General features: G+C 45.5%; 1 protein-coding gene across 2 annotated transcripts; it reads left to right on the forward strand.

The window, feature by feature from the left end:
- The first annotated feature begins 16,901 nt into the window (after positions 1–16,901).
- On the forward strand, positions 16,902–98,330 carry TBC1D2B (TBC1 domain family member 2B). Of its 2 annotated transcripts, none has more exons than XM_075006870.1 (13): positions 16,902–17,769; positions 32,647–32,800; positions 46,963–47,128; positions 54,325–54,488; positions 56,033–56,259; positions 58,130–58,522; positions 65,647–65,757; positions 67,220–67,413; positions 81,473–81,973; positions 85,145–85,262; positions 85,587–85,772; positions 87,380–87,501; positions 93,626–93,835. In XM_075006870.1, the coding sequence occupies exons 1-13, from the start codon at positions 17,224–17,226 to the stop codon at positions 93,759–93,761; spliced, it is 3,018 nt and encodes a 1,005-aa protein (XP_074862971.1). In that variant the 5' UTR covers positions 16,902–17,223; the 3' UTR covers positions 93,762–93,835. The 2 variants fall into 2 exon arrangements, with proteins under 2 accessions (XP_074862971.1, XP_074862969.1); XM_075006868.1 differs by lacking the exon at positions 93,626–93,835 and adding an exon at positions 96,806–98,330 and having other exon boundaries at positions 16,904–17,769.
- The last annotated feature ends 2,897 nt before the right edge of the window (positions 98,331–101,227 follow it).

Here is a 101,227-nt window from a genome sequence, read left to right on the forward strand (position 1 = left end):
CAGGTTGTGGAGGGCGCTGCACGCGCCCACAATCTGGGGGATGTTGGTGGGGCCCACATCAGGGTGGGTGAGGAGACACCTCCAGTGCCCTTTGAGGCGGCCAAATGTGCGCTCTACCACCTGGTGCGCATGGTTCAGGAGCAGGTTGAAGCGCTCCTGGCTGGCTGACAGATGGCCCATGGAAGGGTGCATGAGCCAGGGCCAGAGGGGGTATGCCGCATCTGCGATGACGCAGAGGGGCATGGTGGTGTCCCCCACAGGGATCTCCCGCTGGGGGATGTAGGTCCCCGCCTCCAGCCTGCGGCACAGGCCCAAGTTCTGGAATACCCGGGCGTCGTGGGTGCTGCCAGGCCAGCCCACATAAATGTCCAAGAAACGGCCCCGGCTGTCCACCAAGGCCTGGAGGACCACAGAATGGTAGCCCTTCCTGTTTAAGTAGCGTCCTCCACTGTGCTCCAGAGTGCAGATGGGGATGTGGGTCCCATCCAGAGCCCCGAAGCAATTGGGGAAGCCCAGGGTGGCAAAGCCCGCGATGGCAGCATCCGGGTCCCCAAGCCTCACGAGCCTGTGGAGGAGCAGTGCGTTGATGGCGCCGACGACCTGCAGGGGAAGCACATGGGAGAGCACCAATGAGGGGTGTGCAGGGTGTGTGTGGCCCTCCCCTGCCAGGGCCCCCCTCCCCCCGTGGGTCCTCTTACCTCCATGAGGACAGCCCCGACGGTGGCCTTGCCGACACCAAACTGCTGGCCCACGGATCGGTAGCTGTCTGGAGTGGCCAGCTTCCAGACAGCGATGCTGACCCTTCTCTCGACGCTGAGGGCATGCCGCATGGAGGTGTCCTGGTGCCTCAGTGCGGGGGTGAGCCACTGGCATAGCTTCAGAAATGTCTGCCGGCTCATGTGAAAGTTCTGGAGCCAGCGGTCATCATCCCACTCTCCGAACACCAGCTGCTCCCACCAGTCGATGCTGGTGGGGTAGCTCCACAGCCGGTGGCGTATGAGGCGGGGGCGGGGTGCTGCAGGGTTGAGGGTTGCGTCCTCCTCCCCTGCGGGCAGCTCTTCCTCTGTTGCAAGGATGTGCTCAGCTGCCTCCTGCATGGCATGGTGCAGGGCAAGCACTGCTCCTACAGGGGTGGCTGGGTGGACCTCTGGCTGCTGCGGGTCCATGACTGCATCGCTCGAGGTGTGCGTGCCTATGGCTCTGCAGACCGCGTGCTGTGCAGGCTGCGTGTGTCTGGGAGGGGCCCTTTAAGGGAGCGGCTAGCTGTTGCCCTGGAAGCGCTAGTCCGCCCTGTGACCCTGTCTGCAGCTGTTCCTGGCACCCTTATTTCAATGTGTGCTACTTTGGCGTGTAGACGTTCCCTCACAGCGCCTATTCGATGTGGTGCTGCCCAACATCGACGTTGAACGTCAATGTTGCCAGCCCTGGAGGATGTGTAGACGTTATTCATCAAAATAAGCTATTTCGATGTAGCGTGCACATGTAGACGTAGCCATACTGACCCTACATGAGTGACCTCATAGTTTGGGGAGGCAAGACTCCTCCAGCCATGCTGCTTCTGCCCAAGGCCCTGCTGTCCACTATGGCCACAGCCTCTCCCATACACAATGAAGACACTGGCCCTTATCCCTAGAGCTCTAGGGAGTGCGCATCTACAGCCAACCCCAGAGAACTAGCAAAGAGGGGGTGCCTCTGCAGCTGGCCCCCAGCCTCTGCCACCCACAAGAGCAGGCTGGGGAAGGGAGCTTAGAGGCCTGATACAGCATGGGTGGCACAAGGTGAGGCAGTTTGAGAAGACAGCACCTTTCCCTGCCTATGATACCCATTGCCCATGCCTCCAAGTGATTTTGGACAGGATAGCTCCCTTTGCCAAAATTAGTCAGGCATTCTCCTATTTTGAATAGGGAGTTGGTGATGGGGGAAACCTGGACCAATCCTCTACTCCGGGTTGCAGCCCAAAGACTCTGTGACAGCAGCTGCCTGTAATATCTCCAGTAACAGTTGCAAGACATCTACAATTCCCTGGGCAACTACCCCTTCAGCCTCCCCAGCCCCTTCCTTACCATAGGGTAGTGTTTGTTCCTCCCAAACCTTTCACAGCTCCTTGTGCCACCTAACAGAAAGGGAGCCCTTTTTAATGTGTCTCAACTGGTTCTTCATTGACTCCAGCTGTCCTGATTAGTGTGATTCACTTGATTCTGGAAACCTCCTAACTGACTCCAGGTTGGTCGGATTGCCCTAACTGAGTCTAGCAAGTTCCTGCAGGCTTCTGCATTAGACCTTTCTACCTTACCCAGGGAAAGGAGCTTTATTTTACCTGGAGATAATATACTTTCCTTCTGTTATTCTTCTGTAGCTCCCTCATGATTATTTGGTTTTCCAGGCCCAGGGCCTTCTGCCTGTAGGCTGTGAGGGGACCAGTTAGCTGTAGGAAGAGTTTTATGCACCCAGATCCCAGTAGGCGTATTCTCCTGTAGCCATCTAGCTTGACTCTGTCACATTATGCACAAAAGCAGCTCTGAGTAGAACAGAATCAACATAAGAGTTTTAAGAACCATCTCTATAGAAAACAATTAACTCCAAATGCAAACTTTGCCTTTCATATTGGTAATTAAGGGACAAATTATGATGCCATTGAAGCTGATGACATATTTGCTACCGAATACATTGGGATCCAGATTGGTTATGCAGTTACTGCAGTGGGGACTCTCTCTCTCTCCTGTGCATCCAATACCAGCAATTTGATTTTTCCAGCTATTGATTCTGAAACCTTGAATTTGGGTTCTCTGGCCTTGCCCCTCCTGTAGCAAAACAAAAAAGAAGTCAAGTAGCACTTTAAAGACTAACAAAATAATTTATTAGGTGAGGTTTCGTGGGACAGACTCACTTCTTCAGATCATAGTCATACCAGAACAGACTCAATATTTAAGGCATAGAGAACCAAAAACAGTAATCAAAGTTGACAAATCAGAAAAAAATTATCAAGGTGAGCAAATCAGAGAGAAGAGGAGCTGGGGGGCGGGGGTGGGGGGACAGTCAAGAATTAGATTAAGCCAAGTATGCCAAAGAGCCCCTATAATGTCCCAGAAAATTTGCATCCCGGTTCAAACCACGTGATAATGTGTCGAATTTGAATATGAAAGAGAGTTCAGCAGCTTCTCTTTCTAAAGCAGTCTGGAAATTCTTCTTCAATAAGACGCAAACTCTTAAGTCATTAACAGAATGGCCCACTCCATTAAAATGTAGACTAACTGGTTTGCGGATCAGGAATATTTTGATGTCTGTTTTGTGCCCATTAACTCTTTGTCTGAGAGAGTTTGAAGTCTGTCCAACATACAAAGCATCGGAGCATTGTTGGCACATGATGGCATATATGATGTTAGTTGAGGAGCATGAGAATTTGCCCGTGAGTCTGTGAATAGCCTGGTTAGGTCCAGTGATGGTATCACCAGAATAGACATGTGGATAAAGCTGGCAGTGGGCTTTGTTGCAAGGAAAAGTCCCAGGACTGGTATTCCTGCGGTATAGACTGTGGCTATTGGTTTGAATCCTCATAAGGTCAGGAGGTTGTCTGTAGGAGAGAACAGGCATGTCACCCAGGGCCTTCTGGAGTGTGGCATCCCGATTAAGGATAGGTTGTAGGTCTTTAATAATACATTGCAGTGGTTTGAGTTGGGGGCTGTAGGTGATGACCAGTGGTGTTCTGTTCTTGGCTTTCTTGGGCCTATCTTGAAGTAGCTGGTCTCTGGGTATTTGTCTGGCCCTGTGGATTTGTTTTTTTATTTCTCCTGGTGGGTAATTCAAGTTTATGAATATTTGGTAGAGATCTTGTAGTTTTTGGTCTCTGTCAGTTGTATCAGAGCAAATGCGATTGTACCTAAGGGCTTGACCGTAAACAATGGATCTAGTTATGTGTGCAGGATGGAAGCTAGAAGGGTGTAGGTAAGTATAGCAATCAGTGGGTTTCCGGTACAGTGTGGTACCGATCAGGCCATCCTTGATTTGTACTGTAGTGTCCAGGAAATGTATCTCTTGCGTGGAGTAATCGAGGCATAAGTTGATGATGGGGTGTGTAGTAAGTACAGGCCTAGTATGAGGCCTTAGGCCTGAACCAAAGTAATGGTCAAAACTTTGCTAACAGAAAGCAAAGTGCAGCTGTGAGCTAAAGGAATGCGTTGCTCACAGAAGTTGGCAAAAAGAGGGTTGATGTTGCATAAACATATCTACCTAGCATATTGAAATAGGAACAAGGTACCAGAACACCCGACCCTGGAACATTCCACAGATAAGGAAGAACAGGCCGACCCATCCCAATGACAGGGGCAGAAGGGTAATATGATGGATAGAGTTGTTTTGTTCAAACCATCATGTACAAGGTGAGAGGCGGCACCTGATTACGTAGAAGGGTGTACCTCAATACGCCAGGAGTGATGTGTAAATTGTTTGTACCTGTGTATAAGAATGTACTCCTGGGCTGTGGTCTGGATCCGGCCAAGGGGGCAGTGGAAAGTCCCGCCACCGACTGAGCCGAGTCCATTGACTGTGGGTGCATATTTGTAGTATGCCCTGACATAGACTAAGAAATCTACAGGGAACTACTACTGTATCCAATACAGCAATAAACCTGGCCGACATGCCTTCGCACCTTACTAGACTCTGTGGTCATTGGGGGTTCTCTTCGAGTCGGCTGTGTCAGCTATCTGCAGAGCTGGGGCAGCACACAGAGGGAACACACGCACGCAGCCGAGTGATACATTGGAGAGAGCAGAGCACCACACTGGTGGCAACTCTGACGACAGGGTGCAGATTGTTAAAGTCTCTGTGCAACTCTTCTAGAGTCTCTATACCACGGTTCCAAATCATAAAGATGTCATCAATGTATCTTAAGTAGAGGAGGGTTAATAGGGGACAAGAGCTGAGGAATCGGTGTTCCAGGTCAGCCATAAATATATTAGCATATTGTGGGGCCATGCGGGTGCCCGTAGTGGTTCCACTAATCTGGAGGTATAAATTGTCCCCAAATCGGAAATAATTGTGGGTGAGAACAAAGTTGCAGAGGTCAGACACCAGATTGGCTGTGTTGACATCAGGGATGGTATTCCTGATTGCTTGTAATCCATCTTTGTGTGGAATATTAGTGTACAGAGCCTCTACATCCATAATGGCAGGGATGGCATTGTCAGGAACTTTTCCGATGTTTTGTAATTTCCTCAGGAAGTCGGTGGTATCTTGCAGATAGCTGAAGTGTTGGTGGTATAGGGTTTGAGGAGGGAGTTGACGTAACTGGATAGTCTGGTAGTGAGGGTGCCAATGCCCGAAATGATAGGGAGTCCGGGGTTTCCAGGTTTGTGGATTTTGGGAAGTAAATAGAATAATCGAGGCTGGGGCTCAGATGGTGTGTCTGAGTGAATAAGGTCACAGGTAGCAGCAGGGAGTTGCTTAAGTAGCAGTTGTAATTTCCTTTGGAATTCCAAAGTGGGATCAGCGGGGAGAGGTCTGTAAAATGTGGAGTTGGAGAGTTGTCTGGCTGCCTCCTGTTCATAGTCTGACTTACTCATGATGACAACAGCACCCCCTTTGTCAGCTGGTTTGATTATAATGTCTGGGTTATTTTTGAGACTGTGGAGAGCACAGTGTTCAGCATCGTTGAGATTGTGTCTCATTTGGCATTGTTTGCGGATAATGTCAGCCTGAGCACAGTTGCGGAAGCATTGTACGTAGAAATCCAGACTTTCACTACGACCCCCAGGGGGAGTCCACATAGAGTTCTTCTTTTGTTGTTGGTAGGGGGGTTGAGAGAGTCAGACTGTTGTTCATAGGTGTGCTGGAAAAATTCCTTTAGATGGAGGAGGCAAAAGAAGGCTTCAAGGTCACCACAGAATTGTATTAAGTTCGTGGAGGAAGAAGGGCAGAAGGAAAGACCCCGGGATAAGAAAGACTCTTCTGCTGAGCTGAGTTGGTAGCTGGAAAGGTTAACAATATTGTTAGTTGAGCTGTCATTAGTATAGTTGAAGTATCCTGAGGTATGAAGTAATGTAGAAAATTTATTCTCTTTTCTTTTTTGTAGAAAGTGGAAGTGTGTTTTATAAATTTCAGGTTTGGGCAAAATACAGCACACGGTCTGGATCTGGCCCACCAAGCCTCCAGATCCAGCCCACAGATGCAGCAAGGAGTTGCCCCCCCCCACACAGAAAAGCCACTGTGGGACCTTGTTTGTCTTGCAGTAGTTGGGAGCCCTGGGGGGGAAGGGTTGGGAGAAGGTTCATAAGGTTCATGTAGTGCTGTCCCCACTCCCACTACAATCCCGTTGGCTGGTTTATGGCCAATGGGAGTTTCCCCCTCCACTTAGGCTCCTGGCTATTCAGAAAGCATATGGCCTCTGTCTAAGAAACCTGCTGGCTGTAAGTCATCCAGGTAAGTCTCTCAACCAGAGCCTGCCTGCCAGTTGCCTGTTTTCCTACTCCACATAACCCAAACTCTCTGCCCCCCTCCTGGCTTCCATTACAGCCCAAACCCCTGAACCCCAATGCCCTTCCCCCGGTCACAACTGCCTTCTGCACCCAAACTCCCACCCAGACCACCTTGCCCTTCCATCCCAGTCCCTTACCCCAAGCGCCCTTCTGCACCCAACAACTGTCCCAGACTGGTAGAGTGCAGCCCGTGACCACTTGCAGAATTCTTGAAGTGGCCCCTATTAAAAATTATTGCCCACCCCCGCTCTAACTTATGACAGGAGTTGGACTGGCCCCAGGACTGGGACCTTCAAACTTCCTCTCTTGAGCTGCACTCTATGTTCCTCGAATACTGCTCAAGAGCTGAGCTATTGGAACACAGATCTGGGTACTCCTGGATTCTATTTTGGATTCTACTGCTAACTTGCTGTGTGACTCTAGGCATATCAATTAACCTAACCTCTTCAGTGTCAGTTTCTCACTGTGTAGAATTAGTATGATACTTACCTCACAGGGGCACTGAACAAAGCATTTAGAGAGACCTGGATAAAAAGTCCTATGCAAATACAAACAGTTATCTTAGATGAACTCTGACTGTAGACTTTTTTTTGACCTCCACCAGTTCTCCCATCACAGGCAAGTTATGTAAATCATCACATCAGCATTGTGGAAGAAAAAGTAGTTCTATTATTTCCTTATAGGAGAAATGCAAATATATTCGGATAGAGCTGATGTCATAAAATGCTCTCTGAAACCAAAGACAATGGGAAATTTGAGGACTTCATGGTATGGTTGGGTCCCTGTAAGGGTCATAAGTTTAGCTCTCACCTGTGACTAGTCACCTGCCTCCTAGCTGATGCTATGAGGTTAGAGATCAGGTGATGTTTTGAAGAATCAGCAGGCAACTTGCTCAGTTCCTGCAGGAGTCCGTGGCTCAAGGGAAAAAACCTCAGTTCACATGTACCTGGTCTGTGGAGTGTAGCTCAGACGGTAACAAGCTAGGAAAGAGAGGAAAAAGCTGTGTAGATGACTGTGGATCTGTCGATGACTTTTTTTTTTTTCTCATTACAGACCTTTTGTAGTTGCTGCAGACTAACAGGAGAGGGAGCTGATCAGCCCCAGAGATCCTGTCTCCCAGGTTGCTCTGCGGCTCAAGCACCCACCCCCAAAACAGTGTGTTTAGCACTCACAGGGTCAAATGACTCTTTTATAGGCTCCAATCCTAGACTGTGGCCTGCCCTTCTCAGTCTTTTCCCCCTGACGCCCAGTCCACCTCTTATACTGGGGCGGAGGGACTAGGAGAGGACCCACTAGCAAAAACAAAAGACAGGGCTTATGATTAGCCCACTTAATCCCAGAAGTAATTCCATTATCACAATATTTAGCTTCATTTTACTTAAACTGACTATTCACAAGGTTAGTTATTCTTGTGTTTGCAGCATGAGCCCCTCATATTGACAGTTCCTTAGACCAGTGTTTCTTAAACGATGTTCCGCAGAACACTGCTGCTCTGTGAACAACTTACAGGTGTGCCAGGAATGTTTGGAAAAATACAGTGATGGTATATATTTTCCTGTTATTAAAACCAGATACATTGCTATGACACCTGATTAAATTACTGCATTTTGGTTCTGATGTATATGCTGCTGTTTGTTTTTTTTGTTTGTTTTGGTCTGACAACAATTTTTTGAAGAAAATTTTCATAGGTGTTCCTCGTACAAAATGTTATTGTTTGGTGTTCCGTACTCTTGTCTTTACTTGATTCTGACTTCCCTCTGGCCAGAGCCATGTAACCACCATGCTTAAATTAGCTTTTAACTTGATTATTCAGTTAGAATAGAAGGGATACAGTGTTGCCACTGTAGTTTATGAGCCAATTTTTAATACAATCATTACAGGTTTTATGGTAACAGAAGTTGTCCTGGCCTCCCACTCTTAGATTTGGCACAAAGTCCTGCTTGAATTATGCACATTATTTCAATAGGCTACTTGTAAAATTCAGCTTTTTAGGACTGTCCAGCAGTTCCCAGCCTTCCCTACACATGCAGGACATTCAGTTCTGTACACACTGGTACAAAAGAATGTAATAAATACTTTGCAATTCTCTTTAAAGATCTGAAGAGGAGGAAGCCACATCCCCACTTCATACAAGGAAACAAAAATTTGCTAAATGACTTTTGCAAGCTCACAGTGAACCAATGGAATACACAGAACCCAGATAACTTGACTTTCAGATCTGTACTTTACTTTACTTTACAGATCTGTACCCAAGATATCTGATGTGTGGCAAGGACAAGAAAATTTTGCCTAGGAAGGCATGAGCAAATCAATGGCTAACATTTGAGTAGAACTGAACTAAATTGTATTTGAAAATAAATACTGAACTTTTCATTTTTAACTTCCACTTCAATTTTCACCTGAATCAGAAGTGGCAATATTGACAATACTATAATAGGCCACTCTGCATGGATGTCGTTTCGGTTCCCCCCTTTTTCACAAGAAGATATGATACTTCTAATGTATCCCTGACAAAAACAATGTCCTGATAATCTGATCTCATGAGAGAGGCAATTGTCAAGAAATTCCAAGGCTGATTTCAAGCCCAAACAGCTTCAGTTATGTGTTCCAAGTCTTCTATACTTCACCAAAGTCAAAATTAACACATTGAAAATTTATCCTGATTATACTGGTAGCCCTCTTGCTTACATTTCATCCCCTTCTAGCTAGATAGTTTTCAAAGCTTTTATTGGTATGAATATACAAGGTGAATGGCAGAGATCTATGCACTTATCAGTTCATAGATTTTGCAAATATAGGTTCCCACGTTGCGCCTGTGTAGAAACCTCTTGCAATCAGTGGGGCTTCGCAAGGATCTGCTTTGACTGTAAGATGATGGCTATAAGGTGCACAAAGAAAGGAATTTTTTGTTTGTTTCTCACTATTGTGTCTAATCAAGGAGTGCATATTTTTTAAATTTTTAAAAATCACATTTCTCCATCTATAAACTAGTTCTTCACAGATGGCAGACACCAAAACATCTGGGGTCTTTTCTGCTTCCCACTACTGTAGGACAGTAAAAAATTGCACAACAATATATGAAGAAAAATTGGTTTGTGTCTGTGCCTCTTTCTTTCACATTTTCCATTTGGTCTTTCTCCTAGATGTCATTTGACTACTTTCACAGATGCTATGTGAAATCAAAGTAGATTACAGCATAGACAAAAAATTGCTCATTATAAAGGAAAACAAGAATCCATCGATTTCATCAGCAGATTACTTTTCTGTTTCAGTTACCCTATCAGTTTAGGAAAATCTTAATTATTTAAAATTTTTTTCCTCTCAAATCCTCACTTTGTCAATTGTGATGTCAGATTCTGATAAAAAGCGCGTAACTACGAATCTATGCTACCTTCCTTCTTTGACTCCTTTCCTTTTGTTGTTGTAGAACAGCTGGCCTTTCTAAGCAAATAGTTTTGTCAAGATATACTCTTCTACCACAACAAAAAGATACATTTGACAACTTTCCCTTTATGATATATTTGGCATTTTTTTAATCACTGAGGCAGAGCTAATAAAAGCTAAGTTACATCTTTGCCACTTCAATAGTACTATGCTTTAACTGCGCTTAATTAAAAAGCCAATTAATTTAGAGCTGTACACATGCATCTTCCTTTAGTCTGCAGGCCTATTCAGGGTATATTTTGTGAAAAAGAGACAAGATTTGCAATAGGTGGAGAATGCGAACTAGAAGAGGAGCACCACCTAGTGGTTCTATAGAGCAGTTTTCAATCCTTTTCCATTTGCAGACACCTAACAAATTTCAAATGGAGGGGCGAACCCCTTTGGAAATCTTAGACGTAGTCTGCAGATGAGAGGTTGAAAACCACGGCTATAGAGTAAAATACTGGGACACCTTATGGCATGTTAATATTGATCATCTCTCTTGACCATTTCCAATCAATGTACCATGTAATATTTTTGGTGTTTGGTAATGAGCCTTCAAATCCATGGATATCCTCTTCATATCTGTGGACATTTTTTGTGGCTGATGGAAAAAATGTGGATGCAGCCATTCAGGCTTCTGCTCACCAACAGCAACTGGCCCACTGTGTCTGGTCTGGGCAAACAGTGGTTACGGCTGGGTAGCAGTCTGAAGTTGGGGCTGTCCAGAACCTGACTGCTGCACTGCTTCCTGTCCTGCAGCTAGGGCCCCTCAGCCAGCACCAGCATCCCCATTATCATGGCCAATCCCAGCAGCTCTGGCTGTGCTCCCAGCCTGCAGGCTCCTTGGCAGCAGGGGCCAGGGCCCACTCCCAGCTGCAGGGATTGGTGTTTGTGGGGCCCCAGGACCCCACTCTGACACACCATGCACTGCTGCTGGGTGCCATTGCTTGCAAGTCCCTGGGAGCAGCATTCCATATGAGTCCCCAGCCTCCCTTCCATGTCTCCCTTTCTTCTTCAGAGCCTGTCCTTACCCCAAGGCCCTAGCCTCACACTGCCTCTTCCCTGCAAGATCCCTCAACCCTTGCCTATCCTTTTCCCTTCCTTGACAGCAGTTTCTTTTGCAGATGAGGACAGAGGTAAAAGCCAGCTAGCAGATCACAGGGTAGATTGCAGTTTGATTTTTGCCAATGCACATCAGGTTGCACATCCACATTTTTATATCTGCACAAGGTTTAGCTCGCAAAGTGATATCTGCACGGTTATTAGCCCATATATAAGGAGGGATTTATTTAGCAAACAGGGTGCATTTGCTATTCATGAGGGACCTTCACATGACCTTCAAACTGCCCTTTAGAGGAGTATCAGGACTGGGTGGGGGTGCAGATAGAGCATGATGTGCTCCACTGATCTTCTTTGAGCTGTACAGTCTCTAGGAGACAATTAGTTTCTGGTCAGGAAAGAGACAAGCTTTCAAGCTTATAAAGAGCTACGTAAGTGCTAAAGCTTGTTTCTTTCACCAACAGAAGTTGATCCAATGAAAAATAGTACCTCTCCCATGTTGTCTTTCCGATGTCCTGGGACCAACATGGCTACGACAACCCTGCAAACGTCTTGCAAGGGTAAATTAGAGCAGCTTTTTACCTGTTTAGCTCCTCTTTTTTTTTTTTTTAAAAGCAGTCATGTAGCACTTTAAAGACTAACAAAATAATGTATTAGGTGAGGAGCTTTCGTGGGGCAGACCCACTTCTTATCATAGCCATACCAGAACAGACTCAATATATAAAGCACAGAGGTCCAAAAATTGTCATCAAGGCTGACAGATCAGAAAAATTGTTATCAAAGTTGGCAAATCTGAAGAGCAGAGGGGAGACAGGAGTGGGGTGGAATGGGGAGGTTAAGAGTTAGATAATACAAAGCATGTACATCATTTACAGTCAAGCCCTTATATACAATCACGTCTGCTCTGATCCTACTGACAGAGACCAAAAACTGAAAGATCTCTACCAAACATTCATAAACCCAAATTACCTACCAGGAGAAGTAAAAAACAAATTGACAGAGGCAGATGAATACCCAGAAACCAACTACTCCAAGATAGGCCCAAAAAAGCTAACAACAGAACACCACTGGTTATTACCTACAGCCCCCAACTCAAACCACTATAACGCATCATTAAAGACCTACAACCTATCCTAAATCAGGATGCCACACTCCACAGGCCCTAGGTGACAGGCCTGTTCTCTCCTACAGACAACCTCCCGACCTTATGAGGATTCTCACTAGCAACCACAGGCTATACCACAATAACACCAATCCTGGAACTTTTCCTTGCAACAAGCCCCATTGCCAGCTTTGTCCACATATCTATTCCGGAGATACCATCACTGGACCTGAACATGTTATTCACAGAATTATGAGCCCATTCTCCTGTTCCTCAGCTAACATCATATACGCCATCATGTGCCAACAATGCCCACACACCATGTATATAGGACAGACAGCAAACACTCTTTGACTAAGAATGAATGGACACAAAACAGACATAAAAAACACTCCAAACACAAACCTGTCAGCCAGCACTTTAGTGGAGTGGGCCATTCTGTTAATGACCTCCAAGTCTGTGTTTTACTGAAAAGGAACTTTAACAACCATTTACAGAGGAAATGCTCAGAACTGTCATTTATGTTCAAATTCAACACATTAACATGTGGTTTGAACTGGGACAGCAATTACCTGGCCCATTATAAGGACCCTTTTACATACTTTGTTTTATCTAACTCTTAAACTCCCCATCCCACCTCCCTCCTACCTCCCCTCTGCTCTTCAGATTTGCCAACTTTGTTAACAGTTTTTCTGATCCGTCAATCTTGATAACAATTTTTGGACCTCTGTGTTTTATATATTGAGTCTGTTCTGGTATGGCTGTGATCTGAAGAAGTGTGTCTGTCCCACGAAAGCTCATCACCTCATATATTATTTTGTTAGTCTTTAAAGTGCCACATGACTGCTTTTTTGTTTTGATAGAATACAGACCAACATGTCACTCCTCTTGTAAAAGCAGTTTAGGGCACCTTGGCCCTCAGAACTGAACACGAAGAAGAACCTAAAGTAAAGAGGGTCATGCACATCATCCCAGGACAAATACTATGGCCAACTGCTTTCCATTAGAACCTGCAGAGGTTCATGCAATAGAGGATTACCTCCTTGCGCAAAAGGGAGGAAACTAAACGATAGGGAGTGGCCAGACATCAGGAGACCCCCACCTCCAATTACCACCCGCTGGAAATACTTAAGACTGAATTGGGGGAAGGATTGGACCTAAAGAGATGAGTAGAACAATTGTTAGGGCAAGAGTTTGCATATAACAAGTTTCTTATGCTACATCTACACTTCAGAAATCTTTCAAAAGACATTCTTCTGGAAGATCTTTTCTGAAAAAACTTTTGAAAGAGCAAGTCCATACACAAAAAAACGGATCAAAAAATCAATCCGCTTTTTTGACAGAGAGTGTCCACACAGCCCCCACTCTTTCGAAAGAATGGGCCAGGGATTGAAAAAATCCAGCGCCATGAGGACTGCTCTTTCAAAAAAAAAAGGGACCACGGAGCATCTACACATGTTTTTTTCCAAAAGACGTTTTCGAAAGGAGGCGCTCTTCCTGATCTGGGAGTGGAGGAGGGCTTCCAGCAGAAAAGCAGCATTCTTTCGAATTCAGATCAAAAGAGCGCATTCTGTGTGAGGATGCGTTGCGTGTTTTTTTGAAAAAGGGCCTGATTTTCCGAAAGAACTTGGTAGTGTACATGTAGCCTTAGTGTATTAGGATTAGCTGGCATGCTTTGTTTATGTTGGCTTAGTAACTCATTTCAGCTGTCTGTTTTCACTTGCAATCATTTAAATCCTACTTTTCATATTTAATAAAAACACTTTTATTATCAAACCCAGTGTAAACAATTGCTACCTAGGGAAGAATCACCACTCTTTTGTTGATAAAGAGGAAAAATTTATGGGCCTTCTCTGTGTAAAACTTTAACACAGAGTAAGATAGATTTATTTGGGGTTTTGGTCCTCTTTGAGGGCTGTGTTCCTAGGTGCTGTCAATAGCCTTATACCTGAACATTTTAAGAGTGGAGCTGATTCAGCATAGGCGTTGCTCTACCAGGGGGCCTGTTACCACTACCCTATTCCTTGGCTGGAGGAGACCAGAGCTTCTCGCCCATCAGAATAGATTGGTGGGCTGTCCCTGAGATCATTCTGGAGGACTCAGTGGCATGATCAGCACAACCGGCAAGAGCCCCAAGTGGACCTTTGTAACCAAGCCCATCGCACTGACATGCACAAAAGCCACTTGGTCTATCTTCATCTCTATATGATGAATTAGTGTCAGTATCAATAATTCCTCTACCAAATAATTCCATAATGTGTATGTACATAGTCAAATATTTGTGACTGTCAACATTTGCCAAATCATTCAAAGTCTGACTTTATAAGGCATTGAACATGCTCAACCTCCACAAAGTTGAGTGAAAGTTGAGGATATAACTGTCCCTTCTCAGGATCTCTGAGTGAACCTTTCTCTCTATTCCCACAGGTTTCAAACCTTTATGTCTTATGCGATGAAATTCTGCAATTTGTCCACTTTCAGACCTGGGCTTCATTTACAGAGCTTTGGTACCAACTGTGACTGATTCAGCAGTTCCACCAGGGGTTGGACCCAGCAAGGGTTTCTCTATGGGAGCCTGTGACTGGCATACCATTGTATTGAGACTGAAACAGTTTCTTCAAACACAAAGCATAATTTATTTTGCCCTAAAGGTGCACAGAGCTTACAGACATCAATTTAAAATAACTAATCTGCATTTCAAATTAAGGTTAGCAGAGCTACAGTTTTTCTGGACATTTTGTGCATCGACACTATGAATTAACTTCAAAGTTAGGCACTACTTCAAAGTAGCCAGCAGAGAGTCTATAGATATTTTCCCTTACTTTGAAGTTAACTTCTTCAGAGCCTGGTAATGCAGTAGTGCCCAACTTCGAAGTTTAACTTTGATGTAGGGTGTGTGTAGACACTCCATTTCCAAGTTGCTTACTTCAAAGTTATTTTTGTAGCATATTTTTGTAACCTTTGAGTTCCATAGCTATGCCAACCCAACACCTGGTACAGACAGAGTTTTTAAGTGAATAGAAGAACTCTTCCATCATCTCCTAGCTAGTTTCGCTCCGGGAGGTAGAGTTCCTACAATGCTGTAGTCTCTGACTATGGGGTTACATGCAACATACAAGAGGACTGTTGTGTATATTCCCACACCTAAGCTTAACCACTCTAGCTTTGAAGGTATGTATCCGCACTTGTCTTATCTGGGTCACTGTTTTAGGTTTCCAGTGTGCTTCTGTAACCTTCCCTTTATATAGCCTCCTCTGATTCTGCTGCATGCATTTAGACAAGAACCCTACAAAACTGAAACCAGCTCACACATCATATTCATAAAACAGACATTTTCCCAGTTTGTCACAGAAGTCATTCAATATCTTGCAGGATCTGGCCTTTTCTATAAAGCGTCATTTAGCAGACATCTTCCTTTGTCTGAGTTTTCAGGTACTTCCCATCTGGTTTTGGGGCTTTTGAAATCAAGGGAGTTATTTCAAAAGGCCCTGGCTCCACGGGCGGTGTGCATTTCAAAACCTGCAGACTTGAACTGTGCATGGCAGCCATTATGCTAATGAGGCACTGCATATTCATGATGGTGCCTCATTGGCATGTTCCGAAGTACCACCTTACCATAGCCTTCCAAAAGGAGGGGATAGTGTGGCCACGGCCACTATGTGTTTGCAGTTGGTTCACTGAAACAGAAAGTTCCCTTTCTTAAGATAAGTTCCTTATTTCATGCATATCCTTTTTCTACAAATGTAATTCAGATGTGAACTGATAAATGATGACGGCATCTTTCAACATTACCACAGTATATACACTAGCACAGCTTTCTCACTATCACAGTGTTTGTAGTGTATACTCACTTTACATGATTTTTCTTTTACATAGCTCTAGAATGTGAACAAGAAGCTGGTATGTCATATTACATATTATCCAGCCCTCCATTCTCTTTTTTGGTTATGCAATATTAACTTGAAGATGTATACTATTCTATTCACATGCCCTCTTTTCTGTATTTATATGCATCACAAGTAGATACATTTAATGACAACAAGTGCACTCTGTGCTCTGAATAAAAAGGACAAACCTTAGAATCCATTCTCTTTACTGAATTCTTGATAGAGAAGAGAAGGGGTTGGGTAGATACCAAGTCTTTCAATGAGAGCTATTATTACTATGCATTTTTTCTTCAGTATCCAAGAAGTGTGCTATTTGTTTTGGAGAAATATAAGATGGCAAGATTCCTGGGTCAGAATCCAAGGTAGTGATCTGCCCATATGGACTGTCCCCGTACCTGATCAGAGTCCATCAGTTTGCCTTCATGCACAAATTGCAGAATTGGGACTGCATTTTATGCAACTCAATGGAAGGACAACAAATATGACTGGGAGTAAATTCAAGTTTTACAAAAAGATTGTGCATGGACTCCATTTTGGTATGTGCATATCTTGAGTTTCTGAAACACATAATTACTGGTTTTCAATCAGCCAGAGATTGGCTCTCAACACCAGTGATAACTGAAATGAATGTGGAGATTTCACAGATGAAAAACAGACTGCCACAAGACAGACAGGGATTCTAGTCTTATCTGTAATTTAAGCCATGCCATGGAAAACGTAGTTGAACGTAGTCATCTCAGAACAGTGACTCTGGCAGCAATATACCAGGAGTGGTATCCCTCGAAGGGCAGATAGGGAGCACTGCAGCCAAAACCGGAAAAAGGTAATCTTCCCATCCATTCCAGCCTACCGTAGACTGATTTCCTATAAAGGGGCTGCTGGCCCTGCCAAGGGCAAAACCACTTTCAGTGGCGGGATACCTCAGGAACCTGCACCCCAGAAGGTTTGGGCCGCATCTGCCTTTCCGTGCCTGTCAGGTTACCAGCACTGGAGCTAGCCTCAGAGGTGGAGCACTGTCAGCCCGCAGCTTCACAAAGAAACAACCAGTCCCGGAGCACCTTAAAGACTGACAATTGCACTGACAGAGCCGAGCTCTGCCGCGGAAGAGCAGCAGGGCTGTCACACGAAAGCTCCTCACCTAATAAATAAATGTGTCAGATTTTAAGGTGCTACAGGACTGGGTCCTCCCCGCCCAACGGGAGCGGGCTGTCAAACGCCCCCGACACGTGGCGGGAGGCAGAGCCCAGCCGCGCTCTGCTCCGCGCTAGCCCCAAGGGACATGCGTCGGCCCAACTTCCCCCCGGCGGCGGGCCTGCGCGGCGCGCGCCCAGCCGGCCACGATTGCACAAGTCGCGGCGGGGCGGCGCGGCGGATTCCTGGCGGCAGGGTCTGGCTGGCCGGCGCCAGGGCGGAGGGAGACGGCCGGCCTACAAGTCCCGTCAGGCGGCGGGCCGAGGCGGCCGGGGGAGGCCGTGTGCCGGTGCGGCGAGGGGAGATGCCGTCGGCGGGATCCGCCGAGGGGGAGGAGGTCAGCGGGGAGGCCCCGGAGCAGCCCGGGCCGGGCGCCCCCAAGCTGTGCGGCTATCTCCAGAAGCTGTCGGGCAAGGGCCCGCTGCGCGGCTTCCGCAGCCGCTGGTTCGTCTTCGACCCTCGCCGCTGCTACCTCTACTACTTCAAGGGCCCGCAGGAGGCGCTGCCGCTTGGCCACCTCGACATCGCCGCCGCCTGCTTCAGCTACCACCAGCCCGAGGCCGCCGCCGCGGCCGGGGACGAGGCCGCCGCCTTTGAGGTGCACAGCCCGGGCGGCGCCGTCACCGTGCTTAAGGTACCCCTCGCCCGCCGGGCCCGCTCGGAGACTCCCAGCCAAGGAGCGGCCCCCCGGGTGGCGCCTCCCCACCCAGGCCCGGGCTGAGCTAGGGCCCCTTCCGTTCCCGCAGCCCCCCCCTCGCCCCGCGATCTTTCCCGCCGTCCCCCGCCGGCTGGGCCCGAGGTAACGGCTCCCGGCCGCCTGCTCCCTCCCTCTGTGCAGCCCGCCAGCTACCCGGGACACCTGGGCACACTCTGGCCGTCACGTAGCAAAGGCGGAACTGTCCCCTGGAGCCGGACCTGGGCCGGCGGGTTCTCCTGCCACCGCGTTAGGACCTGCCCTCTGGCGTGCGCTAGGCACTGCCGCCCTGAGGGCTGCGCTAGCAACACCCCTGGGTGTCACTGCTTCGGTCAGGACATCCCGAGAGGGAATGCTGCACTGCCCTGAACACTGGGCTGTCAGAGCTATGGTAACAAAGGCTCTCCTGTCCCTGTACCTGCCACCCCTTGTGGAGGTGCGTTACCTATTCTGACAGATTGAGGCTCTCCTGTCCGCATAGTAGCAGTGTTGTGTGTGTAGCTCTCCTCTTACTCTTCGGTTTGTTATTGGATTGAGGCACAAAACATTTAATAACTTAATTTAAATGTAAAATTAAAACAAACCAACCATTGCTTCTGAGACTAGCTGATTTCTCTGAGTAGGTTCATTTTATTGCAGGATTAGGTTTACATTTCTGCTGCTCTCCAAATGCAATTTAAATGCTGAACATTTGGGTTTGCCTGGTAGGCTTTTTGCGTAAAGCTGGGAATTGGTAGAGTAGCTGTAAAGTACAGAGTGATAGGCCCACTCCTTCACTAAATATCCTACCCCAAGCAGAGAAAGTTTAACAACCTCCTCTTTTATCATGTCTTTTGTTAAACAGCTTTTTAAAGTCATGAGACAATATGGTCACAGTAAAGATCTATTTTTTTTCTTTTTCCTGTTGAGCAGTTGAAAAAGGCTCTTTAGCAGCTTAATATAATTTTGATTTATATATTTGTAGAAAATGAAGGCTCATTTTTAAATATGGAAAATATCCCATAATGGATCTTCATATATACATCCAGAACTTAAAAATAACCCATAAAATTTGTTTTTTCCTAAGAAATGAAAGGGATAATTTTCAAAACAGAGGCAAAAGTTATAGTCCCCAACTACTCCCATAAACAAACACTTTAAGTAAAATGTTTGTGGTACCTGATCTGATCCTGTAAGGGAACTGAGCTCCAGCGATTGATTGATTTTTGTGTCAAGACACTATTTCAATAGGATGTGGTTTTTCATTTAAATTAAAAATTCATGGAAAATATATGGCTTTAGGTTTTTGCTGAAGTTTTTATAGTAAAGGTGGATATTTCTGTATATGATAAAAACAAAAAAAAAAGTGCAACACTTTTTTCTGGGGAAAGAAATGGGATGTAGGGGAATCACTTCCTGATGAGCTCTAGTGAACTGCTTCTCTCAGGAGTGGAACTTAAATCTTATGACCTTGTGTGCATCCTTTGTTCTGTCTCATAATGAGGGACTTCATAGGTCTGTTCAGTTTATGTTGTTGAATATTAAAAAAGCTGTTGCCTAATATATGTAATCCTTATGTAAAGATCAAACAAACTTTCATACTGGAATGTTGGGGATGTTTTGAATGGAACTAGTTAAGATGGAGGTTTAGTTGCCTGAGGTGGTTTGTTAGTGTATGTTTGCATTAGAAGGTTTTTATTCTGTTTGTACAGCATGAGTCCTAGTATAGTGGGGTGCTTGCCCATGACTGTTGCTCCTTGATATTGTGGTAATACAAGCCATAAATAAGAATTCTGGACCTGGAACTTAACTGAGCTCTTTACTCTGATGCAAACAGAACAATAATACTTGAGAACTAAAATGTGTTTCAGCCAAGTTCTGCAGAAATGCAAATAAAGATAAACTGATGTTCAAAATACTGGTGGCCTGATCCATTCCTTGAAGTCAGTGGCAGTTAGATTGGGCTGTTACTGACTTTCTAATGCAAGATAAAAACCTGGGTGACTTAAGAAAAATTACACATAGGAGCACGAGGACCTTACTGTGGAAGCAAATCGAGTCAGTTGTAGCTTTCATCCTCTATCATGTGGTTCATTTTCCTTAGTTTGCTTCTTGTTCATAATTTTCCAAATCTCATTGTGCATTCTTTCCTATTCAGTATTTATAATCTTAGATTAGCGATAATAGTAAACATCCTAATCTGAAATGACTGTATTATTTGAGAACACATTATTACTTCAAGATGCTTCAGATTAGGTTATCTTTTTCAACACTTAAGACCTAATTCTCAGAGCTGCTCAGTATATGTAACTTAATGGGCATTGTGGGGTAATGTGCTCAATTACTCTCAGGAGTTTGTTTTCCCATTTGACAAACATTTTAAGTAAAATTGTCAGTCTTCATGAAATAATGAGCTCTAAATTGGGATTGGTCGGCCATCAGTAGTCCTTGGACAATTTGGAAATTGCATGGTGCTGGTATTACTCCTTATTTCTGACTGTTAAAATGCATTAAAAAAGAGGTTGTGAGAACTTGAAATGTTTTTTCCTTAATGTTACTTTTCTTCATTAGTAGTTATTGTAATTGCCACCACAGGCCCTTGTGGAGGACAGTGGGGAAGGTGGTTCTCAAAATAATCTATTAGTAATCCAAATTGTGTATTTAAAAAAAAAAAATCCCTGCTTTAGAATAATAGCGCCTAATCCTGCAACTGTGCCACCTGCACTTAATGCTATTGACTTAGTTGGATATGCAGGGGAGGGATAGCTCATTGGTTTGAGTATTGGCCTGCTAAACCCACGGTTGTGAGTTCCCTCCTTGAGGGGGCCATTTAGGGATCTGGGGGTGGGGGAAGGATGCTTGGCCCTGCCAAGAGGGCAGGGGACTGGACTGTGACCTCCTGAGGTCCCTTCCAGCTCTATGAGGTCTGTATCTCCATATATTGTATCCTATTCAAGAGTTAATGTAAAATTTATGTTTGAAGAGTTTGTTTCATAGAAAGGAGGAAATTTAAACCAATCCTTCTTTTCCCTAAATGCTGTATATGTTTCTTACCAGCTGTCACACTGTCTGGAATGGCACACAAATGTGACTGTTTAGCTCAGGACAGACTGTCAATAATCAGGACGGGCACCCCCCCACCCCTGAAACTGGTGATATAATCCAAATTTTGATTTCATCAAGCTAGTATGAAATGTGAACTTCTAAATCACTGTACCAGTCTTACCATGGAGTCATCAGGTGAGCAACAAGCAGGCTGCAGACCAGATGCGATTAGCTGTTGGCTGGTTGCCAGATAATTCGTTCACCCGCAAATCTGCAGTTCTGGCCACTTGCAGCTCCTGTTAGCTGTTTCTGGCCAATGGGAGCTGCTGGAAGTGCTGCAGATTGGAACACCATTTCCTGTAGCTCCCATTGTGTGGAAACGGTGATTCACAGCCAGTAGGAGCTGCGAGCAGCTGCACCTGCAGATGTGCAAGAAGTTGAGTGTCCAGTGGCCCACTGGGACTAACCCTGGCAAGCCATATCCAGCCTGCTGGCCACATACTGCCTCAGCCTGCCTTAGATACATCAGTTTCTTTTGCCACTGAGACAAATAGGACATACTGGTAGTCACTTACACCACAGATCATATCACGTTTTCTTAGTTTCTTCTTATCCCAAGACACCAGTTACCCTGGTATCTAGCTAGATCCTAACCCTAGGAGCCAGTTGTACAATATAGTAACTAAAAGTTCGTTAGCAAATAGAAGTTTAAAGCAATTAAAATATATTTATAGGTGAGTCACAATATATAATTCTGAATGGCAGTGGACTGTGTCAAGGGCTCTCTGGAAATCTAAGTACACTACATCAGTGGTTCCCAACCTTTTCAATAACATGGCATGCTTCAATGAGACAAACAATTCCACAGCACACCCACTTTTTCTGGCCAAATCGCTTGCTGATAAATGAAGAGCCATGGCAGTCAGGAGGGGGAATTGATGACACTGCACCAGCTAGGGGCTCAAGCAGCAAGGCTGCCTGAGTCCCAGCTGGCACAGGACTGTCAATTTGCCTCCAGCATCTGCTTTGCAAAACCTGTGTGAGGGGAAATTGGACAACTCTGCACCTGCTGGGAATAAGGTAACTTTACTTCATGAGCTCCCAGCCAGCTCAGGAGTTGGTCAATTTCCCCTCCAACTCCCCCTTGCAGTGTGAGCTGTAGGAATTGCCCAACCTTGCAATGGCTGGAGGCTCAAGCAGCAAGGTTGCCTGATTCCCAGCTGGTGCAGGAATGGTCAATTTCCCCTTGCAGAGGCTTTGCAAAGAGGCTGCAAGAGGGCAACTGACAAACCCATGCCAACTGGAAATCAGGCAGCCTTACTACTTGAGCCCCCAGCCATTGCAAGCTTGGTCAGTTTGCCCCCAGCAGCTGCTTTGCAAAGCCTCTGTGAGCAGAACTTGACCAACTGCATGCCAGCTAGGAATTGGGTAGCCTTGCTGCTTGAGCCCCCTGATGGAGCAGGCTTGGTCAGTTTCCCCTCACTGCAGGTCTTTGCAGAGCCAAGGGAGCTGGTGCAGGAAGGCAAGAATTGATGACCCCAAGCCAGCTGGCCTGATTCCTAGCTGGTGCAGGATTTTTCAATTTCGTTTCATAGAGGCTTTGCAAAGTTGCTGCTTGAGCCCCCAGCTGGCACAGAGTCTTCTAAGTGTGCCATGAAATGTCATCAGTCCCCCCCAGACCCCTTGACTCTGCAAAGAGTGGGGCAGGGGAAATTGATGACATTCCTGTGGCACATTTAGACAGTTCTTGCAGCATATGGGTTATAAATATAAAAATAAATATAGTTGGAGATACACATCTCCTGGAACTGGAAGGGACCTCAGGAGGTTATCTAGTCTAGTCCCCTGCCCTCTTGGCAGGGCCAAGCACCATACCTGACATGTATTTACCCCAATCCCTAAATGGCCTCCTCAAGGATTGAGCTCTCAACCCTGAGTTTAGCAGGCTAATGGTCAGACTACTGAACTATCTCACCCGCAAATGGTTGAAAACCACTCTACTATATCCACAGGATTCCACTTGTCCACATGCTATGCCCTTTTAAGAAGTCTAGTAGATTAGTAAGACATGATGTATCTGCAGAAATCATGTTGACTTTTCCACAATATGTTCACCTGTTTTTCTGACAATTTTATACTTTACTGTAATTTCAACTAATTTGCCTGATATTGTTAGACTTACTGCTCTGTAATTGCCAGGATCACCTGTAGAGCCCTTTTAAAATATTGGTGTGACATTGGTTATATTCTAGTTATTGGGTACAGAAGCACTGGGATAGGTTACAAACCACAGTTAGTAATTCTGCAGTTTCAAATTGGTGTTCTTTCCAAACTCTTGGGTGAATGCCATCTGGTCCCACTGACTTGTTACTGTTAAGTTTATCAGTTTGTTCCAAAAGCACCTCTAATGACCCCTTAATCTTGGATAATTCCTTATATATGTCACCTAAAAAGCATGGCTCAGTTTTGGGAATCTCTCTAACATCCTCAGCCATGAATATGAAAGCTAAGAATTATTTAGTTAATTATTTAGGTTCTCCACAATTACCTTATTCTTTGAGTGCTCTTTTAGCATCTCAACTGTCCAGTGACCTGCTTCTGATGTACATTACGAACATTCTAGTATTACTTTTTGAGTTTTTGGTCAGCTGTTCTTTAAACCCCTTTTTAGTTTCTTTTAAAAAATATTTTTACATTTAACTTCAGAGTTTATGGTCCTCTCTGTTTTTCACTTTTTAAATTATGCCTTTTTATCTCTCACTACTTCATTTACCTTTTTTTCCACAAACTTCATGTCACTCTTAATGTATTAGGTTGACACCTTCTCATGTACCCTGATGCTGACACCCTCTCATCCACCCGTTACCTTGTACATGGTGCTTTGATCAAAACATCACTATCCATCATGCTGTGACCCTGACCATATCTTCCTCATGGGTCACTATTGTTCTTGTTTTCTATAGGGGGTATTCTGGCACTGGAGTGTTCTGGTACTAACTTGAATGCATTTATCCATCATGCTGTCAGTTCAGACCCTGTCCTGAACCTGGCTCAGTATAGCTGTGTCTACACATGCACGCTACTTCAAAGTAGCGGCACTAACTTCGAAATAGCGCCCGTCACGGCTACACGTGTAGGGCGCTATTTCGATGTTAACATCGACGTTAAGCGGCGAGACGTTGAAGCCGCTAACCCCATGAGGGGATAGGAATAGCGCCCTACTTCGACATTCAACGTCGAAGTAGGGACCGTGTAGTCGTTGCGTGTCCCGCAACATCGAAATTGCGGGGTCCTCCATGGCGGCCATCAGCTGAGGGGTTGAGAGACCCTCTCTACAGCCCCTCAGCTCAATGGTGGCCGCGTGGAGCGGCCCCTTAAAGGTCCCCGCCCCCTCCCTTTCTGTGCAGGAAGCTGAGAGAGTGTGCAGGCAGCAGCAATAACACGCGGCCAGCCTGCACGCTCTTCAGCAGCCCCAAGAACACCCCAGCGCACCGATGGCCTCCCGGCAGCCCCCCCCAGCGCCTCCAGGGGACTCACCCCAAGGGGAGCCAGGGCAGCCAGGCTGGCAGCCAGGCTGGCAGGCGGCAGCGGGGCCCCTCCTGGACGGAGGCCGAGCTTCGGGACCTGCTGGGGCTCTGGAGCGAGGAGGAGGTGCTCCAGGTAATGGGGAGCAAGAGGCAGAACGCAGATGCGTTCGCTCGGCTGGCTGAGGGCCTGGCCACCTGGGGTCACCCTGCCCGCACTCCGGACCATGTCTGGAGTAAAGTCAAAGAGCTGCGGCAGGGTTACGCCCAGGCCCGGGATGCGGCCGGCCGATCTGGGGCCGCCCCCGTCACTTGCCCCTTTTTCAGGGAGCTCAGGGACATCCTGGGCCCCCAGCACACCTCCTCCCCTCCGGCCACTCTTGACACCTCGGCTGAGGAGCCCCAGCAGGCCCCGGAGCCGGAGTCCACCCCGGAGGTAAGCCCCACACCCCGGGGGTCCCCCCTGGAGCCCAGCCCCGGGGCATCGCAGCAGGAGAAGGAGGGGGACTCCTCCTCCACTGAGACGGAGCTGCACATCCTCCTCCCATCCCAGAGCAGCAGCTGGGCCTCTGCCCCCCGGGTGTCCCTGGACCGTGGGAGTGGACCTACAGGTATGTACCCCCCCCCGGTGTACACCCCCGGGGTTGAGGGGCGGGGGTAATAGATATGTGGCCAGGGCCCTCCGCATGCCCAGATGGCCATGGCCCCAAGGACAGCAGTGCCATGTCCCTCACAGGAGTGCATCAGCCCCTGCCCCCCCGCCCAGCACGACAGTGCCATGCCCCATCCCCGGGGCAGGGGGGAGTGGAACCTCTAGGGTCCCCCAGAGGGAGGGGGTGGGACACCACCCAGCAGCAGCAGCCGCAGCAGCATGTGATGGAGTAGGGGGAGTGCAAATGCAAGACTCAGGCTAGATATGAGCAACAAGCTGAATAGCTCCCAGGGGCAAAGGATGATCTTGGGGCTACAACTGGCAGGTGACACCTCTGCCCTGAACAAAGAGGAGGGAGGAGCCGAGCTGGCTTTGAATCGGGGAGAGGGGGGGCACAGGTAGGGGCTAGGGGAAAGGAGAGCTGGAAGGCAGCCAGCCTGAGGAGGGGGAAAGCTACACCCCAGAGGGGCACCCCTCGGGGTCTTCTCCCCAGGACGGGTTAGAAGGACCGTCTCTGACTGATGTACTGTCACTCCTGGGAGAAACTGGGCATCTGTGGCCTAAGAAACCTCTCCTGTCAGACCCTGCTGAGTGAAGTGAGAGTCACTCCCGCCAGGGGACGGGGTGCAGTGCAGGGGGACCCGTGAACCCCATCACAGCAGCTTCTCCCGGGGACGGGGAACCTGCAGCACAGGAATGGGGGGACAAGGGCCACGGCTCAGGGCCCACACTAACGCCTGTCTCCACTCTTCTTCCCCCCGCCCCGTGTTCCGCAGCTGCACCATCGGAAGGACCGGAGAGCGCCGGCGAGGCTTCAGTGGTCCCGGAAACCCCTCTGGGGCCATCGCTCCAGGCAACCCCTCGGCGGAGGACCGACTGGCCCCACGGCGGGCAAGACGGCGGACCCAGCAACACCACACACTGGCGACGGACCCCCAGCTGCTGACCATCCATCGTCGGCAGCTGGAGGTCGCGGAGCAGCGTCTGCGGGTGGAGCAACGCCACCTCCACCTCCAGGAGCGGGCGCTGGCCTGGCGCCAAGAGGCATGTGGGGGCCTATATGGATACCTTCAACCGCCTTGTGGTCTACCTGGCCCCCCATGCCGTGCCAGCCACCGCTGCGCCCACCCTGAGTGCTCCACCCGCCGCGCCGTCCACCGTCGCCCCATCACCGAGGGCTGGACCGCCGAGGGACACCTGGGGCCAGCTGAGACTCGCCGGACGTATCTTCCGGTCTGCCCGGCCCCCTGCCAGCCCCGGACAGGGCTGCGGCCAAGGCGGGGCTCCCAGCCGCCCATCCCCAGTGCCAGACTATAGGGGTGTGGGGCCCAGGACGTGCCCCCCCCGTATATAGTTTTGGGACTTATTTATTTGTGCCCCCCGTTTGCCCTGTCCCCCCCCCAAGTAAATAGTTCTCCCCTTCCTTGTAATCCCTGGTTTTCTCTTTTTTGTACATATAATATATGCAAACTTTTTTATTATTCACTTATATAATAGTTTAGTTAGAAGGTCTTGTGTATAGTTTGTTGTTATTAGTTAAAAAAACAGTTCAAAGAAAACCAGTTTCATTTCACTAACAAGTGCGTGCTTTTATTTGTCCAGGAAAAGTGGGGGGTGGGATGTGTGCTGTTGGGTGCTCCGTGGTGTGGGCATAGGGGCAGGGAGTGTTGTGGAGGAAGGAGGGGGCAGTGGGGGGCCTGGCAGAGTTCACCCTGCGGCCTCATCGAAGTGGGCCCGCAGGGCCTCCCGGACCCGGGTCCTTCGGGGTCCACCTGGCGACTGGGGGCAGCGGGTGGCTGGACATCGGCCCTGCCAGCCTCCACAGCCCAGCCCTGAAAAAAGGCCTCCCCCTTGCTCTCTACCAGGTTGTGTAGGGCGCAGCAGGCACCCACAATCTGGGGGATGTTGTTGGGGCCTGCATCCAAGCGGGTCAGGAGACATCTCCAGCGCCCTTTGAGGTGGCCAAATGAGCGCTCCACCACCTGGTGCGTGTGGTTCAGGCGCTGGTTTAAGCGCTCCTGGCTGTCAGAGAGATGGCCTGTGTACGGGTGCATGAGCCAGGGCCGGAGGGGGTATGCTGCATCTGCGATGACGCAGAGGGGCATGGTGGTGTCCCCCACAGGGATCTCCCGCTGGGGGATGTAGGTCCCCGCCTCCAGCCGGCGGCACAGGCCCGAGTTCCGGAAAACCCGGGTGTCGTGGGTGCTGCCAGGCCAGCCCACATAAATGTCCTGGAAACGGCCCCGGCTGTCCACCGAGGCCTGGAGGACCACTGAGTGGTAGCCCTTGCGGTTTACATAGCGTCCTCCACTGTGTTGCGGGGCGCGGATGGGGATGTGAGTCCCATCCAGAGCCCCGAAGCAATTGGGGAAGCCCAGCATGGCAAAGCCCGCGATGGTGGCATCTGGGTCCCCCAGCCTCACGAGCCTGTGGAGGAGCATGGTGTTCATGGTGCGCACGACCTGCAGGGGAAGCACATGGGAGAGCACCAATGAGGGGTGAGCAGGGTGTGCGTGGCCCTGCCCTGCCAGGGCCCCCCCGCCCCCCCCCATGGGTCCTCTTACCTGCATGAGGACAGCTCCGACGGTGGCCTTGCTGACACCAAACTGCTGGCCCACGGATCGGTAGCTGTCTGGAGTGGCCAGCTTCCAGACAGCGATGCCGACCCATTTCTCCACTGTGAGGGCACGCCGCATGGCAGTGTCCTGGTGCCTGAGTGCGGGGGTGAACCACTGGCACAGCTCCATAAATGTCTGCCGGCTCATCCTAAAGTTCCTGAGCCAGCGGTCGTCGTCCCACTCCTCAAGCACCAGCCGCTCCCACCAGTTGGTGCTGGTGGGGTAGCTCCACAGGCGGTGGCGTGTGAGGGTGGGGGGGTCGGGGTGCTGCACGGTTGGGGATTGAGTCCTGCTCCCCTGCAGGCTGCTCCTCCTCCGGTGTGGCAAGGAGGTGCTCAGCTGCCTCCTGGATGGCATGGATCAGGGCAACCCCTGCTCCTGCAGGGAGGGCTGGGTGGACCTCTGGCGGCGGCTGCTGCTGCTGCTGGGGGTCCATGACTGCGTCGCCCGAGGTCTGCGTGCCTATGGCTCTTCAGACCGCGTGCTGTGCAGGCTGTGTGTGTCTGGGAGGAGCCCTCTAAGGGAGCGGCTAGCTGTTGCCCCAGAAGCGCTAGTCCGCTCTGTGACCCTGTCTGCAGCTGTGCCTGGCATCCCTATTTCGATGTGTGCTACTTTGGCGTGTAGACATTCCCTCGCAGCGCCTATTTTGATGTGGTGCTGCGCAACGTCGATGTTGAACATCGACGTTGCCAGCTGTGGAGGACGTGTAGATGTTATTCATCAAAATAGCCTATTTCGATGTCTCCACATCAGGAATAGGCTACTTCGAAGTAGGCTTCACGTGTAGACATAGCTTATGTCTGTTATTGGTGGGGAATGTGTTGATACTAAGATACCATGGAGTTTGTGAGGGACGATTAACAAATATCTCAGGCAAAACTTCCAGAGCATCTCTCTGCAGGATTCAACTGACATCTCTTTTGAAAGAGGCATGCAAATGAGGTGCAGATTTACATATCTGGCACTCCATTTGCATATTCTTTCAAAAGAGCTTCTTTGAAAGGGAAGAAGGGTTTCCTCAAAGATAGGGTCTTCTGTCAAAAGAATAGGCAAATGAGTTGCCAAATATGTAAATCAGCATCTCATTTGCATTTTCAGTTTCCCTGATTTGCATGCCTCTTTTGAAAGAGGCATGCAAATGTAGACCCAGCCACTGTCTGTCTACGCACTGCTAGGCTTGCTGACATAGACACAGCCACTCGCCTTTCTTTCTGTGAACTTCCTCCCCTCCCCTGGCCTTCCCTCTCCTCCTCCTCCTCCTCCCCCATTTCCCCCCTCCTCAGCTCCCTGCTGCAGTCCCAAAACCAGAGCCACTTACCGTGCATCTCTTTCTTTGCTTCTTGCTCCACATTGAGCTACTGTTGAGACTCACCATTTGCCTCCAGACTTGAGGACAGTTCCTGGCTGCCTGCCACACCAGGCAACCCCCTGTGACTCTTCATCCTTTTCTAGTTCCACCACTTCAGCTGCGTCTACACGTGCACGCTACTTCGAAGTAGCGGCACCAACTTCGAAATAGCGCCCGTCGTGTCTACATGCGTCGGGCGCTATTTCGAAGTTAACTTCGACGTTAGGCGGCGAGACGTCGAAGTCGCTAACCTCATGAGGAGATAGGAATAGTGCCCTACTTCGACGTTCAACGTCGAAGTAGGGACCGTGTAGACGATCCGCGTCCCGCAACGTCGAAATTGCTGGGTCCTCCATGGCGGCCATCAGCTGGGGGGTTGAGAGATGCTCTCTCTCCAGCCCCTGCGGGGCTCTATGGTCACCGTGGGCAGCAGCCCTTAGCCCAGGGCTTCTGGCTGCCTCTGCGGCAGCTGGGGATCTATGCTGCAGGCACAGGGTCTGCAACCAGTTCTCAGCTCTGTGTATCTTGTGTTGTTTAGTGCAACTGTGTCTGGGAGGGGCACTTTAAGGGAGCGGCTTGCTGTTGAGTCTGCCCTGTGACCCTGTCTGCAGCTGTGCCTGGCATCCCTATTTCGATGTGTGCTACTTTGACGTGTAGACGTTCCCTCGCTGCGCCTATTTCGATGTTGGGCTGAGCAACGTCGAAGTTGAACATCGACATTGCTGGCCCTGGAGGACGTGTAGACGTTATTCATCGAAATAGACTATTTCGATGTCGCAACATCGAAATAAGCTATTTCGATGTTGGCTGCACGTGTAGACGTAGCCTTCATGTTTAATTTCATCTTCCAGGTTAAGTCCTCTTTCTGCTGGCACTGACTTTGGAAGTATCGACAGGGTTCCTGGTGGTGGGCGTATGGTCTTTCTTCCTTCCCCTCCCTGGCCCAAGATTGCATCCAGCTCTTTAGAAAAACAGCATGTCTTGGGTTCAGCACCAGAGCAATGGTTTGCTTCCTTCACTTTATGGTATGATTGCCTCAGCTTCTTTATCGTCACTCTGCAACGTAGTGTACTTCTGAAACAAAGTTTGAGAAATGCCGGGACAGCACAGACTCCTCTCCCTACACACCGATAAGATCCAATATTTCTGCAGTAGTCCAAGCAGGAAAGCATTTGATGTGATAGCCAGACATGGTCATCTAAGAAGATATGATGAAAACACTCCATGCTAAGCCAGCCAGCAGGAAATGAAATTTAAATGCCCAGGGCTTGCAAAGGAGAGGGGCAGATAGCTGCTTACATGGCTGCAGAGCAGCAGAGTTAAAAGTGCTGCCCAGAGTGGCTACATGGGTATTGTGGAAAACATCATGGAGTTCAGTAAAGATGAAAATAGTCTCCTGTTGCACACAGTGATTTTTTTCAATAGTACAGGAAGTGGGAGAGAAAAAAGTCCCCCATGGACTGGGTGTTTTTCCTGACTTTTTTATTGCATTGGAGTGTGAATGTTATCAGAGTTCTGTTGTCAAAAAGAGGGAGACAACTTGCCTGTGTAGACATGCCTTTGGCTATGTCAACTTAGATGCGGTGCAAAAAGCTATGCACAGGTCGAACCTCTCTAGTCTAGCACCCTTGTGACCTGACTGGAGTTGAACAAGGGAATTTGCTGGACCATGGGAGGTCAATACGGGAGCCTCTTCTTCTGAGGGAAAGCTGTTGCTGCCAGGCCTGGCTTCCGGGCAAGGTGAGCAAAGCAGTTATCTTGGGCCCTGTGCTCCAACTGAAAATAGCATCTACCCTGACTGGGTCGGCTCTGGTTGCTGCTGCTACTCAAGGTGCTTCCTAGCCTCCTTGCCTGCTTCGTTGTCTGCAGTCAGTTGTGTCTGTGAAGTAAGGACTGGGTACCCCTCCACATGTATGTAAGCACACTGCAACACCCCGGCCAGCCTCAGCAATTCACAATTGCTTTGTAGCTCCTCCCTGACTTGAGAATAGGGGCACCACATGAAGTGCTTGTGAGGTCAACAACCACCTGCAAAGCCGCTGTTGGGGTTATGCAGGAGTGGCCCTGCATTGCTCTCTGTCACCTGAACGTAGTCCTGAGCACAGTGTTCCTTTCCCCACTACTCTTTGCTGGAGTGGCACAAAAACACAGGGGCGGCAGCCTATACAAAATAAGTTACAGTAGTGGAAAATACAGCTCCTTTACCCAGCTGCATGGGGTGCCTGGCAAATGGAGAGCAGGGCAGCTCTGTGGGTTACTGACCTTTGTGGACCTCTACTGGTTGCCAGAGCAGGGCCCCAAGATGAGATAGCTCATCACAGCTGGATTCAAAGCAGCACCTTAGTCTGGGCATCAGTGGGGCAGTGTCTTTGCATAGCGATGGTCACATGCTCAGAGATTGCAGGAGGCATAGCAGGGAAGACATTTTTCCCATCCGGAGGCTTGGGAACAGGGAGTAGCATGGCACCTGCCTCGGGGGAGTTGCCCAAGGTCATCCATTCGGCTCAGCTGCGTGAATTGTGCCCCAGGAACTCCCTGCAACTGCAGCAGGAATGAGGCACTTTGACTTCTTCCATTCTCCTTTATGCTACTTCTTCTGGGGCCACACACTCTGGGGTATCCAACAGAAAGTGTGGGGCTATTCAGGTGCTGTATGGGCCAAGTTCCTTCCTGGGACAGTGCCCTGAGATGAATGCTTGCAATCCACACAGCAGGGCAGGGCACAACCCTGCAGCAAACACTGTTTTCTTCCTCTTACTATTACACTATATTGTATGTTTAAAACTATTCATAACTTTTGTATTAAATTGGTTGGTTAAAATTATTTAAAACTTGTAAGTATTACAGTAGTACTACAGTATTTACATATATAATGTTTTTTTGCCTGGCAAAACATTGTGGAACCTAATCACCTTCTGCCCCCTCTCTACCCCCATTTACATTAATTCTTATGGGAAAACTGAATAAAACTGGATTTGTTTACTATTGTTTCACTTAGTCACATTTTTCAGGAACATAGCTACAAGGTTAAATGCAGAGTTACTTAAGTATATTGACATGTAATATACACTGCAGCAGTATATGTGTTTGTCCACTTTCAGCCCAGCATATCAGATATACAGTCAGCAAAAATCTTATTTTAGGTAAGTATGGAGACTTCTTTTCTTCCTGCAGTCTTTATTTATGTATATAAAGACTTCTTCATAGCATCTTGTGATACCTTAAAATGTGCAGGAGGTTGTCAGGGTAGCAACCACATCAGATCTATGTCATAACATGGTAGCAGCTTCTTGAGGTTTGGGGAGATGGAGATTCAAAGGTGGAGAAACTAGGAATGCAGGATTAGTTTTAAAGGTAGCTTTGGCTTTTTAGTGAAGTTATATAGATAAGAAATTACAATAAAACCATCTTTGGATTATCTTATTTAGTGGAATGTAATTGGCATCTTGGCACCAGAGCCCTGCAAATCTGCAGTTATCTACTTTGTATCTTCAGGGCCTGTGTGCAGGTTGGATACAGATACATATTTCAAATCTGTATAGAGCACTACTTAGAGCCTGTTTCCCTTTCAATGCAAGTTAAATTATATACTTTTCAAGCATGGGTATCAGTTTCTTTATATTTTCCAGTACTCTTGTGTCTCTTTTGTAGGCTGCTAATCGTCAGGACATGACATACTGGCTTCAGGAACTTCAACAGAAGAGATGGGAATATTGTAACAACCTTGATGTTACAAAGAGGGACAGCAGAACTTCACCTACACCCAGTGACTTTTCCAAAGGTCTTGTTGCCAAAGACAATACAGGTAAGTCCAGGGCTTGAGATACGTATATGGAGAAACGTTTTGAGCAGATCTAGAGAAGTTGTTGTTCTCCTCTACTCAGCTCTGGTGAGGCTTCATCTGGAGTATTGTTTCCAGTTCTGAGCTCCCCACTGTAGCAAGGATGTGGACACATTGGAGAAGGTTCAGCGGAGAGCAACAAAAATTATTAGGGGTCTGGAGCACATGACCTTTGAGGAGATACTGAGAGATTTGGGCTTATTTAGTTTGCAAGAAGAGAAGACTGAGGGGTGATTTGATATCAGTCTTCCCTTTAGGAAAGGGAGCTTTAAAGAGGATGGAGAGAGACTGTTCTTAATGATGACAGAACAAGGAGCAATGGTTTGAAGTTACAGAGGGAGAGGTGTAGGTTGGATATTAGGAAAAACTGTTTCACCAGGATGGTGGTAGAGAACTGGAAAGAGTTACCAAGAGAGTTGATGGATTCTCCATCCCTGGAGAGTTTTAAGTCCTGGCTTGACATAGTTCTGGCTGGGATGATTTAGATGGGGTATATCCTGCTTTAGGCAGGGAACTGAACTAGATGATCTCCTGAGGTCCCTTCTAGCCCTAGAATTCTATGATTCTATGGCCGGAGGAGGACTGGGAAATACAGAGCATGTATTTCTGAGGAAAAATCTTGGGTTCACCCTGCAGTATAACCATGGGTGGTAAGCACCAGAGTGCAATCTAAGTATTGGCTGACAGCCAGAGGTGTAGGAAGTGAGGATGTGGGGGATGCAGGAGTTGGGATAGCAGGTTGTGGGGCATGAAAGGAACAGAGCAGGGAGTGGTGAGGTGTGGCAGGGCTTGTGAGTCTCAATGTGGTTACTATGTTGCCTGGCCCCCTAGTCCCCAGGGCTGGCACTGATGACTGCACTGCCTGGCCACCCATGCACTGGGGCTGGCCCAGAGACAGCGTCCCTGGTACTGGAGCCTGGCTGCACTGTGGCCATGCTGTCCAGAGTGTAGCAATACAAGCCATTTTTGTCACTACACTGGCAGCATCTAGAGACTTGCCCCAAACTCATCATTCTCTTACTGGTGCACCACCCTGGGGCTCACCAGCTTACTTTCACCATTGCTGGTGGACTGCAGTTGCCCGCAAATCCTCAGTCTCTGGCTTGTATGCTGTGGAAGGCAATTTATAAGCATTGCCAGTGGGAGCTACTTCAGCAAAACATTGTAAGGCTCTCCGTGTTGCAGGACTATGGGAGGTCAGTATTGTCTAGCAGCATTACCAGCACTGCTACTGCTTACTGGGCTCCTAATAGACGTTTAGGGGTAAGTTAGAACTAAATAACAGCACAGAATGGTAAGAGCCAGGACTTGTGGCTATAAAGAGACTTAATGGGATATTTGGCCACACCCATTATAAGTGGACATGTGGCTAACTAAAATCATGCCACACCGTGGATATTGCCAAATAAGACAGTGCCAGATTAGAGAGGTTCAACCGCTATTGTAAAATAAAGGGAATAGATGGGGGGACTGATGTGTGTTTTAGTCATAGAAGACCTGCTGATGCCACCTCCCTTGGAGGGACCACTCACAGCATAAGGTATTGTTCAAAGTAAGGTGGCAGAATTTCACCCAGATTTTTATCAAAAATTTGTGACTTGCCTGTTGAGGAACATGGAAATCACTCTTTCCATTGCTTTGTGAAGGAGGTGCAAAACTACATCTTTTTCTGCCAATGACAAAATCCTACAAGTTGAACCTCTCTATCAAGCACCCTCAGCACCTGACTAGTGCTGGATGAGAGAATCTGCCATACCACAGGATATCAGCATTGTTTAGCAGCATTACCAACCCTTTCACTGCTTAATGGGCAGTTAGGGGTAAATTACAGCTAAATAACACTGAGAGCCACCACTGGTGTTAGGAAACGAATTTTATGGAACCATGAGAAACTTCCACACCCGTAATAGGTGGTGGTCCAGCTAACTAAAATCATGTTTCCCTACCTTGACAACTGCCTGATAGTAGCATCCTCAGCCCAGGAGACAAAGCACATAGTTGGGTACATGTTACACTCTGACATCCCTAGCATTCCAGGTCAACTTCGTTTCATCTCACTTCTACCCAAACACTGGACTTTATAGGGGCACGCCTGGATACCATCCAGACCCCAGCGATACTTTAAATGGAGAGACATCACAACATCACTACAATCAGAAATACCATCCAGCAAAGCCCTCAGGTCACAGCAAAACAATGCTTACAACTCCTAGGCCACATGGCAGCCACCATCTTCATGGTGAATTACACAAGACTCCCTATGAGAGGCCTCACGGCATGGCTAAATACTCTCTACAGACCCCACAGACACTATTCACAAAAAGTGGAGAATGCCATGGAGGGCCAAGCCACCTCTAAATTGGTGGATTCACCCTCACGATGTCTGCCAGAGTATTCCCTTTAGAGCACAAATGCTGACATTAACAACACAACAGGTACATTGTTACAGTGCTGTGGAGACCAAACAGGACAATATACAATGCAAGGACGCTGGTCCCCATGGGAGGCAAACCTACACATCAGTGTCTTAAAACTGAGATTGGTGCGGAGGGTGTGCAAACACTTGTTGCTGGTCAGCAACAAGTTGGTCAAAATATTCAAGGACAATACAGCCACCATGCATTACATAAATCACCAAGGCGGAGCACATTCATACCAATTATGTACAGAAGCTATCTGTGTCTGGTGCACAGCTGTCCTGTGACTGGTGCATAGGAAACAAAATATGCAACTTGGCTACCTAATTCCAAGGCAAACAAAACAATTGCTGACAAGCTCAGCAGGTATTTCCACCATAGCCATGAATAGGAGTTATATCCACAGGTAGTAAATACCATATTTGAAACTTGGTGGGGGGGGATACCTGACTCTAGATCTGTTTTGCTACAGATGACAACACAATATATCCCAAACACTGCTCTAGAGCAGGCCTAGAGAAGAACTCCCTGGGGTTCACTTGGGATGCTCCATTATTATATGCCTTTCTGCTGTTTCCCTTTATCCAGAAAGTGGTATACAAAATAAGGCAGGACAAGGTCAGGTCATCCTTATAGCTGTGGCATGGCCTAGACAAGCCTGGTACCCATATCTGAAACAGATCTCCCTAGTTCTGTCCCTGCATCACACACACACTCCTCACTTGTTGACTTAGGACAGAGTCATGACACTTCGCTCACATGTTGAAGTCCTTCAGGGTTAACAACTCCAGAATGAAAATTTTCAAGAGGTGCAATCAATCCTCACTAATAGCCAGAAGCCAAATACCAGGAAGGTATATAATCAAAAATGGTATAGATTCCAGACAGTATGTGAATTGTGTAATATCAGCATGCTCGGCACAGTTACCATCACTACTTGACTATATACCACACCTTAAGCATCAGGGCCTCACAAATAAATCCTTAAGGGTGCCCTTAACGGCAATTTCAGCCACGCATCACATAATAGAGGGACGTTTTGTGTTTGCTCATCCTGTCATCAAAAGATTTATCAGAGGATTGAATCATATTTACTCGTCTATATAGCAGCCTATGCCAATGTGGGACCTAAATATGACACTGTATACACTCACAAGAAAGCCATTCGAACGCCTAGCCACAAGTTCACTACTACACCTGTCCATGAAGGTGTCCTTCCTTGAGGCTCTTATGTCAGCCAGAAGGGTAGGAAAGCTAGCGGCCCTCATGGCAGATCTATGATTCTATGATTTTTGGAAAAAATCAAACTGCAGAACAATAGAGCTGGAAGAAACCTAAAAAAGCCATTAAGTCCAGCCCCCTACCCTATTCAGGACCAAACCCATCAGATCAGCCCATCCAGGGCTTTGTCGAGGCGAGACTTAAACACCTCCAGGGATGGAGACTCAACTACTTCCCTGGGTAGACCATTCCAATGCTTCACCACCCGCCTAGTGAAAAAGTTTATCCTAATGTTCACCTGGACCTTCCCAACCGCAACCTGAGACCATTGTTCCATGTTCTGCCATCCATGGCCACTGTGAACAGCCTCTCTCTAGCCTCTTTGCAACCTCCCTTCAGTAAGTTGAAGGCTGTTATCAAGTCCCCCCTCAGTCTTCTCTTCAGCAGGTTAAACGGTCCCAATTCTCTCAACCCTTCTTCATAAGTCAGATGCTCCAGCCCCCTAATTATTTTGGTCACCCTCCGCTGGACCTTCTGCAGTGTATCCACATCCTTTCTATAATTGGGGGCCCAGAACTGGACACAGTACTCCAGATGTGGGTTCACCAAAGCCAAATAAAGAGGCATAATCACTTCTCTGGATCTACTGACGGTGCTCCTCTTGATGCAACCTAATATACCATTGGCCTTCTTGGCTACAATGGCACACTCATGTCTAGCTTCTCGTCCACTACAACTCCCAGGTCGTTTTCTGCAGAGCTACTACCGAGCCAGTCGGACCCCAGCCTTTAACAAAGCTTAGGATTCTTCCGGCCCAAGTACAGGACTCTGCACTTGTCCTTATTGAACCCCATCAGATTTCTTGCCATCCAATTTAAGTCACTCTGGACCCTATCCCTACCCTCCAGTATATCTACCTCTCCCCCTAGCTTGTGTCATACACTAACTTGCTGAGGGTGCAATCCAACCCCTCATCCAGGTCATTGATAAATATGTTGAACAGAACAGGACCCAGAACTGAACCTTGGGGCACTCCACCAGAAACCGACCGCCATCCCGACATCCGACTGTTGATCACTACCCACTGGGCCTGACCTTCAAGCCAGCTTTCTATCCATCTTACTGTCCATTTATCCAATCCACATTCCTTTAACTTGCTGACAAGAACAATGTGGGAGACCATACCAGAAACTTTGCTAAAGTCAAGATAAATCACATCCATTGATTTTCCCCCCCCCCCATCCACAGAGCGAGTTATCTCATTGTAGAAACTAATCAGATTGGTCAGGCATGACTTGCCCTTCATGAATCTATGCTCACCATTCCTGATCACTTTCCCCTCATCCAAATGCCTCAAAATGACTTCCTTGAAGACAGTGGCAAAGAGAGCATTAAGTACTTCGGCTTTCCCTATGTCATCTATCACCGGGTTACCTCCCTCATCCAGTCGGGGCCACATGTCCTCTCCGATCACCGTCGTCTTGCTAAAATGCTTATAGAAACTTTTCTTGTTGTCCTTCACATTCCTTGCGAGTCACAGTTCCAGTTGCGCTTTTGCCTTCCTAATTACTGCCCTACATTCTTGAACTATACATTTATATCCCTCCCTGGACATCTGTCCAAGTTTCCACTTTTTGTAAGCTCCCTTTTTGTGCCTAAGTTTTCCAAAGATTTCCCCACTAAGCCAGTCTGGTGTCCTACCATATTTACTTCTCTTGCTGCGTATCAGGACGGTTTCTTTCTGCACCTTCAATAGGGCTTCCTTAAAATACCTCTAGTTTTCCTGGACTCCTTTTCCCTTGATGGTAGGGAAATCCCAGGGGATTCTGTCCATCAGGTTCTTGAAGGAGTTAGTCTACTTTTCTGAAGTCCAAGGTGTGTAATTTACTGCTCTCTTTGGTCTACCCTTCCTTTGGTCAGGATCCTGAAGTCTACCATCTCATGATCGCTACTTCCCAGGTTATCCGCCACCTCTACCTTCCCTATTAGTTCCTCCCTATTTGTAAGCAGTAGGTTGAGCTGCGCACAACTTCTAGTCAGGTCTTTCAGCACCTGTACCAAGAAGTGATCCCCAACATTCTCCAGAAACTTGCTGGACTGCTTGTGTATGGCTGTATTGGTCTCCCAACAGATGTCAGGGTAATTAAAATCCCCCATGACGACGAGAGCCTGCGATCCAGAAACTTCTCAGTTGTCCAAAAAAAGCCTCATCATCCTGATTTGGTGGCCTGTAGAAGATACCAACCACCACATCTCCAGTGCTGCCTACACCACTAAGCTTGACACGTAGATTCTCAACAGGCTTTTCTCCCTCTGTGTTGGGGTTCCAAGCAATCAGTGCTCTCTTACTTACAGTGCAACTCCTCCTCCTTTTCTCCCTTGTCTGTTCTTCATGAATAGTTTAAACCCTTTCATGACAGTGCTCCAGTCATGCGAGTCATCCCACCAAGTCTCTGTTATTCCAATCAAGTCATAGTTCTTGGACTGGGCCAGGGCTTCTAATTCCTCCTGCTTGTTACCCAGGCTTCTGGCATTGGTGTACAAACACCTTAGATAACCAGTCGATCTCCCCGCCCTCTCTACTCGAAGCAGGGGTCCACTTTTATTGTACATTCCTCTTTGTATTTCTTCCCGGCATTCAAGTTCCTTTCTCCCCCTCAGGGTTTTGGTCACCATCCCCCAGTGAACCTAGTTTAAAGCTTTCCTCACTAAGCTTGCAAGCCTACTTGTGAAAACGCTCCTTCCTCTCTTGGTTAGGTGGACCCCATTTCTTCCCAATAATCCTTGTGCCTGGAAGAGTATCCCATGATCAAAGAATCTAGAGCCCTCTCTCTGACACCACCTGCGTAACCCTGCATTTACTTCCTCAATTCAACAGTCCCTACCGAGCCCTTTCTCTTCAACAGGAAGGATGGGCAAGAACACCACTTGAGCTCCAAATTCTTTGACGCTTCTTCCCAGCTCCCGGTAAACAGCACACCTCACGAGATTCCAGGTCTGGTTGGCAGATGGATGGTTCAGTCCCTCTTAGGAGGGAGTCCCCAACCACCACCACCCATCTTATGGGAGTGGTGGTCATTGAACCCCCACCCCTAGGACTACACATCCCATGTCTTGCAGTAGAAGCACCAAGTAATCTTCAAGCCATATCCCAAATGCTTACCAAAAGCCCTATCTCCTGTCCACCTCAACCAACAAATCTTACTTACCTGTATTCTACCTGGAACCACATTCAGATGCCAGACAGATGTTTCTTTGTACCCTCAACATTCATAGAGCCCTGTTTGCCTTCTAGCTGCGAAGGACAAAGACTTTCAGATGATCACCAGGACTCTTCTTCTCCGCTACAGACAGATCAAAGGTGCAACTGGTGTCCAAACAAAGATTATCCAAATAAATCTTTCAATGTACAAAATTTTGCTGTGAACTGAACAAGCTGCCAACCCCAAGTGTTGTTTGCATGCACTCCACAAGAACACAAGTAGCATCATGTGCTTTCTTTAATGTCCCACTGGAGAACATATCTAAAGTGGCTACCTGGATATCTGTCTATACATTTACCAAGCACTATGCCATATACATATGCCATATACAGTATGCAATGTAGGCTCTAGATTCAGCTGATCCATTCTGTGCTTTAATGACAATATGACGCAGAAGCCCCGCCTCCAGCAAAAGGCTACTACTCCAAAGGCTGCTACTCCACTTTACCTTAAGGAGAGCACCCCCAGGGACACTCCTGAAAGGAGGAGGAGGAAGAAGGAAGAAGAGAGGCTTTGAAGTAGATATATTTGTGTTTTTAATGTTCCATTGTAGCTGTTTAGAAGCAACTTGTGATCATGTTTAACGTGTTATAAAGCAGTGGTGTCCAACATAAATTTCAGGATCAACAGAACCAAAGCACCTCCTTCCACAACTGGCAACGACTCACCAGAGCCGCTGATACCACTGTGGAAGCGCACTGGGCTTGTCCCAGCAAGTGGTGCGTCTCATGTGTGGAGCACGTGGAGGGTGCCCCATTTTGCCACATCTTGGTGTCCCATTGCTAGTGCTGATGCTGGTACATAATAAGTTTGGTTTGGTTTGATTTTTTTTTTTGCTAGTCTTTAATGTACTACAGGACTGCTTGTTTTTTGTGAATCCAGACAGTGTTTATTAAATGCAATATTTCAGAAAGCAGAAAACTGTGCATGTCTTACTTTGCAATTAGCAACCTGAAGCTTCTGTGTGTCAGCTGACTCTGGCTTGCTGAGCTTAGGCTAAGGACTTGTTTAAGTGCAGTATTAGCCCATGTTCCATCCCAAGCCTGGGATCCGGGAAAGGTCCTAGACACTTTCAGAATCCAAACTCCAACCAGAATGTCTATGCTGCCTTTAAACAGCCCTTAGCCCCATGAGCACCAGTTAGCTGGCACAGGGCAGCCGTGATTGCAGTGCAGAAATACCCTGAGTGAATTCTGGAAAAACATGCTGAAGCAGCAGCTCAAATAATTTTTGAGGTCATCAGACTGACATCACAGTATTTGTATGCAGAAAAGGACAGCTTAATTTCCTCTCTATGCAATCTTACATTGTAATTAGTAGCAGATGTTTTTCTGACAGGAAGCTGGTCAGAAACAGTGTACTCTCAATATAGGCATATACAGCATGATGAAAACTAACTTTTATTTTACACAATGTATTTGTACAGTTAACCTGTGAAATTTTCACTCGTGATTGTAAATGGCCTAATGCCGCCAAAAAGATACTCAGCTTGTCCACTCAGGTGAGTTATCTCTAGTGTTGTAGAGGCTTGATGTCAGGTTTTGTTCATGATCCTTCTTATGTTCTCTATTGGACCTATGACCGTGCATTTTTGTTTTGCATGAGACTGGAAGATGTGTTCTGTAATCCCAGTTTTGAGTGTTGGGATTGAGATCAATTACTTTTTTTCTAGGAACCTATACAATACCATTTCAAGTTGCTCAAAGAGTTCATAAATTATGCTTTATTCACTGAGCTAGGCAGCCTAATTCTCCAAAATTTAATGGAGGAAAAATGTTGGAGTAGTTTTTATGTTGGTTTTTCTTTCCTTCAGTATGATCAGAAGTCTTATATAAAAGGCTTTAGTTGCAAATTTTGCTTAAGACTGGTACACAATGTAGAAAATCTATACTTTGTACTGAAGCTGTTTAGCTGTATTGTGTATTGGGCTGTGCAATTATTTCTGCCCCACATAAGTATTCTGTTCAGATTGTCTTGTAGGCCTCATCAACAAGTGTCTGCAGTAACTCAGATGCAGACTTGTTCTGCTGTCACAAAGCATAACTGCATAATTTGTCTTGGCTAGTAAAGTTTTGTACAAGAAATTTTGTAGTAGCATTGAAGTTTTCTGCTCTGAATTGTGATGGTGTTTGTAGAAATGCCACAAGCTTATGGAAGTTCATTCTGGGAACTGAAACTGCACAAAGGCAGAGATTTTGGGGAAGAAGATCACACACATTAAGGAAGAAAATATGGGGACATTACATGAAGTATTAGGAAACAAATTTCAGTAACTGGAAAAAGAGTTCCATGCAGTCAGTACAACAAAACTTGTGTTATCTATTTGACTAGCTGTAAATCTAAAATTTGGTTATACACCTGAAGCTTCGGAAGACTGCTTTAGGTTGTCTTGCTGTTCCACGCTCTAAAGGTAGAGGTGGTCAATAATTTTTGGTGGGGGAGCTACTCTAAGAATTTGTTAAATTGTCAAGGGCTGCACTATTCTATAATATTAATGGAGGAGTTACAGGGTTTGGGATGAAGGCTGAGTTGAGACGGGAGCTCAGAGTAAGAGATTGGGGTGCAGGAAGAGATGTGGCCTCTGGAAGAGAGTTGGGGGTAAAGGAGGGGGTTGTGGCCTGCTGCAGGTCTTGGATGGCACTGATCTGGAGCAGGAAAGGGGTGCAGGGTTTAGGAGGAGTGTTTGATCTGGAGCAGGGGATAGTGTGAAGGGTCTTGGAGGTGGTATGGGAGTACAAGTGGGGGTACAGAGGGTTTGGGTTCTGACCTGAGGCAGGGGTACAGGAGAGTGGAGCAGAGGGAAGAGGGGGAGCTGAGATGCCAGAATCATGCTCACTTACCTGGGCTGCTCCTGGACAGCATCCTAACAACGAAGTGAATCTCTGGGTTACCTTCACTTTCCCTGATTTTGGAAAGTAAGTGCAAGTAAAATTGAAAACACTTCATCTCCTGGTTACAATAACTAGTTCGTTGTTCCTTGAGATATATACCTAGTGGTACTCCACTCCAAGTGTTGGCGCATCCCTGCACCTCTGCATGGAGATTTTTGTCCCTCTGGATCGCACATATGCACTCATGAAGGGCTCATCTCATGCCCCTCCTGCCCACGTGTTTAAAGAGCTGCAGGTGGGACCTGGAGCTCTCAGTTCCCTTTCTGCCATACCTGAATGGAGATGGAGTGCAGCAGTTGCACTGTCAGCACTTTCCTCAGACCTTCTGTTGTTAGGATAGTATCTTAGTTAGCTGTATTGAAGAAAGGAAGAAAGGAATCTCCTCTTCAGCAGAGCTTCAGTGGTGGGAACTGAACAATGAACAAGGCCCTGTTCAACCAATGGCGTTACCCAACCACAGACTTCTTTGCCATGACCTGGTACAAGTAATGCATAGCATTTTTGTTCCAGAGCAAGTCTAGGCAAACACTCAGTAAGCAAAGCTCTCCTCTCATCTGCTACCTATACCAGGCCAATGCCTTTTGCGTACTCCACTGCTACACAAGGCGGTACGCAAAATCTGGCTCAACAAAGCAACAGGAATCTTTATAGTCACTTCGTGGCCTGGACAAAGTTGGTACCCTTACCTTCTTTGGCTGTTCATCTGTCCTGCCATCATATTATCCCTCTTTCCCTGTTGAGAAGTTGCTAGTACAACATTAGGGCCAAATATGACACCGAACGTCAAGATGCTTCAGGTCAAGCCATGGCTCTTCTCTTGCTCTTGGACACTGAATTAGCAGATTCCACTCAAGCCCAGAATGTCCTACTACAAAGCAGAAAATCATCTACCCATACCACTTACGCACAAAAAATTGAACAGGTTTAATGCATTGGTTCGCTGCAAGCACCTAGATCCCAGAATGGCACCACTTCTCCTTGTCCTGGACTATTTCCTCAAGTTAGAAAAGCCAGTCTTTCCCTCACCTCCATCAGGTAAGTCTAGCTGCTATCACTGCATTGTATGGCAAAATAAGCTAACATTCTTCCACTCTACTCTGTGCTGGTTAGGCCTCAGCTGGAGTATTGTGTCCAGTTCTGGGCACCGCAGTTCAAAAAAGATGTGGAGAAACTAGAGAGGGTCCAGAAAAGAGCGACAAGAATGATTAAAGGTCTAGAGAATGTGACCTATGAAAAAGGTTGAAAGAATTGGGCTTGTTTAGTTTGGAAAAGAGAAGATTGAGGGGAGACATGATAGCGGTTTTCAGGTATCTAAAAGGGTGTCATGAGGAAGGAGAGAACTTGTTCTTCTTGGCCTCTGAGGATAGAACAAGAGGCAACAGGCTTAAACTGCAGCAAGGGAGGTTTAGGTTGGACATTAGGAAAAAGTTCCTAACTGTCAGGGTGGTCAAACAGTGGAATAAATTGCCAAGGGACGTTGTGGAATCTCCATCGCTGGAGATATTTAAGAACAGGTTAGATAGATGTCTGTCAGGGATGGTTTAGATAGTACTTGGTCCTGCCATTGGGGCAGGGGGCCGGACTCGATGGCCTCTCGAGGTCCCTTCCAGCCCTAGTGTTCTATGATTCTATGATTGTGTTTACTCACCCTGTTACCAAACACTGCTTAAAGTGTATCGCCATACTCTATCCTGATGTCTCACCCCTTACACTTCCTTGGAACCTGAATATAGCCCTTCAAGCCGTAACCCAAAAAATTATAAAAGTCTCATTCCACATGGCAATCACTTCCTCCTGACATGTTGGAGAGCTAGGATCACTTATGGCAGGACCACCCCAACCATTCACCCTACTTTTCAATGACAAAGTTACCTGGAGAACCCACTATAAGTTTCTCCCTGAGGTTTGAAATACTTTTCACATTAATTAAGTCAGTGTTCTTACAAAAATTGCATACCTGTGCATGCATTTCAAACCACCTTGCCTCAGTAGCATTCTGCACAATGTGCTCTTGACTGACGTGTAAAGTAATAATGTGGACATCCCAGCACTATGCCATCACCCAGATGTCTCAGGCGGATGCATCCCTGGGCACAGCAGTATTCTCAGCAGCCATCCCACCAATTCCAAAGGACTTCCCAGCTTAGTGAACACTGCTGCTAAGTTGTCTGGGGCGAAGCATCCACCAGGGCACCTCTCCAGGAAGTAGTGAAGATTACTCACCTGTGTAGTAACTGAGGCTCTTCGAGATGAGTGTTTCTGTGGGTGCTGCACTACCCGTCTTCCTGCCCTCTACTTCATTGTTCAGTGGCTGCATGATAGGAAAAGACCTGAGGGCTGTCAGTCCTGCATGCAGCTCCTTAAACAAAGGTGTGGGGGGAAACAAGATGAGCCCTGGGTGCTTGGGCATGTGACCCAGGAGGACACTGCTGCTGGAATTTGCATATGAAGGTGCAGAAAAGCATCAGCACCCGTAGTGGAGCACTCATGGGACACTCATCTCAAAGATCCTCAGTTACTGCACTGGTGAGTAATCTTCATTTTCTCTTAGCTTTTTAGTGTCACGGGCAGCTTTTCAATATTTGTCTTAAAAATATTTCATGATTGTTTACTCCTCCGACTTACATGTAGTACCTGCTTTGTCATGAACCTCTTTGCTAAGTAATAAAAATCTTGAATGGGTAAATTCAGCTACCATAGTGTTTCTAGAAGTTCCAAATTCCCATGTCCCATTTGCTATCCATCAGTCATGAAGATTTTCTTGATTACAGTTGTTAATGTGGGTAACCAGCTGAGTTTACTCTTGAAAGTGAGGTCCTGAGAGCACTACCTAGTGACAGGATCTGAGGCATATGCCTGCCACAGTTTCTGCCAGTGCATACTATTGATCTGAAACATGCTTACTATTTCAGTGCTCAGGAGCAGGGAGTCTGTGGGTTGTGCCAAACTGGAAGATTGTTTTGGACAAAAATTTATAGCAGGAGAGGGGATGAACACTTTGATGAAAATGTATGTTGCTGTCACTTATCTTGTTTTGCAGAACACCTATCATTTTTTGAAGAACTTGCCTATTGTGCTGTAATTTTCCATACTTTCTCTCTTCCAGAAAATGAATTTTGTCAAGAAATTATGGGGTTTTTTTTTTTAAACCAATCCAAAGCTATTTGATTTAGGAAGGGGTGACAAAATTTCACCCTTGTCATTGTAAAAATGCTTTTGTAATTTTTTGTTGTTGTTTTAATGGGGCTACAGCAAAAGCAGCTGACAATTGAGTCTTTGCTGGAAAATAGTCCTCACTGAGAAGTAGTGGGACGACTGAAGTGTATGGAGGAATGGTTTTGCCTAAGCAAAATATTTTATATGAAAACTGTATACTCATATGCTAGATTTTTTTCCTGAACTGTACAACTTGCATTCTTCAATACATAGCTATAGGCTTAATTTTTTCAGAATATTATGTCCTGTTGTGCTTGTGAAACTTTGAAAACTGTACATTCAGATGTGCACGCAGATGTCGATGCTTGCTTGTATACAGGTAATTTATAAAAAAAAGGTATATACAAAAACATACTAATCTTACTGCTTGAAAGGTGCATCTAAAGGTATTGTGTGCACATGGAAGACCAGGCTAGATCCTTTAACTAGAGGCTGGCCTTCATTCAGTGATGGTCCAACAGAATTTAGGACTTGGTAAGGCTATTTGACTCTGTGGGAACTTTTTTGCAAGACCTTAGCAGCACAGGATATAAAACGAGAGCAACAAACTCATTGTTGCCTATTCAGGATTTCACCTCATATTTCACAGGTTTAAGTACCAGCTACCTTTGTGATTTCTTAGGTAGGATGCAGAACTCTGAAGAACTAACAGATATTTTTAAAATGTATTTCCTACTTTCACTTTAAACATTTCAGAACCAGAGTGATCTGTCTAGTTTATTTTCTGTGAGACTTCAAAGCAGGATATGTATAAGCCTGCTCATTGGTAACATCAACAGAGACCGAGTTTTCTTTTTAAACTGCACTGGGGTGACAATAATTGCTGCGCAGAGTGCTATCAGATTTCTGCTGAAAGTGTCAACACCTTTCACACCCATTGTACATTCTGCTTAGGCATTTGCAATCCATATTATTAGTCATGTGTATAAGAGGTTTTATTAGCTAATGCACAAAAATATGAATGCTATGGCATCAGCGTATACTGAGGATAAAGACAAAGTTCTGTTACTCTTTGGTTCAAATATACCTTTTTAAGAATGTCATTTGACAGGGAGTCTTGTGCAATTTAATAATAGTAATAGTAATAATAATATTCAAATACTTTTTTCCTTTCTCAGATCTGAGCACCCTGAATCCAAATGTCTCAGCAGAAAAAGCTAGAAACGTCCTAGCTGTGGAGACTGCTCCTACAGAATGGGTAGGAGAACAAGCAGCTTGTCAGCCAGTACCAGTCCAGCAAAGTGCCATCAATTTCTCCCTGAAACAATGGAGTACTGAGATCAAGTGAGTTCTTTTCTCCGCATGAGAATTGTACTTGTCCCTATCAAATGGCCACTGATACTGCAAGTTGCTCTCATACGGCGATTATGGGGTCAGTGAACGGCAGAGGAACACAATGTAAAAATTAAGCAAGAAATTGGAAAAAGTGGTCATTCCTTTGCCACAATATCCCTTAACATAGACTGTGTAGTTATACATATTAGGATTACTAACATAACAGTGTTGGTAGTGTTATTAACACATCTGATGAAAATGAACAATCTGTCAGACAATGAGTAATAGCTTTCTGGTCTGAGCACAGGACAAAGAACCAGGCTCTCTCTGATATGTTGGGCAGGTTAAATACTTAACCACTCAGCTACTTATCCCTTCTCTGTAAAAATGAAAATAGTAATTGCTTATTTCAGTGGCAATATGCTGATTCACTAGTTAATATTTAAAAAAGCAGCTTGGGGATAAAAAGCTCTCTAAATAGTCTTAATTGCTTGGGTTTTTTTTTCCCAAGTTTTTTATAAAAAGGTCTGTACTATAGGTTAAGTACAAGAAGTTCAGACCAACACCAATCAAGTTGTGGCAACCACTTCCTTAAAATAAACATTTGTTTAAAAGCACAGAATGGAAAATTTTAAGGCAAATTTACTCAAGTTCACTCTTTTGAGAGCAATTGTTTTCAAGAACAGTCATACGGTGACTGACTGACTGGCTCTTCTTCTACTCTAGGTTCTTTTGAACAATACATATAATCTGTCTAGTGACCTTCTGCTACTCTTCAGAGGTTACCTGATCCTTTTCCCATGAAGTTAGAATAGTGCATGATGCAATGGCTGCTGTCCTGAGTATAATGTCCTTGAGTATAATTTTTTAACCAGTATATTAGTTAAATAAGGAAACTTTTAAATGAAACCTGTTAAGTACAGAAATCAGAAGGAGCGTCGTGTGGGAAGAAGCTGCAGGAAGAGGAAGGAAGGGTCTCATAGTTAAAGCAATTGAGTACTACCCCGAAAAACTGGGTTCTATCGCTGCTTGTGCCAGGGAGCTCCTGTATCTCACTTTAACTTTTCAGAGGTGGTCACTATTGTGTATTCATTTTTCTGGGTGCCCACACACATCCTAGTGTCTGATAGACAGAAATGCTGAGAACTTACATCAGCAGCCACTGGGAGCTGTGCTTTAAAGTGCTCTAAAATCCAGTCCCATCCATCTGAAGTTGGATGTCCAAAGTCAGCGATTACTCTTAACCTTAAAGTCAGTGTCTCAGTTCCCCTGTGTAAAAAGAGGATAAGCTCCCATTACCTCACAGGTTTTATGAAGATGAAGTAATTGTTTCTGAATTATTCATACCCTAGAGATGAGCACTACGGAAAAGCCCATGAGGAAATTAATAATTCTGTTTTCAGAGTTGGGTTTTAATAGTGCTCAGTAAATGAGCCATAGGCCCACACTTTGAATAATGAGGATAGAAGAAAATATTGTTTAACTGCTTATTAACTGAGCACTGCCAATTCAGTGCACTGAAAAAGGTGGCATCCTGTGGAAAAAGTAGTATTCAGTTGTACAGTAAACCCTCAATTTAACATATTAATGGGGGGAAGGTGTCCATTACTGCTGACAGTCCATGAAATTCAAATCTGCAGGACTGGAAGCATCTTACAAGATGCATGAGGGAGTGCTCTGTCCAAAACCACTCTGATGGCTCTGGAGGCTTCTCTGTCTCCAGCGGCTCCAGGGCCACTGCAGCAGCAGCCCCAGCAGCTACAGTGGTGGTGGTGGCTCTGGTGGCTTTGGTGAGTCACCGGCATTTATTTAGGGGGGGCCTTTGAAATTGAAGGTTTACTGTATAAGCAAAGTATCATAGTGCTTATACACGAGGAGCCCAAATTAAAGCTACACAGGCAACCCTATTTAAACTTCCTGACTTCTGAATGTTGGAGTTTGCAATCTTAATGTTCTTTTAACATAGAATTATAATTAGAATAATAAAATACTAGAGATGGAAGAGACCTCAGGAGGTCATTGAGTCCAGCCCCCTGGGCAAAGCAGGATCAACCCTAACTAAATTATCCCAGCCAGGACTTTTGTCAAGACAGGACTGAAAAACCTCAAGGGATGGAGATTCTGCCTCCTCTCTAGGTAACACGTTCCATTGTGTCGTCACCCTCCTCAGAAAATAGATTTCCCTAATATCCAACCTGGATTTCCCACACTGTAACTTGATACCATTGTTCCTAGTTCTGCTATCTGTCACTTCTGAGAACAGCCTCTCTCCATTTTACTTACAACCCCATTTCAGGAAGTTGAGGGCTCCTATCAAATCACCTCTCTCTCTTCTGTTCTTCAAACTAGATAAACCCAAATCCCTCAGCCTCTCTGCCTAGGTCCGTGTGCTCCAGCTCGCTAATTATTTTGGTTGCCCTCTGCTGCATCCTCTCCAATGCATCAACCTCTTTTCTAGACTATTTAGCTCTAAGGGATTTCTGCTTGTAGAGGGCTTATGGTGTCAGATGCTTAAGAGGTAGTAAGTAAGGTCTATGCTATTATAAAAGACTGGGCCCTCGGGGCTGGAGCTGCTGGTGGAACTCTGTGCTCTGGTCAGCTCCTGGCCCCAGGGGTGCCAGGATTCCCCTTTCCCTGGCTGGGTTCCCGGGGCTGGGGCTGTCAGGGTTCCCCCAGCCCCAACTGCATCCCTGGTGCTGGAGCTGCTGACAGCTCTGCGCCCCAGCTGTCTCCCTCTGTGCCCCAGCTGTCTCCTGGCTCCAGGGCTGCCAAGGTTCCCCTGTGTCCCTGGGACTGGAGCTGATGGCTTCTGGCCCCAGGGCTGCTTGTGGAACTCCATGCCCCTGCTGGCTCCCAGCCCCACGGCTGCTGAGCTTCCCCTGGCCCTGGCTAGGTCCTTGTGGCTGCTGGGGTTCCCCCAGTCCTGACTACATCCCTGGGGCTGGAGTGGCCAGTGGAGCTCTGTGCCCCAACTGGCTCCCAGTCCCAGGGCTACCGGGCTTCCCCTGGCCTGGTGCCTGGCCCTGGAGCTCTCTCCAGCCCTGGCTGGGTCCGTGGGTTTGGGGCTGCTGAGCTTTCCCCAGCTCCAGCTCCAGCCCTGAGGATCTGGCTGCCAGTAAGCTCCCGGCTCGGTAACTGATGCAAAGGGGGGTGGGCATTGCTGGTCTTTATAACCATAAATGTAAAATACAGATAAAATCGGTTTCTGAATCTGATCAGAATTGAGTTTTTTTCTGTGCAGGTTGAACCCCCCAATCCAACACACTCTTGTCTGGCAACATCTGTAATCCAGAATGATTTTAGTTAGCTGGACAATCACATCATGGGTGTGGCCAACTTTCCCGTGATCACATAACGTTTGTTTATAGCTATCATTCCTGGCTCTTGGTGTTCTTTGCTGTTATTTAGCTATAATTAACCCTAAATGTCTTCTAAGAGCCCAGTAAGCAGTGGAAGCATTAGTGATGCGCTAGAGAATCATGACCTCCTATGGTCTGGTCTGGCAGATTCTCCCATTCGGCACTGGTCAGGTCACAAGGGTGCCAGGCAAGAGAGGTTCAAACTGTACTATAATCGTTAATGAGTGCTAAGCAAAATATTGATTTGAGAGGAAATCTAGAAATATTTAAAATGTGGACCTAATGTAGTTGAGGAATGGGAAGGGTAATATCAAAATTATGATAATGTTTTATTTATTTGTGTTGGCCATATTGTGGTTTCCAAACTGTTGTATGTGTGCCTTGCATAAAGATTGCTTTATTAATTACTTCTTGTAGTACCCTATTAGGTATGGAATTATTGCTAATCCCGTAGTACAGAAGGTGAACTGAGGCACAGAGATCAAGGGATTTTTTTCTAACATTTCAAAGGAAGTCTGTGGCAGTGCTGGGAACCCATACTTGCTGTGTCCTCTAGGCCTCTAGATCCGTGTCTTAAATAGAAGACCTCCTCACTTCTTCAGCTATGCAGCACAATTGTAGTTGTTCTTTGGGTAGAGCTTAAACATATGGTTAACATCTGCCTGACAGTAAGGGGTTGTGGTAATATCTGCATGTGCTCTGAGCAAAAACTGATTGGAAGAAATGAACATTCAAAGCTAAATAGTCTTTCCTTCTTATGCTAACAGTTCCTGCAGCCTCCCTTTTTTTTATTTTTGGTAGAGTCCTGCTTTTTTGAAAGAATGTACTGTAATGAACCCTGAGTTACATAATCAATGGCTGGGATTTCATAACAGGATAAGGTTTTTTTATATATATAATGAGCCAGTAGCTCCTTTTTGGACTTGCACATATTTTGTGTAATTATATATAGTTTAAAATATTATTTAAAAGAAAATAAATTACCTTGGTTTGCTGTTGTAGCTTTGTAAACCTAAACTCCAGTGGCACTGTATTGCTTTTCATAAATTTCAGTAATAGAGGTGTGTGCACGGGGGGGGGGGGATGGAATTCTGTGTTAAATTTAACTACATATTATGAATGAATTCAGACAGCTGCTCTTTACTCTTAATTTGTAGTGCAGTAGTACATACACTCATCCCTCACTATACGAGCACATTTGGTCTCCAACTTTCTGCTCGGAGGCAAAAACTTGTAAGAGGGACACTAAATTACCATTAAATACACGTTAAAGTCTCTGATTGGTTCCTAGTGCTCCTAACTCTGCAAAGGAATGGCAGTATGTGGTGCTGCTTTTGAAAGGTAAGTGAACCTTGGCTTTTGGCAGCGGGGTGGGGTTTTGGAGAGAGTTAAAGGCTGGCGGCAGTTTGGGGACATGAGTGGAAGGGAGATTTAAAACCTGGTGGCAGCTTGGGTCCATGGGGCAGGTGGGGGTGGAGGGGGTTAAGGCTGCAGCAGGTTGGATGTGTGGGGCTGGCGAGGGGGTCAGGCTGTGGCTGGTTGGGGCCATGGAGCCAGCGGGGTGGGTCAGGCTGCAGTGGGTTCAGTGTGTGGGGCTGACAGGGAGGTTAGGATGCGGTGGGTTGGGGCTGCAGAGCCGGTGGGGGGCGGGGTCAGGCTATGGAGGTGTGTGGTGGGTTCGGTGTGTGGGGCCAGCAGGGGGGTCAGGTTGCAGTGGTTTGAGGGTGTGGTGCCAGCGGGGGGTTCAGGCTGTAGCGGTTTGGGTGTGCAGGGCTGGTGTCGGGGAGGAGAGGTCAGGCTACAGCTGGTTGTGGCCATGGGGATGGGGGTAAGGCTCCTATTAGCGGGAGCAGTTCACGCATCTAGTGAACCAAGGTAGGCATATGTGCTCCTTATTTTAGCGAGTACTCGTAAGTAAAGTACTCATTTAACCAGGGACGAGTGTACTTAATTTTAATCCCTCAAGGAATGAGCAAAAAAGTCCTGGTGCGTTTAGAAACTGAATACCAACTATGATGATACTTACCCTCACGGGGAATATTTGAAAAACATTTTCGAGTACACTTTGCTTATTGCTTTCCTTACCTCATACTCTTTCTAAAGGAAAGTTAGAGTTCTGAAGCCCTTTGAACCTGAAATCCTCCAGCCCCAGTAGAAGAAAGGCCTGGGCGGTGGAAAGGTTGCCTTTTGTGGAAAGAAGATAGCTCAGTCCTTTGCTTCTATACTGAGAATTCCTAGAGAGATGTCACTGAGTTTTGTGGTCTGGATTCTTTTTCACCCGGATCTTCTTGGAGATGCCGTATTAATTCCCATACAGCTTGTAGATGTCCCCAAGGACTGGAGCTTGATCTGAACCAGTGACTTAAAAAAATCAGGCTTGTTGTCCCATGTGGATTGTGTAGTCCTACATATACAGAATAGCTGGAAAAAGATTATTGAATATGTATTAGTATCTTGTGGTATCAATCTCACTAGCCACTATTTGGCCAGTTGAGTGTGTCTGGCTGGCTTGACAATAAAAATATTTTCAGAATAATGTGGCTAGTTCACTATAATAGTAACTGTAGTGATTACTGCTTTAGAACTCTTTGGGCACCATGATAATCAAATGCAAGCCAAATTTGCAAATCAGATGATCCTTTTTGTGAGTGATTGCATTGTGGTTTAAAAAACTCTATCAAAACAATCCATATTAGACTGCTTAATTGAACCAGATTATTTGTAATTATGGGCATTGTGCTATGTGTAATGTATTTGATCATTTAGCCCAGGTGGCAAATTTCCTGTAACACTTTAGGAACCATTGGGTCAAGTCAGCAAAGAGCCTCCATAGTGAGGCATCTTTGTGGTGAAATACACATGGTAAGTCAACTACTTTTCCTTAAACTGGAGGCAAGCAGCTCTCAGGAAAGGGTGAATGTGAGACCTCTGTTCTTAAAGACTGGAGATTAAATATATTTTTATTTGACAAGTGAAGTGAGCCTTAAATACAACGATGTTACATTTAAAGGAGCCTTGACATGCAATGTTGAAATCTGGATCTGAACTGGACAGGTATATTGATATGTATTGTTGGCTTAGGCCTCTGTGATTACTTTGCTGCTACCGCATAAAATCATATCAAAAATCGGTTGGATTTCCTAGAGAACTGTCAGATTGGACCCCAAAGATTGCCTTTGCAAGTCCTTTGCAAATAGATCATTAAAATGCTGCCAATCAGAGAGTCTTTCGTCAACATCTGTGTAACTGCAATACATTTAGCTTTTGCATGACCCCAAGTTTTATGTTAGTTCAGTATGTGATACAATAATACACAGCGGTTTTTGACCTTTACATTCCCTGTTGCTTAACACATAGTCGTTTACCTTTAAATTTAAAATAAAGAACTATTTTAATAAATACAACAAAAACAAGACCCCCATTCCCCAAGAAAAAATGAAAACAAATGTTTAATTGCCAAAACACCTGGATGATAACATATCCAGTGGGGTCTCCTATATTTTGGTCATTTGGCTCACAATACTTTCTACTGCAGCCCAGCCACTCTTGAATAGGTTATGATCAGTGCTTAACGCTGATAGTAGGTATTAAAGAACATGACTACTTGGGGTTGTTTTTGTTTTTTTTTTTAATTTTGTTTGCAGTTTGTTTAGCATTGGTTTTGTTAATTGTAAGTTCTGTTTTAACAAAGACTATTTATTGATGTGTTTTGAAAGAGTATGTTTGCGTGATTTCCATAAGTTGTGCATGTTGATTCAGCTCAAAAAGTACTTTTAAAAATTATACAAACACACGAAAAAAGAGAGAGAATGGCATCATTTCTTTTTTTTTTTTTTAATTCCACAGAAATTCAGTGTCTTCCTTAAGATATGGGAAAGGAAACAGTGAAAATCGTAAGAGTGTGTTTTATACCAATGAAGAGTGGGAGATGTTAGATCCAACCCCAAAGGACATAGAGGAGTCAATGGCACTGGAAGAAAGACGAAAGCACACATCAGAAGGAAACAAAGGTACCAGAAGAGTCTCTTTCTATTCATATACCACACACTATTAACTGTCTCTTCAGGAACTATAACAACAATTGAGTCATTTCTTTGCAAACCAAATGTTTGTGAATGGTTTGTCTGTATTACTGCATATTACGGTGTATGTTGCAAAGGTATGTGAGAGATCTTCTATACAGTAAACACTTGAGATACACTAGGGATGTGTTCCTGCAACCCCCGCATAACTCAAATTTTCGTGCAGGTTGAGGGTGAGATGGGACCCAGGCTGCAGCCTGGTTCCCAGCTCCCCTGGGCTTGCAGGAGCCAGGAAACTGACCACTCCCAAATTGTCAGAAAGCCAGGAACCAAAGGGCAGCCCAGTTCCATCTCCCCGCAGCTTGCCACTTGCAGGACCCAGGAAGCTAACCAGCTGGTCAGTTTTCCAGGTCCTACAAGTGGTGGGGAGCTGGGAATCAGGCGGCAGCCTGGCTCCCAGCTCCTGTCTGCTTGCAGAGCTGGGAAACTAACCAGGGCTGCTTCCCTGCTCAGTTTCCCAGCTCTGCAAGTGGAGGGGAACCAGGCTGCCACCTGGTTCCCAGCTCTCTACCACTCTGGAGATGAGGAAACTGCTCCAGTCAGGGTGACAATCTGATTTGCAGCTGCTGCCCCTGACAGGAGCTGTTTTCTGTCAAGGGCAGCAGTTGCGTTAACCTGAGACATACACAATCAAGTGGTGCGTATCTTGAGGGCTTACTGTATTTGACTTCCTGGGTGTATGTATCTTTGTTTTGTTGTTTAAATACAGGGCTACAAGATGGAAGAAGAGTCAGGATATTTTATTATAATCGTATCTAGAGCTAGCTGCTCATGGTTGCCACTGACTTCAGACTCCAGAGGTGTCGCACTTCTTTCAAAGTGGAGAAACAGCATCCTGGTTGTTGCTACTTGAGGAGGGAGTGGGATAAAATGTGGGAAATACAGCTGTGTTTTCATTAATTCTTTATAGTCATAAATTTTTGGAGCATCCCTCATGAAAATTTGCAAAACTCTTTAGCACTTTATGGTTGCCATGAAGCAGTAGTTAATGTAGTAGAGAGCATCCTTCTGTCTAAACAAAGGCACTCATCCTTGCAGTCTGCTCTGTTCAGGAAGACCTTCACAGTCACTTGTAATGTAAATGATGCTGTACATTTGTGGCTGCATATTTGGCTCTGATTTTAAGGCCTATCCCATGAAAGCTCATCACCTAATAAATAATGTTAATGTTTAAGATGCTACAGGATTGCTTTTTTGTTTCATTTTTGTAGTGAGTGTATAAAACTCTGTTTAATTCAGAAAATGTATTATTTCTTCAGTCTCTCATTCGTGATCTGTCAGATGTCAAAGACGTAAAAGGAAGCAACTTGGAAAATGAGTCATACTCAACAATGATATGTTTGGTTTCTTTTAGCTTCAGTAAAATCTTATTTTAATAACAAGGGCAGACATTATTCTATAAAGAGCTATTGTATGCACTGAAACCTATTTATTAAAAGATGTGAACTAGAATACATTTGTGTTTTTTACAGGAGTGACTAGTTCAGCCTTTCCGTTTGATTTTGGCCGTATTCCATACAAAGCCAAACGCCCATTAAAAGAGATGATTGGTTCAAACAAAAATCGGAATAGCAGTGACTCATCTCCAGTTGAATGGCATTCTGGCAATTTCAGCAAACTAGGTTCTGAAATGCAACTGAAGTTTCAAAGTCAACAAGAAGAGCTAGAAGGGCTAAAGAAAGATTTATCAAGCCAAAAGGTAATTCAAACAAGAACATCTTTGGACAGATCTGATAATGCTGAGAGTAAATCCATCCCCTAACTATTTCATTTCATTGATAGTTTATTATCTGATAACAAAAACTGAAGCCAAATACACCTCTGCATTTGAAAAATCTCAAAAGAGTACCAAGAGACAGAAAAGTCATTTGGTTTGCATGTAGTTCAGTAATTGCTCTTCTAGCTTTTATATTGTCCCTTTTTTACCCATTGAAACTAGCTTTCCAAATTGTGTCTGCAAATATTAGATAATTCACCACCTTTCTCTTTTATTCTCCTCAAAAGGACTCCTGGGCTGCATCTATACTAGCAAGTTCTTTTGAAAGATTGTTTCAAAAGATCCTGTGGAGCCCCTACACACACAAAGCGTTCTTTCAAAAGTGAATCGAAAGAATTTGGCGCTCCTTTTGAAATCATGCTTACTTTCCCATTTCAGGAAGAGCTCCCCCTTTCAAAAGCTTCTTTCAAAAGAAAACATTTGTAAATGCTCCGCAGCCCCTGTTCTTTTGAAAGAACAGGGGGCTGTGTGGACACGCATTGGAAATAGCAGATCACTCTTTTGATCTGCTTTTGTGTGTATGGATGGACTCTTTCGGAAGAGATCTTCTGGAGTGGCTTCTTTTAAAAGATCTCTGTAGTGTAGATGTAGCCTTGATGTCTGAGATACATCTCTTTCCTAATTGCATTTGAGAGAACCAAGATTTTAATGCCTAATTTGGATTCAGTTTGTATCATCAACAGGGTTGATAAAGCATCATGCAAGGCTTAGACCAGCAGCTTTAACTTTTGATCCACACGCTACGTAGGTACTTACATACTCCATATTATTATAGTAAATGAAAGTCTCAAGTACATCAGAAACAAGTAAAAACAACTCTGTTTCTTCTCAGCTTTATTCAATTATAAGGCACATTGTTCTGAATTTTCCTGTGTGACCTTACTGAGGGGAAAGCTAAGTCAATTAAATGAGTTCCACATTTACTCATGGAAAGCAGTCAGTCACTCTCTCTGAGGAGTGAGTTACCTATTCTAAATCCATCTGTTTTTGAGAATTCTTATTTCTACACTCATGAGTCTTTTCCCAGTTGGTTAATAGTTTCATTGGTACGGTAGAGTGTAGATACTTCTTTCATAGCCAAGAATTACTATAAAAAAGGAGTGTGGCGCTAGTAAAGCAGAGAGCTTTGAATATCAGGACGGATGTGTTGATCTGTGTTCTTTGGGAAAGCACCAAAATGAAGCATTCCCCAATACCTATATGCTTAAAAAATCCTTTGTATTTTATAGCAGTTGAATTTTTTTTTAGTGTAGATTCTTTCTGCTGTATCTGGTTTTATTCCAGGAAACAAAATAACTCAGCAGCATCTTCACAGTTATCAGGAAGCCCTAGTTCAAACTAGACATACGTGCATGGTGATTCTTCAAATCACTGAACTTCCTGATTCATCTCCCCGGGAGAGAAAACTGGTCTTATCCCCAGGCTCGGTTTTAGGGAGGAGCTCCATTCCTTTATCCTAGAAATATAAACTGTTACATCTTATTGAAATTTATAGCCTATTCGGGTTTCCTGTTAATGAGCTCAGTTCCATCTTTCATCTGCTTAGCTGGCCACAGCTGTATCTGCTTTCTGCAAACTGACATAAACTATCTTAATGTGTGCATCAGTTAACAGTGTGTTAGGTTTCTGTTATTTGCTTCAATGTCCTCCAAAAGCCCACCTTCTTTTAGTCCATTTGTACTCGTTAATGTAATATTTCAAGTCATTTTTTTTTCTTTTACCTAATTATGTTCTTAGGCTGGAATGTCTGTTTTTTTTTGTCCACCCTCACTTTTTATTGTATTCTTTTCAGGAACTTGTGAGACTTTTACAACAGACAGTCCGGTCTTCCCAGTACGATAAATATTTTGTGAGCCGCCTTTGTGATGGGGTTCCAAAAGACAAATTAGAGCTACTACACCAAAAAGATGATCAGATTTTGGGTCTTAACAATCACCTTGAAAAGCTAAATCTGGAAAAAGAGAGCCTTCAGCAGGAAGTAAAGACTCTGAAATGCAAAGTTGGAGAAGTCCATGAACAGCTGGATATGTTAATGGAAACAATTCAAGCCAAAGATGAAGTGATCATGAAACTCTCTCATCAACTCAGTGAATGTGAGGACAATCCATCCCCCCAAAGTGGATCAGTAAATTCTTCCATGTCATTCTCTTTTAACAAGGAACTACAGGAGCTGGACAGACTAAAAGTAAGAACAGTGTCTCTCTCCCTTGGGGGTAGAGGAAGCCCTTGTTCTTTATAATGCTTCACAACAGGCTGTTGTGTAGGAGTTCTCTAGAACCTGCAGCATTGCTCCAGAATACACTCACCCATGAGATTTTTTTTCCTTTCCCAGTGCAGCTTGGGATCTATGGTTTGCTATTTGCATGACAATATAGTCAATAGCTCCTAAATTTTTGTGCTAATCCTCTCTGCTGTACTACACTCTATCAAGTTTTCAGTAATACAGGAATTAGTAGGGAGGTAATCAGGAACACAGGAAAAAAAGTTGGGGGCAGAGAGAAAAGAAAAATTTAAGGGGAGAGTCAAACACAACAAATGATAAAAATAAGTGAGTGAAAGGAATAAGGAGGTAAAAAAAAAAAAAAAAAAAGACCAATGTAAAATGATGGAAAAGTTTGTTTTTCCAATGAGCCAGTCCATAGGAGGGGCTGAGAGTCCTCACAAGATCCTGTGTTTAGGTCACCTGGTACAGAGGGCCGTCATCAATTTAATATTTTTTAACGTGGAGGGAGAAGGGAGGCTTTCCAGCAAACAAGGCCTGTCCTGCCTTGTGTGCAACCGGTTTAATATGGGAGCCTCTAATGGTGTGGCTGACAAGCCTGAGAACATCCCCATTTACTATCTGAGAGGTCTGCTGGAGACAAGTGAAATTGAGCATTAAGAAGGATTTGTCCCAGTCTGGAAACTTTCCAGTCTATGAAAGATGATTAGAACTACTGTTAGGGTAAGGTATTACATGTAACAAGTTTCTTAGTATATTAACCTTAGCTGACATGTTTTTGCTTTATTTTATTTTGGTTAATACTTATAAAAAGTAGGATTTAAGTGGCTATTCTTAATAAAATTGTGTGTGTTTATAAACCCAGTGCAAATATTGCTATCAGGGTTGAGGAGGAAGCTGTGCATATATTTTTATGTGATCAAAGGGGCAAACAGCATGAGTTTACCCTATATAAAACATAAGATGGGTTTATTTGGGGTTCAGGTCCCACTCGGACAGTGCACCTGGGTGCTGAAGTAAGTCCTTTTAACTGAGGCTGCATCCACACTACCAGATAAATTCAAATTTAAGGCAGTTAGCTCAATATTACGACAAGTCTGTCTTCATTATAAATATACTTATCTCAATTTAGGAAGCACTAATATCGATATCTAACATCGTTGAAACTAGCTGGGGGTAGCATCAAGTTCAAATTTAAAAACTTGAATGAAGGCCAGTGTGGAAGCACCATGTCTTAAAATTGAATTCATTAGCCTCCAGAAGTGCCCATATGTATCTCACAAAACTACATGGTTACCTGCCATTTATGACTGCTTCCAACTCTGTTGCTCTCTTGGGCTACGTCTACACGTGAAGCCTACATCGAAGTAGCTTATTTCGATGTAGCAACATCGAAATATAGGCTATTTCGATGAATAACATCTACACGTCCTCCAGGGCTGGCAACGTCGATGTTCAACTTCGACGTTGCGCAGCACCACATCGAAATAGGCGCTGCAAGGGAACGTCTACACGCCAAAGTAGCACACATCGAAATAAGGGTGCCAGGCACAGCTGCAGACAGGGTCACAGGGCGGACTCAACAGCAAGCCGCTCCCTTAAAGGGCCCCTCCCAGACACAGTTGCACTAAACAACACAAGATCCACAGAGCCGACAACTGGTTGCAGACCCTGTGCCTGCAGCATGGATCCCCAGCTGCAGCAGCAGCAGCCAGAAGCCCTGGGCTAAGGGCTGCTGCCCACGGTGACCATAGAGCCCCACAGGGGCTGGAGAGAGAGCGTCTCTCAACCCCTCAGCTGATGGCCGCCATGGCGGACCCCGCTATTTCAAAGTTGTGGGACGCGCAATGACTACACGGTCCCTACTTCGACGTTGAACGTCGAAGTAGGGCGCTATCCCCATCTCCTGATGAGGATAGCAACTTCGACGTCTCGCCGCCTAACGTCGAAGTTAACTTAGAAATAGCGCCCAACACGTGTAGCCGTGACGGGCGCTATTTTGAAGTTAGTGCCGCTACTTTGAAGTAGTGTGCACGTGTAGACATGGCTTTGGTGTGCAGGAAGTAGGTCACAGGAAGCCCATGAACTTGAATTCATCATCAGCAACCCCTGGAAATATAAGATGCACCCAGAAGCTAAAATTTCTTTTACCCATCGCATTGCATCGCATCGGAAACCATCTCTTGCAATCATGAGTGCTAAGGGTAATGATATGACTAGTAGTTCTCAAGGTTGCAAGAGAGCTCTAGCATGGAGCCAGCAGGAGATTCTAGATCTTCTTGCAGTTTGGGGAGAGGAGTCAGTGGCAACCAGACTTCAGGCGTCCAAGAGAAATGCGTGCCTATATGATAAGATGTCACAGATGATGATTGCCAGAGGTCTCTCCCAGGACTTTATGCAATGCCGGGTGAAAGTGAAAGAACTCCAGTAGGCTTATCACAAAGTCCAGGGAGCCAGCCTCTCTAAAAACATGCTGCTATTATGAACAGCTGCATGTGCTTCTTGGAGAGGACCTGACCACATTGCCCACTCTTCATTTTGACAATTGTGGAGGCCCTGGTCTGGAGTCCCAGGTGAGCTGAAAGGAGCTGGGAGGCCATTCCCCACAGCTTGGAGCTCTTCCCCGTAGTCATGGAACTAGTCCCCTCTACACTGGTCCCTGAGCCCCTGTGGCCCAGCTGTTTTGGTGAGTATTATCTTTCTGAATGCTGGGTGGGTTGTGGCTGGGTGTGGGTATAGGTATAGATTTTCTATGGAACCACGCCCATCAGAACAGCGTGTTAATGTTTCTGCGGACAGAATGCTTATCTCTTTTGGAGATCTCCTTGAAGGCCTCATCCAGGCCCCGCTGGAATTTTTTTTTTTTTTTTTTTTTTTTTTGCATCAGATTTTTGGGCAGGCCTGACTTAGTGTAGCTTCCACAGTAGGGCACCTTGCCATGCCAGGCAACCAGATAGCAATCTGGTATCATGGTGCAACGCTGCATTTTTGCAAAATTTCCAGGGTTGTGGTCACACAGGATGAGCAGCTCTTCTTTTTTGCTCTCTGTTATTTTTAGTGGGGTGATATCTTCTTTGCAACCTAAAGGAGCATGGGAATTTGGATTGCATTTCTTTGCAGTGCTCCCTGCCCTTTTATATTTATCTTGAGCACATTGCCGCACCATGTGGCTGGTGGGCGCTCTATCTTACACACACATACACACATCCTGCGCATGGCTAGCAGGCTCTCCAGCCCTTCTCCTCTCCCACACCCCACCCCCCGCATTTCATTTCACTTTATAGGGATCCCTCCCTATCCAACCATCCCAGTGGCTGGAATTGAATCCCTCTCAACCCTTCCCCCTCACTATTCAGCTGTGAACCTTGCTACCACAAACCAGCATGTCCAGCACAGGTGGGTTTGCCCTCCTTTTCGTAGCCTTTTCTTCCCTGCTTAGGGCTCCTCCTGGGACCCCCAAGAGAGTATTTTTCCCGTGGCCTGGTAGACAGCTGGAAAAGTTCCCTCCCCCAGCATTTCTTTTCACTTTTCAGGAATCCCTCCCCACCCTGCCATCCATGTGGCTGGAATTGAGCGACTTTCCACCCTTCCCCCTCTCCATGTGGCTGCTGGGCTCTGCAGAACCTGCTCCTTGTGGAAGATTGCTGAAAACAATTTTTCCCCTGCTTCAGGACACTGTTCTGATTCCCCACTGTGCACCCCTCCTTGCCCCTCGTAAAGCGGACAGTTGCTTACCATGTCCAAAAGGAAGTGGTCTGGATAAATGATGGCTTGTGCAATGCATGCATTGAATCCCACCCTTAAGACTTGAGCAGTCTTGCAAAAAAAAGTTTCACTGATAGTAGAGACCCATTCATTCCATGGGTAAGTGCTTTGTGTGAATTGTATCTAAATTTTTACCTTCAATTTTCATCAGGGCTCCCCAGCGTGGCGGGAGACAGGGCCAGGAAGAGCAAAAGGTCCAAGCAGCATCTTATCTTGCATCATGTGGAGCGGGCCCAAGCTGAAACCGTTGAAAGCAAAATGGACACAGCGCAGTGGCAGCAGACTGCAGCATGGTTGCGGCAGAATATGCTTGAGTTCCAGAGAGCACGATCGGCACACCTGAGGAAGGACGCAGCAAAGCTAATAACGGCAGTGAACAATCAAACGGAGGTCCTGGCCTCCATCCTGGAGATGCAGAGGGACTCCCAACACAGCACTGTGGGCTCTGCTCACTGGTACCCGAACTCCCCTGAATACATGTCACCCAGCCCCTGAATGCAGGGAGGCAGGGCAAAGACAGCCTGCCACTCTAGCCCCAATGGCCACTGCAAAAGACTGTTCTACCACTCTTGACAATGCTTATTTTCCCTGCCACTTAACCTTCTCCCCTTCCCCCCCCCAAATAAACTTATTCTTTATAACAACCTCGGTGTGATTTTTTTTGGTACCCATGTGTGTTGGGGTGTACAAATCATTGTGGGGATTTGCAGGGGACAGGCAAGGTCCCCAGAGGACTCACAGCAGAGGGACTCAGGCAGGGGTGGAGGGGAATGGGGCTGATACCACAGCTGCCTGATGCTACACCAAGGTCCGCAGAGGACTCGCAGCACAGGGACCTGGGTGGTGTTGGAGGAGGCCAGGGCTGATAGCACAGCTGCCCGGCGCTACGCCAAGGTCTTCAGAGTACTCACAGCAGAGGAGACTGGGCGGGGGTGGAAGGAGGCTGATAACAGCTGCTTGGTACTGTTTTGGAAAATAACCCTCCCTCTACTTCCATTCTTTTTCCTGCGACTTAACCTCTTCCCACCAAGTAATAGCATTATTTCTGTGAAAACCACAGTCTGATTTATTGGTTCACATTTGGTGGGGAGCACAAATCATTTTGGGGAGTTGTGGGTGTATGAAACAGAAATATAGGGCTATCAGGTGTCTGGCAGATCATTCATGAAGCTATGTTTTAAAGCCTCCCTGATTGTTGCAGCCTCAGCATGGTCATTGGAGACTGGCCTTGTAGGTGTCTGCAAATAAGCCCTACTCATGGCCTCAGATTCAGAATTCCAGACATTGATAAAAGTCTCCCACGTGGATTCACAATTTTATGCAAAATACAGCAAGCTGAAATCACAAGGGGGGCATTAATTTCTAAAAGGTCCAAATGGGTCAATAGGCACCTGAACCTCTCTTTTAAATGGCCAAAGGCATGTTCCACTACCATTCTGCACTTGCTGAGTCTGACATTGAAGTTGTCCTGGCTGTGGTCCAGGGCTACTGTGTTGGGTTTCATGAGGCAAGGGAGCAGAAGATAAGCAGGGTCACCAAATATTATGATAGGCATCTCTGCATTGTCAGTATTGATTTTTTTTTTTCCAGTCTGGGGGAAAAGGTCCCCTCCAGCAACTCTCTGTACAGCCCAGAATTTCTGAAGATACTTGTATCATGAACCTTCACCAACCATCCCACCTTGACTTTGGTAGGTCACAAAGGTTGTTTCATCAACTCCTGCAACACCATCGAGAAGTACCCCTTTTCTGTTCTGTATTCTCAGAGACCAGGTGGCCTGGGGCCATGATAGGGATGTGCATGCCATCTATTGCCCCACCTCACTTGAGAAACCCCATGGCAGCAGAGCCATTCACTATGGCCCGTACATCTTCCAGGATCACGGTCTTCCTCAGGAGATGCTGACAGAGTGCCCTGGCTACCAGCACCACCATGGCCCCTGCTGTAGATCTGCCCACACTGAATTAACTTGCCACTGACTGGTAATTGTCGGGCATTGCAATCGTCCATAGACCAATTGCCATTTGCTTCTGAACCGTTAAAGTAGGCCTCATTCTTGTGTTGCTGCACTGCAGGGCAGGGACCAGCACATCACAAAGTTCCATAAAAGTGGACTTATGCATTCAAAGGTTCTGCAGCCACTGCTGGTCATCCCAGAACTCCAGAGCAATATGGTGCCACACTCTGTGCTGGTCTCAGGAGTCCAAAACTGCTGCTCCACTCTCAGCAATGCATCCAGGGCAGCCAGCATTTGAGAGTTGTTGGACTGCAGTTGAGCGATTTCCTCTTCAGAACCTTCATCATCATCATCATCATCATCCTTTACCATCATCTCCCTTTACAGTTGAAAGAAAAAGTGCACAGCAGTCCATGAAGTTGCCCTAACTGTGTGTGCAATGACTTGAAGCATTTGAGGGTTCATGATTGTGCAAGCACTGTGCTGGCAAAAATGGTGTGATCTCCCATTCGTATTTGCACAGTTAGTGGGTGCTCTTAATTCTGGGACAGTGCTTTGCAGTCTGGGATAGTGACATCAAACACCCACAAGCAGCCACAGCAAATTTTTTTACACAAAACTCATTGGTACAAAACCCCCAGAAAGCAACAGGACTAAGGCACTGTGTGATAGGTACCCACAACACACGGCTCCAACATTCGAGCTTGGATAGGGCAATGGGGATGCAGTAACTCAATACGGAGAAATGGTGGGTTGAATTTCCCAAAGCTTTGAGGACACCTAAATTTGAATTCATAAGAACGAGGTTAAAAAATCGAATTTATCTGGTGGTATAGACGTAGTCTGAGCCTTCCCAGAGCTTAACTGATCTCAGTGGCTGTTACATTGCTGAGGGCTATGACAACCTGTCTGTGCCAGTGCTGGAGGAGACTGAATGCCTGATGTACCAGGACAGAGGGCTGAAGGGAGTCCAGGAAGGCAGGCAGTTTGGTTCAGTGGTATTTCAGAACATCAGGTGACAGTCACAAGGAGATTTCTGTGGCCAAACCCACCACACCTGTTCCTGCAAATTTGTACTAGACATGTAAGTTTGGCTTTTTTGTGTAAGATTAGAAAAGAATATTACCTGGTTTAGTCGTGACATTTAACTGATGAGGTCTAATAGCAAGAAAAGGAGGGTGAAGTAATATATTTTATAGCACCAGCTTCCATTGGAGAGACATACGAGCTCTCAAGCTACATGGAACTCTTCTATAGGTTAGCTTTCGAGCTAATAATGCCTGTTTGTCCTAAATTCTACTGTATATTGTCAAGTAGAAGTTTGTGTCTATATATGGTAAACTTCAATTTTTATTTTTATAAACAGGACAGTCTTCAGGGTTATAAGACCCAGAATAAATTTTTAAATAAGGAGATTTTGGAACTTTCTGCTCTAAGAAGAAATGCAGAGACAAGGGAGAGAGATTTGATGGCAAAGGTCAGATTAAACTAAGTTTGCTATACTTGAAGGGTTCCACTTCTGCTTGAAAATGTCTGAAATGGATATTGGAGAAATGTTTAAACACCCAGAATTGAACAGCTCCTCATATCCATTTTCTCTTATAAAAGTTGTATTTCTCAACTGTCGTTGAAAGTGGCACACAGTAACGCAGGCAAGGCTTGTCCCTCACATGTGCTCTTTGTGTTCCATCATGTTGTTGCAGTTTCATTTGTAAATCTGCCCAAGAAACTCTACTATACATTACACATGGAACTGTTTAAATAAGTTTTATATGGTTGATGATGGATGCCACTGTGCTTGTTATGATTTATTTAATTTTGCTGCATGTATGTTTTCTTAAAAATTTGTAAGACTTGACATTATCAGTGAATTAAAAAGTGTGCAGTCTAAATGTTTTAGTACAGGCATACTTCATGCAAAAAGCTGTTTCCTCAATGTTAAAATTACAATATTTTGGTTTTTATTTTTTCAGTACAGATCACTCAGGAGACATAGTTAAGGTTAAAACTGTATTGTTGTGTACCAGAATATGTCATACTGAGTACTGTAAGCTTTAGTGAGTGGGAAGGGCAAATGTTTTTGTAGCCTTTATTAGTGTATGTAGATGTAGAGTGCATTTGTGTACAGGTGAGTAGAGTATTTGAATGCATGTGCTCAAGTTATTGTTTGCATGGTGCTGATGAGTTATGTTTATGTATGTGGCTATATTGCTTGAGCAGAATGTGTCCAGATGGGGAACTGCACTGTCATGTGTTTTTGTAGATTCCATGAAATTGTAGTTAAGTGTACATGATGTGTAGAGCTAGGTTTTTGGCATAGAAGCACAGGATCATAATTGCTGTACTCTGGAGGAGTCTGTTTTTAGAGAGTGAAGGTAGATAATTAAGGCAGCAAGGAATTTTGAAATATTATATAATTTTAAAAATGTCTGTCAGACTTTGAGGACTATGCATGCGCACATGACATTTTAAAATATGTGCTCTGTTTGAATTGTAAGAATATACAAAATTGGTGCTGCCACTCATATAACACATCAGTGGATGAATGGATTTTGTTCAAATTTCTTGCCTCACTCTGCAACCCCACAAAAAACACCTTTGTGCTAATATGTGGCATATCCCAAGCACAGCCCAAGACTCCCCTCCCACCTCCCCAAGGAATAAGTTGTGGCTGTAAAGATCCGTTTTAGTCTGGATATGTGGCATTTACATATAGTACTTGCTATCATAAACACTACTACAAAAATCAGTTTCAGGATGTTTCTTCAAATGTTTGGGTTGCTTTGCGCATTCTGGGCACATAAAATACAGGAAAGGAAAACTGACTATTTGTATCCCTTTGATCTTTACGCAGGTGAATTGAGAATTAGATGTTTGTTTATGTGGCATGTATTTGTGTTTCAAATTGGTACAGTAATTTGGCATGTTATTTTTCACAGTGTGCTAGTCTGGAAGCCAAACTTTGTCAGATAGAAAGTAAATACTTGATCTTGCTTCAAGAAATGAAGACTCCTGTCTGCTCTGAGGAACAGAGCCATTCCCATGATGTCATTACCCGATTGCTTGAAGATGCTTTGAAAGTGGACAGCAGTGATCAACCGGAGCAGTCTTTCTTTAAACCCTTCCTTGTCAGGTAAACCTGTGGGTAATTTAATTATTTTAAGGGACTCCAATCTGTTCTTGGAGGGAGGCGTAGGCAGAGAATAGATTTCGGTTAGGAAACTTCATATATATTGGTAAGTCTTAAGTATCCTAAAAGTACTTCAGGAGAATGAATATACAATATTTTCTCTTCCTCCATTTCCCCTCTGAACTGTACACTTGTACACTCTGTTACTTTGAGTGCTTGTTCAGGTCTATTCTACATCAGGTGTGCATGCTTGCCACATGCACTGATGCTGGAAGCTTTTCCCTTAGAAATACCCCTAGGGGAGCGCTCCTAGCACCCCCTGGAGTGGTGCATCTGTGACATGGTATAAGGTTTGGTTTAAGGGTTCCCCACACCCATAGGCCCACTCATGACATCAGGGCCAGTGGCCTCCAGCCTGGCATGTCTGTCCTTTGTGGAGGTTCTCACAACCATCTCAGATCACCTGGTCAGTGAGGGGGAATCAGAAGGTCCATTAGCAGAAGTATCACGGCCACCCACAACAAGGGAAGCCTGGGAAGTGCACTCTGCCAATCCTCAGTTACTTCTTGCCACCGGTAGTGGTGCTAGAGCCTTCTACTGCCTTGCATAAGCTTGTTCACATTGTTTGGGTTGAATGGCTTGTTTCTTCTTTATTTCACTGTAGTCAGATAGTTCTAGTGATTAGATCTCTTAGTAGTAGTAGTAGTAGTAGTAGTTAGCATTTGTCATTACTCCTGGAGGTGATTGCTGCAAGCTGAGGCATACCTGGTCTCCTGGATTCAGTCCCAGTGCCTGCTGCAAGCGTCCTGTGTCCATCAGTGACACATACAGTAGCTGCTTCCTGTGTCTAGGTGGACATGCCAGTGACAAGTGTTGCCTATGTAAATCGTTCAAGCCCAGGACTAAACAGGAGCATGATATCCATCTTCGGGCTATCCTGATGGAGCACTGCCATCTGGCTTGCGCCCTCCCCCTTACTAGCCTTGTCCAAGAAGGCTAAAAAAATAATGAGGCTGATCTCTCACCTTCCATAAAGGAAAGAGAAGGGTTGGAGGAGTGTTATGACCCTCCTTGGGCAACCTGACGCCTATGTTGGAATTCTGAGCACCAACTCAAGCTGAGCAGTCTAGCTTAGCCCCATCCACGCCTGTGATACTGGGCAGCAGAGAGGGCTCTGGCTGCGTTGAAGTACCACCCACAACAGAATCGTATAAGCTTTGCAGGATATCCTTGCTCTGCCATGCCACCCACACCAAGTATAAAGGTTCACGGTTCAAAGGGGAAACCTGCTTTGGAACCTATGCCTAGGTCACCATCACTTCAGCCCTGTTCTCTGTCCAGGGGAACATCCCACCAACACTTGTGTCTGCAGAACCAACACCCCTCAGACTCAGGGAAAGAGGCCTACAGGAGTTCATGTTGATTCCTGGGCCTAGGTTCCTGCCAGTGTGGGACTGAGCATGTGTCACTGGTGCCAAAGCAGAGTTATGGGGAGGCACATGCCTACCAGCAAAGTCAGTAGTACTAATCCTTCCTTTCACCCCATCACCAGGCTGGTCGCAAAGTCATTCTGGTGAGCTGCTCCAGCTCTTGCCACTGTCAGTCTCTGAGGTGGTACCCCCAGACAGGATATTCATTGGTCAAACATACTCCAAGCCCCACTTCAAATCATGACACCATTCCTATAACTGGAGGCAGATCATTGGGTTCTCTTCTCCCAAGTCATCTCCAACACAGATCACCAGGTGTGTATGCTACTGACTCCTCTAAATCTGACTGCTGTGGGTCATGGTGAACTGATTGCCACTGCTCAGCCTTGAGACCTTGGCCATCATGCTTCTGATACCCATAAGCTGCCCAGTCACCCTCTGCGTCAGGCTCAGAACAGCATGTGCTGACACCAACCCAGGTCCCAACTTAAGTGGCACTGTCAGTGTTGTCAGTATGGTTGGCCTTCAGGCCATGAATGGGCCTATGTCCTCCAGCCTGGTAACTCTTGCAACCACCCTAGTTCACCCAGTGGATGATAGGAGTATCATGGGTGCCATCGGCAGCAGTATCATGACCACCCACAGTAGGGGAAGTCCTGAAGCAGACTACATCATGAGTTCAGGAGGCCAAGGTCCTGGCACTACCAAGCCACCAGGGGAAGAGAAGCCACCCATGATAACCTATTTCTTAGTCTTCACCCTCTGACGAGGTGGTTGCAGCCCTCCCACACCTGGTACTGCTGGAGGATGCAAAGGCCCATCAAGAGCTGCTGGAATGGATAACAATGAATCTGTTGCTACAAACAAAGGAGTTGGAGGAACCTGTGGGCTCCTGATTCAACATCCTCTGCTCCTTGTCATCCACAAGGTTACTGCTACTCCTTCATGAAGGGGTACCAAATTTATCACAGCCTTTAGGCAGACACCTACATCTAAGAGGGGTGAGTGGAAGTACTTTGGCCCAGCTAGAAGTTTCAAATACCTTTACCCCTAGGCTGCCCCCAACTCCCTGGTAGTTGGGGCAATCAATCAAAAGGATAGGCAGAGGCAGCCCAGAGTGACACCCAAAAATAAGACTCTAAACAACTGGACTTATTTGGGTTTAAGATTTATTTGCCATCCTGTGTACAGCTCAGGGTGGCACACCAGCAGACTCTTCTTTGCTGATATAAACATGCATCTGACGAAACAGGTCTTTGCCCACGAAAGCTTGTGGTCCAATAAACCTGTTAGTCCATAAGGTGTCACAGGACCTCTCATTGTTTTTGCAGATACACACTAACATGGCTACCTCTCTGATACTTTGCAGATATGACTACAATATGTGGCATACTATGACCAAGTTTGAAAGGGTAGTTTAGGACCATTTGCGAAAGTTCTGGGACTGCAGTGAAAGTGGTCCTCCAGGCAACTTTGGATGTAGCTTAATTAGCAGCCCAGCCAGTGCTCTCAGCCATCTCAATGCAGCGAGTATTGTGGTTGCTCCTGTTTGGCTCAGTGGCTACTGCAGGACCTCCCTTTGACAGGAAATCGCTGTTTGCAGAACAGACAGTAAGCTGCACAGCCTGAGAGAGCCCCATGCAACTGTCAAGACTTTAGGTCTACATGTCTTTGCTCCAGTCAGGAGTTGGTTCGAATCATCCCAGTTCCCTGGTCAAGGAAGCCAGTCACACCAAGAGCTGCTTTTTAAAAAGGTCAGAGGCTACAAGAGGCATCCCAGCCACTCTTCCCATCAGTGTTCCCTTTAGTGCCCCAAGAGATTCAGATGTTGCCGAGCTGATTAGCAGAGTGCAGACTGGCACTTGCAACCAGCAGCTTGTGTTTCTGTTGTTGGTGCACATCTGTACATGCTTTGATGCACATGACAAAATTAGGGGGAGCACCACTTCCTATCCTTTTGCTGAGGCCCCTTGTCCTTCAGTAAATGGAGCCAAGCACCCCCCCTTTTTAGGGCATGCCTCTGGACAACCTACTGGACTATTCTAGTGATCCACATTGCCTGATTTTTCCCAGTAACAGAGAAGTACCTGTTTTAGTCTGTATTCTAATAAAACAAACCAGCAGTCATGTAGAACTTTAGAGACTAACAAAATAATTTATTAGGTGACAAGCTTTCGTGTGGCAGACCCACTTCAGATCTGGAGATTCTACTGTGGATGGCTGTGATCTGGAAGTGAGTCTGCCCCACAAAAGCTCGTCACCTAATAAATGATTTTGTTAGTCTTTAAAGTGCTTCATGACTGCTGGTTTAAATTTTTCTCCAGCCACCTTTCTCATTTCTTCTGGGCTGGACCTACATCACCTCACATGAGTGGGTCCTTCAAAGAGTGAATCAGGGCTAAACCCTGCAATTTGCTACTATCACTCCCCCTTCCCCATCCCTTTTCTGGGACCCATCTCCTAGCACAGGAGGTACACGGGTTGTGGCTGGGGATAGTGGAAAAGCTCCTGCCACAGTTCCAGAACAAGGAATTTTACTCCCACTACTTCCTTATCTCAGAGTTAGGCTATGGCCCATCCTGGACCTGCGCAACCTCAGCAGCTATCTACAAAAGTAAAATTTCACATGGTCTTGTGGGTTTTCTTTTTCTTCATGGAGATTGAAACATTGTCTTTGGCTTGAATGATGCCTTCTTTCACGTTGCAGTCTTCCTAGCACAACAGACGTTTCCTCAAGTTCACAGTTGGATCCAATCATTACCAATTCATGGTCCTCCCTTTGGGCTGATGGCAGAATCAAGGGTGTTCGCCCAAATGTATGTTAGTTGTTGTGGCTTACCCGAGGCACAGAGACATAATCAGGTACTCCTATCTCAATGACTGTGTGATCAAGGGCCACTGCAGGTCAGAGGTATGACACAACACCCAAGTACTGTTACCTGTCTGCACATCTGTCTGCCTTCTTATGAATGCCAAGAAGTGTGCGCTTATTTCTGTACAAAGAATAGAGTTCATTGGAGCAGTGCCAAACTAGGTCCAAGCTCAGATGTTCCTGCCATTAGAGAGACTGCAAGTCCTTTTGGGCTTAATTGCATGTTTCCGCATTTTCCCTCACCACGGCCAGGGTCTGCCAACACTTGCTGGGACATGTGGCTGTGTGCATATACGTGGTGAATATACGTGGTACAAGTCATCACAAAAGATTGCTCCAGCAATAGCTTGCAGAGGTATACTTCCAGTCCAAGGGACAGGGTTGTCAGTGTCCCCTTGCAGATTCTCACCTCTCTGCATTGTAGACCAGGAGCAAGAATGTCCTGTAAGGAGTTCAGGTCAGCACCCCTGCTCCCTCCATTCAATGGGTATTGAATGTGTCAGATTTGGGTTGAAGCACACACAGCAACAGCCTCTGGATCCAGGGGACGTAGACCTCAGGAGAAATGCTGTTGCACATAAATGTCAGAGAACTCTGTACAGTCCATTTGGCCTGATTGGTGTTCCTACCACATCTGTCCAGCAATACAGTGAGTCCTCACAGACCATTTGGCCTCAATAATTCTTTATCAATCAGCAGGGAGGAGGTCTTTCAGTAGCCCTCGGAAGGCACTGCAGCTCTGGAAGTTCTGCATGGTCCACAGCATTTATCTGGAGGCATGTACCTTACTTGAAGTCCGGAATGCCCTAGTGGATCACCTCAGCAGAGACTGTCACCTCACTTTGAACAGTCATTCCATCTGGAAGTGGCCTGGGAAATCCTTCCCTGGATCTCTTCACCACCAAAGAGAACAGGAAGTACCACCAGTTATGTTCTTGGCAAGGGGGTTGGCAAGGGTTCCCTCTCTGCTGCCTTCTTCCTGACGTGGTTCGAGGATGCCCTGTGTGTGTTTCCTTCAATCCTGTTCATCAGCCAAACTAGTTAAAATCAAAAGGGACAAGGCTTGGGTGATAAATGATTGTGCTGGATGGTTGTGCCTGCATTGGTACGTCGTGCTGCTCAGCCTGGTTCTGTTCCTGCCCCTCCCCCCCACCTCTTCCCAGGTGCCTAGACCTGCTATCCCAGGACAATGACCACCTCCTGCACCACAGTCTTGGATCCCAATAACTCTCAGGATGCATGCTTCATGGCTGACTCAGGCAGAACTTACTGGTTTGGAGGTGTCCAGAAGGTTCTTCTGGGGAGTCAGAAATGATCCACAACTTCAGAATACCTTGCCAAGTGGACAAGGTTCTCCTTGTTAGCATCAGAGCACAGCATCTCTCCAATGTGCTTATCGATTGAAGACTCTCTCAAGTACCTGCTACACCTCTGGGATGAAGGTCTTGTGCTTTCATCCATCAAGGTACATCTTGCTGCCATCTCAAGTTTTCCATGAGCCAGTGAAGAGGCAGACAGTGTTCTTCCATGATACGACTGTCCAGTTCCTTAATGGGCTAGATTGGCTGTGTCCTTACACACCTGGTCCCACAGTGGGACCTTAATCTGGTTCGTCCAGGGTCACAGTACCACCTTTTGTACTACTTGGATCCTGCTCCCTCTCCCACCTGTCCTGGAAGGTGGCATTCCTTGTGGTGACATTGGCAAGACATGTCTCGGAGCTCAAGATTTTGACCTCAGACCATCCATGCACTGTCTTTTACAAGGACAAAGTACAACTTCAGCCTCACTAGGCCTTCCTACCAAGGTCATGACATCATTCCATATGATCCAAGATGTATTCCTGCCTATGTTCTTCCCCAAGCTTCACAGGACAGCAGCGGAGAGATGCCTGCACACTCTGGCCTTCTACTTAGAGCGTACCAACCCCTTTGGGAAGTCAATACAACTTTCTGTCACCAAGGGGTACTGTGTGAAGGGCCAACCAGTGTTCTCGCAGTGGCTCTCTAACCGAATCACCACATGTATCTGCACCTGCTATGATTTCACATGGGTACCCCAGCCTCAGGTTGTCCATGTGCACTCCACTAGGCCCCAAGCATCAACAGCTTTCCTGGCACACGTGCCCATTCAGGACATTTGCAGAGCCACAAACTAATTGTTGGTCCACACATTCACGTTTCATTATGCCATCATTGAGCAGGCTAGAGTTGACATCTGGGTTTGGTGCAACTGTGCTTCAGTCAACACATCTGTGAACTCCTACCAGCCTCTGGGGTACTGCTTGGTGTCCTCTAATATGAAATTGACATGAGCAAACACTCAGAAAGAAAAGATGATTATCTTTTCATAACTAGCGTTCTTAGAGATGTGTTAATCATATTCATTCCATGACCCACGCTCCTTCCCCATGGTCAGAATTAGCAAGAAGGAACAGAAGTTGAGAGGAGTGCACAGCATCCTTATCTATATGTGTCATGGATGTGCCACTCCAGGGGGTTCTGGGAGCACTCCCTTATAGGTACTGCTGAGTGGAAAAATGTCTGACTCATGTAACATGCAAAGGACATGAGCAACATCTCAAAGAACACCAGTTACAAAAAGTTAACTGTCTTATCTTGTATCAGAGGGGTAGCCGTGTTACTCTGTGTCTTCAAAAACAAGAAGTCCTGTGGCACCTTATAGACTAACAGACTTCTTGTTGTTTTGTCTTGACTGACATGTATTGCTAGGCCAAATGTGCTTGCATATGAAAATTGATAGTGGTAATATATTTCTAACTAGAAGATTGACATGGCATTGCTCGGGTCCTTAACTCAAATTTTGGTTTTAGAAAAATAAAATGAAAGTGTATGTGCTTCATTTAAGTCATTGCTCCGTGGTGGGGCTGGGAATGTGGGGTTCAGTATGCAGGCTGTCTGGGAAAGAGCACTATTCCAGCCCCCTCTCTCATTGCAGCAGCTTGGGGCCTGGTGAGAAGTGTCTCTCCACTGCCCCAGCAGCTCCAGCAGGCACAAGTGTGGGAGGGGTGCTGTCCCCTGGCTGCAGCAGATCCAGGTTTGTCTGCCCCCTACACTCCCCAACCAGAGAGAAGAATGCAGCAAACTGCGGACTTTTCCTTCATCAGGGAGTGATGGGAAACAGCTAGCAATGTCTCCATATAAATTGGGATAGAGAAGGAACTGCAAAACCTCTCCCTCACCCCCCACCCTATGTAAAGGATGTTGGGAAGGAAGGTTTGGTACTGGGCAGTTCCAGATGGGGGTTGCGGGTCTTATTCCCATCCAGCACCTGTCACCTGACTGAGGATTGTTTCTTTTCTCTATGGTTTTATGAGAAGCAGACAGATTTCACGCACATCCTGTTCTCCTGATGCAACCAAACCCTTACCTTGCTTTAAGTTAGAATAAAGGCAAGTGTATACCAGCTTCAGTGGGCCTAGTTCTTACATTTTAGGAGGATAGTTTCAGAGGGGTAGTTGTGTTAGTCTGTAGTTTCACAAATAACAAGCAGTCTTCTTGCACCCTTAGTGACTAGCAAATTGTATTAATTTATGAGCTTTTGTGGGTAAGACCCACTTCTTCAAATGAAAATGGAGTAGAGAAATAGAGTCCAGGATTTGTATTGGGAGTGTGGGGGGCAGAGAGAATTGGGAGGAAGAAAAAAAGGGCTTATCTCTCACTATTTGGACGAGTTGATGAATCAGATTATGTAGGATGTGTCCTGTCCCTGCGAATGTCAAATGTGGGAAATTGCTTTTGTAATGCATAAGATAATTGAGTTCTTTGAGTAGTGTCCCCATGGGTGTTCCACTCGAGTGTCAGTGCATCCTTGCACTGGCTCTTGGAGATTCTTCCATAGCCATGGTTTCCTGCACCACACATGCGCAGAAGTACCTCCTTGTACTCCCTGGTGCACATGTGGCATGGGTTCCTCAGTTCCTTCTCTGTTGTCCTCAGCTGCAGACAAAGCCGTGCTACTCTGCAAAAGAGTTTGAAAATGAGTGAGTTAGTCTTTTCCCGAGTCCAAGTTTTTTTCACCCTGTTCTACTTGTAGCATTTAAAAAAAAATTCTTTAAAAATTTGTAGTTGAGTTGAATTACCGCAGCGTCACAGCTATGTCGGGCTTCCCACGGTGCGCCACCTGCAAGGACACCATGCCCACCTCAAATGGTCATGCATCTTGCATCAAATGCCTTGGGGAAGGCCACCAAATGCAGTCCTGCATGCACTGTTCGAGTCTGACTGCAAGAGCCCACAAGGGTCAGGCTAACAAACTAAAGACTTTCTTGTACGAGAAGTCTTTATAGCCACCAGCCCCCAACAAGCCAACAGCTTGTAGTCAAGGGTGAGGGCTCTAAGCATATCCCAGCCTCCAGAGGGTCTCCCATTGCTCATCAGAGTCCCTCTCCTTCTCATTTGTGGCCTCTGGTGATGTCTGTACTGGCCACACCAGAAGTGAGGACTGTTCTGGGTTTCCTAGCATAGTCTTTGCCAGCACTATTGAAAACAACGCATTCAGTGCCGAAACATAAACATGCAGCATCAACTTTGTCAGCACTGGCAATGCCTTCACCACCGGCGAAAGCGAAGCGGCCCACTCTGGTGTCTGCGCCTCCTGCTGTGCCTGCCAGAAAATGGCACCACTCACGCTGTCCACAACCAAGAGCACTTTGCACAAGTCTAGGGTAGATATCCCTCCCCATTCTTAATCACCGGGGGAGGCAGTACAGCACTTCCATGGCCACGGGGCATCATCTATGCCTTCCGCACTGCAAAGACTGGCACCAAGGGACCCGGTGCTAATGTGGGCACCACCTCACCAGCTACCTCAGCTGTCAGCTTCCCCATACTGATAACACGATTTTCATAGAACACTAGGACTGGAAGAGACCTCGAGAGGCATCGAGTCCAGCCCCCTGCCCCAATGGCAGGACCAAGTACTGTCTAAACCATCCCTGATAGACATCTATCTAACCTGTTCTTAAATATCTCTAGCGATGGAGATTCCACAACCTCCCTTGGCAATTTATTCCACTGTTTGACCACCCTGACAGTTAGGAACTTTTTCCTAATGTCCAACTGAAACCTCCCTTGCTGCAGTTTAAGCCCGTTGCCTCTTAGTTCTATCCTTAGAGGCCAAGAAGAACAAGTTGTCTCCTTCCTCCTTATGACTCCCCCCCGCCTTTTTTTTTTTTTTTTTTTGCATCGTCATTGTCTCTCGGTCTCAACCGTGTCTGGTGGCACCAGATCTGGTGGCACCAGTGTATTCTCTTTGCAACACTCGAGCTCTGCGCATTTCTGGCAGGATGACCCACTGTTCTAGCCACTATGAAGTATTTTCCTGCGCCTCTGCCATGGGTTGCTCATCATTGTTCCCAGCTGCAACAACAGTGGCCCTCATGGCCCAAATTGATGCGGCACCAGTGCACTCAGTCAGCACTTTCCTGCGTGTTGAAACTGTGCCCACCTTCACCACTCCCATCTATTGTTCAGTTCCCTCCGTGTGCCCCAGCACAGAGGGGTCCTCTTCTGAAGGGGAAGTGGCCTCCCTTCTGCACCTATCCTTTGTCACCAGCTGATGAGGAGGTGCTCTGTCACCCACCTCCACTGCCAATGCCCCATCTTCCTGGTACCTCTTCTACCACATGGTGCAGTCCTTGGACAAGGACACTCAGGAGGTCCTGGTGAAGCAATACAGACTACTTTGGGTGGCATTATCTATGGATGAGGCCATCATGGACCCAGCCATGACCCTGTGGCAAACCCCAGTGTCCATCACTGCCCCCCCCCACCACCACTACCAAATGGATGGACAAGAAATACTTTGCAGCACCCAAGGATGCTGTGTTTTTATTCACTCACCCATCTCCTAATTCCTTAGTCGTGAACACAGTCTGTAATAAGGCACAATCATTCACATACACACCCCAGGATAAAAACAGCAAAAAATGGGACATTATGGGCTAGAAAGTATATTCCTCTGGCACCCTTCTCTTCTGTGTCACCAATTATATGGCCATGCTGGTGGATTATGATTTCCAGAACTATTCCAAAGTACAGGAACTTGTCCTAGTGCTACTGGAATACGTGCCCAACACTGTCCATCATCGTAAGGGAACGCCATACCATCACCAGCACAGCTGTGCAGTTAGCCATGGATATAGCTGATATGACAGCAGGTGTCACTGTCTCAGCACTAGTCATGCATTGTACCTCCTGGCTTATCCCCTCAGGGGTGTCAAAGGAACTCCAGCATAAGGTCAAAGACCTTTCATTTGACCACCACCATGTGTTTGGTGACAAAACTGGTGAGGTCCTTCATCCTATGAAGGACTCCAGGACAACGCTGCATACCTTAAGGATTTACATGGCCCCAGTCAAGCGGGCCTGGTACTTCTCTTTCCAACTTTCATGGGACCAATGCCAGCAAAAGTCCTGGTTCCAGCAGCAACATCAAAGCCAGCAGCCCTCGATGTCCAACGCTCAGCCCTCAAAACAGCAGTTTGCAGAATGTTGTCAAGGGTATGATCCATTGCTTCCATCAGGGTGCTGTTCAACTATTCCGCCACTGTCTCCACCCGTTCCTGCATCAGTGATCTGCCATCACCACAGACAAATGGGTCTTGGAACTTGTGAAAAAAGGATACTTCATCCCTTATCCCATCCCTCTTCACGAGAATCTCCTCAACTAGGAGCTCCAACACCACCTCACTTTGTGGGGCGTGGGGCGGTGTTCAGGCCTGTTCCCAAGGAATTCTGGGGTAGGGGGTTTTGTTGCAGCTACTTCCTCACTTGGAAGAACAGCAGGGGATGGAGACTGATTTTGGATCTCAGATGACCTCAAGTACATCCTTTACAGATGTTTCAGGGTGGTGACTTACTACCATTATCGCAGCCCTGGACAAGAATGATTGGCACTCAGCCCTCCACCTACAGGATACTCCTATTTCCATATCACCAACCATCTGGTTCACAACTGCTTCCTTCACTTCACAGTGGGGCGCTCCCACTATCAGTATCGGGTCCTCCCGTTCAGCCTGTCCACAGCACCACGTGTGTTTTCCAAAACTCTGGTGGTGGTGGCTGATTTATCTTCATCATCAAGGGGTTATTCTCCTTTTCCTTACCTGGACGACTGCCTCATAAAAGGACCGTCACTTCCTGAAGTGTGACACATGGTAAACATTACCATGCACTGCCTACTCAGCTTGGGCTTCCATATCAACTATGCCAAGTCTGCAATTTGTCCCACTCAAACTCTGAAATTTATAGGAGCTCACATAAACACCATCATGTCCACATTGTCCCTGCCTATTCAGTGGTTTCACACTTTGTGCAATTTCATTCAGGCAGTGTGTCTGTCTCAGGTTCTCACTTCTCCCAATGCATCCAGGCAGCATTCTCACTGGTGTGCCATTTCACCAACCACCACAGTCGCTCTAACCACAGACGCCTCTCTCTTTGGCTGGGGAGCACACCTCAGTTGTCATATGGTACAGGGCAGGTGATCGTTCACTGAACAAATGTTTCATGTCACTCTGTTGGTACTTTGAGCGGTTATGCTGCAACCATTTCCAGTGGCTGCTAGCTGGCAAATGGGCCAATATTCTTACCGACAACACCACTTGCATGTATTACATCAACTGACAAAGGGGAGTCCTTTCTCCGTCTCTCAGGGTGGAGGCTATAAGGCTGTGGATGTGGTGCGTACGACACCAGATCAATCCTGTGGCTAGATATCTCCCCAGAGTGGTCAGCATCACGGCTAACACCCTCAGTCGCATATTCGTGGACCATCACGAATGGGAACTCCATACAGCAGCCTTCAAATAGGTATTCCAATTGTGGTGTTATCCTCAGATAGACCTGTTCACCACAGAGACAACAGAAAATGTCACCGGTACATGCACAGCACAGGAAACCATGGCTATAGAAGAATCTCTGAGTGCCAGTGCAAGGACGCAGCAGCACCTAGACTGGAGCACCCATGGGGGGACACTTCTAGAAGAACCATCATTACTGCGCAAGATGAGTAATTTCTTCACCTCAGTTTAGGCCTGGGTGAAATGTATCAAATTCACAAATTAATTCCAGTTCGGATGCCTCCCTCTATAAACTTGTGGTAAAATTCTTTTGTAGAAGAACAGTTACTTTTAAAATCATTAGTGCGTATATCCAGGGAGGTCAAATTGTTCCCGTATAGTTTGTTTGCAGTAAACCCTCGAAATACGCAGCTTCAACTGCATGTAACTTGCTTTAATGAGAGTAAAGCACAACTTTAAGCAGCTCTGTGGCCCCTTTCCCCTGCCTTCCCCCAGTGTTGCTGCTGTCAGCTTGGGCAGCTAGGCACACTAAAAGCCTTCCTCCAACAGCCTGGCTGTCAGGATGACAGTTCCGCCACTGGAGGAAGGCAAGGAGAAGCAGCCAGGAAACTGACCAGCCATGGTGAGCTGGTCAGTTTCCTGGGTCCCTCAAGCAGCAGAGACACAGGAAACCAGGCTGCCCCTAGTTCCTGGCACCCTGCCACTTTGGGAGCCAGGAAACTGACCAGCCCTGGTGGGCTGGTCTGAGTCCAGGTTCCTGCAAGCCCGGGGGTGTTGGGAGCCAGGGGGCAGCCTGGTTCCCTCTCCCACTTGTCTTGCACAAAAATTCAAGTTACTCTGATTGCAAGAACGCAACCCCTGTGTAACTCGAGGGTTTGCTGTATTCCAATTCCTTATGTTGAATTTATGGCCATTCACCCTTTAGTGCAGAAACTGTTGAGTTTGTCCAATGGACATGGCAGAGGGGCGTTGCTGGCACATATATTAGTGGATGTGCAGGTGTATGTGCTCCTGATGGTATAGCTGCTGTGGTTAGATCCTGTGATGGTATCATTTGTATAGCTATGTGAACGGAGTTGGCAGTGGGATTTTTTGCAGGTAGATTCCTGGGTTAGTGTTTTTGTGGTAAGGAATGTGTGCATTTGTCAATGAATTAGTAGCAACTATCTTATGCAAGGGCATTTGATAGTTTCAGGAATGGGATATATCCTACTTAATTTGCTTCATCAACTAGTCCTGACCCTTTTTTAACCTCCTCTCCCTTCCCTGTCCACACTATACAAACCCTGGATTCTATTTTTCTACTCTACTTTCATCTGAAGAAGTGGGTCTGGGTCTTATCCTCGGAAGCTCATGACCTAATAAATTTGTTAGTCTCTAAGATGCTACAGGACTGCTCATTATTTGTTTAGGAGGAGTCCTTGGATAGACAGACAAACTCTCACAAATATATAGCAGATTTCTAATTTACTGTATTTCTGTGATTTAATAATAATTATCTTAGTGAAATTACGTTACAGGCTTTGTAAGCACAATACTTTGTTTTTTATATTAAATAATTTGGAACCAAATTAAATATCAACAGCATTTTCAAATATATTTAATTATTCCAAATAATAGTCAAACTTTTTTGTCCCGTAATTTTGTGTATATAATCTCATGTCTTAAGCTCCTTGCAGTGGCTTATGTTAAATTAATTTCAAATGTAGATAAGTCTTTGACTAAAGAATTGTTCAAAAAGTAAAATACTTTTTGTTGTAAATTGAATAGGGAACTTGAACGCTTCTATTAAAATAGTACAAATGTTCTGGCATGTTTTTAAGGATGTTACTGTATAAACTATTGCCAAATTACCTTAGAATGACTAGGTGGACTTTCCTCGGAACATACCACTGCAAACTTTTTGTAGAAACCATATTGTTTTTTCTGTTACAGTGAATATGATATTTACGGGTTTCAGACAGTCCCAGAAGATGATGAGGAAGAGAAGTTAGTAGCAAAGGTGCGAGCCTTGGATCTGAAATCCATTTATCTCACTGAAAATCAGGAGATTTCCACAGGAGTAAAATGGGAAAACTATTTTGCAAGTACATTGAATAGGGAGATGATATGCTGTCCAGAACTGAAGAACCTTATCCGCTTTGGAATCCCACATGAACATCGTTCCAAGATGTGGAAGTGGTGCATCAACCTCCACATTAAAAAGTGCAAAGACAGTACTAGTACTGATCCTGGATATTTCCAAACCCTGCTTCAGAAAGCCCTCGAAAAACAGAACCCAGCATCCAAACAAATAGAGCTAGATCTCTTACGAACTTTACCAAACAACAAGCATTACTCTTCCCCCACTTCTGAAGGGATTCAGAAGTTACGGAATGTCCTTCTGGCATTTTCATGGAGAAATCCTGATATAGGATATTGCCAAGGTCTCAACAGGTATTCTGTTTTAAAACTGATAAATGAAAGCCCTTTATAGTGAAATACGTGGTAGACATGTATACCGCAAAGATAGCACTGTGCTTCAGGAAGGTGAATTTTTTTGTATTTGTTGACTTCACTAAAAATATTTCTCATTTTGCTAATTTGATAATATGGAGATTGTTTCAGACCTTAACAATTTGTGGGTAAGTGTATCAAACAGTCAAATTATTTAAAAGGAAGAAATTTCAGGAAAAAACTCATTCAAAATAATGTTTAAAAGTACCATTTTAAGACAGCAGTCATAATATTGATAATTTTCTGAACAACAATAAGAAATTTTCTGAAAAATTTTCCCTCCTATAATATGAAGAGCAAGTTTATCAAAGGGCCATATTATGGAGTACGTGATCATCTTTCAAAGACATGCACTGGGTGGTAACAGGTTTTTGTGTTCAGAGGAGTTGGCAGAGCTTTATTTTGTTGGCTTAATTTTAATTAAGTGAGAAATCCTTGCTTGGGCCATAAACGTAGACTGACAGAATCCTGTAAAATAGATATTTTTTGCAGATAAGATGGGAGGGAACCATACAATAAATGTGGTATTTGGTTGATTTGCATTTTTGTGTTTTTAGGTCTGTCTTTAGTTTAAAATATTAAAATATAAAAGCGTTGGTTGATGGTTAAAATATTTGGCACTAGAAGGGCCACTCATTCTATCATTTGTCCTTATCTTATGTTCATAAATCCAATCAGGAAATCGTGATTTTGGTGTTTAGATTATAAAAAATATTTTCAGAGTTCATAGTACTGACGGTAGCTGGGTTAGTCTGTATCTACAAAAACACCAAGAAGTCCTGTGGCATCTTATAGACTAACAGATTTTTTGGAGCATAAATTTCATGGGCAGAGACCCATTTCGTCTCCACTACACGCGTCTGACAAAGTGGTTCTTTATCCATGAAAGCTTATGCTCCAAAAATCTGTTAGTCTATGAGGTGCCACAGGACTTCTGATTGTCTTTGTAGTATTCCTAGTACGGAAGAATATTCAGGATCCATAAAAGACCTTTATAAAAGAAGGAGCTATCTGCACTTTTTTCCCCCACGCTGTGATGTTTAGTAGGTTTATTGCACTGGGGTAAGGTGACTTGCACTGGTACAACTTTATCCTGTTTTAAACCTATACCAGAAGAAGCTACATGTGTGCATAAAACAAACAAAAATAGCATAGAAAAGCCAAGAAGTATGCTTCCCTGAAGAGAATTTGTGGCACATTAATTTTATGTCTTAATAGCTGTGTCTACACGTGCACGCTACGTCGAAGTAGCGGCACTAACTTCGAAATAGCGCCCGTCGCGGCTACACGCATCGGGCGCTATTTCGAAGTTAACTTTGACGTTAGGCGGCGAGACGTCGAAGTCGCTAACCTCATGAGGGGATCGGAATAGCGCCCTACTTCGACGTTCTAGGGACTGTGTAGACAATCCGCGTCCCGCAACTTCGAAATTGTGGGGTCCTCCATGGCAGCCATCAGCTGGGGGGTTGAGAGACGCTGTCTCTCCAGCCCGTGCGGGGCTCTATGGTCACCGTGTGCAGCAGCCCTTAGCCCAGGGCTTCTGGCTGCCGCTGCTGCAGCGGGGGATTCATGCTGCATGCACAGGGTCTGCAACTCGTTGTCGGCTCTGTGTATCTTGTGCTGTTTAGTGCAAGTGTGTCTGGGAGGGGCCCTTTAAGGGAGCGGCTGGCTGTTGAGTCCGCCCTGTGACCCTGTCTGCAGCTGTGCCTGGCACCCTTATTTCGATGTGTGCTACTGTGGCGTGTAGATGTTCCCTCGCTGCGCCTATTTCTATGTGGTGCTGCGCAACGTCAAAGTTGAACATCGACGTTGCCAGCCCTGGAGGACGTGTAGACGTTATTCATCGAAATAGCCTATTTCAATGTTGCCACATCGAAATAGGCTGCTTCGATGTAGGCTTCACGTGTAGACGTAGCCAATGTGTGCAAATTATTTCCAAAACTTTGCCCAGTTATTTTTACATAAGCTTCAACTAGAGCAAGATCAGAGCCATCATGATCTTGGTCAAGGCTAGAAGATTAGGAAGAAAATGCAAAAAACCTTCTGGCTGAATTAGAATTTCAGACTGGGTGTGATCTGACTTACTAAAATAATTATAAAATTTTTTGCTGTTTTAGAATGTTAATGGTCAGACTTCAGCAGATTCACAAAATGGAAGAGAAAGTTTATTTCTATATCCACACTGTAGTTTCTTTCACTTTGCTGCAAATTCCAAGGAGCTGTCAGATATCTAGGACCTCCTAAGCATTTACTGCCTCCACATTCAGGAGAAGTTTCAACAAGCAATTTAGGTTAGATTAAGGCATTTTGACTTGAAAGATAAGTCTGATAATATGTGCACTTAATGTAACTGGTTTTCACTGTTCTTCAGATCAGAGACTGAGCTAATCTGCCTTTTGATCATGTTACACTTTTATGAAATGGCAAAGAAAGGCAAACGTTAGTAATTTTATTTCATTTTTTAAAAAGTACAACCCAGCCAATTACTCTGCAAATTCTGAGAGAACTTTTTAAAAGTAACGTGCTCATAAGTTTTGTTCCGAGGCCTTGGAAATGCATAGCCCTTAAATTACTTTTAGCTCATTTTTAAAATTCTGGTAAATGTCAAGTCATCAGTTTTGCTGTACCTAAAATCGCAGCTTTAAGAAACTATATCTCCTTTAATTCTGTTACAGTACAGAAGGCTATTTACACAAAGGAAGCCCTGTACATTATTTATAGTGTTTAGGAGGGCCTTTATTTTTACCTTTGCAGTTAAAGGAGGCTATATAGATTAGAAACCACAGCAGGGCATGGAACCAGCAGTTTCCTGTTGCTTTAATTTGGCCACTCCTCTGACAAAATGGATTCTAGCCAATCAGTTTGTTTCTTTTTGCCTTAATTTGTTCACTTATTTAGCTGAATGGACATGCTGAAACCCAAGATGTCTCCTGCTCAGACTATTCTCGTAATTTTAATGCGTTCATTACATTGGTTAATGTAGCTCATTATGTGTCCATTATTGCTCAATGAACAGAAGGTAAAGATGCTCTGTTTTCAACATTTTTGTTTTAATAAATTTGATTTGTGTTTTAGTGGGCTTGTTTTCAAAACCGTCTTTTTTATTTTTAGATTGGTAGCAATTGCACTTCTCTACTTGGAACAGGAAGATGCTTTTTGGTGTCTAGTTACAATAGTGGAAGTTTTCATGCCTCGTGATTATTATACTAAAACTCTGCTAGGGTCTCAGGTATGCATTATGCCAAAATAAAACACAGCCTTGATAACTGCCTCTAAAGTATGGTTTCAATTTAATCCTGACTTTGAAAGCTAGTTCCAGGGAATTGGGTAAAAATGGAGGTAAAATTACTTGCCTTCAACAGGAGGGCTCTTATGAGATTAGAATGTTTTAGTATGTAGAAGTACTTTGATCAAGTGCCCATACCTTACTGAGACTTCTAACTACTACTACTACAGTATAAATGTCTTTTTTTTTAAAAAAAGTTATGTTCTTTGAAATGCATAGTATTGTGTATGTGCTTAGTGTCAATAATAGTAAGTCTGTCTTCTTTAGGTTGACCAGCGAGTGTTCAAGGATCTAATGAGTGAGAAGCTGCCACGGTTGCATGCTCATTTTGAGCAATACAAAGTTGACTACTCACTTATAACTTTCAACTGGTTTCTGGTGGTATTTGTGGACAGTGTGATCAGTGATATCCTCTTTAAAATATGGGACTCTTTCCTGTATGAAGGGCCAAAGGTGAGTTGTATAAGTTAGGCGTTTTACAGTTTGTATCAGTTGTTGTAACAAGACACTGCAGTGTTGAAAAATTCCAGGTGGGGGATGGGTGTATTTCGCAAGAGTATGTTAGTTCTAAGAACTCATCAAAAAATGAAGGGTAAGGAGGAAATTTACAAACATCTTTTTCAACCAATACATTCTTCCATTTTAAGTTGTAACTTGGAATTTTTCCATGAGTTTCATTAAGCAGAGTAAATCCAAGTATTCAGATAGTTCCTTCTCATAATGGTTTAATACTTTTTTAGAAAAGAACTTGGATGTAAGTAGATATCTAACTGGTATTTTCTAGTTGCAAATACTCAAAAATAGAGGTACAGGGAAGTGCAAAACTTGGTTGTGAGTAGGGAGATGGCATTTGGTTTCCTGTTTTCCTAAAGCAAATATGTTTTTTAAAATTCCTGTAGACATCCATCTAGTGCTTGGGACACCTAACCTTGTAATTAAAATTGCAGCATTAAAAAGAAACACAGCTTCTCATAAATATACCACCTCAGCAGAAACCCCCATATCAAAAGGTAGCTGAAAAAAGCTCTGACTTTTCGAATTAGAAGGTTTCATTTTTCTGAGGGCACTTAAATACAACAAGAACATAAAATTCAAGTGAAGGTGGGGTGGGGAGAAGAGAGATGGGGGAAAAGAGGCAAGAGTAATGAGTTCACTGCCTTAGCCTTCTCTTAAGTGAGCATTCCTTATTACATTGTGACTTCCTGTTGGTTTAAAGTGACTTCCAAATGACCACAGTACTGTACTGCATCCAGCATCGATGGGCAACCATGAATCCTGAGTGGGTCGCCTACAGGCCACCCTTCCTCCCACACACACACACACACCTCTCACACGTGAGGACCCCCCACTTAACTGCTCCTCCCACTTCCAGTGCTTTTGCGGCATGCAAATCACTTGATTCATGCTCCATCTCCACTCCTGTCCCTCCTTCCCAGAGCTGGAACAGCCATAAGGCGCATGGAAGAGGACAACAGCCAGGGGCTTCACAGGTCACAGATGGAACCCCAGTGGGCCACAGAGTTGAAAATTCCTAGGCCTGTTGAACCCTTTCCAACATGGAAAGAGTATCGTGACGGTTACGTCTCCTATCCATAATTGACTGAATAGCTGGTAGCAAAAGTTGAATTGGCTTTGACTTTCCTGTAACTTAATTTCCAGATGTTCAAATATCCCAACAGAGAAGACTGTGAGGAGTTAGGCCCTGAAAATCAATGTACCTTTTTTACATGACACAGAAAGTTTTTTGTTGCAACTCAGATGCAGCACTGGTAGTTTATTTCGCCATAATGCCTTAGCTTTATGGTTTAGTTAAGTTAAGGAACTCGGACGTCTTTGGACCTAAGTTATATGGTGCCAGAATTATTTTTGTCTGGGGGGAGGAGAATGTACAAACATCACACACACAGCTGTTTCTCTGACAAAGTAGCCATTAGGATAAACACCGGACACTAAAGCAGAAAGACAACAGCATTTCTAAAAATCGGTGTTATCGTAAAAGTGAAGGTGTGAATCGTGTTCAGAACGTGCTGTGTATGTATAAACCCTTTTCTGAAATCCAGGTAATTTTCCGTTTTGCCCTGGCTCTCTTTAAATACAAAGAAGAGGAGATCTTAAAACTGCACGACTCAATGTCCATATTCAAGTACCTCAGATACTTCACTCGAACCATTCTTGATGCTAAGTAAGTACTTTAATTGCAACAATATTTTATGTTGGCGTACAGATGTATTTGCATCTTTTCAAAAAAATCTGCTGAGGTTTTATTCCCAGGTTTAATTTTTGTCTTCCTTTAAAATGTGTATGTTAAAGACCTGCCCCACCCCCCATTCAGAATGTACAAGTGAGAGCAACAAAAGTAAAAAAAAAAAAAAGTAGCTGCTGATAAAATGATAAAGGCATCACCTTGTAAGGAATATGGCAGTCTGACCCCATATATTATATTTATTTTTCAGTGTTGCCACTTACTCTTATTAATATTTGTATTGCAGTAGCACCTAGGACCTCAGTCATGTAGAAGCCTAAAAATAAGTTCTTCATCAACTGTCCCCGTGGGTGCTCCACAATAGGTGTGCCGGGCTTGCCCGGCGCCGCAGATCAGAATTCTTCCAGCAGTTTCTCCTGGATCGCGCATGCGCTGGCGTGTGCCGCTCCCCTGCGCGCCCCCGGCCATGTGCGCAATCCGGTCCCCGCCAGTTCCTTCTCAAACGCCATCGGCTGCAGACGGAATCCACTCAGGCTACGGCCAGAGTCAGATTGGATAGTGTTTCTATGTGTAAATTGTTGTTTTTTTCTGGTTTAAAAAAAAAAAAAAGAGGACAAAGATAATATATATATAATATAATAAAAAGAGAGAGAGGAGCGGAGAAGAAGAGTGGACATAAGGCCAGTAGGCCGCCCGCTGCCCTGCAGGCTGGTGTCTGCGATTTGGGTAAACGGGCACGGATTAAGTGCTAAGTACCCTATTAACAGTAAAAGACGCACCACGATGGCCTCTTCAGGCTTTAAAAAGTGTGAGTCTTGCCATGAAGCTATGCCGGCCTCCGATGGGCACAGTGAATGTATCCGATGCTTGGGGGAATCACACGTTACCCAGAAGTGTTCCCACTGTGCTAAGCTCACAGCCAGGGCCAGGAAAGACAGAGAAATGCATCTTAAAATGCTCTTGTTTGACAAGCCCCTCCAGCCGGACTTGCCGGGGAGGCCTCAACCAGAAGGGCCCTCTGGGTTCCACAAGGTTCCCTCTGGGCCTTCTTTGACCCCCTTGGTGCAGAAATGGAGGAAGCTCTCCCCAGCTCGATCCTTGCTGGCGGCTTCAGCGAGCGGGATGAGCGGAGCACACAGCCCCCAGCTGCATCCTTGGGCAAGCGACAGCGCACGTGGCAGAGGCTGAGCCTCCAGTTACAAAACAGCCGGCACGCGCGGCGCCTAGAGCGTCGGCCATGCTAGCGCCAGAACCGACGGCACTGCTGCAGGCGGCACCGACCCCCGCGGCACCAGCGGTGCAGGGCCAACAGGCACGGAGCCTGCAGGCACCGGAGGATGTTACCCGTGCGGCACCGCAGCTGAGCGGGCCGAGCGCGGCGCCGACAGCGGGGCCGAGATCCCCGGCGCGGGAGGGGGCGGTGCCAGCCCCGCAGGGGAGGAGAAAGGCAAGAACAAAAACCCGGCACCGCAGCCCATCTCCGGACAGGGCTGCGCTGCTACTGACAACAAGCCCTCACCCTGTGCTACACACGCCGCCCAGAAGGCCTGAGCCTCTACCGGCCTATCCAGAACCACCTCCTCCGTTCCTCCAACCAATGTCACCATGGCTTGGGCCACCTTCACCCTTTCTGGGATTGGATCCCCTGGAGTACTACCACAAACCGGTTTCACCGCTATCTGTGTCATTGCGGAGGTCTCGCTCTCCCAGACATCGGGGGTACACACCCCAAGAGTGGTCCAGGTCTCCATCCCCAGACCCGTGCCTGTGCTGCCATGGTCATTCTTATCATGCTGGACACAGACACCCCAGGCCTATGCCCAGGGGCAAGTCCCCCCCGGCCGTCCAATACCCCCATGGACACTCTCGATCGGGGATGGAAACATAGTTATCTCAAGGGGAGTTAATTTTAGAACCCCGAGACTTTCCTTCGCAATCCTCCAGCGAGCAGGTGTATCATCAGCCACAGGAGCCTGAAAGTTCGAGGGAGGTTTATCCTAGTGGTTCCTCCTCATCCTCCCCAGATGAGGCCATGGCCCCCGGGGATGTCGCTCCCCCAGATGACCTCAAACAGTTTCAGGAGCTGTTTAAAAGGGTGGCTTTCACGCAAGGCATTCAAACGGCAGAAGTGCAGGAGAAACATCACAAACTCCTGAAAAATTGGAGACTCCCAGCTTCATCCAAAATTGCTATCCCGCTGGACGAAGCCATTATGGAGTCAGCCACCACCATATGGCAGACTCCGGCCTCCGCTCCGCCTATGAACAAGAGAGCGGATAAGAAGTACTTCGTCCCGGCAAAGGGCATGGAGTTCCTCTTCAGTCACCCACAACCAAATTCTTTGGTGGTCGAGTCGTCCCAGCAGAGGTCAAAGACTTCTCAGTACAAATCGGGGGGATCAGACAAAGATGCCAAGAAGCTAGAGCTGTTTGGCAGGAAGGTATATTCCTCTTCTACCCTGCTACTGAGAGTGGCAAATTATGCGGCACACCTAGCGAACCATAATTTTGATAATTACTCCAGGCTTACTACTCTCATGGATTCACTTCCGGAAGATAAGAAGCCGGTGTTAAAGGCAATTGTGCAAGAGGGCTACGCAACTTTGAGAACGGGAGTCCAGATCGCCCTGGATGTGGCAGATACGGCGGCACACTCAACGGTTACAGCAGTGGTCATACATGGAGAATCTTGGCTCCAGACATCGGTATCCCGAGGGACCTACAGGCAAAGATCGTGGATCTTCCCTTTGACATGCAAAAGTTGTTTGCAGACTCAACCGACTCGGTCCTCCACTCTAGTAAGGACTTGAGAGCTACACTTAGAACCCTGGGTATTTATACTCCTCCATAAAGGAAGAAAAAATATTACCCTCAGCAAAGACGTTACCTGTACCAACCACAGCATGCGCAGTATCAACGGGACTACGACCAAGGGCGACATCAACAACAGCAACAGTACAGAACTCCCAGACGACATTCTCAACAAAGCCGTACACCCTCGGGACAGGCCCAAAGGCAACAAGTTTGACGGGCATGTCAAGGGCTGCACTATCACTACCATCTCACAATGCCACTCTCATCTCATGTTCCATCATCGCCTCAGACCGTTTCACTCCCAATGGCAAAAGATCACCACAGACAAATGGGTGCTGGAGATCATAGCCACGGGTTACGCGATCCCCTTCCAGTCGCTCCCACCGATGAAGCCTCCCTCCAGGCCTCACCTCCGGGACGCTACCCACGAGGCGAGGCTCAAACAGGAGGTGGACCACCTTATGTTCATAGGGGCGGTGGAAAGAGTGCCGGAACAATTCCAGGGGAAAGGTTTTTATTCATGCTGCTTCCTCACAGAGAAGAAAACAGCAAGCTGGAGGCCCATCTTAGATCTTCGGGGCCTCAACCTCTACTTACGCAAGCAACGTTTTCGGATGATTACAGTCGCCTCCATACTCACGGCACTGGACGATGGAGATTGGTTTGCAGCCCTCGACTTACAAGATGCTTACTTTCATATAACGATCCACCCAGCACACAGGCGCTTCCTCCGCTTTATGGTCGGCAAGGAACACTTCCAGTACAGGGTTCTTCCGTTCGGCCTCTCCTCGGCCCCTAGAGTCTTTACCAAAACCCTGGCAGTGGTGTCAGCCTACCTGCACAGACAAGGGGTGTTTATATTCCCATACCTGGACGACTGCCTACTGAAAGGGGCCTCGAAGGCAGAGGTCCTACGCATGATCTGCGTCACAGCGGACACGTTTTCTTCTCTGGGCCTAGTCATCAACCTCGCGAAGTCAAAGACCGACCCCACACAAGACATAGAGTTCATAGGGGCACGCATAAACTCTATCACAGCAAGGGTGTACCTACCCGACGCCCGCTTCCGCGCCATCAGTTCGCTGGTGCACGTCATCACATACAGCCCCACGGTGCCGGTCTTAACATGCTTACAGCTGCTGGGCCACATGGCGGCAGCGACATTTGTGGTACAAAATGCCAGATTGCACATGCGAAGCCTGCAGCATTGGCTGGCAAGCGTCTACAAACCGGCATCCCACACTGTCCACAGGGTGGTGTCGCCCACAACAGAGGTGCGCAGATCCCTGGCGTGATGGGTAAACCCCAAGAACCTGCTAGTGGGGGTGCCTTTTCACCAACCACAAATTTCTATTTTTCTTACTACCGACGCCTCCCACATATGATGGGGAGCGCACATCGGCGACAAGGTGACGCAAGGGCTATGGTCCCCTGTGGAACAGACACTGCACATAAACATACTGGAGCTCAGAGCAGTGTTCAACGCCTGCAAACATTTTCGAGACCACATATATGGCAAAGTAGTCGGGATCAATACAGACAGTACCTCCACTATGTTTTACATAAATCGACAAGGAGGAGCCCGATCCCGTGCCCTATGTGCGGAAGCAGTCCAACTGTGGAACTGGTGCATCGCCAACAACATAACGTTGAAAGCGTCGTACTTGCCGGGCGCTCACAACGTGAAGGCAGATCAGCTGAGCAGGCGCTTCGCACTCACGCACGAGTGGCAGATCCGCTCCGATCTGCTATGACCGATCTTTCATACATGGGGGTTTCCCCAGATCGATCTCTTTGCCACCCAGCACAACACCCCCTACTTTACGCGTTCCCCCCCCCCCACAGCGTTTATCCACAAGGTCTTGCAGAAAGCCAGAAGGGAGAGAGCTCGCATGATACTAGTCGTCCCAACGTGGGATCGGCAGCAATGGTTTCCCTTGCTTCTGCGCATGTCGGACCGCCCACCGCTCCCTCTACCGGTGGCTCTGGACCTACTCACGCAGGCTCAGGGATCCATAGTGCACCCGCACCCTCAGGGCCTGCGGCTACAAGCATGGCTAATCCATGGCTCAGCTCCTTAGAGAGCACATGTACGGAGGGAGTACAACAAGTCCTGGAAAGTAGCCGAAGGACCTCCACCAGGAAGACTTACAAGCAGAAATGGACTCGATTCACAGCCTGGTGTTCCGCCAAGCAGTTAGCTCCCCTTGACGTTCCTATACCGATAATACTAGAATACTTATTGGACCTCAAGAGGGGCGGGCTTTCCTTATCCTCGCTAAAAGTCCACCTTGCCGCTATATCAGCCTTTCAGCATACAGAGGAGGGGCCCACGGTATTCACCCATCCTATAGTTACCAGGTTCTTGAAGGGGTTGGTAAACCTGTACCCCCCTTGGAAACCGCTTCCACCATCGTGGAGCTTGGACTTGGTGCTCAGCACGCTAATAGGTCCACCTTTTGACCCATTAGCCACAGTTCCCCTACGTCTCCTTACGATAAAAACAACCTTCCTCCTTGCAATTACGTCAGCTTGCAGGGTCAGTGAGCTCGCAGCAATTATGGCAACGCTGCCCTGCACAGTATTCTCAAAGGAAGCGGTAACCTTATGGCTGCACCCAGCCTTTGTTCCAAAAGTTTCTTCAGAGTTCCATCTTAACGAACCAATAGTTTTACCCTCGTTTTACCCGAAGCCTCACAGCTCCAGCAAAGAGGCACGCCTACACCTCCTGGACGTGAGGAGGGCGTTGGCCTTCTACATAGACAGAACTAAATCTTTCCGGAAAACAGACAGGCTTCTAGTGTCTCTCGCTCCCAGGTCAAAAGGGGAAGGCCTCTCTTCACAGAGAATTTCAAAGCACATTGTGTCCTGTATAAAAATGTGCTATGAGCTTCAAAAGACTCCTTTGCTGGCCCGTCCTAGGGCTCACTCCACCAGGGCGGTGGCGGCGTCAACAGCCTTCTTCAAGGGCGTGCATTGAAAGACATCTGTAGAGCGGCGACCTGGTCATCCTACGACACCTTTGCCAAGCATTATGCCCTACATCGGGTATTCCAAGAGGATACCCGTCTCTTGACAGCGGTCCTTTCGGGGGCAAGCTGCACATAAACCGATTACCCACCTCCTTTCTTGGGTTACTGCTGGGTAGTCACCTATTGTGGAGCACCCACAGGGCCACTTGATGAAGAAAGAGAAGTTACTCACCGTAGTAATGGTGGTTCTTCGAGATATGTCCCCGTGGGTGCTCCACCACCCGCCCATCCTCCCCGCTTCGGATCTCTGTCTAACAGTGTTTTTCAGGAGCATTCGAGGCGGTTGGTCAAGGAACTGGCGGGGACCGGATCACGCACGTGGCTGGGGGCTCGCAGGGGAGCGGTGCGCACCGGCGCGTGCGCAATCCAGGGAAAACTGCTGGAAGAATTCTGATCTGCGGTGCCGGGCGAGCCCGACACACCTATTGTGGAGCACCCACAGGGACACTTCTCAAAGAACCACCATTACTACGGTGAGTAACTTTTCTATCCTTGCCCTAAGAGCTTTGAATCTAAGCATAAAATAAAAGGTTTGGAGATGTCTGATTGAATCAGATACCTCATGTGCTACTAAAGCATTGGCTAGACAGAATATTTTTGTGTGTGTGTGTGTGTGTGTGTGTGTGTGAGTGAGAGAGAGAGAGAGAGAGAGAGAGAGAGAGAGAGAGAGAGTACACAGGGAGGGTGGTAAGTAAAATAACAGCAAACAAAAATATTTTTCTTAAAATGGAGTTTGGACTAGAGTTTGATACAACAGTAATACACTTGAAACTTGCTTAGCGTTCCTGGCTGTTCTCTGATAACAGCTAAACGGATGGAGAGGGTTGGATGTTATTTATTACAATAAATTGCAAGTGAAGTAAGGCTTAAAATCTGGTTGATATTCAGAGCCCCCTCTGTGGTTTGGGTGTTCTGCATGCAAAAGTAAATTTGTCCATAGTTTCATCCAGTGCTTGAAGCTGAATGGGAGGGGCTGACCCAGTAAAAATCCTCTGCACTTCCACATATGAGAGGTAAGTTTAGTTTTGGCTCCCGCAGAAGGAAGTAGCTCTGAGGGGTTGGAAGTGGAACCAGTGTGTTTTGTATAACTCAGCATTGACTCCCTCCTCCCCAGCCCTCTGATGAAGGAATGTTGAGAGAGTTGTGTTTGGTCCTTCTTGACCAAAGGAAAATGGTGAGCATGATTTCAAATCTACAAGGGAAATAAGTGTGGTTTTGGAGAGGTGAGTGGAAATATATTTAAATGCCCAAAGTAACAGAAAGATAAGTGAAACTCATGGTTTCTATATCTGAGTCTTTCAAGTATTCCAGGAATCTTTAACCTACAACATTTGAATGAAAATGACTTTCTACAACAACGCTGACATGCAATTGATGTTTACAGACTAAATTGTTGTCCCTCCCTAATTTGAACACTGGTGTTCTTTTCTTTGAGTAATGTCAGTCTTCACACTAACAAGACTTATAAATCTGTACCTTAGTTTTTGTACAAATGTGCATAAGACCAGGTGATGGAATTCAATTTTGACTTCTAAAATTTTATTACTCCAGTTTCCACAGAAGACTTTTTTGTATTACCAAGGCATGTTTGCTAAATCAGGTTGGTTTGTCTGTAAAACTTAGGGCACCAACTATGTACCTTTTTCTAATTATATTCCTTTTACATTGGGGGTGACAGGTTGGCATTCTCTGATTATTTAATTAAAACACATGTTGGTGTACAAAAGCTTCATAATGTATAACATTGTGTTCTGGTTCTTTAAATACCACTTTGTATTTGACTTTACAATTGACACTTGTGTAGTTTATCATAGTACAGTGTCACCTTGTTGATTTAAGATGAATTGGTTTAAAATTCCATCTTCCTAAAGTGAGGTACATGATTCTTGTCCTTCTAGTCTTTCAAGTTCACCATTTTACAAAAAATATATTTTTAAAAATAATTTTGGACTTGTAAAGCTAAATGATAACAAACATTTTCAATAGGCTGGAATTATTAATTCCTACTAAAATATTTCTGAAATTTAAACTGCCTAACTGGAAAAGTCCTGAGTATCGTGCATTGATGGAACTTCAGATTAATGTATAGGAAAATTAGTTGTACGCCTAATTGCCTCACTATGTTAAAAACTGTCCCTCAGAGCACCTGTTTTAGAATATATATTTAGTGAGATTTATTTTTCTTTGCATAGAAACAAGGAAATTGTTTTAATATGTAAGTCTTCTGAACCCTATAAACTATGAAGGTAGGGGAAGCTCAGCCTTTCAATCTGTGAACTGCAGACCATCTTCAGGGAGGCTAATTAATTTCAGTAGAAGACCTGCAATCTTTTGGAATTGTAAAAAGTTTACTGAGTGGGTTAACATCAAACACACTTCCGTTTTATTAATCCTTTAAAACTGAATGTCAGCTCAATTTATCAGGAGCTAGAATGAGATATTCGGGACAACGAGAACTTCAGATAGAATCAGTTTTATCACAGTTGCAGATCAGCAATATGGTTTATTCTCCTACAAGAACAGACTATATAGAACACAGTAATTTTTTGTGTAAGAGAACTGACAGAGTACTTTCTGGAGCCACTTGAGATGCAGAATGTGAGTGTAGTTTGTAGCCTGTGTACTTTGAAAGTTTAATGCATTCAGACTTTTTCAGTAACCTAATGCCAGTCTTCTCAAGGGAATATAGCACACTATTAATTTCAACAGGTCTAAAGCAGAAGACCTGAAAGAAGGAATGTTTAGGAAGTGAATATTCAGTAACCACTCTGGTTGGTGAAAATGTCATTAATCAAAGCTTGGTTACATCTGCTCACAATGTTTCAATGTCTTTTAAAGCCATAGTGTGGTGTAGACTTGGCAGCTGCTTCTGTTGTCTGGCCAGCATTTAAGATATGGTTTCCCAAATTGGGGGCCTGCCCCCTTGGGGTGGGGGCATGAAGAAATTCAAGAGGGGACACGAAGTGATCCAGCCTGCCTCCCCCCCGCATCATTCTCCCCACCCAAAGAAAAAGCCAAACTTGCTCCTGGCTTTCAGCCTCTGCCATTTTACATGGTCAGCCCAGCACAGCCGCTATAAACAGAAGACCTACATGGAGCTATCTGCCTCCTGCAAAGGGGAGGGAGTGTGGGTTGGGGAGGGGAGGGGAAGGATGGAGTTAGATCAGGGCTGGGGGTGCCTGGCTTGTGGGAGGAGGATGGAGTGAGTGGGAGACTGGGGGATACCTGGCTTTGGGGCAGGGGAGGGGCTTGGGTAGTGGGGCTCAAAGCTACTTTGAAATTTCAGCACTTCATTTAAGGCACACTGGGCACATGGGGAGAGCTGTCCCAGGGATTTATTTCACAGCATGTATAAAGCACTAAAGTGAATGAAGCTTAAAACTGCCATTAAAAGCCATGGATCCAGTGGTGATTGACTAATGCTAGGTAATCTTTCAGGAAATTGATCAGCATTGCTTTTGGAGATCTGAATCCTTTCCCGCTGCGTCAGATCAGGAACAGGAGAACATACCACCTGGAGAAAGTGCGCTTGGAACTAACGGAACTTGAAGCCATTCGTGAGGACTTCCTCCGTGAACGGGAGACCAACCTAGATAAAAGGGACCTTATCAGTGATGATGAAGAAGATAGCTGAGAAAATTCATGGACTTACAGTCTTCTGAAATCGTGACCAAAGCTTATTGAGTGGGTTAACATCAAGTACACTTCTATTTTATTAATCCTTTAAAACTGAATGTTAAATAGTAGCATTTGGAAATATGCAGGACAGATTTCCAAACCTCAGCACTTTCTTTCAAAAGCATTGTTTTATATCGGAGGCCAAACAGTTCTGTTTACATTCTGTGTTCATGGAGTTGTAGAGAGCACTTAAAAATTAGTATCTCTTTCAGTTAAACAGCTGAGCTGCCAGTTGTTCTTTTCAAGTGCCCCCCTTACGGTGCCTATAAGTGAAGTAGTATAGAAAGTTGTTTGTCTTTTAATCTACCATTTTGCCTCATTTCTGAACTTGTACATTGTTTGAACACGGTTACACATTTTTCTAGCACAGCCCAGCAACACAGAAGGACATAATTTTTTGGTTTGTCAGATGCACAAATCTGGCTTTGATAGCTGCAACACCAAGAATGGCCAATTTATTCATGAAAATGCTGAGAGGTATGGAATGGAACACAGCAAGAGCTTTCATGTTGCTCTGTTTCTTTATAGGCAGCATGAAAATGGGATAGCTAGAAAAGAAAATGTTTTTGTATGTACATATACTTAAAATAGCGAACAAATACTCATTTAATCTTACAGAATACTTTAATTACAGTGCAAAAATATGTTGCAGTATTTATTTTGAACAGCTGTTTTATATTATCAAATTCCCCTTAACACAAAGGGAAATATCCATTAAGTTCTACCATTTAATCTTTTTGTTTTTCTTCTGGTCACAACTTCACAAAAAATGACAAGCAGCTGTTAAGGAGAGTGGAGTTCACCACAGGAGTCCCACAAGATGTAGCAAATATTCCCTTGCTTACACTGTAACATTTGTTTTTCGTGAAGTCCTATTCCTCTCCCTGCTTGGGGACTTATTCGCTGGGATGGTGTTTAGATTTTAGAAAAGCACTCAAGTGATCAACTTTCTTCATGAATATTAACTATACTTTGCAATGTATATATTACAGTATCCTTAAAAACAAAAATAAATGTTAAGCAATGCATCAAAGAAACCTAAAGACCACAGAGCAAGTGATGGAGTTGATTAAACTTTTTTTATGGAAATGAGCCATACAACACATTCCTAAATACATAGCTGTTCTGAGTGCCAGATGTATGTTTATCCATCAGAGAGCTCATGAAACAGAATTATTCACTTAGCATTGTCTCTGGCTTTGACTATGAAAAGCTTGTTGGATACCACTGTTATTTCACTTTGGCTGTGGCCACACTTGGCAAAACTTTGAAATGGCCATGCTAATGGCCAAATTGAAGAATACTAATGAGGCACTGAATTGAATATTCAGCACCTCATTAGCATTTGCACGCTGCTGACCACGGCACTTTGAAAGTGTCACTTTCGAATGCATGCAGCTACATGGGGGTCCTTTTTGAAAGGACCCTGCACATTTTGAAATCCCCTCGAAAAGGACCCCCGTGTAGCCGCACACGTTCGAAGTGGTGCTTTCAAAGTACCGTGGCCGGCAGCATGCAAATGCTAATGAGGTGCTGAATATTCAGTTCAGTGCCTCATTAGTATTCTTCAATTTGGCCATTAGCGTGGCCATTTCGAAGTTTTGCCAAGTGTGGCCAAAGCCTATGTGATGTATACTCTGAGAAAATGTGTTAGAGGACCTGATGGATTTTTCTTTTTGTTCTAATTCTGTTTAGGTTTGATTATAATCTTCTTTGCCAACTTCATCATCAGAGTATCTTATTAACTTTACTTTTGTGAGGAATTAAAACTAGGATTCAAACAAAAGTCATTAAAGAGCTTTCTGGTTTGTTTGTTTTTTTTCATTTCTCTGGCAGTAAAACATTGAGGATTGCGGTAGTGGTTTGAAGTGTCACCTTGCAATAACATTCTATTTAGAATTGGATGGGACTTTTTCTATTGCATTCCTATTCATGTCAAAAAAAAATTAGACTACTGTTGGAGAGGTGAGATTGATCTGAGTTTCACAATTTTTTTTTAAATTTATATTGTCTTAACTGAAGCTTTGGTTAAAGATATTTTGCTTTTAAGTAAACATATCCCTTGCAGAGAGATTGTGTAGTGTTATGCCTAAACAGGACAAGATCAACGCATATCATACAATTTGAAAATCTTGGTTAGCCGTATATTGAAGAACTGTTTAACTAGCAAGATGTAATTTCAAATAAGCAGTGAGCCCTTATGCTTATTAGAGAAACCTGAAATGATCTTCAATGTGATTTCAGTTGTGTTTTAAAACATAGTATACAGAGTACAAACAGCAAATTTCTGATTTCCACCTCTTGCCTTTTACACTTGAATTTACTAGGCAAGTTTTTCATATTATTGCACATTCTGCATTCCTATTATACTTCTACAATTAACATTTAAGTACACAAATCAGACCAACTTTGTAGATTTTCTGATTGTATACTGTCAGTGTCTTGAAGGAGCTGGTCTCTAACCAGATCTGTGTCTCTTCTTTTTTAAAGTAATTGTTTTCAAGTGTTAAATGAAATCCGTCCATTTGTAAACTTATTTAAGTTCTTCTTTTGTATTGCAACATTGAAAAGACTAGTTTGGAACATTTTACTAGCCTACCACTTGTGTAGATACTGCTATTTTGAGCCTTCATTATAGACCAGTTCTGTGATGCTATAAATGTTTTCAAACAATGCACAAAAGTCCTCAGGTGATGGAGAGAAGACTTAACTTTTCAACCGCTGTTCAAGAACTTCTTCATAGCTGACAAGGGTGTGGAGGAGTGGAGTTGACTTGCAATTTTTCAGCCCTATTCCTTGCAAGAAATGATGTGCTGGTGGTGAGATTTAATTTCTTGTGTTCCTGTGATTTGTATTAAATGTTATTGGAGTCTAAAAGTTGTACAGTAACATTGAATGACTGTTTTAGTGTTTTGAACTGTAAGTATATAAAATCTGATGCACAAAAAGTGGGATGCTCAAAGATACCATTTGTTCAGATTGTTTTGTTGGGCACAGTGTATGAAATGAGTTGGTGGCTTCAGTCAGGTTCCCCATAGCCTGGTGCTACATCTGAGTTGGCATCCTTGCTGATGTCTTTGGCAGAAGGACCAGAAATTTAAATAGGCAATAAAGAGTGAACTGTACTCTCATCCTCAAAGTCCCTATAGGACAGAAGTAAGGTGCATATAATAGGAGGCAGTGGGAGGGGAAGCGTGTTTTGCTGTTGTCCATCCTGATCTGCAGGCGATTAATGGATTTTGAGTGCTGCTTAATCTGCAATAATGTTTACCTTTTAAGATGCATATACAAGGTTACACACATCCAGTATTTTAACAGGTGACAACAGACAAATACAGAGCAATCTGGTGATCTGCAAAAGGTGGAATGTGTGGAGGAAAAACCATTAACATTCAGGGGAATATTTCAAAACAGTGCATGAGGATCCCTGTGTGCATCCCTGCCATTGATTTGGAAATGAACCCCTTCATGAAAATAATAAAGATCAATATAAAGTTGATGACCAAATGCCCTTTCTTTTTTGTATGTTCAAGATCTTGTTTAGTGCCTTCATGTCTCTTTATTACAACACTCCTACATTATTTTTAATAGAGAATTTCAAGTTTATGTACATATGTGCAAAGTATTTGTTATGCATGGCTCCTGTTACCTGTGTTGATGTAAACCAAACCACATTAAAATCCTGCGGATTATTCTACTCACCCATATTATGCATGATTCTGTATACAAAGTAACTCTCCAGTTACTTGTAAAAATGTTGTATCTTCTGTTACGTTATTCAGTGAAATATGGAGCACTATACATCTTAGCTATGATTTACTACTGCACAATAATCCAGCTCCACCTGTGCCCACAGTATTATAATCCAGTAGTACTGGCTGTTTTCTTTTACCAGTTAAAAGTATGTATTTAGTTAAGTAGAAAGAATTTACTTTTTCATTGTCCTTCTGTAGGTGAATAGGTACTGTACACTTACAGGGTGTCTGAGAAGTAAGGAAGAGGATTTTGTGGTTTGAAAGAGCACTCCTGAATTTGACAAGTAAGTCATGGTCACGACCCATACGAGCTTGTTACGTTAAACTATTGAGAAATTAAAATAGTAAGTTTTTCTACTCTGGAGCTATATACAGATGTAAAATAAAGCTTAAGTGCCATATTTCATAAACAAATTCAATGGTGCAT

Source organism: Carettochelys insculpta, chromosome 12 (assembly GCF_033958435.1).
Source record: "Carettochelys insculpta isolate YL-2023 chromosome 12, ASM3395843v1, whole genome shotgun sequence".
NCBI lineage: Eukaryota > Metazoa > Chordata > Testudines > Carettochelyidae > Carettochelys > Carettochelys insculpta.

Coding starts and splice junctions, on each gene's coding strand:
- TBC1D2B (XM_075006868.1), top strand. CDS start 17,224: ATGCGTCGGCCCAACTTCCCCCCGGCGGCGGGCCTGCGCGGCGCGCGC. Junction 32,801..46,962: donor TGTTGCCAAAGACAATACAG/GTAAGTCCAGGG, acceptor TTCCTTTCTCAG/ATCTGAGCACCCTGAATCCA. Junction 81,974..85,144: donor TATTGCCAAGGTCTCAACAG/GTATTCTGTTTT, acceptor TTTTATTTTTAG/ATTGGTAGCAATTGCACTTC.